A 141,968-nucleotide genomic window follows, 5' to 3' on the forward strand; every position below is an offset into this window, starting at 1 on the left:
AATGTGTGACTGAGCGAGTGAATATGTGTGTGTGAATGAGCGAGTGAATGTGTGTGTGACTGAGCGAGTGAAGGTGTGTGAATGAGCGAGTGTGAGTGAATGAGCGAGTGAATGTGTGTGACTGAGCGAGTGTGTGTCAATAAGCGAGTGAATGAGCGAGTGTGTGAGTGAATGAGTGAGCGAGTGTGTGTGTGACTGAGCGAGTGTGTGTGAATGAGCGTGTGAATGAGCGAGTGAATGTGTGTGAATGAGCGAGTGAAAGAGCGACTGAATGTGCGTGTGAATGAGCGAGTGAATGTGTGAATGAGCGTGTGAATGAGCGTGTGAATGAGCGAGTGAATGTGTGTGTGTGAATGAGCGAGTGAATGTGTGTGTGTGACTGAGTGAGTGAATGTGTGTGTGTGACTGAGCGAGTGAATGTGTGTGTGACTGAGCGAGTGAAGGTGTGTGAATGAGCGAGTGTGAGTGAATGAGCAAGCGAGTGTGTGTGACTGAGCGAGTGTGTGTCAATGAGTGAGTGAATGAGTGAGTGTGTGAGTGAATGAGTGAGCGAGTGTGTGTGTGACTGAACGAGTGTGAATGAGCGAGTGAACGTGTGTGTGAATGAGCGAGTGAATGTGTGTGAGAATGAGCGATTGAATGTGTGAATGAGCGAGTGAATGTGTGTGTGAATGAGCGAGTGAATGTGTGTGTGAATGAGCGAGTGAATGTGTGTGTGAATGAGCAAGTGAAGGTGTGTATGTGTGAATGAGCGAGTGAATGTGTGTGAGTGAGCGAGTGAATGTGAGTGAGCGAGTGAAGGTGTGTGTATGTGTGAATGAGCGAGTGAATGTGTAAATGAGTGAGTGAATTTATGTGTATGTGTGAAAGCGAGTGAATATGTGTGTGAATGAGCGAGTGAAGGTGTGTGTGAATGTGTGTGTGAATGAGCGAGTGAATGTGTGTGTGAATGAGCGAGTGAAGGTGTGTGTGAATGAGCGAGTGAAGGTGTGTGTGAATGAGCGTGTGAAGGTGTGTATGTGTGAATGAGCGAGTGAAGGTGTGTATGTGTGAATGAGCGAGTGAATGTGTGAATGAGCGAGTGAATGTGTCTGAGCGAGTGAAGGTGTGTGTGTGAATGAGCGAGTGAATGTGTGTGTGAGTGAGCGAGTGAATGTGTGTGTGTGACTGAGCGAGTGAATGTGTGAATGAGCGAGTGAATGTGTGCATGAATGAGCGAGTGAATGTGTGTGTGTGAATGAGCGAGTGAAGGTGTGTGTGTGAATGAGCGAGTGAATGTGTGTGTGAATGAGCGAGTGAATGTGTGTGTGTGAATGAGCGAGTGAAGGTGTGTGTGTGAATGAGCGAGTAAATGTGTGTGTGTGACTGAGCGAGTGAATGTGTGTGAATGAGCGAGTGAATGTGTGTGTGAATGAGCGAGTGAATGTGTGTGTGAATGAGCGAGTGAATGTGTGTGTGAATGAGCGAGTGAATGTGCGTGTGAACAAGTGAGTGAGTGTGTGAATGAGCGAGTGAATGTGTGTGAATGTGCGAGTGAGTGTGTGTGTGAATGAGCGAGTGAATGTGTGTGTGTGTGAATGAGTGAGTGAGTGTGTGAATGAGCGAGTGAATGTGTGTGAATGAGCGAGTGAATGTGTGAATGAGCGAGTGAATGTGTGTGTGAATGAACGAGTGAATGTGTGTGAATGTGCGAGTGAGTGTGTGTGTGAATGAGCGAGTGAATGTGTGTGTGTGTGAATGAGTGAGTCAATGTGTGTGAATGAGCGAGTGAATGTGTGTGAATGAGCGAGTGAATGTGTGTGTGAATGAGCGAGTGAATGTGTGTGTGTGAACAAGTGAGTGAGTGTGTGAATGAGCGAGTGAATGTGTGTGAATGAGCGAGTGAATGTGTGAATGAGCGAGTGAAGGTGTGTGTATGTGAATGAGCGAGTGAATGTGTGTCAATGTGTAAATGCGAGTGAATGTGTAAATGAGTGAGTGAATTTGTGTGTATGTGAATGAGCGAGTGAAGGTGTGTATGTGTGAATGAGCGTGTGAATGTATGTGTGAATGAGCGAGTGAATGTGTGTGTGTGAACAAGTGAGTATGTGTGTGAATGAGCGAGTGAATGTGTGTGAATGAGCGAGTGAATGTGTGAATGAGCGAGTGAATGTGTGTGTGAATGAACGAGTGAATGTGTGTGAATGAGCGAGTGAATGTGTGAATGAGCGAGTGAACGTGTGTGTGAATGAGCGAGTGAATGTGTGAATGAGCGCGTGAATGTGTGTGAATGAGCGAGTGTGTGAATGAGCGGGTGAATGTGTGTGAATGAGCGAGTCTATGTGTGAGTGAGCGTGTGAATGAGCGTGTGAATGAGCGATTGAACGTGTGTGTGTGAATGAGCGAGTGAACGTGTGTGTGAATGTATGTGTGTGTGAATGAGCGATTGAATGTGTGTGTGGTGAATGTAACTCCAGATCTAAAGTGGTTGGCAGTACCTGCCCTCTGAACAGTCCTGACAATTCGGGAAGGACAACCGTCCAGTGAAACCCACATCCCGTGAAAGAATATCAAAAACCTTACAGCCAATCGAGTACTTCTGCTGCCTTCACTGTTATTACCCCTGTAATTACCAGGGGTAAGCCATGGGGTACGGGCCTCTGGCACGGAGTCAGTCCCTGTTGCTCAGAAGGGAAGGGGGAGAGGAGCAGAGCATTAGTAATTGGGGACTCGATAGTCAGGGGCACAGATAGGAGATTTTGTGGGAGTGAGAGAGACTCACGTTTGGTATGTTGCCTCCCAGGTGCAAGGGTACGTGATGTCTCGGATCGTGTTTTCCGGGTCCTTAAGGGGGAGGGGGAGCAGCCCCAAGTCGTGGTCCACATTGGCACTAACGACATAGGTAGGAAAGGGGACAAGGATGTCAGGCAGGCTTTCAGGGAGCTCGGGTGGAAGCTCAAAACGAGAACAAACAGAGTTGTTATCTCTGGGTTGTTGCCCGTGCCACGTGATAAGGAGATGAGGAATAGGGAGAGAGAGCAATTAAACACATGGCTACAGGGATGGTGCAGGCAGGAGGGATTCAGATTTCTGGATAACTGGGGCTCTTTCTGGGGAAGGTGGGACCTCTACAGACAGGATGGTCTACATCTGAACCCGAGGGGCACAAATATCCTGGGGGGGAGATTTGTTAGTGCTCTTTGGGGGGGTTTAAACTAATGCAGCAGGGGCATGGGAACCTGGATTGTAGTTTTAGGGTACGGGAGATTGAGAGTATAGAGGTCAGGAGCACAGATTTGACTTCGCAGGAGGGGGCCAGTGTTCAGGTAGGTGGTTTGAAGTGTGTCTACTTCAATGCCAGGAGTATACGAAATAAGGTAGGGGAACTGGCAGCATGGGTTGGTACCTAGGACTTCGATGTTGTGGCCATTTCGGAGACATGGATAGAGCAGGGACAGGAATGGTTGTTGCAGGTTCCGGGGTTTAGGTGTTTTAGTAAGCTCAGAGAAGGAGGCAAAAGAGGGGGAGGTGTGGCACTGCTAGTCAAGAACAGTATTACGGTGGCGGAGAGGATGCTAGATGGGGACTCTTCTTCCGAGGTAGTATGGGCTGAGGTTAGAAACAGGAAAGGAGAGGTCACCCTGTTGGGAGTTTTCTATAGGCCTCCAAATCGCTCTAGGGATGTAGAGGAAAGGATGGCGAAGATGATTCTGGATAAGAGCGAAAGTAACAGGGTAGTTATTATGGGAGACTTTAACTTTCCAAATATTGACTGGAAAAGATATAGTTCGAGTACATTAGATGGGTCGTTTTTTGTACAATGTGTGCAGGAGGGTTTCCTGACACAATATGTTGACAGGCCAACAAGAGGCGAGGCCACATTGGATTTGGTTTTGGGTAATGAACCAGGCCAGGTGTTAGATTTGGAAGTAGGTGAGCACTTTGGGGACAGTGACCACAATTCGGTGACGTTTACGTTAGTGATGGAAAGGGATAAGTATACCCCGCAGGGCAAGAGTTATAGCTGGGGGAAGGGCAATTATGATGCCATTAGACATGACTTGGGAGGGGTTGGTTGGAGAAGTAGGCTGCAAGTGTTGGGCACACTGGATATGTGGAGCTTGTTCAAGGAACAGCTACTGCGTGTTCTTGATAAGTACGTACCGGTCAGGCAGGGAGGAAGGCGTCGAGCGAGGGAACCGTGGTTTACCAAGGAAGTGGAATCTCTTGTTAAGAGGAAGAAGGAGGCCTATGTGAAGATGAGGTGTGAAGTTTCAGTTGGGGCGCTTGATAGTTACAAGGTAGCGAGGAAGGATCTAAAGAGAGAGCTAAGACGAGCAAGGACATGAGAAGTATTTGGCAGGTAGGATCAAGGAAAACCCAAAAGCTTTCTATTGGTATGTCAGGAATAAAAGAATGACTAGGGTAAGAGTAGGGCCAGTCAAGGACAGGGATGGGAAGTTGTGTGTGGAGTCTGAAGAGATAGGCGAGATACTAAATGAATATTTTTCGTCAGTATTCACTCAGGAAAAAGATAATGTTGTGGAGAATGCTGAGACCTAGGCTATTAGAATAGATGGCATTGAGGTACGTAGGGAAGAGGTGTTGGCAATTCTGGACAGGCTGAAAATAGATAAGTCCCCGGGGCCTGATGGGATTTATCCTAGGATTCTCTGGGAAGCCAGGGAAGAGATTGCTGAGCCTTTGGCTTTGATTTTTATGTCATCATTGGCTACAGGAATAGTGCCAGAGGACTGGAGGATAGCGAATGTGGTTCCTTTGTTCAAGAAGGGGAGTAGAGACAACCCCGGCAACTATAGACCGGTGAGCCTCACGTCTGTAGTGGGTAAAGTCTTGGAGGGAATTATAAGAGACAAGATTTATAATCATCTAGATAGGAATAATATGATTAGGGATAGTCAGCATGGCTTTGTGAAGGGTAGGTCATGCCTCACAAACCTTATCGAGTTCTTTGAGAAGGTGACTGAACAGGTAGTCCAGGGTAGAGTAGTTGATGTGGTGTATATGGATTTCAGCAAAGCGTTTGATAAGGTTCCCCACGGTAGGCTATTGCAGTAAATACGGAGGCTGGGGATTGAGGGTGATTTAGAGATGTGGATCAGAAATTGGCTAGCTGAAAGAAGACAGAGGGTGGTGGTTGATGGGAAATGTTCAGAATGGAGTTCAGTTACAAGTGGCGTACCACAAGGATCTGTTCTGGGGCCGTTGCTGTTTGTCATTTTTATAAATGACCTAGAGGAGGGCGCAGAAGGGTGGGTGAGTAAATTTGCAGACGACACTAAAGTCGGTGGTGTCGACAGTGCGGAAGGATGTTGCAGGTTACAGAGGGACATAGATAAGCTGCAGAGCTGGGCTGAGAGGTGGCAAATGGAGTTTCATGTAGAGAAGTGTGAGGTGATTCACTTTGGAAGGAATAACAGGAATGCGGAATATTTGGCTAATGGTAAAGTTCTGGGAAGTGTGGATGAGCAGAGGGATCTAGGTGTCCATGTACATAGATCCCTGAAAGTTGCCACCCAGGTTGATAGGGTTGTGAAGAAGGCCTATGGAGTGTTGGCCTTTATTGGTAGAGGGATTGAGTTCCGGAGTCATGAGGTCATGTTGCAGCTGTACAAAACTCTGGTACGGCCGCATTTGGAGTATTGCGTACAGTTCTGGTCACCTCATTATAGGAAGGACGTGGAAGCTTTGGAATGGGTGCAGAGGAGATTTACCAGGATGTTGCCTGGTATGGAGGGAAAATCTGATGAGGAAAGGCTGATGGACTTGAGGTTGTTTTCGTTAGAGAGAAGGTTAAGAGGAGACTTAATAGAGGCATACAAAATGATCAGGGGGTTAGATAGGGTGGACAGTGAGAGCCTTCTCCCGTGGATGGAAATGGCTAGCACGAGGGGACATAGCCTTAAACTGAGGGGTAATAGATATAGGACAGAGGTCAGACGTAGGTTCTTTACGCAAAGAGTAGTGAGGCCGTGGAATGCCCTACCTGCTACAGTAGTGAACTCGCCAACATTGAGGGCATTTAAAAGTTTATTGGATAAGCATATGGATGATAATGGCATAGTGTAGGTTAGATGGCTTTTGTTTTTTGACTTCCCATGTCGGTGCAACATCGTGGGCCGAAGGGCCTGTACTGCGCTGTATCGTTCTATGTTCTAATTCCTATACTCCCCAGGTCCGTGTCTAACCTTGTTCTCTCCAGAAACGTGAGCTTATTGAAGTCTCTGGTGTCGACATCCAAAGTCGGGTCACTCTTAATACCTCGGGATGTTTGACTATTTTAATGTTGCTCTTAAATTTAATTTGCCGTTGATGGCATCTTGAAAGCAGGTGATAATTGGCAACTTAAGAAGGGGTTTTTAAGGACAAGGAGCTTTTGCCAAATCCTTCCCAAACACTGGTTCAGACCCGGCTGGAGTTCTGTGTCCAGCTCTGGGCACAGCACTCTGGGAAGGGCGAGAAGGCTTTGGAGAGAGTACAGAGGAGGTTTACGGGAATGCCACGAGGAACGAGGGACTTGAGTCAGATGGAGGCACCAGAGAAACTGGTCTTGCTCTGCACGAAGCAGAGAAAGTGAAGAGATTATTCATGGTTGGCAGCCACCTCTGGGGCCCCAGTGGAGTGCTGTAATGCAGGGTCAAATCAGGACAACTTGAAAGATCGTATCTTAACGAGGAAAGTTTGGTCAGGATGGACCTGTATCCGGCGGACATGAGAAGAATGCGAGGTCATCTTATTGAGACATAGATCCTGAGGGGACCCTGAATGGATGTCCCCCTCCCTTGCGGGAGAGATTAGAACTAGAGGGGGGGGGGGGCACTGTTTAAAAATAAGGGGTCTCCCGTCTCAAGATGGCGAGGACAAATGTTTTCTCTCAGGAAAAACATGAGAGAGTTTGTGGAACCGTGCTCCCCAGGGAGTGGTGGAGGCAGGGACATTGAATATTTCCAGGGCAGAGGTAATTCTTGACTAACCCGGGAGTCAGAGGGGGTAGACAAACAAGAAAGCGGAGTTGAGTTTACAATGAGATTGGCCATGATGGCGGAGCGGAATGGGTGGTCTACCCCTGGTCCGATGTCCGTATGTCTGTATAATAAATCAAAATGGCGGCATAAGGGAACCAAGTATGATATTGGCCTCTTTGGCAGGGCCTCTGGTTTTAAAAAACAGTCCAATTTTCTTGAAGTCTTTTTATCCCCAGCGGCACTCTTTCCACTTTGTGTTGGAGAGTGAAACGACCATGTCCAGAGAGACGATGGAGAGATGTTATTTAACCAAAGCAAGGCTCTCATTCGGGGGACCTGAACAGAAACTGCTCACAGGAAGAAAAAAACACACCAAAACGCATCCATTTTGTCACAATCTTTTTATTCAAACCCCCCCCCCCCCCAAAAAAAAGCCAAACTCTCAGTGAAGGGCCTGCCCAGGCTTCGGGCCTTCCGGTTTCAAGAATCATCTGACTGGGTAACGGGAAGTCTCGTCGCTTCCTCAGGTGTCTGTGGGGGAGGGTGGAGGTGCCTTGAGGGGGCGAACGGGCCGCGTAAAGGATGGCGTGAGTGTGACGGCCAGGCAGATGGAGCTCAGGGAGGCGCAGGAGAGGCCACAGCCTGAGCGAGACAACAGTCCGAGTGAGTATATTTGAGAATCGAGATCAAAGCGGCAATTGGGTTCCGTGGGGGGAAACGTTGCTCCTTTTGCGAGTTGAAAATATATGAAAAAAACACCATAACTCAGTAAATAATGAAATTCAGCTCCGGAGTCATCGAGCTGGAGGCTGAGTTGCGGACACTGCGACACGACAAGGAGGGAGTTACCTGGACGCTTCTGCAGCGACGAGGCAGAGTCCAGATGACTGTGTTACCTGCCCGTTGCCAGGGTTACAGACATCTTCTCAGGGCTGGCGAGGATCCCTTCCCTCCTGGGTTTCACATTAGGATATTAAAGGAAGTAGCTACAGAGATAGTGGATGTACTGGTAGTAAACTTCCAAGATTCTGGAAAAGACTCAGAAGATTGGGAAACTCAATTCATAAAGGGAGGGAGACAAAAACGGGTAACTAAGACTCCTTCCTAGGGTAGGAGCGTCAAGTACTGGGGGACATAGGTTTAAAGTGCGTGGGGAAAAGTTTAGAACAGATGTGCGAGGCAAGTTTTTTACACAGGGTGGTAAATATATGGGAGGCGCTGCCTGGGGAGGTGGTGGGAGCAGCTACGATAGCGGCATCTAAGGGACATCTAGACAAATATATGAATAGGGCGGGAATGGAAGGATACAGACTCCGTAAGTGCAGACGGTTTTAGTTTAGGCAGGTCCCATGGCTTGGAGGGCCGAAGGGTCTGTTCCTGCGCCGTATTCTTTTATACGCCAGCTAACTTGGCCTCCGTCACTGAGAAAATGATATAAAGGATGTAATAGCAGCTCATTTCAAAATGTATAATATAATTGTATTAGCCAGCCCCTTTCAGGGGCATGTTCTCTGAGGGAGGGGTCATGTGACCCACTAGTCCAATCAGGGCCGGGAGTTATGGGGGGTTCACTGGGATGTGTTGGGACTTGTCCCAGCAGTTGGACCCGCGCGCGAGCTGACGATGGAAAGACCGTTTTAAAGCACTCTGTAAATAGTTGTTTTGAGTTGGGATAAATTGTTGTGTTTTCCAAGCTAACTGGTGGAGCCAATTCTTGAAGTTATTGCAATAATCAAGCAGAGTTGGAGGCCTGGGTAAATGATATGGCGGGGTTCATTAAACTGGAGCAGATAAAGTTTTCCCTGAGAGGATCGGCTCAAGGGTTCACCAGGCGGTGGCAGCCATTTCTCGACTACCTAGGGGAACGTTAGAGGGAAGACAGATGACCAGCAGCAGCAACCCGGGGGGGTGGGGGGGGGGGGGGGGTTAGTTTAGTTTAGGTCAAAGATAATGGGGTTTTGTTACTTGTGTATTGTTTAAAATTTCTGTATTGTTATTGTTGCGTTTGCTTTGTAAGAGGGGAAAAATTGTTGTTTGGGAAAAAATTTTCAATAAAACATTTATAAAAAAAAAATAATCAAGCAGAGTCAGCATAGCTTCAAGAAGGAGAAACCGTGCCTGACAAGTTTATTAGAGTTCTTTGAGGTGGTAACGAGCAGGATAGATGAAGGGAAACCAGTGGATGTAACATATTTGGATTTCCAAAAAGCGTTTGATAAGGTGCTGCACAAAAGCCTGCTTAATGAGAGCCTATGGTGTTGGGGGTAGTATATTAGCATGGATAGAGGATTGGCTAACTGATAGAAGACACAGAGTTGGGACGAGGAGCATTTTCAGGACAGCAATAGTGGTGTTCCACACAGATCAGTGCTGTGGCCACAGTTAATTCCAATACATATTAATGACTTGGACGAGAGAAGTTTTATAAAATTAATTTCCGGGATGTGGCCAAGTTTGGAGATGACACAAAAATGGGTGGGAAGGCAGGTGGTGAGGATGACACAAAGAGGGGGATATAGGCCGGTGAGGTGAGTAGGCAAAACGTGACATTTGAATATCATGGAGGAAACTGTGAAAGAATCAGTGGAATACTTTACCGCAGAGCGCTGTAGAGGCTGGCTCATTAAGTATGTTCAACGCTGAGATAGACAGATTTTTAATCAGTCAGGGAATCTAGGGTTATGGGGTTAAGGCGGGAAAGTAGAGTTGAGGATTATGTCAGATCAGTTGTGATCTCATTGAATGGCAGAGCAGACTTGATGGGCCGAATGGCCTACTTTTTACTCCTGGGTCTTGTACTCTTGACTATCCCCATCCTGACTGTGCTGTGGGCTCCTACCTCACTCAGTGGTCTCTCCCACGGACCGACAAGTACCAGTCGGGAAGGGAGTGTGTAATGTTGAGCGTTTTGTTTCACACAAATAGTTACTTAGCTCCTGCTTGCCGGCGAATAGAGGAGCGAAGTGAGCCGAGAGCCCTGCGCCGTGTGCATTGTGCGATTTGTTTTGTTGGAGGGGGGCGAGTGTGGCCATTTTGTAGCCCAGTGGATTGGCGTGCGAGAGTTCCTGACCACTTCCCTGCCCTCATCCAGGGTTTGATTGATCTGGGTTTGATTATGTTACCCTGGTAACAGATCCATGAACCCGGTGCTTGATTGTTTAAGCCTGTGGGTGGAGCTACGGAGCTCAGAAAATGGAGACGGTTCAGAAAGACTTGAGGCTCCGAGCTGACACCGTGTCTCGTAGGTCCTGTGAGTTCTGAGGTATTTTAAAGTTATGTGAGTAAATCTGTTGTTGATTTAGATAGGATCATCTCTGTGTGGCTCTGAGAGAAATTAGACATCAAGTTAGACAGCAAACTGGTGAAATACATAACACTCCCCTCCTACTAGGAGTATAGGATTTGTGCTTGTTTAAGACCAGAAGACAGAGGAGCAGAATTCGGCCACTCGGCCCATCGAGTCTGCTCCGCCATTCAATCATGGCTGATATTTTCTCATCCCCATTCTCCTGCCTTCTCCCCATAACCCCTGATCCCCTTATTAATCAAGAGCCTATCTATCTCTGTCTTAAAGACACTCAGTGATTTGGCCTCCACAGCCTTCTGCGGCAAAGAGTTCCACAGATTCACCACCCTCTGGCTGAAGAAATTCCCCCTCTTCTCTGTTTTACAGGATCGTCCCTTCAGTCTGAGATTGTGTCCTCTGCTTCTAGTTTTTCCTACGAGTGGAAACATCCTCTCCACGTCCACTCTATCCAGGCCTCGCAGTATCCTGTAAGTTTCAATAAGATCCCCCCTCATCCTTCTATGAGAAGCTCTTCATTCCTGGGATCATTCTTGTGAACCTCCTCTGGACCCTTTCCAAGGCCAGCACATCCTTCCTTAGATATGGGGCCCAAAACTCCTCACAATATTCCAAATGGGGTCTGCCCAGAGCCTTATACAGCCTCAGAAGTACATCCCTGCTCTTGTATTCTAGCCCTCTCGACATGAATGCTAACTTTGCATTTGCCTTCCTAACCGCCAACTGAACCTGCACGTTAACCTGAAGAGAATCGCGAACGAGGCTCTCCCGCCGTTGAATTAAATCGTCTATCTTTAGTGCGAGGGGTGCCAGGCGGTGCGACGTAATGGCAGCTGATGGCTTCGAGGGGTGGGGTGAGGTTTTACTTTTACTGTCACTTTTGGAATCAATGATATTAAATCATATTCTACGTGGTCTACATCTGAACTCCATTTCAGGTCGAGGGGTTTTGACAGGACGGATGAGGCGAGGGTGTTTCGTCTTGTCGGAGAATCGAGAACGAGGGGGTCACTGTTTAAAATAAGGGGTCGCCCTTATCATTCAAACCCCCATCAATCAGTCACGGAAGGAGAATATCGAGGTGACTGAGGCAACGTTGAAAGCTCATTGGTGCGTGTTTGGAAGCAGAGTTTTATTTAATGCTTTTGATATTCGGGCACTTTCGAAATTCAAATCTTTTTGTGAGAGGATACACCTAATTTTAACAACTAAATTGTGGTTGCCAGCAATAATCTTGTAACTTGTACCATTTCTCTGTTTTTGATTCTCAAATACCACAAGGTACAAAATGTTCTGTTCAAAGGTAGGTGGGGTGGAGGGACTAGGAGCAGAGATTTTTTATCGTGGGCGTCGCTGGCTAGGCCCAGCATCCCGAATTGCCCCTTGGGAAGGTGGCGGTGAGCCGCCATCTTGTAGGTACACCCACGGTGCTGTTAGGGAGTTCCCGGGTTTTGACCCAGCGACAGTGAGGGAACAGCCGATGTATTTCCGAGTCAGGGTGGTGAGTGACTTGGAGGGGAACTTGGTGGCAATCCCCAAGGTCGGCCAGTTGGCAGAGACCGTGTGTTTGGAAGGTGCTGTTGAACATCCTGCCCCCCAAATACTGCGAGTCTTTCGGAGGAGATAGCTGATTGGATTGTACAGTCTGAGGTGGCAGGTAAAGTTCAATACAAAGAACGGCGGGGTGACATCTTTCAGGAGGGTGAATGGGAGCGCACGTGTGCTGTATGGAAAAATATAGAACAGAGAGACTTGGGGTTCAGACACAAATCTTCAAGACGTGTGTGTGTGTGTGTTTGATGGGGCTGGAGGACTGAGGTGAGTGACGCATTTTACTCTTGCTTGAATGCCTCAGTGGCGTTTGACTCAAAAGTTAAAACACAGCGAGTGTGAAACGGGCAGAGGAATATTTTTTTAAAAACTTGCCAATCCAATTCTAAGATACAAGTATCCGCGAAAAGTATTCCTTTTGGGCATGTGTCCGGTGGCTCTATGGTTAGAGAGTTTGGATGAGATCTGAAAAGTGCTGGGTTCAAGTCCCAGGCAGGGCCTTAGACGTAGCCTGAGATAGGACAGGATAGATTAATTAATTAATTTAATGGTGGGGTTAGAGAACTCAGTGCTTAGTAAGATCAAGTGTAAACTCAATGATAGCTGTGAGAGCACCACCGGAGGCTGCCCGTTTTACTGAAGGCCAGAGCAAAAATCTCGCCAAAAAACAGTAAGAGGAACTGTTCCCCTCCTGGGATTCGAACCCAGTCTGATCGTGCCGACGTGAAGCAATCACTCTATTATTCTGCCACCAAAGCGTTCACACTTAGAGCCTTTCGGAACTTAACCTTATCCTTTCGAGCAGTACAGCGGTATTTTCACAAGACAAATATACCCGGAGAGACTCACACTCCTGCAGGAGGCTATGGTCAGAGGGATAGAACACTTGAGCTGTTTAAAAGGAGTCATCCTCCCAGAGGTGATGGTTCAAATCTTGCTTCAGGCCACGGGTGGCCCACTCCCTGTTTTACTTTCCAATGATGATCCCTGCAAATTAATTTAATTAGAATTTCAATTAAGTAGATCGTTAAAAGAACTGCAATTAGCCGCTCAAAAATCCCACTCTTCAATCTCTTTGTGAATTGACATTCGCGAGGGACTGAAACACGGTTCTTTTCTATCTAATTTATTGGGCAGTCATTGTCCATGGCTGGAGATTGAGATTGCTGTCTCTCTCTCTCTCCTGTGCCATGGCTCATTGTAGTATTGCTTGGGGTGGGGAATCTCTCATTAGCTCCAAGTCATTGCCCAGTGCATTCTCCTTCATTTCCACACGGACGAAAGGAGGCCATTCTGCACTTGTTTTCCCAAGACACAGGGAGGTCCATCCCGGGCGGCTGCAGAGCAAGGCTCTCCACTCTCACCACCACCTACTCCACTCTATCCCCAGAGTTTACTGCCCTCGATTGTCCATCCAATTTCCCTTTGAAACCAAGCATCGTCTGCTTCCGCCATTTTCATGGGAAGCAAGTTTCTCCTCATTGCCATTCGCCCTGGCTAAAACATTCTCCCTCACATCTCCCCGCTTATATCTCTCACCCTTAACTCTGTGTCCCCCCCCCCCCCCTCCCGGGTCCTGTACCAATAACTAAGGGGAACAGTTTCTCTTTGTCGACCTTATCTAAACCCGTCACCATCTTGTTCCTCCTTCGCTGCGAGGAGACCAACCCTTGCTTCTCCAACCTCGCGCCTTGGAGCTAAAATCCCCCTCATCCCCAGAACCATTCTGGTAAATCTCCCTCTGCACCATCGCCAGGACCCTCTCACATCCCCCTCCGTACCCTCTCCAGTACCCTCGTACCCTAAAGTGTGATGACCAGAATTGGGCACAACACTCCAGTTGGGGCCTAATCAGAGCTTTGCACAAGGGTCAGCCTAACTTTGGTACTCAGTGCCTCTTTCTGAAGCCCAAGATCCCATAGCCTTTGCTCGTCACTCTCTCAATGTCAGGAAGCACACATACCCGCCTTGGTCCCTCTGTCGCTGGGCACCCCTCAGAGCAGTAAGGGCCAACCTCTGTTTGCCCAAGTACCTGGCTGTACCTCAATGCTAACTTCTTCTGCATCATACACAAGGACACCGAGAGATTCCCTCCTTACTGAAGCACTCTGCAGGCTCCATTTAAATAATATTCTGTTTTTCCATTCTTCCTGCCAAAATGGAGAACCATACATTTTCCCACAATGACATCCACCTGCCAAATGTTTGCCAACTCACTTCATCCAAATCCCCTTTGCAGTTTGTCTCCTCCTCACAACTTGCGTGCTGAAGTATCTTTGCTTTGTCAGTAAATATGGCTGCACTAGACGTCCCCTACATCAAATGAATTGGTGTCAATGGTAAATAACTTGTGCAGTCAACTTTTTATGTGGCACCTGATTGAATGCCTTGAGAAATCCAAATATACTGCATCTACTGGTTCCCCTGTATCCATCCTGCTTGTTATATCCTCAAAAGACTCGAATAAATTTGTCGAACACCATTTCTGTTTCACAAAACCAGGCTGACTCTACCTGATTGTATGACGGGGTTTTTCAACATTCTGCTACTGCCTCTGCAAACACTCACTCTTTTCTCCATCGTGAAGGTATCCTCCACCATGTAACCGTGCGGCGAATACTACGGGGAAATCTCACAATCCATCACAATTACAAGACACCAGACCAAAAAGGCTTGTAATCAAATGTGATTTATTCTAGTCAGCTTCCTCCTAGAGCCATCCAATCTGCTTCACACAACGTGACATTGAGAAGTGGCTGAAGACACACCGATAATACTCGAGATTGTGAACTGTTCCATATTCGCTTTGACCTGGAGACAAGACGAGATCATTTCATCAAACCGGAATGAAAAACAGTCCTTGTTTTTTTTTGTCGCCTGTCGACTCGGTCGCTGAGAGTCGGCTTTCAACAGAGGTGTAACCCTCGAGGAACCTGAACTGACAGGTGTTTGTAAGTGGGCTTTCTCACCCGTCTTCGCCCTGACAGAGTGGAGCAAACTGAGGACGAGAGGTGATGATCCCTCACATCTGCTGAGGTGGCAGAATCTCGTCTCCTGGTTACAATGAAATGTTAGTCTACGCAGTTTAAAAAAAAACACAAAGCATGCAATCACACGTCTTAAAAATGGGGGGGGGGGGGGGGCTCGATACAAAATGAAGACACGTCAAAACATGCATCGTAGTGTCTCTGGCAGCATGGCCGCCCTCTTTGAGTCAGTTTAGACGTTCCAAAGGTCGTGTGCCTCTGATTCTTCACCGCCCCTCTCTCCAAATAAAATGCTACAGACCCAATGAGCTAAAATACACAAGACTATGGCTAACTGCCCCATTTGGTTCTGGGAAGGGGCTCGGTGTAGCCCACACCAGCTGCACCACTCCCTCCTTGCGATCAGCCATGTATCATCCCTCAGCCGAGCACATTTGCCACCTTGGTTCGACGCTCTCCCACTTCCAGGTGTAGGTTGTCTGAGCCTCGGCAGATTTCCTCCCGTGGTGCCGACATTTATATTCCTCAGCGAGAGGGAGGGAGAGAGAAAAGAAAAAAGTACTTGGACAAATCGATGCCCTTCGGTTGACTACAGGCCAGAAACACAGCCAAAGGTGTGTCTCTTCACATGCCCATACTGGCAGTGCAACGGCTAGTCCCGTAGAGAGATCATGATCGGCTCCGGTCTTTATGGTTCCCCACGATCATCTTACTGTAGAGTTTCTGTTGCTCCTCTTTGTAGGTGTCCTTCACCTTCTGCCTCTTCAGACCGCCGTCCCTGCAAGGCACAGACACAGCAGATTAGAGCTGGACACTGGGCACACTCTCGCCAGGAGAGTCCGACAGCTCCCGGGGATAAAACACATAATCCGCAGCTCGTACCTGGATACCGACAAGAGAACCGGGCGCTATTCTAACCACCACCCCCCAATCTCTCCGTCAGAACCATGTTCGCTCCTTACCCGCACACTGCTCCTGCTTCAGAACACAGCTTGGCGACATTAAACAGGAAACCAAAGCAAGGCCAGCAACTCCCACTCAAGAGGTCCGACCTGCTGTCAGTTCTCCTTGCTGTGAGCAACCACTTTTATGGAGGCCAATGACCGACAAACGGTTCTGTCCAGTTACTAAGGGTGAGGATTCTGGCCTCTGCTGGCACTGATTCCTCCGCAGTTCGGCGGAGAACCTCTTTCTTGCTCACGCATTACTTCTGCCACAGAAGGTCCGGAACCATCAGACCCCAGTACATTTCATTCATCTAAAAATACTCTCCCAGACAATGCCCATAATCTTCCTTCTGTGATGAATGTAGGAATTTCGGATATATTGTACTATTTGGTGCAGTAAGGGTTAAAAGCCTGGATTAGTGTACAACTGCTGCGGTCATGTTTTTACAAATCCTGGTTTGTATGACAGCGAGACATTCTGGGAGCCAGGGGTGCAATTAAAGCATTGTAAAACTTTGGGCTGATGGATTTTTGTTTGGATTCAGAGGCTTCCCTGTAGAGTAGTTAATTGGAGGCATTGTGCTCAGTTAGTACGATGATGTAGCTAATGAGTGGAGCTGGAGTACCAGGCATTCTAGCAGAGCAGCAGAGAGGAGTCAAACCATGAAGACAGTTTCTGAAGACCTTAGCTCGAGATCCTGCATGGTTCTGAAAGGATTCAGGTCTATCTCTTAAAACCGTCTCAAAGAACATCTCTTAAGCAAGTATGCCTAGGTCTGCTAACTGTATTTAAAGTGGATCGAGAGCTGAGATGGTTGTGTTTGAATGGAAGTAAAGATTGCAGTTAAGGGTTACTGTGGCACCACTGATTAGCATTGTCCAAGGGGTAATTGTCAGGTACTTTCTTGTGCAATGTTAAAAATATTTTAATACTGTATTAGTAATAGTTTGTTTTAATATACGTTACCCCTATTTCTTTGAGCAATCACTGCTGGAGCGAGGTATCCTTCCCTCACAGTCTTACAAAATTAAAATTAAATATTATAGCCACTGCTGGGGTCTGATCCAGGATCGTAATCCCTTCTTTCAGCTGCAGGCCTCCGAATAAGGCCGCTAAAAGATGCCTGTTACTGGGGGCAGGCAATGTTAAAGCCGCGAGGAGCTGCCAGGCTGCTGGCCTGCTTCTTACACAGCCTCTGAAATTCAATGTCATGCACGCTTGGGTCACTCAGCATAATCCCCTTTGGAGACAATTGATGAATGTGGAGACAGGTCATCGGTGTGGTGTCTCCTCGGGGTGGTGGGGGTGGGGGGGACATAACAAGACCGGATGATCCGGGATCACAAACTGGAAGAAAGGCACTTACCACAGTAAATCTACAAGGCCCCCTTGCCGAGCAATTGCAGCTTTCACACGGTTCGCAAACTGCACCGCGTCTTCGTCCTCCTGTACGACACAAAGAAAGTTCTTCAGTCGGTGCTGTTCTACCAAGCCACTCACCGAGTTACTCTGCAATCATCGCCTCATCTATCAACATCTGCGGGATCTTGCTGCGTGCAAATTGGCTGCGGTGTTTCCTCCATTACAACAGTGGCGACACTTTGCGTGTACTTCACTGGGTGCAGAGCACAGCTTGGGGGGGGGCAAAAGGCATCAAAGACCGTCACAAATGAGTTAGGCTGGGCAGAATGAAGCTTAGGGACTTATTAAAGTCTGTTCCCCTTTGCAGCACTCTCCAGCTTGATCCTCCCGCCTGCACTGAAGTCTACGGACTCTTCCCCTTCCTCTTGCGCCCCGTGCCGCGCTCAAAAGTCGAGTGGAATAGGGTACAGGCTTACCTCCCGTGTCACTGGCGGTAGATACCACACGCTGCAGACGACGGCCCAGCTCGTCATCATCCTCAGGAGGTAGTTCACCATCCCATACTTGCTGCTGTTCCAAAAGGCCTCTCCAAACCTCGGATCGTACTGGACAACACAGGGGCCAAAGTGACAGCGTCACAGACTGGACACAATCAGTTGAACCGGTCACCCTTTCAAGCCGCAGAATAAAACGCACTCAAGTCAAAAACAGGAGCTGGGGTCGGCCTGGATCACAGGCCGATGAGGTGCAGAAACGTTAACTCTCTGGGTGCCATTTGGGCGAGGGAGCTTTAGAGGAAGAATCCTGTCATCTCGTGGCTGCAATAAATAACTGCACGCACCTCACCTTTTCTCCTGGCTTGTCGAAGCTCAAGAAGCAGACCTGAGTGAAATGGATCAATCCAGAAATAATCCCGCTGGTCTCCTATTCTTTTCAAAGCCCTCTAATCTCGGTCTGCTTCAAATGTTTATACGCACTTCCCTTCCAAGATCCCCACCATTCACCGTGACAAAATGTTCTGTGCCCCAGCAATCCTGAGGAGATTTGACCTAACTCCCCTCCTCATTTTCACCGACAGTTTAAAATGGATAATTTCCCGGTCACTGACGCCTGCCATTTGCTACTCACCCCGATATTTGCCCATATTCGCAGGGACCACAAGCGACAGATTGTGGCGCAGCACAGCGCCTAGTGGGTGCCCAGTTTTTGAGCTGCCACATCTGTTCTGGGTCCTGCCCATTGAGGGCAGGGGTAGCGTCAGAATGAGACACCAGAGGGACTGTGCCTCTTGGCGTGACTGTTTGTGGGTCAAGTAGGTTTTGTCCCTTGCGTTGTTAGTTCTGCACCCCACTTGCTGCCGGCCCAGTTTGGAATAGATATCCGTCGGCAGTCAGCCTGCTCCGGCATCAGTGCCGATACTGAGCCACTCCTCGTGAGGGAGCTGGACAGACTAGTGCCCCAATATCGTTCCTCATTACCCCTGCACTCCATCGATAGATGATTGCGGTTTTTTTATACGCCGTTACCAACCTGCACTCCCAATTTCAGGGAACTATGTATACATGCTGAAATTTGCCTTACCTTGATGGCGACTGGGTACACAGTAGCTCCAATTTCAAAGCTTCCCTTCTTAAACATCATCACGGAGGTGTTATTGATGCATGTTCCTGTAGAGAGAGGCACAGTCAGACGCCAGATGAGCAAAACGACCTTCACCGCCTCTCAATGCTTTTATCGTAGGGATGTTGCCCACTGCAGGTTTCCGCTTCTTCACTTACCCCGGGGAACATCCGCTGCTTGAAGCTACATTTCTTATCTCAGCGGGCTACCTCTGAATGGAGGGTCCTAGCGTTACGTTAGAAACCGGGAAGGTTGGGAAAGAGGGGGAAAGCGGGGGGGGGGGGGGGGGGAAGCAACCCAATCTGAATCAGCGATGGATGGGGTAATTTTCGAACCGGAGGACGTTGCACCAACATCTCCCCGGTTCTGTCCTTGCAAAACAATGTCTAACTTAGCCTCTTGCTGCTCGGTATGACTTTCTCACACTATCGGCCATTGTGTCCTAGTCCCACTTCTGCTTTTTCCCTGGGGGGGGCTGTGCAAACCATTTTAAGTTTCGATTCAAACCTCTTTTTGAAAGTTCCTGAATCTGCGTCCCTCACTCTTTTAGGCAGTGCATTACAAGCCACAACAGTCGCTGACTCAGCTGGAAAAACATTGCTTCTTTCGCAAACTATCTTAAAGCCATGACCTCTGGCGTTACGTTTCTCGGGAAAACGGTTTCTCCCTGTCCACTCTATCAGTACCTCACAGCGGAGGCCTCAACCCAATCACCCTTTCAGAGTTCTGCTCCAAGGAGAGGGATCGCAGCTTCACCAACCTCTCCTCGGAACTGAATTCCCTCCGGCTCCGCACGGAATGGAGGGCAGCACTCCCAGAAGAACTGACGATTCCAGTGCACCGCCTCGCGTTTGGAGTGACTCATGTCTCTTCCTCTTGCTCTCATCACTTCCCTTCCTCCATTTGTGTCTCAACCTTCCCTCCTTCCACCCCCGAGTTAAAGTTCCTTCCACAGTCCTGTGTTACCCTTGCAGCTCTGACCTTGGTCCCAGCTGGGTTCAAAGTTCAAGCCCTCACGGTGATCGTCACTCAGCCGCACATTCATTTTCCGGAGCTGTCCGTCGGACGGGGAACGCTAACAGGTTAGAAAGGAAGAACTGGAAAGAGCGCGGATCATTCGCAAAATGAAACGGTCAAAGAAATAGTGACGTCGCCTGTGGATGAGTAAATAAAAATCAGGGTCGAGATAGGACCTTGAGGGGATAGAACGGTCTGCCTCTGTGCCGGGAACTCAATGCAGTTCTCTGCTCGGAGCAGACTGCTTTCAGTAGGTACAAAGCTGAACGCAAGAGATGTAGAATGGAGGAAAGATACTTCGTTACAAGGAGAGTTGAGAATTCAGTTCCACGGTAATTATAATAATCTTTATTATTGTCACAAGTCGGCTCACATGAACCCTGCAATGAAGTTACTGTGAAAATCCCCTCGTCGCCACATTCCGGCGCCTGTTCGGGTCACAGAGGGAGAATTCAGAATGTCCAATTCACCCAACAGCACGTCTTTCGGGGCTTGTGGGAGGAAACCGGAGCACCCGGAGGAAACCCACTACCTTAGCACAGGTTACAATGCTTCCAGGGTTTTGTAGTGAGTCAGGGTCTTCATACCTCGCTGCTACCAGGGTCCATTAGACCCAGCGCTGCTACCAGGGTCCATTAGACCCAGCGCTGCTACCAGGGTCCATTAGACCCAGCGCTGCTACCAGGGTCCATTAGACCCAGCGCTGCTACCAGGGTCCATTAGACCCAGCGCTGCTACCAGGGTCCATTAGACCCAGCGCTGCTACCAGGGTCCATTAGACCCAGCGCTGCTACCAGGGTCCATTAGACCCAGCGCTGCTACCAGGGTCCATTAGACCCAGCGCTGCTACCAGGGTCCATTAGACCCAGCGCTGCTACCAGGGTCCATTAGACCCAGCGCTGCTACCAGGGTCCATTAGACCCAGCGCTGCTACCAGGGTCCATTAGACCCAGCGCTGCTACCAGGGTCCATTAGACCCAGCGCTGCTACCAGGGTCCATTAGACCCAGCGCTGCTACCAGGGTCCATTAGACCCAGCGCTGCTACCAGGGTCCATTAGACCCAGCGCTGCTACCAGGGTCCATTAGACCCAGCGCTGCTACCAGGGTCCATTAGACCCAGCGGTGCTACCAGGGTCCATTAGACCCAGCGCTGCTACCAGGGTCCATTAGACCCAGCGCTGCTACCAGGGTCCATTAGACCCAGCGCTGCTACCAGGGTCCATTAGACCCAGCGCTGCTACCAGGGTCCATTAGACCCAGCGCTGCTACCAGGGTCCATTAGACCCAGCGCTGCTACCAGGGTCCATTAGACCCAGCGCTGCTACCAGGGTCCATTAGACCCAGCGCTGCTACCAGGGTCCATTAGACCCAGCGCTGCTACCAGGGTCCATTAGACCCAGCGCTGCTACCAGGGTCCATTAGACCCAGCGCTGCTACCAGGGTCCATTAGACCCAGCGCTGCTACCGGGGTCCATTAGACCCAGCGCTGCTACCAGGGTCCATTAGACCCAGCGCTGCTACCAGGGTCCATTAGACCCAGCGCTGCTACCGGGGTCCATTAGACCCAGCGCTGCTACCGGGGTCCATTAGACCCAGCGCTGCTACCAGGGTCCATTAGACCCAGCGCTGCTACCAGGGTCCATTAGACCCAGCGCTGCTACCAGGGTCCATTAGACCCAGCGCTGCTACCAGGGTCCATTAGACCCAGCGCTGCTACCAGGGTCCATTAGACCCAGCGCTGCTACCGGGGTCCATTAGACCCAGCGCTGCTACCAGGGTCCATTAGACCCAGCGCTGCTACCAGGGTCCATTAGACCCAGCGCTGCTACCAGGGTCCATTAGACCCAGCGCTGCTCCAAGCTGAACTGCTCTTACCATTGAACGGGAATGAAATCTGGGGCCTCCCGATCTCGGTAGCTCAAGCTGCGGGGGTTCCCCACCCCACTGAGGAGCCCAACTATCCAAGCTCGTGTTCTCTTTGCAGAATGAGGCCCGTCCCATGTCAGCCGATAACTGGAGGACGGCAGAGACCATTCAATGCCCAGACACTTACCCTCGGGGAAGATCAGAATCGGAAGCTTCGCCTGGTCTCTGACATGTTCACTCAGCCTATAAAAGATCAACAGGAGCAGGGTTAACCAAGTCAAACAACCCACGGGCAAATATAGACATCCTCTTTGCTTTCTGAGGTGCCCTTTAAGCATTCATCTTATTTGTGCTTGGGATGTGGGTGTCGCTGGCTAGACCAGCATTTATTACCCATCCCTAATTGCCCCTTGAGGTGGTGGTGAGCCGCTGCAGTCCGTGTGGTGTAGGTACACCCACTATGCTGTTAGGGATCGAGTTCCAGGATTTTGACCCAGCAACAGTGAAGGAACGGCCGATATATTTCCAAGTTGGGATGGTGAGTGACTCGGAGGGGAACCTCCAGGTGGTGGGGTTCCCAGGTATCTGCTGCCCTTGTCCTTCTAGATGGTAGAGGTTGTGGGTTTGGAAGGTGCTGCCGAAGGAGCCTTGGTGAGTTGCTGCAGTGCATCTTGTACAGGCGGCTGCCACTATGCGCTGTCGATTCAGGGATGTTTAAGATGTTGGATGGCGCGCCAATCGACCACGTCGCTAAGTCTTTGATAGCGTCGAGCTTCCCGGCTCTTGTCAGAGTTGCAGCCACCCAGGTAATGACTCATCAGATCCTAGAAGCATTCAAAGGAAAGCAAACTTTGTTGTCTGCCTCCCCCACCTCCCATATTACTGACGATTCTGTCCTGCGCCAATCATTGTTTCCCGACAACCTGCTGATAAGGCAGCAGGTGAATCGAGAGGACCACAGAATTACCAAACCCTTGATGTCGCACGTCCTTTTATCTCATCTCACCTTCTTGCGACCAGATTGCGGTCCTTGACCTCTGATCTCTCGAACCAGATATGAGGACAAGCCTTGACCATGGCCCTTTGAATTACTCCCATCAGTCCGCCATGAATCTGACCGACCTACGGAAAAATGCAAACACACACACGGTTAGACCCGTTCTTGACACATCAGTTGGCAGTCTAGTGGAGTAACTATGGGGCTGCTTTTCCCTCTCATCCGCCGCAGTCTGAGTGACGGTGAACAGACGGCATTGATACCTCCTCCATTCTCGATTGGTTTCTAATACTGGGACAGGGGCAAAGAGGACGGGAATCAGAGCTTGATCGCTCAAAGAGTGTTCACAATTATATTTATTCTGTGCCCCACCACATCCCGAGGCCTTTCATGGAATTCCTTGGCTTGAGGGAAGGAAAAGCAGCAGCTTTGAACGTCCCAAAAACTATAAAAAGCTTCAAAAGGCAGCCGGGACAGGAAAGGGATTAAGAAAAGTGCTGAGAGAGCGGGGTCCATTCACCGAAAATGCGGCAAACCTTTTTCTTTGGCCCAATTTTTAGAATGCGCTCTTGCGCGCGAGATTGCGGCTCTGGATTCTGCGCTTAACCGATCTTAATCCCGCCTCATTTTCAAATCGAAGTACGTTAGGGCGAGTAGTTGTGCCGTTTGAGTGAACAACAACCAAAGCTTCCCTTTCTGAGCATGATTCAACCACCGGTCAAATACTGTGGCTAAAGGACAGCCTGCAAATTGATCTCGTCCGCACCCCTCATTCCTGCCTCGATGTCAATGTCACATTCAGTGTGCAGAAGTCTGACGTGGTTCACTTTGGAAAGACGGATATGGAAGGATAGTTAACTGAGTGGCAGGGATCGGAACAGTGTATGAGCACAGAGGCTTTGCTCACCACAGACACTGGTCCTTAAAGGTGACAGGGTTACTTGGGATTGCAACTAGAGTAGTGAAATGTATAAAGGCTAATAGATCGGGCTAAAACTTTACAAATCGCTGGTTAGGCCTCAGCTGGGGAATGTGGACAGCACTGTTGCTTCACCACTCCAGGGTCCCGGGTTCGATTCCCGGCTTGGGTCACTGTCTGTGCAGAGTCTGCACGTCCTCCCCGTGTGTGCGTGGGTTTCCTCCGGGTGCTCCGGTTTCCTCCCACAGTCCAAAGATGTGCGGGTTAGGTGGATTGGTCACGCCTTAGTGTCCAAATAAAGGGTTGGGTGGGGTTACTGGGATGGGCTGGAGGTGTGGGCTTGGGTAGGGTGCTCTTTCCAAGGGCCGGTGCAGACTCGACGGGCCGAGTGGCCTCCTTCTGCCCTGTGGATTCCGTGATTTTGGGCCCCACGCTTCAGCGGCTTCCAAGAGAGAGCCAATTCTGAAGCCCCCGATGGTGGCTGAAGACCGTACTCCAATGTGAACAACGCCTTACTGGGTGACATATTGGAGGAGACAGAATGGGTAGCTTCAAACGGTGAGACGAAGGTGAAGGAGGAGACATTCCCCCACCCCAGAGACATCACCTCGTGAAGTGCGGTTTTCCTTCTCTGGTCGGAAGCCCAGGTGCCGAGATTTAGGAAGCACTCACCATAGCATAGAAGCCGTCACTTGCCAGGATGATTACGTCAATCGGGGAGGTGTGGTTTGCGACACATATGCCTCCGTTTTTCGGCCTGTTTTCACTGGCAGGGAAAGGAATGTAAGGAATTATCACAATGCAAGCTAATCGCTGTAGAGTCTCTTATTCGTCCAAACTCCAGAAAATATGAATCCAATTTTCTCAGTCTCTCATCACAGGCCAATCCTCACAACCAAGGGACCAGCTTTGCTGTATCGCCTCCAATGCAAGTACACCCGTCCTTAAATGTGGAGACTAAAGCTGCACACAGTATTCCAGATGTCGTCTCACCAAAACCGTGTGTGGCTGGAGTAAGACTTCTTTAATCTTGTCCCCCAATCACGTTACAATGAAGGCCAATGTGACCTTCGCCTTCCTAATTGCTTGCTGTATCTACTAACTTTCTGCATTCCCTGTACACCCAATATCTCTGAGCATCAACAATTCCAAGTTCCTCACCCTTATAAAAATATTCTGTTTTTTTATTCAAACCACCAAAATTAATTGCTGAGTAACTTACTGGACTCTAACTCGTATAAACTTACTACTCTAAATACTTACAGCTCTGAGTAACTTCCTACTCTAAATACTTACAGCTCTGAGTAACTTCCTACTCTAAATACTTACTGCTCTGAGTAACTTCCTACTCTAAATACTTACTGCGCTTACTGAGTAACTTCCTACTCTTAATACTTACTGCGCTTACTGAGTAACTTCCTACTCTTAATACTTACTGCGCTTACTGAGTAACTTACTACGCCAACTACTCTAACTCGTATAAACTTACTACTCTAAATACTTACTGCGCTTACTGAGTAACTTCCTACTCTTAATACTTACTGCGCTTACTGAGTAACTTACTACGCCAACTACTCTAACTCGTATAAACTTACTACTCTAAATACTTACTGCTCTTACTGAGTAACTTCCTACTCTTAATACTTACTGCGCTTACTGAGTAACTTACTACGCCAACTACTCTAACTCGTATAAACTTACTACTCTAAATACTTACTGCTCTTACTGAGTAACTTACTACTCCAACCACTCTAACTCGTATAAACTTACTACACTTACTGAGAAACTTCCTACTCTAAATACTTACTGCTCTTACTGAGTAACTTCCTACTCTAAATACTTACTGCTCTTACTGAGTAACTTCCTACTCTAAATACTTACTGCTCTTACTGAGTAACTTCCTACTCTAAATACTTACTGCTCTTACTGAGTAACTTACTACCACAACCTCTCTAAGTCGTATAAACTTACTACACTAAATACTTACTGCTCTTAGTGAGTAACTTCCTACTCTAAACATTTACTGCTCTTACTGAGTAACTTACTACGCCATCCTCTCTAACTTGTATAAACCGACTACACTAAATACTTACTGCTCTTACTGAGTAACTTCCTACTCTAAATATTTACTGCTCTTACTGGGTAACTTACTACTCCAACTTCTCCAACTCATACAAACTCAGACGGTGAGTGAGTGAGGGGATCGGGAGGGGGTGAGTGAGTGAGAGTGAGTGAGGGGATCGGGAGGCGGTGAGTGAGTGAGAGTGAGTGAGGGGATCGGGAGGCGGTGAGTGAGTGAGAGTGAGTGAGGGGATCGGGAGGCGGTGAGTGAGTGAGAGTGAGTGAGGGGATCGGGAGGCGGTGAGTGAGTGAGAGTGAGTGAGGGGATCAGGAGACGGTGAGTGAGTGAGAGTGAGTGAGGGGATCGGGAGACGGTGAGTGAGTGAGAGTGAGTGAGGGGATCGGGAGACGGTGAGTGAGTGAGAGTGAGTGAGGGGATCGGGAGGGGGTGAGTGAGTGAGAGTGAGTAAGGGGATCGGGAGACGGTGAGTGAGTGAGAGTGAGTGAGGGGATCAGGAGGGGGTGAGTGAAGGAGAGTGAGTGAGGGGATCGGGAGACGGTGAGTGAGTGAGAGTGAGTGAGGGGATCGGGAGACGGTGAGTGAGTGAGAGTGAGTGAGGGGATCGGGAGACGGTGAGTGAGTGAGAGTGAGCGAGGGGATCGGGAGACGGTGAGTGAGTGAGTGAGAGTGAGTGAGGGGATCGGGAGGCGGTGAGTGAGTGAGAGTGAGTGAGTGAGGGGATCGGGAGACGGTGAGTGAGTGAGAGTGAGTGAGGGGATCGGGAGGGGGTGAGTGAGTGAGAGTGAGTGAGGGGATCGGGAGACGGTGAGTGAGTGAGAGTTAGTGAGGGGATCGGGAGGGGGAGACGGTGAGTGAGAGTGAGTGAGGGGATCGGGAGTGGGTGAGTGAGTGAGAGTGAGTGAGGGGATCGGGAGACGGTGAGTGAGTGAGAGTGAGTGAGGGGATCGGGAGACGGTGAGTGAGTGAGAGTGAGTGAGGGGATCGGGAGACGGTGAGTGAGTGAGAGTGAGTGAGGAGATCGGGAGACGGTCAGTGAGTGGATCGGGAGACGGTGAGTGAGTGAGAGTGAGTGAGGAGATCGGGAGACGGTGAGTGAGGGGATCGGGAGACGGTGAGTGAGTGAGAGTGAGTGAGGGGATCGGGAGGGGGTGAGTGAGTGAGGGGATCGGGAGACGGTGAGTGAGTGAGAGTGAGTGAGGGGATCGGGAGACGGTGAGTGAGTGAGAGTGAATGAGGGGATTGGGAGGGGGAGACGGTGAGTGAGAGTGAGTGAGGGGATCGGGAGACGGTGAGTGAGTGAGAGTGAGTGAGGGGATCGGGAGACGGTGAGTGAGTGAGAGTGAGTGAGGGGATCGGGAGACGGTGAGTGAGGGAGAGTGAGTGAGGGGATCGGGAGACGGTGAGTGAGTGAGGGGATCGTGAGACGGTGAGTGAGTGAGAGTGAGTGAGGGGATCGGGAGACGGTGAGTGAGTGAGAGTGAGTGAGGGGATCGGGAGACGGTGAGTGAGTGAGAGTGAGTGAGGGGATCGGGAGGCGGTGAGTGAGTGAGAGTGAGTGAGGGGATCGGGAGACGGTGAGTGAGTGAGTGAGAGTGAGGGGATCGGGAGGCGGTGAGTGAGTGAGAGTGAGTGAGGGGATCGGGAGGCGGTGAGTGAGTGAGAGTGAGTGAGGGGATCGGGAGGGGGTGAGTGAGTGAGTGAGGGGATCGGGAGGCGGTGAGTGAGTGAGAGTGAGGGGATCGGGAGACGGTGAGTGAGTGAGAGTGAGGGGATTGGGAGGGGGTGAGTGAGTGAGAGTGAGTGAGGGGATCGGGAGGCGGTGAGTGAGTGAGAGTGAGTGAGGAGATCTGGAGACGGTGAGTGAGTGAGAGTGAGGGGATCGGGAGGGTGAGTGAGTGAGAGTGAGTGAGGGGATCGGGAGACGGCGAGTGAGTGAGAGTGAGTGAGGGGATCGGGAGACGGTGAGTGAGTGAGAGTGAGTGAGGGGATCGGGAGGGGGAGACGGTGAGTGAGAGTGAGTGAGGGGATCGGGAGACGGTGAGTGAGTGAGAGTGAGTGAGGGGATCGGGAGACGGTGAGTGAGTGAGAGTGAGTGAGGGGATCGGGAGACGGTGAGTGAGTGAGAGTGAGTGAGGGGATCAGGAGGGGGTGAGTGAGGGAGAGTGAGTGAGGGGATCGGGAGACGGTGAGTGAGGGAGAGTGAGTGAGGGGATCGGGAGACGGTGAGTGAGTGAGAGTGAGTGAGGGGATCGGGAGGGGGTGAGTGAGTGAGAGTGAGTGAGGGGATCGGGAGACGGTGAGTGAGTGAGAGTGAGTGAGGGGATCGGGAGGGGGTGAGTGAGTGAGAGTGAGTAAGGGGATCGGGAGACGGTGAGTGAGTGAGAGTGAGTGAGGGGATCAGGAGGGGGTGAGTGAAGGAGAGTGAGTGAGGGGATCGGGAGACGGTGAGTGAGTGAGAGTGAGTGAGGGGATCGGGAGACGGTGAGTGAGTGAGAGTGAGTGAGGGGATCGGGAGACGGTGAGTGAGTGAGTGAGAGTGAGTGAGGGGATCGGGAGGCGGTGAGTGAGTGAGAGTGAGTGAGGGGATCGGGAGACGGTGAGTGAGTGAGAGTGAGTGAGGGGATCGGGAGGGGGTGAGTGAGTGAGAGTGAGTGAGGGGATCGGGAGACGGTGAGTGAGTGAGAGTGAGTGAGGGGATCGGGAGACGGTGAGTGAGTGAGAGTTAGTGAGGGGATCGGGAGGGGGAGACGGTGAGTGAGAGTGAGTGAGGGGATCGGGAGTGGGTCAGTGAGTGAGAGTGAGTGAGGGGATCGGGAGACGGTGAGTGAGTGAGAGTGAGTGAGGGGATCGGGAGACGGTGAGTGAGTGAGAGTGAGTGAGGGGATCGGGAGACGGTGAGTGAGTGAGAGTGAGTGAGGAGATCGGGAGACGGTGAGTGAGTGGATCGTGAGACGGTGAGTGAGTGAGAGTGAGTGAGGGGATCGGGAGACGGTGAGTGAGTGAGAGTGAGTGAGGGGATCGGGAGGGGGTGAGTGAGTGAGGGGATCGGGAGACGGAGAGTGAGTGAGGGGATCGGGAGGCGGTGAGTGAGTGAGTGAGAGTGAGGGGATCGGGAGGGGGTGAGTGAGTGAGAGTGAGTGAGGGGATCGGGAGACTGAGAGTGAGTGAGGGGATCGGGAGACGGTGAGTGAGTGAGAGTGAGTGAGGGGATCGGGAGACGGTGAGTGAGGGAGAGTGAGTGAGGGGATCGGGAGACGGTGAGTGAGTGAGGGGATCGTGAGACGGTGAGTGAGTGAGAGTGAGTGAGGGGATCGGGAGGCGGTGAGTGAGTGAGAGTGAGTGAGGGGATCGGGAGGCGGTGAGTGAGTGAGAGTGAGTGAGGGGATCGGGAGGGGGTGAGTGAGTGAGAGTGAGTGAGGGGATCAGGAGGGGGTGAGTGAGTGAGAGTGAGTGAGGGGATCGGGAGACGGTGAGTGAGTGAGAGTGAGTGAGGGGATCGGGAGACGGTGAGTGAGTGAGAGTGAGTGAGGGGATCGGGAGGCGGTGAGTGAGTGAGAGTGAGTGAGGGGATCGGGAGGGGGTGAGTGAGTGAGAGTGAGTGAGGGGATCGGGAGGGGGTGAGTGAGTGAGTGAGGGGATCGGGAGGCGGTGAGTGAGTGAGAGTGAGGGGATCGGGAGACGGTGAGTGAGTGAGAGTGAGGGGATCGGGAGGGGGTGAGTGAGTGAGAGTGAGTGAGGGGATCGGGAGGCGGTGAGTGAGTGAGAGTGAGTGAGGGGATCTGGAGACGGTGAGTGAGTGAGAGTGAGGGGATCGGGAGGGTGAGTGAGTGAGAGTGAGTGAGGGGATCGGGAGACGGCGAGTGAGTGAGAGTGAGTGAGGGGATCGGGAGACGGCGAGTGAGTGAGAGTGAGTGAGGGGATCGGGAGACGGTGAGTGAGTGAGGGGATCGGGAGACGGTGAGTGAGTGAGAGTGAGTGAGGGGATCGGGAGGGGGAGACGGTGAGTGAGAGTGAGTGAGGGGATCGGGAGACGGTGAGTGAGTGAGGGGATCGGGAGACGGTGAGTGAGTGAGAGTGAGTGAGGGGATCGGGAGGCGGTGAGTGAGTGAGAGTGAGTGAGGGGATCGGGAGGGTGAGTGAGTGAGTGAGAGTGAGGGGATCGGGAAGCGGTGAGTGAGTGAGAGTGAGTGAGGGGATCGGGAGGCGGTGAGTGAGTGAGAGTGAGTGAGGGGATCGGGAGACGGTGAGTGAGTGAGAGTGAGTGAGGGGATCGGGAGACGGTGAGTGAGGGAGAGTGAGTGAGGGGATCGGGAGACGGTGAGTGAGTGAGGGGATCGTGAGACGGTGAGTGAGTGAGAGTGAGTGAGGGGATCGGGAGGCGGTGAGTGAGTGAGAGTGAGTGAGGGGATCGGGAGGCGGTGAGTGAGTGAGAGTGAGTGAGGGGATCGGGAGGGGGTGAGTGAGTGAGAGTGAGTGAGGGGATCAGGAGGGGGTGAGTTAGTGAGAGTGAGTGAGGGGATCGGGAGACGGTGAGTGAGTGAGAGTGAGTGAGGGGATCGGGAGACGGTGAGTGAGTGAGAGTGAGTGAGGGGATCGGGAGGCGGTGAGTGAGTGAGAGTGAGTGAGGGGATCGGGAGGGGGTGAGTGAGTGAGAGTGAGTGAGGGGATCGGGAGGGGGTGAGTGAGTGAGTGAGGGGATCGGGAGGCGGTGAGTGAGTGAGAGTGAGGGGATCGGGAGACGGTGAGTGAGTGAGAGTGAGGGGATCGGGAGGGGGTGAGTGAGTGAGAGTGAGTGAGGGGATCGGGAGGCGGTGAGTGAGTGAGAGTGAGTGAGGGGATCTGGAGACGGTGAGTGAGTGAGAGTGAGGGGATCGGGAGGGTGAGTGAGTGAGAGTGAGTGAGGGGATCGGGAGACGGTGAGTGAGTGAGAGTGAGTGAGGGGATCGGGAGACGGCGAGTGAGTGAGAGTGAGTGAGGGGATCGGGAGACGGTGAGTGAGTGAGGGGATCGGGAGACGGTGAGTGAGTGAGAGTGAGTGAGGGGATCGGGAGGGGGAGACGGTGAGTGAGAGTGAGTGAGGGGATCGGGAGACGGTGAGTGAGTGAGAGTGAGTGAGGGGATCGGGAGACGGTGAGTGAGTGAGAGTGAGTGAGGGGATCGGGAGACGGTGAGTGAGTGAGAGTGAGTGAGGGGATCAGGAGGGGGTGAGTGAGGGAGAGTGAGTGAGGGGATCGGGAGACGGTGAGTGAGGGAGAGTGAGTGAGGGGATCGGGAGACGGTGAGTGAGTGAGAGTGAGTGAGGGGATCGGGAGACGGTGAGTGAGTGAGAGTGAGTGAGGGGATCGGGAGGCGGTGAGTGAGTGAGAGTGAGTGAGGGGATCGGGAGGGGGTGAGTGAGTGAGGGGATCGGGAGGGGGTGAGTGAGTGAGAGTGAGTGAGGGGATCGGGAGGGGGTGAGTGAGTGAGAGTGAGTGAGGGGATCGGGAGGGGGTGAGTGAGTGAGAGTGAGGGGATCGGGAGGGGGTGAGTGAGTGAGTGAGAGTGAGGGGATCGGGAGGCGGTCAGTGAGTGAGAGTGAGTGAGGGGATCTGGAGACGGTGAGTGAGTGAGAGTGAGGGGATCGGGAGGGTGAGTGAGTGAGAGTGAGTGAGGGGATCGGGAGACGGCGAGTGAGTGAGAGTGAGTGAGGGGATCGGGAGACGGTGAGTGAGTGAGAGTGAGTGAGGGGATCGGGAGGGGGCGAGTGAGTGAGAGTGAGTGAGGGGATCGGGAGGCGGTGAGTGAGTGACTGAGAGTGAGGGGATCGGGAGACGGTGAGTGAGTGAGGGGATCGGGAGGCGGTGAGTGAGTGAGAGTGAGTGAGTGGATCGGGAGGCGGTGAGTGAGTGAGAGTGAGTGAGGGGATCGGGAGACGGTGAGTGAGTGAGAGTGAGTGAGGGGATCGGGAGGCGGTGAGTGAGTGAGAGTGAGTGAGGGGATCGGGAGGCGGTGAGTGAGTGAGTGAGAGTGAGGGGATCGGGAGGGGGTGAGTGAGTGAGAGTGAGTGAGGGGATCGGGAGACGGTGAGTGAGTGAGAGTGAGTGAGGGGATCGGGAGGGGGTGAGTGAGTGAGAGTGAGTGAGGGGATCGGGAGGGGGTGAGTGAGTGAGAGTGAGGGGATCGGGAGGCGGTGAGTGAGTGAGAGTGAGTGAGGGGATCGGGAGGCGGTGAGTGAGTGAGTGAGAGTGAGGGGATCGGGAGGGGGTGAGTGAGTGAGAGTGAGTGAGGGGATCGGGAGGGTGAGTGAGTGAGAGTGAGTGAGGGGATCGGGAGACGGTGAGTGAGTGAGAGTGAGTGAGGGGATCGGGAGGCGGTGAGTGAGTGAGGGGATCGGGAGGCGGTGAGTGAGTGAGAGTGAGTGAGGGGATCGGGAGGCGGTGAGTGAGTGAGAGTGAGTGAGAGGATCGGGAGGCGGTGAGTGAGTGAGAGTGAGTGAGGGGATCGGGAGACGGTGAGTGAGTGAGGGGATCGGGAGGGGGTGAGTGAGTGAGAGTGAGTGAGGGGATCGGGAGGGGGTGAGTGAGTGAGAGTGAGTGAGGGGATCGGGAGACGGTGAGTGAGTGAGAGTGAGTGAGGGGATCGGGAGGGGGTGAGTGAGTGAGAGTGAGTGAGGGGATCGGGAGACGGTGAGTGAGTGAGGGGATCGGGAGACGGTGAGTGAGAGTGAGTGAGGGGATCGGGAGACGGTGAGTGAGTGAGAGTGAGTGAGGGGATCGGGAGACGGTGAGTGAGTGAGGGGATCGGGAGACGGTGAGTGAGTGAGGGGATCGGGAGACGGTGAGTGAGTGAGAGTGAGTGAGGGGATCGGGAGACGGTGAGTGAGTGAGAGTGAGTGAGGGGATCGGGAGGCGGTGAGTGAGTGAGAGTGAGTGAGGGGATCGGGAGGCGGTGAGTGAGTGAGGGGATCGGGAGACGGTGAGTGAGTGAGGGGATCGGGAGGGGGTGAGTGAGTGAGAGTGAGTGAGGGGATCGGGAGGGGGTGAGTGAGTGAGAGTGAGTGAGGGGATCGGGAGACGGTGAGTGAGTGAGAGTGAGTGAGGGAATCGGGAGGGGGTGAGTGAGTGAGAGTGAGTGAGGGGATCGGGAGGGTGAGTGAGTGAGAGTGAGTGAGGGGATCGGGAGACGGTGAGTGAGTGAGAGTGAGTGAGGGGATCGGGAGGCGGTGGGTGAGTGAGAGTGAGTGAGGGGATCGGGAGGCGGTGAGTGAGTGAGAGTGAGTGAGGGGATCGGGAGACGGTGAGTGAGTGAGAGTGAGTGAGGGGATCGGGAGGCGGTGAGTGAGTGAGAGTGAGTGAGGGGATCGGGAGACGGTGAGTGAGTGAGGGGATCGGGAGGGGGTGAGTGAGTGAGAGTGAGTGAGGGGATCGGGAGACGGTGAGTGAGTGAGAGTGAGTGAGGGGATCGGGAGACGGTGAGTGAGTGAGAGTGAGTGAGGGGATCGGGAGGGGGTGAGTGAGTGAGAGTGAGTGAGGGGATCGGGAGGGGGTGAGTGAGTGAGAGTGAGTGAGGGGATCGGGAGACGGTGAGTGAGTGAGAGTGAGTGAGGGGATCGGGAGGGGGTGAGTGAGTGAGAGTGAGTGAGGGGATCGGGAGGGGGTGAGTGAGTGAGAGTGAGTGAGGGGATCGGGAGGCGGTGAGTGAGTGACTGAGAGTGAGGGGATCGGGAGACGGTGAGTGAGTGAGGGGATCGGGAGACGGTGAGTGAGTGAGAGTGAGTGAGGGGATCGGGAGACGGTGAGTGAGTGAGAGTGAGTGAGGGGATCGGGAGACGGTGAGTGAGTGAGAGTGAGTGAGGGGATCGGGAGGGGGTGAGTGAGTGAGAGTGAGTGAGGGGATCGGGAGGGGGAGACGGTGAGTGAGTGAGAGTGAGGGGATCGGGAGGGGGTGAGTGAGTGAGAGTGAGTGAGGGGATCGGGAGACGGTGAGTGAGTGAGAGTGAGTGAGGGGATCGGGAGACGGTGAGTGAGTGAGAGTGAGTGAGGGGATCGGGAGACGGTGAGTGAGTGAGAGTGAGTGAGGGGATCGGGAGACGGTGAGTGAGTGAGGGGATCGGGAGACGGTGAGTGAGTGAGAGTGAGTGAGGGGATCGGGAGGGGGTGAGTGAGTGAGAGTGAGTGAGGGGATCGGGAGGGGGTGAGTGAGTGAGAGTGAGTGAGGGGATCGGGAGGGGGAGACGGTGAGTGAGTGAGAGTGAGTGAGGGGATCGGGAGACGGTGAGTGAGTGAGAATCAGTGAGGGGATCGGGAGGCGGTGAGTGAGTGAGAGTGAGTGAGGGGATCGGGAGACGATGATTGAGTGAGAGTGAGTGAGGGGATCGGGAGGCGGTGAGTGAGTGAGGGGATCGGGAGACGATGATTGAGTGAGAGCGTCGGGAGAGAGAACATTAAATTGAAAATATCAGCAGGCAGTGCTATTTGGCCATCTTCCCTAATTCACACGCCGGTCTAAAACGAAAGTCTGCTGCAAGAAGGTGCTTTAAACCAGGCTGATAACGGATATATAACGTCTGACATTCCCTCCCATTTTTCCGGTTAAATATCCGATGACAAGCACTGGGAAAAAAGCAGCCGGAGAGCGGAGTGCAACATACACACCTGTCATGGTAGTGAATTATAGCTGTGAGTGCCCGAACACAAATCCTGTAGCACATCAAATGTACGTGCTTGCTGAGAAAGTCTTTGAACCTGGACAAAGAGAGGAGAAAGACTGCCAAGATTTAGTGCAGGGATAAACAAACAGTAGCCGCAGTGTGCGGGAGAAACCAAATTCAATAAAACGGACAAAGTCTCCCGTGGAACGGTTGCAAATTGCACATTCAGCGTCGGCTGAGCTTTGTGGCGGGGTTACAATTGTCCTCACTGTCCCTCCGTCGCGTAGGGTGAATAACATATCTGCCGGAGCTCCTGCTGCAAATGCGCCATTGAATACTGAACAGGAAAGTGAAGACAGCAGATTCTAAACCGCAGGCTGCAGTCTCCCCCTGTTCCCAGTCAGCCTGGCGTTGGCTGCATCAAACATACCCTGCTCACAAATTATATCCCCACGCAAAAACCCTCGTGTGACAAATAGCTTCAGGATCCTCATTAAGTTAATGAGCATTTGGGTAGCACCAATCCTAGATTGGACCTCACCATTTTACAATTGCGACTCACCTCAACTAAACCCTTCAGACTTTGAATTGCAACAGGATGGAACATGAATGGTACTCAGGTTTCAGGAGGGTACAAGTGTCCTCATCAACACAGTCCAGGGACGGCAAAATGTAATCCGCTGGAATCAGTGTGCGTCAGCAGGAGGGGAGGACATAATTAAACCAAGTTTTGAGGCCTTGTGTCTGGACGTCAAACAAGGGCAGGGGCAGGCTTATCACCAACTTCTGAAGCCTGACCACTTTGGCGAGATAGGGGCGCTCTGGAACTGGAGCCCAGTATAAATCGACACCTTCAGTGAGAAAGCAGCAGTGGTCAGTCGTATCCGAGGCACAAACGGACTTACAAAAGCCCTCTGCTATTCGCAGCGAGGACGACACTCACCAGCCATTTGGCAAATATCCCACCATGGTCGTGCCGATCACCAACAAGCTAATGCCCGTGATTGCCAGGGTAACCCTAGAACACAACAAGAATGTCACACAATTAGGCTTGAATGCAGTTTGGAAAACTCAACACAGGCCTCGCTTAAACTTCTTGGAGTCTTACTGCCAGGGAATCAATCGAAAGCAGAAAACGCGACCTTCAGAACTCTCTATCCCCCTATTCATTCCCTGGGGTTTCCTGGTTATAATTCCTGGTTCATATTCAGACGCATCGATCACATGAAGGGCCAAAATGACTTGTCGAGTTCACCGTTACCTTTGATAAATTCTGGACTGATTAAAATGACAAATGTTGTTCCAAGGCGTGAAGTCTTTTTCAAGGTCAGGTTGATGGTGAATACTTTCTTCTGCACAGGCACAGTCCAATCGCAATAGCACATCTCCTTCCTGTTGGGGTTATATCTGGCAATATAGAATCCCTACAGTGCAGACGGAGGCCTTTCAGCCCATCAAGTCTGCACCGACCCGTGAAAAGAGCAACCGAGGCCCACTCCCTCCACCCTATCCTCTTAGCCCCACCTAACCTTTTGGACACTATGGGGCAATTGAGCGTGGCCAATTTGGGCAGCTTGGTAGCACAGTGGTTAGCACAGTTGCTTCACAGCTCCAGGGTCCCAGGTTCGATTCCTGGCTTGGTTCACTGTCTGTGCGGAGTCTGCACGTTCTCCCCCGTGTCTGCGTGGGTTTCCTCCGGGTGCTCCGGTTTCCTCCCACAGTCCAAAGATGTGCAGGTTAGGTGGATTGGCCATGATAAATTGCCCTAAGCGTCCAAAATTGCCCTTAGTGTTGGGTGGGGTTACTGGGTTATGGGGATAGGGTGGAGGTGTGGCCCTGGGTAGGGTGCTCTTTCCAAGAGCCGGTGCAGACTCAATGAGCCGAATGGCCTCCTTCTGCACTGTAAATTCTATATAATCCACCTAACCTGCACATCTTTGGACTGTGGGAGGAAACCGGAGCACCCGGAGGAAACCCATGCAGACACTGGAGAGCGTACAAACTCCACACAGTCACCCAATGCTGGAATTGAACACAGATCCCAGGCACTTTGAGGCAGCAGTGCTAACCGCTGTGCCACCATGCTGCCCTGAATCCCACATTCATTAACTGACAGGCATTTTAAATGTCTGCCGATGCCAAATTCGGACAGGTTCACACTGTAGCTCTGGGCTCAAACTCGTGTTAGGTGCCAGGACCAAACCCCAAAGCAAACTTTTAATTTAAACACAGAATTACCCACATTATCAAAGAAATAGCTTTACAATTAACAGTTAAAACAGTTCTTCAACACCAGGTAAAACTTAAACTTACCATCTACACTATCCACTAACTCCAATTAAGCAACCCAATACAGTTCAAATGCCACTTATAAATAAAGTTAACAAACAGATTACTTGCTTAGCTGTGTAAAGACTTTTGGAGAGAGAGAGACCCTCTGCAGATCCAGTACATTTCTGCTCAACCTCACAGCAGTTGCCAAAACTGCTGTTCAATTTAAAATCCTATATCAAACTTCAAAAACTACAGACAGACCTGGCTTCTCCCATTAATTACATCATCTGTATCCCACTCAGTTCCATGACCTGCTGAGCTCGAAGCACCACTCCCCCATAAATTAGCTACACTCCAGGGAATCTCCGGCAATCAGAACAATATTCCATTGGACCATTATCTGTAATCAAGGAAGCGGTTCGAATAAATCATGACCTCACCATTTACGGCTCCTTAATTACAGAATTAGCAGACACATTGCTTGTATGTATTTTAAACCAGGGTTCTTAATAATATTACTTCCATAAATATGAAATATTTAACAATTTCTACATTCATTACACTAGTTCCTCTACTTTCCCCCCAGCACGAGTATCAAGTCCAAACCCAGGCAGCGTCTTTTCGGAAGGATTTCAGGGCTTTGGAGACGATATGGAAGAGATTAGCTGGTGCTTGGGAAGATGGAGCCGGAGAAGGCTAAGAGGAGGCTTGATAGGGCCGTTTAAAATCATGAGGGGTTTCGCTAAAACACACTAAGGGAAAGAGATTCCAATGACTTGGGCCGTGAACTAGAGGACACAGGGTTGAGAGGAGTGGAGAAAGAACCAGAGCTGACTAGAGGGGAAACCTCTCCAACTTCACGAGTGGTTCAGGAATTGGAGCGCGCTGCCTGATTGGGAGGTGGATACAGATTTAATAGCAGCTTCAAAATGGAATTGGATGAATACTTGAAGGCGAAAAGAACTGCCAGAAGACAGCGGGGGAGAGGGACAAACTGAATTACTCTTTTGAAAGAGCGAGCGCCGATTTTGCTGGCCTCCTTCAGCATGATACTATTGTATGATTTTTTTCTCCTGGTGTCAGGAGACTGGACTGCTTCCTAGATGTTTCATTTCACACCAGAAGGGATTCTACCGAGGGCTCAGTTTGTCGAGGCACGGCTGCACATAATTCAGCCTCAGAGGCCTCAGGCGCTTGCAGGGATAGTAAGGGCTGACTGCCATTCGCTGACTGCCGCACACATGAAGGCAGCTGCTGTTTGAGGAACAGCATCCCGTTGAAGCCCGAGAAGGAGGAGAGAACACGGGGAAAATCCGAGCAGTTTCCCAGAGCACCGATCAATTGACGGTCGCGCTCGTTGAGGGAACCCCGCCCCGAACGGTGGTTCCTGACTGTGAGCTCAGTAACTTTGACTGACACGTCACAAGAAGGAAATGTGAATCACCCGAATTCCTAGATTTGCCACTTGGCACGTGTACCGAGGTACAGTGAAAAGTATTTTTCTGCGAGCAGCTCAACAGGTCATTAAATACATGGGAAGAAAAGGGAATAAAAGAAAATACATAATAGGGCAACACAACATATACAATGTAACTACATAGACACCGGCATCGGGTGAAGCATACAAGGGTGTACTGTTAATCAGGTCAGTCCATAAGAGGGTCGTTTAGGAGTCTGGTAACAGTGGGGAAGAAGCTGTTTTTGAATCTGTTCGTGCGTGTTCTCAGACTTCTGTATCTCCTGCTCGATGGAAGAAGTTGGAAGAGTGAGTAAGCTGGATGGGAGGGATCTTTGATTATGCTGCCCGCTTTCCCCAGGCAGCGGGAGGTGTAGACGGAGTCAATGGATGGGAGGCAGGTTTGTGTGATGGACTGGGCTGTGTTCACGACTCTCTGAAGTTTCTTGCGGTCCTGGGCCGAGCAGTTGCCATACCAGACTGTGATGCAGCCCGATAGGATGCTTTCTATGGTGCATCCGTAAAAGTTGGTAAGGGTTAATGTGGACATGCCGAGTTTCCTTAGTTTCCTGAGGAAGTATACTAGTGGTGTACCACAAGGATCTGTTTTGGGGCCACTGCTGTTTGTCATTTTTATAAATGACCTGGAGGAGGGCGTAGAAGGATGGGTGAGTAAATTTGCAGATGACACTAAAGTTGGAGTTGTGGACAGTGCGAAAGGCTGTTACAAGTTACAGAGGGACCTAGATAAGCTGCAGCGCTGGGTTGAGAGGTGGCAAATGGAGTTTAATGCAGAAAAGTGTGAGGTGATTCATTTTGGAAGGAATAACAGGAGGACAGAGTACTGGGCTAATGGTAAGATTCTTGGCAGTGTGGATGAGCAGAGAGCTCTCGGTGTCCATGTACATAGATCCCTGAAAGTTGCCACTTAGGTTGAGAGGGTTGTTAAGAAGGCGTACGATGTGTTAGCTTTTATTGGTAGAGGGATTGAGTTTCGGAGCCATGAGGTCATGTTGCAGCTGTACAAAACTCTGGTGCGGCCGCATTTGGAGTATTGCGTGCAATTCTGGTCGCCGCATTGTAGGAAGGATGTGGAAGCATTGGAAAGGATGCAGAGGAGATTTACCAGAATGTTGCCTGGTATGGAGGGAAAATCTTATGAGGAAAGGCTGAGGGACTTGAGGCTGTTTTCGTTAGAGAGAAGAAGGTTAAGAGGTAACTTAATGGAAGCATAAAAGATGATCAGAGGATTAGATAGGGTGGACAGTGAGAGCCTTTTTCCTCGGATGGTGATGTCTAGCACGAGGGAACATAGCTTTAAATTGAGGGGAGATAGATACAGGACAGATGTCAGAGGTAGGTTCTTTACTCAGAGAGTAGTAAGGGCGTGGAATGCCCTGCCTGCAACAGTAGTGAACTCGCCAACACTAAGGGCATTCAAATGGTCATTGGATAGACATATGGACCATAGGGGAATAGTGTAGATGGGCTTTAGAGTGGTTTCACAGGTCGGCGCAACATCGAGGGCTGAAGGGCCTGTACTGCGCTGTCATGTTCGATGTTCTATGTATAGGCGCTGTTGTGCTTTCTTGGTGGTAGCGTCGACGTGGGTGGACCAGAACAGATTGTTGGAGATATGCACCCCTAGGCACCACTTCAACGTTGCTTACCAGCTTCTGAGGCCTGGTAATCAGTCGCTGCATCAATGCTCAGCCCGTTTAAATCTCACCGAGATTGCAGGAAATAGATGATTCAGGGTGAGACGGGAAGCAAGCTGAATGGCCGAGGCCGAAACCCTCAACACACGGGTCCACTCACACCTGAGAGACAGAGTGAATGCAGTACCTGAGGGTCTGGAATAAGGGGGCATTAATCGAGGAGGAATTGGGAGAGATTTCAAACAGGGCGGGGAGAAGGTCTTCACCCAGAGCTGCGAGGCGGCAGAGTTGACTCCCAGGGTCATGGGTGAGATAGACATTCGGTCAAACACTGCATTAGGGTGGATAAGGTGAGGGTTGAAGCGATGTGGAAACAAGGTGAATAAATAAAGGTGATTCCATTGTTTGTTGGATAAATACCAGCATGAACTGGGATGGCCTCCTTCTGCACTGTATATTCTATGTTCTATTTCTCTCTTTGTCAGCATTTCCTCACGGCTTGTCTGCCTCAGAGTTAACCCATCGTAAACCGACCTTACAGCAATAGCTCAACGGGAATAAAAAAACCCAGATGTGACATTCGCTTTGGAAGAATACTTCAGCAGATTGAGTGACTTGGAACCCCGTCAGTTGTCTTTTTCCTGTGAACTCTAATTTGCTGACTTTCAGACAGGAGAACAAATAAGGATCAGCACATCGGAGGTCAAACAGGGTCTATTGCCGCCATGCCCAGATCACTACTGTTGACACAGATATCGGAAAGTCAAAAGATGCACTGCAGATTATAGGGGGCACCAAAGTCCACCGTGATCGTGCCAACCACAAATTTTACACAAGGTGTTCCCTTATGAGCGGGGAGAGAAAGGTGAACATTAAATTACTATTCCAAGGCTTTGCACTGTCTCGGGCTGAACCAGGCTTGGCAGAACGTTGCTGCCTTATCAAATAGAGCTGAGACTCCCACACCATATCTTCTCCCATTAGAAGGCTGTCCCATTTTAGCAGTGTCGTCCCAGGCCCTGCCTCGGCCCAGCTGCCACTCAAAGTCGCGTCCCGTCGTCTCTCAGCCCCAGACTCAACTCGTCCAACCTCTCCTACAGAAAGATAGAATCTCTGCAGTGCCGTCACCCCACCTAACCTTTTTTGGACCCGAAGGGCAATTTATCACGGCCAATCCACCGAACCTGCACATCTTTGGACTGTGGGAGGAAACCGGAGCACCCGGAGGAAACCCACGCACACCCGGGGAGGACGTGCAGACTCCGCACAGACATCACCCGATGCCGGAATCGAACCCGAGTCCCTGGAGCTGTGAGGCAACAGTGCTAACCACCGTGCCAGCATGCCGTGCTGCCCAAATCCTCACTCGGACTCTCCCACTCCGCCTTTGGTGCGACCAGAAACTATATTTCCTCTCTCATACCCTGCTGTTTTACTTCCTCTCCCTGATATTTTAAAAGACTTTTTTTTGCCGGTTTTAAACTTCATGCTGCAGTCAGCCCTCGGGGCATCTCGATCCACAGCGCCCATGTGTCACAACGTAAAGCTCGGTTTCCGAAACCAAGCGCTTGCCTGCTCCTTCAGTCAAGGGCGTACGGGACATAAAATGCTGCGCTCTGTACAACCGCTGGAATGTGTTTGAGATGTCACTCCTTGCAATTGTGAAAGGGAAGTGCTCGAACTGGAGTCGGTGTTTTCTTTTTCTCTCTCGATCGATGATTGGGGCAGAAGAAATTCGCCTCGAAATACTGTACGATGGGGAAAGTGACACAAATGTGCGGAAAGGGAATGGAGCGGACAAAACTGTGAACAGGGAGCTGTTCCACCGTGATAGGCAATCACAGCCATACCCTTTTTCTCTCCCCACATAACCTTTCCCCGCAGATTCTCTTCCTCTCGATACGAAAGGCACTATTCCCCAATGGGAACGCCCCAAGGAGGCAACACGGATCTCCAGCCCCAAAGAACCGCCCGTAAATATCCGGAGGAGGGATTTCAAAGACTGGGCAAGGGGGTTCCACGCTGTCTTCCGCTCACCGCACTGGGAGACGTGACACTGCACAAGCACCGCGACAACTCTGTGCTTACCTCAGTGGTAGCAGAAAGCAGTACCGCACAAACACGCCCAGCCCCCAGAGGACAGTCAGGCGAAGGCTGATGTACTGAAAATTATTGTTGGTCCTCGTCATCAAGTTCCAAGACTCCAGCTCCTCGGCGGAGAAGCGTTTGGTTACCTCGTCGTCCACAATGGTCTCGACGCCCTTCCTGCAGAAGTAGAAGATATCAGACATTTCAAACTCCCGACTGTCCAGGGCTCGGTTGCTCCCATTCCGTCTCAGCTGCTTTATCTCCTCCTCCAGAGATGTGGGCTCCTTCACTATTATACCTAGAGAGGAGAGACAAAGACGTTACACTTTTGCCCACCGTCGCCCCCGGCGTCGCTGGTGGGGAAACCGCACGGGTTAAAAGGTTACACAGAGAGGCTGGCACAGAATGGTCGTCCTGAACACAAATTAAATTAACTTCAACTTATTCTCGCACTTTACTTCGTACTCCCTGTGGGGGAGAGCTCTTTGCCCAGGTACCTGTGGAGCGCAGGCTGGGAGAGAAGACTGCATCAAACTGATCCCGTCTTCACCAGACATACACAGAAAATCGAAGCAGGTGGAGGCCATTCGGCCCTTCGAGCCTGCTCCTCCATTCATTATGATCATGGCTGATCATCACGTTCAATACCCTGATCCCGCCTTACCCCCTCATACCCCTTGATCCCTTTAGCCCCAAGAGCTAGATCTAATTCCTTCTTGAAATCACACAACGTTTTGGCCTCAACTGCTTTCTGTGGTAGCGAATTCCACAGACTCACCGCTCTCTGGGTGAAGAAATTTCTCCTCACCTCAGTCCTGAAAGGTTTACCCCTTATCCTCAAACTCTGACCCCTCGTTCTGGACTCCCCCACCATCGGGAACATTCATTCTGAATCTACCCTGCCCAATCCTGTTAGAATTTTATAAGTTTCTATGAGATCCCCTCTCACTCTTCTAAACTCCAATGAATATAATCCTAACCGACTTAGTCTCTCCTCATATGACAGTCCGGCCATCCCAGGAATCAGTCTGGTAAACCTTCGCTGCACTCCCTCCATAGCAACATCCTTCCTCAGATAAGGACCCCAAAACCGCACACACTACTCCAGGTGTGGCCTCGCCGATGCCCGATACAATTGCAGTGAAACACCCCGATTCCGATGCTCAAATCCTCTCGCTATGAAGGCCAGCATACCATTTGCCTTCCTTACTGCCTGCTGTACCTGCGCGCTTACTTTCAGCGACTGATGCACGAGGACACCAAGGTCTTGCTCTCTCAATTTACACCCATTCAAATAATCTGCCTTGCAAATGTTGCTACCAAAGTGGATATCCTCACATTCACCCACATTATACTGCATCTGCCATGCACGTACCCACTCACTCAGCCTGTCCAAATCCCGCTGAACCATCTCCGCATCCTCCCCACAGCTCACCCTCCCACCCAACTTTGTAACATCTGCAAATTTGGAGATCATACATTTAGTCCCCTCGTCCAAATCATTCATATATAATGTGAACAGTTGGGGTCCGAGCACAGATCCCTGCGGTACCCCACTAGTCACCGCCTGCCAATCAGAGAAAGACCCATGATTCCACATTATGTTTCCAGTCATAACATCGCTATGCTACTGGCAGTAATTTGGCCTTTGCTCACTCCAAACGTTCTTGCGTGAACCGCTGAACTAGGACGTTAACCACATTCGCCACTTTTCCAAAAGGTCGGCCTGGTTTTCTGTCTCCATTTTTCCCGCCATGTTACATGGGCCTACCACAATGCTGGGTGATCAATTCATCCTGTCAACAATCACTGCTTTGGAATTGAGTGGGTGCCATTTTGCAGTCAGACGCCCTTCCTGCTGCTGATCTACACGCTGGCTTTACCCCCGCTTTCTTTACTCGGCTGGAACTAAATAGCTTCAACCAGTCCAGCATGGTGATGACTGTTAATTGAAGACCCCTGGTGCCTGAACCCACTGCTAAACAAGAGAACGAGCTCCCTAATGGGTCAGTTCACTCTGCGGCACTCTGGACTAGCCCTTTGCAAACTCTTGTTCAATAACGTGATGAATGGAGGAACTTCAGACATACTGTATTCTATGTATTTGGAGCTGGAATGGTTAAAAGCCTGGGTTAGTGTGCGATTGCCGCAGTCACGTTTTTTTTAAAACGTGGCTTGAAGGGCAACTGGAGACAAATGTGCAATTAAAGCATCGTAAAAGAAAGATCAGTTTATTCCAGCCACGGACATTGTCTGCTAAAGTTGGGTTTCTATTAAGGGGGCGTCCTGGGCAGCAGATAATTATAGACATTGTGCTTAGCTTAGTAAGATGATGTAGTCAATGGGAGGAGCCAGGGGCTGAAGCCGTCAGATGTGGAGGTTACAGTTTAAAGAAATTCCATTTTAGATTGCGATGTGAACAGACAAGAAGCTGTGGTCTCAAAACAATTCGGTTAAAGATCTGTCTGTGAGCAGACGGGCAGTTTCTAGAGAAACGGCCAGTTAACGATTTGACCGCAGACAGACCAGCAGCTTTTCGCAAGGCAGTTTAGTTGCAAAAAGTTTGCCTGTGAATAGAACGGCAGTTTCTGGAGAGGCTGGTGGTTTAAACAGTCGTTTGAGACAGGCAAGAATGTGCAAGCTGGGTCCTGAAGGATCTCTCTTTCTCAAAATGGTTTTCCAAGACATCTGTTTATAGCAAGTATTCCTGAATCTGCCAGCACTATTTAAAAGTGGATTGTGACCAGAGATGGGTTTTGTTTGAGTGGAGATAAAGACAACAGGAAGGATTGTTTCATTGTATTGTTAAGCATTATTTAACTGGTAATTAAAAGTTGTTTTTATGATACTAAAGTTAATAATACTGTGTTAGTAATAAAGCTTGAATATATCGTATCCCTATTTGTGCGTGGAATTTGGATCAAAGTATTCTTTCCCACCATTTTACAAATGAAATTAAATATTGGGGTCTGGTCCAGGATCGTAATAAAAGTAGGTGATGATCCCATGTCCCCCCCCCCCCCCCCCCCCCCATTGCACTCAGCATGGCAGAGCGCTCATTACTTGGTACTTACCATTCGAGTTGGTCTTGTAGATCGCCTGTTTCCTCTCTCGGGCTCCTCGTTCGATCCGTAGTGTTGCCCACTGAAAGGCAAAGCAGAAACACTCTGAAACAATGAAAGTGGGAACATGCAAGCATTGGAACAATGACAAAATGGAGAGGACCTCAGGTTGGGGTACTCAGTGAAAACGTCTCAGATAGTGTCCAATATTGGAGCGATTACAAACAGCCTCAGGGATAGGTGAACTGATGGTCACCTTCTGCTCCCAGCCCAGGGATGGACAGGCCATGTTAGCGGTCCCACCCTCAAGCTGGTTTGATGTTCAGCGTACATTCCTTTCATTTTCGGGGTGGTGAGTGTCTCCAGGTGGCCCAACCTCGTAGATAGGCAACACTAGGGCAGCACGGTGGCCCAATGGGTTCTCCCTGTTGCCTCACGGTGCCGAGCTCCCAGGTTCGATCTCGGCTCTGGGTCACCGTCCGTGTGGAGTTTGCACATTCTCCCCAAATTTGCGTGGGCTTCGCCCCCACAACTCAAAGATGTGCAAGGTAGGTGGATTGAACGCGCTAAATTGCCGCTTAATTGGAAAAAAAGGAATTGGGCACACAAAAAAAACATAGGCAACATTCATATTTTCCAGTGGGGAAAAGCCACCAGGATTGGGAACGCTTCTGATTTCCCCCCGCTCCTCCCTAGCTCAGGAGCAGCTGTATTTAAAAGCGGATTGTGACCGGAGATGGGTTTTGTTTGAGTGGAGATAAAGACAACAGGAAGGATTGTTTCATTGTATTGTTTAGCATTGTTTAAGTGGTAATTAAAAGTTGTTTTTATGATATTAAAGTCCATTGCAGCTTGCCTGGGTGAGGTCAGGAAACGCAGCACAGAATGAGCACCGAATGCGCTGGGTCTGTCTGATCCCGCGCAGTACCGAGCTGGTCTTCGGATGATTACATTTTACAACGGCAGAATCTTTTAAAAAACCCAGCGCATGCAATATTTAGTTTCCAATTAAACCAACTGGCAATGGCAGAGAGCAGTGCCACTTACTGCTCAGAATCAACACTGCTGTTAAACTGGCAACTATTCTTGGAAGGTTAAGGCGATCGATACCTCACTAAAGCATGTGCGAACTTTTGAAATGTGTAAGAATAGACCGGCAGTAAAACAAAACGAGTGAAACCCAAGCTCAGAGACCGTCTGCACAGCCCCGTCCATTTTGCAAATAGCTCCCAATGAGCCAGCCACGGAAGACGGAGTGAGAAGGCAGGACAGCATCGATGGTGTCAGCAGATACAGAATGCTGACTTGGGATATTGACTGCCTTGGAAAGTGTCCTTACTCTACTGTGTCAACACTGCTTCGCACACAGCAGGGATCAATGAGTGGCAAGGACCCTCTCAGTGTGAATTCTCAGTATATTGATTGCTGCGAAAGAGAATGGTATCTGTATCTTAACTCATCATAACTCCCAGATACAATGAGTTATTCTGACGTTCAAGCCACTGCAAGCTCCGACAGACGATAATGAGTTGAATGGCCAGTTAATTGTTTCTTCATGGTAATGGTTGAAGGAGGAATGTTGGCCAGGATTCAGAGAAATCGCTCTTCATATATTGGCACAGGATCTTTACCATCCATCCGTGCAGGCAGACAATGCCTTACTTCAGTGGCGCATTCCTAATGCAATACTACCAACCCAACAATGCAGCACTCACTCAGCAGGATGTACCACAGTGTACATCACACAGACAGAAAAACCAGCGTGAAGGACAAAGAGGGTGAAGAATTCAGTAAGATTGGACAGGAGATTATTCCTGATTGGTGTGCTTCCTGGCCAGTGGGGAAGGAAGCAGAGCTGGATCTGATTCCAGGGAACGGAGTGGGGCAGGAGGTGCATGTTGCAGAAGGGGGTCGTTTGGGAAACAGCGATCATAACATCATCAGCATTCGAATCGTTCTGGAAAGGGATAAAGGGCAACGGTAAAGATACCCAACGGGAAGTGAAACCCAAAGGAATCTGAACCTTGGCAGGTAAAACAGTAAATGAGCAATTAGAGGCCTTAAAAGAGGAGACAGTCCAGGCGGAGAGTCAAGACTTCCCCACGAAGCAGGGGGGAAAAGGACATCGGAAATTACAATTCCTGGAGAGACTGAAGATCTAGAGTAAAAAGAATTCAGTAAAAATAGCATGACAGAGTAGACAAACAGAAAGCACAGACGAGGACTGAAAGAAAGAACTAAGAATGGCAAAGACGGAGTAGAACAATAAATTGACAGCTACCATAAAGAGGAAGGCTCAAATCCTTTAGAATGCATCAACAGTTAAAGAGTAGGAGCTATTAGAATCCAAAAAGGAGACCTTCCTGTGGAGTAAGTGTCGAGCTGCAGTCTTTCAATCCCCCTTAGATATGGGAGTGGAGCCAGAGAACGGGGGGATTCGAAGTGTTACCACACTTGGAATATTGTGTCCAGTTCTGGTCGCCTCGTGTACAAGGTGATGAGAGGCATGGATAGAGTGGATAGCCAGAGACTTTTCCCCAGGGCGGAAATGGCTGTCACGAGGGGACAAAGGTGGTTGGAGGAAGGTATAGGGGAGATGTCAGAGGTAGGTTACACAGAGAGTGGTGGGTGTGTGGAATGCACTGCCAGCAGAGGTGGTCAGAGTTATTAGGGACATTTAAGCGACTCTTAGGCAGCACATGGACAGTAAATTGAAGGGGTGTAGGTTAGATTGATCTTAGATTAGGATAAATGGTCGGCACAACATCGTGGGCCGAAGGGCCTGTACTGTGCTGTACTGTTCTATGTTACACCCTTATTCCAAACAACAGGGAGAAGGATTAAGTAACTACAGGCCATCCAGCATTAACGTCAGTGATGGGAACACATTATTCAAGGAGAATATTAACTGTTCCTTCCATGAATAAATGAGAGCCATCATGGATTTGTTAAACCAGATTTGATTAACTTGATTCAGTTCTTTGATGGGACTAATGAAGAGGGTTGATGAGGGGTGTACAGTTGATATGGTGTATGTGGGCTTTCAAAAGGCGTTTCATGAAGTACCACACAACCTCTTTTAAACAGCTGAATCCAGAACCCTCCTTCTGTTTTCCAGCAAGTTAACAGAACGTTTTAACCTTTTGCGCAGCAATCTGAATCATACTGTTTCAAAAAGGACTCCACGGGGTTTAGCAACCAGAGAACCAAACTTCTTCACTGATCACCAACATCATTTTGACTGGCGTAACTATGGGCACATAACACAACACGGTAGCACAGTGGTCAGCACTGCTGCCTCACAGTGCCAGTGACCCAGGTTTGATTCCTGCCTTGAGTGGCTGTGTGGAGTCTGCACGTTCTCCCCGTGTGCGCGTGGGTTTCCTCCGGGTGCTCCGGTTTCCTCCCTCAGTCCAAAGATGTGCAGGTTAGCCATGCTAAGTTACCCCTTAGTGCCCAAAGGTATGTCAGTTAGGTGGGGTTACGGGGGAAGGGGAGTGCTCCTGGGTATGGGGCTCTTTCACAGGATCAGTGCAGACTCGATGGGCCAAATGGCCTCTTTCTGCACTGGAGGGATTCTCTGCATTCTTTTCCACTTTAACATTTACTGATTGAAGTCAAATTTCTTTATTTCCCCCCCCCCCCCCATTAATTTAGAGTACCCAATTATGTTTTTCCAATTAAGGGGCAATTTAGTGTGGCCAATCCCCCTACCCTGCACATCTTTGGGTTGTGGGGGTGTAACCCACGCAGACACGGGGAGAATGTGCAAACTCCACGCAGACAGTGACCCGGGGCCGGGATCGAACCTGGGACCTCGGCGCCGTGAGGCTGCAGTGCTAACCGCTGTTCCACCGTGTCGCCTGTCACAGGTTTTTCAACTTGAGCTCCCCAAACCTTTCCTCTTGCGAACGTTTTACTCACTCACTCACTTCTGTCTTCACCTAGTGACCCATTTCATGTTGTTTGGCTTCAATTTCACGGCGCTGAGGTCCCGGGTTCGATCCCGGCCCCGGCTCACCTGTCCTTGTGGAGTTTGCACATTCTCCCAGTGTCTGTGTGGGTTTCAGTCCACAACCCAAAAAGATGTGCAGGGCAGGAGGATTGGCCACGCTAAATTGCCCATAATTGGATTAAAAAAGTGAAACGTCGAACATGTAAAACTATTCTCCGCCTGCAATAATAAGCAAGCCTGACCTTTAATGTAACTTCGCTCAACTTCATGTGGCTGTTGTTCCGCAGATTTGCTCCAGCAGTACGAACTGTTCATCCTCGAAAATGGGCATAACTCTTGGCCATGACCCAGTGCAGGACGGTTATTGAATGCATTTTCCCAGCTCCTCTGCACAGCAAATTCTCAGTCCCGCGTCCAACAACTGAACCTCTCATCAGAGAGACTGAACTGGTCATAGATATCCAGGTTCGGGTGAAGCCCCATGTCCCATCCTCACATTGTATTACTGTGCTTGATGCCCGGGACGCTGGTATACATGACAGCCAGGTCCCAGAAAGAGCAGAGGAGATGCTGAGTTACCCTAATGTTTGATGGTGTAAATCGAGAGTCGTGTTAATCACAAGGACGAGCGGTGGGGGGGGGGGGGGGGGGGGGTAACGGCCCTCCGATAGGCCACGGCATTATTAAATCCACAGGGTCGGACAGAGAGATTGGGCCTCAATTGGACGTCTCAGACAGACGGCACCCCTGACAAGGCAACGATCCTGAGAGCATTCGGGCTCAAAGGCTAAAGAGTGCGACTGACCCGACGCGCAAATATGGCGCGTGAAAAGGAACAGACACGTGAATCTAGAAAAGCGATCGCGTCGTGTGGCACCCACGAGTGGCACAGCTTGCCCAGGTCTTCAGGGAGGCTATCAAACCCCGATTCAACTCTTGGTGCACTAACCTACCCACTATTACAGCATCTTCATCTCAGAGGGTGGTCTGGTTTCCTGGCTGTGGAAAGCACTGTCTAAACCGCAGTGCTCTTTTTTAGTCTCACCTGCAGTGACAGCTCATGGCTCACCTAGAATGGCTACCAAGAGACCAACGTGAACATGCCCCTCTCTGGGGCTTGAATAATCATCCGGCTTGGGTTGGTAAGTGGCAGATTAGTGCCAGGGAACTGGCCATCTCCAGTCCAGGCACTACCCCATGATCTTCAATAGGCACCACTCTGACCAACAAGATCTAATCATGTCATCCCTTCAGCTATCAACTGGAAGTTTAGATTTCTTTTTCGAAGTTATCAGTCTCGATGGAGATCGTAACAGCTACAAGTTAGACACCATCCTGATTTGGACAAGAATGATCCCAGGAATGAAGGACTTGTGGTATGAGGAACGGTTGAGGACTCTGGGTCTGTACACGTTGGGAGTTTAGAAGGATGAGGGGGGATCTTATTGAAACTTGCAGGATACTGCGAGGCCTGGATAGAGTGGACGTGGAGAGGATGTTTCCACTTGTAGGAGAAACTAGAAGCAGAGGACAGCATCTCAGACTGAAGGGACGATCCTGTAAAACAGAGATGAGGAGGAATTTCTTCAGTCAGAGGGTGGTGAATCTGTGGAACTCTTTGCCGCAGAAGGCTGTGGAGGCCAAATCACTGAGTGTCTTTAAGACGGAGATAGATAGGTTCTTGATTAATAAGGGGATCAGGGGTTATGGGGAGAAGGCAGGAGAATGGGGATGAGAAAATATCAGCCATGATTGAATGGCGGAGCAGACTCGATGGGCCGAATGGCCTCTGGTCTTATGTACACACTTTATCATTATTTGGTTAAATCCCGAGAATTTCCTCCATCGCGGGAACGATGTCACAGGGGCGGCATCAGCTCCAGGATCTCCCACGGTGAACCTGGATGGTGGGGGCGAGGAACATGGTTTTGCCCGTGTCATCCCACACACCTTGAATCTCGACTGAGAAACGGTGTACGGTGGTGCCAATGGGAACACCTTGCGTGGTGTGGGCAGCACGCTGATGCAGTGGTTAGCACTGCTGCCTCCCGACACCGAGGGTCCGGATTCGAACCCGGCCCTGGGTCACTGTCCGTGTGGAGTTTGCACATTCTCCCCGTGTCTGCGTGGGTTTCGCCCCCACAACCCAAAGATGTGCAGGGTAGGTGGATTGGCCACGCTAAATTGCCCCTTAATTGGAAAAAATGAATTGGGTACTCTAAATTTCTTTTAAAAACATTGCATGGTGTGATACTGAACCGGAAAAATTGGAACGCTGCGCCGATGTGTCTCGAGGCAATCAAGGCGCTGTCCAGTGAGAACTCAAACCGTCCACATCGAGGCAGGCGAATATCTACGATGCTTGGCAAACCTGCTGACAAGTGTCCTCTCCACAAAGTGCTGACTCGCACTGGGTTGCACAAGCCCCTTGCCTAACTCAGCCCTTCTGACAGGCTGTTTGGATAAGCAATTGAGACACAAGGGACAACACAGCCAAACTCAATCCTGTCTCACTCAGCAGCTGTGCACTCTCCCGGGAGCACCGGGGGAGCGGGCAGGAGCTGCGGCCAACTTTCACTTCCTTTGCCTTGGTGGGGTGGGTGCGTCGAGGCCAAATTGCCCTCCCCGGGCCAGATGGAGCGGGAGACATCAGTGTCCTTCATCGGTGGAATGAATACAGAAGGAATTTTTAACGTGTGAAACAGGATGTAGACGTGAACATAGCACACAAAGATAGTGTTGATAAGCTGAAGCCACATTTAAAAGGGGAACTGTTTATGGAGATCAGAAGAGTGTGAAGAGGCTGAGGTGCGGGAAGAGTTACACACACACCAAATTCCGCGCCAAAATTGGGCCAGGCGATTCTACCGGGACCCGAGAATCGCTGTTTTCGCGAATTACTCTGCGAGGCTGGGGTTCCATTGCCAAAGTCCCACCCAGCGATTCTCCGCTCCCGGACGGCTGAGTTCCCGATTGCGTGGAACTAACATGCTATGGCCGGTCGGGATTCAGTCCGCAGCCGCCTTGGTGGAGGAGCAGGGGGGGGGGAGGGGGGGGGAGATCGGGCACCGAGAGGGAGGGGGGCGCGGCCTTATGGGCAGCCGGGGGACAAATCAGGGGTCGAATGCAAGGGCGCGAGGCCGTTCGGGGGGCCTACATCTTGCAGCTGCCTCCGCGGTCCGAATCCGCCATGGCGCTAGGCGTGGCCGCTGGAGGCCGCTGTCGTGCGCACGCGCAGACTCGAAACCAGAAGCACGGGGGGCCCGTATCCGTAGCTAAAGCTGCGAGAATCACTCCGGGTCCCTGCCAGCCCCCTGCAGGGGAGTCAATTGGCTCAAATAGTCTTCAGGAATCTTCGGAGGGAAACGCCAGTGATTGTATGCCATTTTGGGAGAATCCAGCGCAGATCTGTTCACAGAGGCACTCTGTGCTCATCGAGTCGGAATGTTGAGCGGATTTCAAAACAGACGCAGGGTGAGTGCCTTGACTGGGGCGCATGCCCAGGTCTTGGAAAGGGAACATCGCGGGCGGGCGAATACGATTCTGCCCCACACCATGGCCGCCTCCAGATCTGTGTGTGTGAGCGCAGAGCCCTGCTCACTGACACTGGCTCCCGTATCAGGGTAAAAGGGAGTGAGCAACCGGGTACAGTGATAGCTAAAGCACAAACACCGTACTGGTCATGCAACTGGGAGGGGAGGCGGCATTGTGGTTAGCACTGTTGCTTCACAGCTCCAGGGTCCCGGGTTCGATTCCCCGCTGGGTCAGTTTGTGCGGAGTCTGCCCGTTCTCCCCGTGTCTGCGTGGGTTTCCTCCGGGTGCTTCGGTTTCCTCCCACAAGCAATGAAAGACGTGCTTGTTGGGTGAATTGGACATTCTGAATTCTCCCTCAGTGTACCCGAACAGGCGGCGGAATGTGGCGACGAGGTGATTTTCACAGTAACTTCATTGCAGTGTTAATGTAAGCCGACTTGTGACAATAAAGATTATTATTATAACAGTCCAAGGCAATCTGAAACCAGATTCTCGTGACTATTAAATATTCAATATGAAAAACTGCTTTGAGTGAAGGACAAATCGCCAATTCCACTTAGCGAGAGGTGCGTGAAAGTGGGTAACAAGGCAGTGGGGAAAACTATTCCCCGCAGTCCCAAAACCTGCACTGTCAGAGAGTCAGTACTGAGGGAGAGCTGCACTGTCAGAGGGTCAGTACTGAGGGAGTGCCACACTGTCAGAGAGTCAGTACTGAGGGAGTGCTGCACTGTCAGAGGGTCAGTACTGAGGGAGTGCTGCACTGTCAGTGGGTCAGTACTGAGGGAGTGCCACACTGTCAGAGGGTCAGTACTGAGGGAGTGCTGCACTGTCAGAGAATCAGTACTGAGGGAGTGCTGCACTGTCAGAGGGTCAGTACTGAGGGAGCGCTGCACTGTCAGAGGGTCAGTACTGAGGGAGTGCTGCACTGTCAGAGGGTCAGTACTGAGGGAGTGCTGCACTGTCAGAGGGTCAGTGCTGAGGGAGTGCCACACTGTCAGAGAGAGTCAGTACTGAGGGAGTGCCGCACTGTCAGAGGGTCAGTACTGAGGGAGTGCTGCACTGTCAGAGGGTCAGTACTGAGGGAGTGCTACACTGTCAGAGGGTCAGTACTGAGGGAGAGCTGCACTGTCAGAGGGTCAGTACTGAGGGAGTGCTGCACTGTCAGAGAGTCAGTACTGAGGAAGTGCTGCACTGTCAGACGGCCAGTACTGAGGGAGTGCTGCACTGTCAGTGGGTCAGTACTGAGGGAGTGCTGCACTGTCAGAGGGTCAGTACTGAGGGAGCGCTGCACTGTCAGAGGGTCAGTACTGAGGGAGAGCTGCACTGTCAGAGAGTCAGTACTGAGGGAGCGCCGCACTGTCAGAGGGTCAGTACTGAGGGAGTGCTGCACTGTCAGAGGGTCAGTACTGAGGGAGAGCTGCACTGTCAGAGAGTCAGTACTGAGGGAGCGCCGCACTGTCAGAGGGTCAGTACTGAGGGAGTGCTGCACTGTCAGAGGGTCAGTACTGAGGGAGTGCCGCACTGTCAGAGGGTCAGTACTGAGGGAGTGCTGCACTGTCAGAGGGTCAGTACTGAGAGAGTGCTGCACTGTCAGAGGGTCAGTACTGAGGGAGCACCGCACTGTCAGAGGGTCAGTACTGAGGGAGTGCTGCACTGTCAGAGGCTCAGTACTGAGGGAGTGCTGCACTGTCAGAGAGTCAGTACTGAGGGAGTGCTGCACTGTCAGAGAGTCAGTACTGAGGGAGTGCTGCACTGTCAGAGGGTCAGTACTGAGGGAGTGCTGCACTGTCAGAGGGTCAGTACTGAGCGAGCTCCGCGCTGTCAGAGGGTCAGTACTGAGAGAGTGCTGCACTGTCAGAGGGTCAGTACTGAGGGAGTGCTGCACTGTCAGAGGGTCAGTGCTGAGGGAGTGCTGCACTGTCAGAGGGTCAGTACTGAGGGAGAGCTGCACTGTCAGAGTGTCAGTACTGAGGGAGTGCTGCACTGTGAGAGGGTCAGTACTGAGGGAGTGCTGCACTGTCAGAGGGTCAGTACTGAGGGAGCGCTGCACTGTCGGAGGGTCAGTACTGAGGGAGTGCTGCACTGTCAGAGGGCCAGTACTGAGGGAGCGCTGCACTGTCGGAGGGTCAGTACTGAGGGAGTGCTGCACTGTCAGAGGGCCAGTACTGAGGGAGCGCTGCACTGTCGGAGGGTCAGTACTGAGGGAGTGCTGCACTGTCAGAGGGCCAGTACTGAGGGAGCGCTGCACTGTCAGAGAGTCAGTACTGAGGGAGTGCTGCACTGTCAGAGAGTCAGTACTGAGGGAGTGCTGCACTGTCAGAGGGTCAGTACTGAGGGAGTGCTGCACTGTCAGAGGGTCAGTGCTGAGGGAGTGCTGCACTGTCAGAGAGTCAGTACTGAGGGAGTGCTGCACTGTCAGAGGGTCAGTACTGAGGGAGTGCTGCACTGTCAGAGGGTCAGTACTGAGGGAGTGCTGCACTGTCAGAGGGTCAGTACTGAGGGAGTGCCGCACTGTCAGAGGTTCAGTACTGAGGGAGTGCTGCACTGTCAGAGAGTCAGTACTGAGGGAGTGCCGCACAGTCAGAGAGTCAGTACTGAGGGAGTGCTGCACTGTCAGAGGGTCAGTACTGAGGGAGTGCCGCACTGTCAGAGGGTCAGTGCTGAGGGAGTGCTGCACTGTCAGAGAGTCAGTACTGAGGGAGTGCCGCACTGTCAGAGGGTCAGTACTGAGGGAGTGCTGCACTGGCAGAGGGTCAGTACTGAGGGAGTGCCGCACTGTCAGAGGGTCAGTACTGAGGGAGTGCTGCACTGGCAGAGGGTCAGTACTGAGGGAGTGCCGCACTGTCAGAGGGTCAGTACTGAGGGAGTGCTGCACTGGCAGAGGGTCAGTACTGAGGGAGTGCCGCACTGTCAGAGAGAGTCAGTACTGAGGGAGTGCCGCACTGTCAGAGGGTCCGTACTGAGGGAGAGCTGCACTGTCAGAGGGTCAGTACTGAGGGAGTGCTGCACTGTCAGAGAGTCAGTACTGAGGAAGTGCTGCACTGTCAGACGGCCAGTACTGAGGGAGCGCTGCACTGTCAGAGAGTCAGTACTGAGGAAGTGCTGCACTGTCAGACGGCCAGTACTGAGGGAGCGCTGCACTGTCAGAGAGTCAGTACTGAGGGAGTGCTGCACTGTCAGAGAGTCAGTACTGAGGGAGTGCTGCACTGTCAGAGGGTCAGTACTGAGGGAGTGCTGCACTGTCAGAGGGTCAGTGCTGAGGGAGTGCTGCACTGTCAGAGGGTCAGTACTGAGGGAGTGCTGCACTGTCAGAGGGTCAGTACTGAGGGAGCGCTGCACTGTCGGAGGGTCAGTACTGAGGGAGTGCTGCACTGTCAGAGGGCCAGTACTGAGGGAGCGCTGCACTGTCAGAGAGTCAGTACTGAGGGAGTGCTGCACTGTCAGAGAGTCAGTACTGAGGGAGTGCTGCACTGTCAGAGGGTCAGTACTGAGGGAGTGCTGCACTGTCAGAGGGTCAGTGCTGAGGGAGTGCTGCACTGTCAGAGAGTCAGTACTGAGGGAGTGCTGCACTGTCAGAGGGTCAGTACTGAGGGAGTGCTGCACTGTCAGAGGGTCAGTACTGAGGGAGTGCTGCACTGTCAGAGGGTCAGTACTGAGGGAGTGCCGCACTGTCAGAGGTTCAGTACTGAGGGAGTGCTGCACTGTCAGAGAGTCAGTACTGAGGGAGTGCCGCACAGTCAGAGAGTCAGTACTGAGGGAGTGCCGCACTGTCAGAGGGTCAGTACTGAGGGAGTGCCGCACTGTCAGAGGGTCAGTGCTGAGGGAGTGCCGCACTGTCAGAGAGTCAGTACTGAGGGAGTGCCGCACTGTCAGAGGGTCAGTACTGAGGGAGTGCCGCACTGGCAGAGGGTCAGTACTGAGGGAGTGCCGCACTGGCAGAGGGTCAGTACTGAGGGAGTGCCGCACTGTCAGAGGTCAGTGCTGAGGGAGTGCTGCACTGTCAGAGGGTCAGTACTGAGGGAGTGCTGCACTGTCAGAGGGTCAGTACTGAGGGAGTGCCGCACTGTCAGAGAGTCAGTACTGAGGGAGTGCTGCACTGTCACAGGGTCAGTACTGAGGGAGTGCTGCACTGTCAGAGGGCCAGTACTGAGGGAGTGCTGCACTGTCAGAGGGTCAGTACTGAGGGAGTGCTGCACTGTCAGAGGGTCAGTACTGAGGGAGTGCTGCACTGTCAGAGGGACAGTACTGAGGGAGTGCTGCACTGTCAGAGGGTCAGTACTGAGGGAGTGCTGCACTGTCAGAGGGTCAGTACTGAGGGAGTGCCGCACTGTCAGAGAGTCAGTACTGAGGGAGTGCTGCACTGTCAGAGGGTCAGTACTGAGGGAGTGCCGCACTGTCAGAGGGCCAGTACTGAGGGAGTGCTGCACTGTCAGAGGGTCAGTACTGAGGGAGTGCTGCACTGTCAGAGGGTCAGTACTGAGGGAGTGCTGCACTGTCAGAGGGACAGTACTGAGGGAGCGCTGCACTGTCAGAGGGTCAGTACTGAGGGAGTGCTGCACTGTCAGAGGGACAGTACTGAGGGAGCGCTGCACTGTCAGAGGGTCAGTACTGAGGGAGTGCTGCACTGTCAGAGGGTCAGTACTGAGGGAGTGCTGCACTGTCAGAGGGACAGTACTGAGGGAGCGCTGCACTGTCAGAGGGTCAGTACTGAGGGAGTGCTGCACTGTCAGAGGGTCAGTACTGAGGGAGCGCCGCACTGTCAGAGGTTCAGTACTGAGGGAGTGCTGCACTGTCAGAGAGTCAGTACTGAGGGAGTGCTGCGCTGTCAGAGAGTCAGTACTGAGGGAGTGCTGCACTGTCAGAGGGTCAGTACTGAGGGAGTGCTGCACTGTCAGAGGGTCAGTACTGAGGGAGTGCTGCACTGTCAGAGGGTCAGTACTGAGGGAGTGCTGCACTGTCAGAGGGTCAGTACTGAGGGAGTGCTGCACTGTCCGAGGGACAGTACTGAGGAAGTACTGCACTGTCAGAGGGTCAGTACTGAGGGAGTGCTGCACTGTCAGAGGGTCAGTACTGAGGGAGCGCCGCACTGTCAGAGGTTCAGTACTGAGGGAGTGCTGCACTGTCAGAGAGTCAGTACTGAGGGAGTGCTGCACTGTCAGAGAGTCAGTACTGAGGGAGTGCTGCACTGTCAGAGGGTCAGTACTGAGGGAGCGCTGCACTGTCAGAGGGTCAGTACTGAGGGAGTGCTGCACTGTCAGAGGGTCAGTACTGAGGGAGTGCTGCACTGTAAGAGGGTCAGTACTGAGGGAGTGCTGCACTGTCCGAGGGACAGTACTGAGGAAGTACTGCACTGTCAGAGGGTCAGTACTGAGGGATGCCGCACTGTCAGAGGGTCAGTACTGAGGGAGTGCTGCACTGTCAGAGGGACAGTACTGAGGGAGTGCTGCACTGTCAGAGGGACAGTACTGAGGGAGTACTGCACTGTCAGAGGGTCAGTACTGAGGGAGTGCTGCACTGTCAGAGGGTCAGTACTGAGGGAGTACTGCACTGTCAGAGAGTCAGTACTGAGGGAGTGCTGTACTGTCAGAGGGTCAGTACTGAGGGAGTGCTGCACTGTCAGAAGGTCAGTATTGAGGGAGTGCTGCACTGTCAGAGGGTCAGTACTGAGGGAGCGCTGCACTGTCAGAGGGTCAGTACTGAGGGAGTGCTGCACTGTCAGAGGGTCAGTACTGAGGGAGTGCCGCACTGTCAGAGGGTCAGTACTGAGGGAGTGCTGCATTGTCAGAGGCTCCGTACTGAGGGAGTGCTGCACTGTCAGAGGGTCAGTACTGAGGGAGTGCTGCACTGTCAGAGGGTCAGTACTGAGGGAGTGCTGCACTGTCCGAGGGTCAGTACTGAGGGAGCGCTGCACTGTCAGAGGGTCAGTACTGAGGGAGTGCTGCACTGTCAGAGGGTCAGTACTGAGGGAGTGCTGCACTACCAGAGGGTCAGTATTGAGGGAGTGCTGCACTGTCAGAGGGTCAGTACTGAGGGAGTGCTGCACTGTCAGAGGGTCAGTACTGAAGGAGTGCTGCACTGTCAGAGGGTCAGTACTGAGGGAGTGCTGCACTGTCAGAGGGTCAGTACTGAGGGAGTACAGGGTGTAAAGAACAGACAGTCCTGCTCTGCTCAGGACAGAGTACTGCGTTGTTCAACTTCAGTCCCTCAGCCCACCAGGAAACCGGTGCTTGGTAGTGCTCCTTCACCCTTGCCAGCTCCGCTACGCCTCAATCAAACCCACGTTGCCACTAAATACTTTCCACGCGGGATAGGCTCCAATGGGTTTGATCTTGTAGTAGACCCCACGAAGGTTAAGGAAAATTGAGAAGGCGCCTCTGAAACCGGTTGAGCTTTCTCGAGGTAAAAACCCGCAGACAAGGCAACACCTTCCAGTTCACCCCTGGCTCTCCGTAGGTATGTTTGCTCAATGTTATTGCTCCTGTGGGACAACAGTTACTTCGCACGCAGTGGAGGGAGCTCCAAGAGAGCCATTTGCAAATCTGCATTCAGCTGGAGATTCATTTGCTCCTGCATTTGTTTAGCTGCCAGTTCCACCCATCCCTTTTGACCAGCCTTGAGCCCGCAAATGTGGAGCAGACGGACAACTTCCAGCCTTGTGATCTTGCAAACCTAATGTGGGATGAGTACAGAATTCCCAACCAATTACAGAAGCCTCACTTAAGCAGACCGGGGACGGCGAGTAAATAACAGGAGTAACTGTCCCTGTCTCAATCGGACTGAAACAGTATGTGCTGTACTGCAAATAAAAGGGAGCTTACTCAAAGCTGTAATCTAATCTCTCAGTTCTGACATATAATTCTTATACGATTGCAGTTTTTGCTCTGGCAAAACTACAACCAAGATTAGATTATAGTTCTTTTGATGTTACTGTGACGCCACGAAGCTGGATTCTCCGATTTACAGGCCGGAGGATCCGTGGCATTTTACGTGGGAACATTTGGCGCCGCCCCAGCACCGATCCTCCGACTGGTGAGGGGCTCGCAGCCACACCACGTAAAATACCCGGCCTCCACGGAATAGACGGCCGGAGAATTGCCGGGCCTGTGGCGTGTGCACGCAGTGACGACCTGCAGCAGTCGTGCCGTACAACATGGTGCGTGGGTCCCCACCTGCCAGATAATGCCCCCTGGGGGCCACCCCCCGCCAGTCCCCCCAGCCCTCGCGGAAGCCCCCCCCGGCCAGCAGCATGGGTCCCGGCAGCGCTGGACACAGTCCGCAGCCGCCACACCGGGTTCCAGACCACACGCCAACCGCGCGGTCGGGAACTCAGCTCATTGGGGTCAGCATCGCGGGAGAGCCTTCGGGTGACTTCCTCAGGCCGTCCCAACGGTGTGCGCTGCGCGTCGCGGTGACGCCGTTTTGGAGGGAGCATGCGCGACCTGCGTAAAACAGGCGCCGCCCCCGATTTGGTGTAAAAATGGATTCTCCGCCCTATCGCCGATTACAAAATCGGCGTTGGTTCCCGGACTTTCACAGATTTCCTACTTGTGCCTCTGGCTGCAGGGCAGGGAGCAGGGTGAATGCTCCTTTAGCAAGAATACCATGGAGACCAGCAATCAGCCCTCTCTACTCCAACACAAATAATGACTCGAATTTATGGCCCAGACACACACTCGTATCCGCCCGTCTGGACTCGCCTCCTTTTTAGGTTGTTGCAAGAAACAGGGGGTTAGGATGCACAACTCTGAAAACGTGGAACAGTAAATCCGATGAAGCTGTGAGCAGAATGGCATCAGGTTCCTCAACAGGGGCTCGAGAGTACGGAAGCAAAGTTGCGGTGCTCCTCCGACAGAAGGTATTTGTTAAGCTGCAGTTTTTGCTGCTTTTTGAAGGGTATTGGTACCATTGAAAGGGAGCAGAAGATACGCAACATGGTGGCAGACGTACAGAAGCTGTGTTGCGTGCAGACAATGACCAAAACGGAGGCTCTGCTCGCTGGCTGATGAAGTGAAACGGGGGTTGAAAATTGAGATTTGGACGGCGCAAGTGAGGAAGAAGCAACTTTCCTTGACCACTGAAGGGCCTGGATTCAGACTGCCAAAAGAACAAAGTGGGGAGAGTGGAGTGGCTCTTTACGCAGAGGATTTGAAGGTTGGCGATCCAGGGGATGGAATTCAGAACCAGTCCAACATGCTGTTTAAGCTCTAGTCTAAATGCCACTCGTGTATGCTGCCCCTGTATCCCTTTACCCCCCATTCTGCAGCTCTCTAACCAATTCGCTTACAAACTCATTCAACGCTCACACGACCATCCATGTTTGATCCCCTCAACCCAGAAATCTGATCTGAAATCTCTGCCTGGTTCGATTTATATCCCACCCTTTCATTCTTTCCACAGAGAATTATTTCTTCTGGGGTCAAACAACTGGAGGTGTTCAAGAAAAACCTCACCAGATACAAAAGGCAGCGCACAGCCCCGAGAGTCCAAAACGAATCAGTCACACACACCTAAATCGCTGCTGGACGATACACAAAACAGAGGCAGGCCCCTTCAGAAAGGTACAGTGACCCCATGGGGAGCGCAGTTCAGATCCAGCACAAAGACACCTGGATTCCAAGGCTTCAAATTACGAGGAGAGAGAGGTGGGCTGTTGATCACCCCGAATTGCCCCTCGGGATGGTGGTGGTGAGCTGCCTCCTTGAGCCGCTGCAGTCCATGCGGTAGGTACACCCACAGTGCTGTTAGGAAGAGAGTGCCAGCATTTTGACCCAGCGACAGTGAAGGAACGGCCGATATATTTCCAAGTCGGGGTGGTGAGTGACTTGGAGGGGAACCTCCAGGTGGTGGGGTTCCCAGGCATCTGCTGCCCTTGTCCTTCTAGATGGTGGTGGTCGCGGGTTCGGAAGGTTAGCCCTGCTGCCTCACGGCGCCGAGGACCCGGGTTCAATCCCGGCCCCGGGTCACTGTCCGTGTGGAGTTTGCACATTCTCCCCGTGCCTGTGTGAGTCTCACCCCCACCAGTCAGGAAGGGTGCGGACAAAAAAAAAGATCAGATGTTTGGAAAAGAGAGCAATCTGGAGGGAATAATTACAATCACAGAAGTTGTCAGGCTGTCACTGGGCAGTTTTTCACAGTTCAGGTCAACGTGGTGTGAAATGTTCCCGCTTGCCCCAGGACTGTGCCATCTAACTGCCCCGTGTGTAGATTACATACAGGTCCTGAGAGCAGAGTCAGAACGCAATCGTGTCACACATTCAGGTAAACCACAGATCACCAAAGGATGAGGCACAGAGGGGGGCCGTTCGGCGAATCACACCTCTCCCAGCTCCCGGAAAGATCTCGCCGATGAGTCCCAGTTTCCCGGAGTGCTGCCAATCCCCTGAAATCCTGCCTCCTCCAGTTACTGAAGCCACTGGAGACAGCTGCGCCTTATTTACTCCATCAAAACAATTTCAGATTCTGACCGGTGTCCCTTAACCATTTCTGCTCTGGATCAGAGCAACCCCGGTTTCCCCAACCTTATCACAGAACTAAAGCCTCTCAACTCTGGCACCATTCCAATACATCTCCTCTCGAAGGCTGAGGGAGGCTTCACAAAGTGAGTTGCCCGTGCACCCCCCTCCCCGCAACACTCGCCCACATATTAAATCATGGACAAGCCTGCCCCATAAATGTGGGATACCATCGGCACCATCAAACAGACCCTCCCCGCCCTGACACATGGAATCACTCAGTTATTTTAAGAGTTCTTTGAAATAACTGGATGAAGGCGTCCACGGATATAGCTGAATAACTTCAGAGGAAGGAGTTTGACAATTGCACCCACCCCCCCACCCCCTACTCATTTCCAGATCCCAGTGCTGTTCGTGGCTTGTTTCGACGCCGTTGGACATACCTCAAAGACTTTCAGCAGCGTTTTCATGTAGAGCTTGCGGATTCCAAAGGACACTCCGAAGATGGCAGGCACGATGATGAAGACGAGGAGAAGGGTGATCCAAACAGTCAGTGAGATGCCCAGCAGGGTACACACCAGGCTGTCGAAGGGCAAGAGGAACGACATGATGACAACCCTACTCACCCAGCTGGCTCCTTAGCACCTCCTTCACAGGATCCACCCCTCACATATCCTTTCCCTACCCTCATGGACCCATCCTCTACCCCCCACTCACCCTGACCAGATGCTCCCCTCCTCTCACAGGCCTCTTTCTCCACGACACCCACAATCACTACCGTCGCCAGCCCCTGTCCCCACCTTCACTCATTCACTGTCCCTTCCCTCTGGCCAGGCCCCTTACAAACTCCTCCCCTTAATGAGCCCCTCCTCCCTCACCTCCCCTTTCCCTAGCTCCTCCCCTCTTCTGGACACACCCTCCCCCAGTAGCCCCTCCCCCACAGTAGCTCCTCTCTCTCTCCCAGACCCACTCCTCACCCCTCCCCTTCTTCTTGACTCCTCCCTGGCCCCTCCTATTGATTCCTCTCTTCCTCGCTCCTCCCCCTCCCTGAATCCTCCCCTGGCTCCTCCCCCAACCTGACTCCTCCCCCTCTCTGAACCCAACCCCTCACTGACTCCTCCCCCTCCCTGTCTCCTCCACCCCCCTGGTCCCTCCCCCCCACCCCCCTGGTCCCTCCCCCCCCCCTCTGACTCCTCGCCCTCCCTGGCCCCTCCCCTCTGACTCCTCCCTCCCCTCTGACTCCGCCCCCACTGACACCTCCCCTCCCTCTACTGCCCCCTCCCCACCCCCTCCTCCTCCCTGACCCCTCCTCCTACTGGCCCCTCCCCTTCCCTGACCCCTCCTCCTACTGGCCCCTCCCCTCTCTGGCCCCTCCTCCTCTCTGGCACCGCCCCCTCCCTGACCCCTCCTCCTACTGGCCCCTCCCCTCTCTGGCCCCTCCCCCCCTCTGGCCCCTCCCCCCCTCTGGCCCCTCCCCCTCTCTGGCCCCGCCTCCTCCTCTCTGGCCCCGCCCCTCCTATTCTCTGGTCCCGCCCCTCTCTGGCCCCTCCCCCTCTCTGGCCCAGCGGCCTGGCTTTTCGCCAACGTGTCCTCCTGAGTCCGGGGTCTGCAGTTATTTCAGTTGGGAACGCGCCTGTCCCTCGGCCGCTCCTGCCTGCCCGGGGCTGGATGACAGTCGCTGGCGCTCGGGCCCTCGCCTGTTTCGGGAGCCGCAGGGCCCAGTCGCCGCTCGGCCTGTTGTCCGGTGCGACCCGCTCAGCCTCTCCGCCAGCCCGCCCACCAGTGCGCACGCGTCAGCCAGCCGCCAATCAGCCGGCGCGGTGGGAGCCGCCTGCGCGACCGGCCGGCCCGGACGTCGGCGCATGCGCGGGTGCCGACGGCAGCGCATGCGCCCATGGGAAACTGCGCATGCCGGAGAGGGAGCCCCCCTGCGGCCGCCTGGTGCCCTGCAGACAGCAAGGAGGCCATTCAGCCCATTCCCGCCTGTTCTGAGCTCATGGTCTGAGATTTACCTCCACATGCACCCTCCCTCTCCCTTTGCCCTCACCAGTCTGAGATGCAAAACTCGCAAACCAATTGGTCCTCATGGAAGAGTTCCAAACCACAACAACCCTCCTGTGGGGACAAGCATTTCCTTCTTTTCCTTTCACGTTGAGGCACCCAATTCTTTTTCTTCCCCCGAATTAAGGGGCAACGTAACATGGCCAATCCCCGCTCAGTCTGTTGGCCAGCTGGTTCGTGATGCAGCGCGATGCCAGCAAAGGTCACCCACGAAGGCCCAACCTTCTCAACCTTGCCCCTCGCCCGAGGCAATCCTCAGGTTAAGTCACCGGCAGCCAGCTCTCCTCCCCTCCCTCAAAAGGGGAAAGCAGCCTCTGGTCCCCTGGGACTCTGGACACTTCACCAATGCAGTCAAAGGCCAACACTAATTCCAGTGGGGGCGCCGGTGGGCCCGTCCAGCCCCTTGTACACCTGCCTTCATCCATACACATCCCTAAACTCGCTGAATAATAACTTCCCCCTCAATTCCAAAATGTATGAAGCTGGGAAATCTCAAAGGAAGTGGATTTTGATCAGGGGAGGAGTTGCTGGTGAATTTGGAAACCCAGGTTGGGACTTAAGACCAGTTGCTTCAGTCTGAGGCAATGGCCAGGGCGGGAGGCGAGGGCAGGAGTTCGGGTATGGACTGCATGGTGGTGCTGGCCCACCGTCAAACTGCAGGATTGCAAGAATCATCTTCCCACCCCACTCCGAAAAGAGACTGCAAGCTGATTATCATAGAATTTACAGTGCAGAAGGAGGCCATTCAGCCCATCGAGTCTGCACTGGCTCTGGGAAAGAGCACCCTACCCAAGGTCAACACCTCCACCCTATCCCCATAAACCAGTAACCCCACCCAACACTAAGGGCAATTATGGACACTAAGGGCAATTTATCACGGCCAATCCACCTAACCTGCACATCTTTGGACTGTGGGAGGAAACCGGAGCACCGGGAGGAAACCCACGCACACACGGGGAGGATGTGCAGACTCCGCACAGACAGTGACCCAAGCTGGGAATCGAACCTGGGACCCTGGAGCTGTGAAGCAATTGTGCGATCCACAATGCTACCGTGCTGCCCAAGGATCTCACGGGAGCTCTCGTCAGGCTTGTGAACACAAGGTGAATCCAACCAGGGGGATACCTCTTTGAAGGAGGGGGTGGTTAGAATGTGCCGCCAGGGACACATAATTCAAAGGGAGTAGCATTTCTGCAGCGATAAAAGCTGGAGGGTTACCTAAAGCTAGATGGCACAGTGGGCTAGCACTGCGGAATCAGAATCATGGAGCAATGCTACACGGGGCAGCATGGTGGCACATCTTTGCTGCCTCAGTGCCAGGGACCCGGGTTCCATTCCAGCCTTGGGTGTCTGCATGTTCTCCCCGTCTGCACGTGGGTTTCCTCCGGGTGCTCCGGTTTCCTCCCACCGTCCAAAGATGTGGTTAGGTGGGTTGGCCATGCTCAATCTCCCCTTAGTGTCCGAAAGGTTAGGTGAGGTTACAGGAATAGGGCCTGGGTAGGGTGCACTTTCAGAGGGTCGGTGCAGACTCGATGGGCCGAATGGCCCCCTTCGGCACTGTAGGGATCCGTGGTTCCATGATAAGGGGACGAGGGCCAGAAGGATATGTTGTGGAGAAGATGGTGGCACTGAAGAATGGTGCTCAGGCATATGTTCAACCACCTTCAAATGGGCACATCAAAAGTAATGGACCCAAAGGTCAAAAGTTCAAATCTCACTGTGCCAAATTACGAAATTCATTTCAGTCGTCAGTTCAAAGGGGGCATTACACAACGACTTGATGAAGAAGGAGAACATTTTGCAGAGCGGTGATGAAAGAGCAGGTGGTTGAGACTTAACGCAATAGCTCCCTCAAAGAGCGCAGACACCGTAAGACCACAAGACATAGGAGCAGAATTAGGCCACTCGGCCCATCAAGTCTGCTCCGCTATTCAATCATGGGCCGAATGGCCTCCTTCTGAGGTGCATCTTTCTACTATCCCAATGATAGGGCAGCACGGTAGCACAGTGGTTAGCACTGTTGCATCTCCGCGCCAGGGGCCCAGGTTCGATTCCCGGCTTGGGTCCCTGTCTGTGCGGAGTCTGCACGTTCTCCCCGTGTCTGCGTGGGTTTCCTCCGGGTGCTCCGGTTTCCTCCCACAAGTCCCGAAAGACGTGCTGTTAGGTGAATTGGACGTTCTGTATTCTCCCTCTGTGACCCGGACAGGCGCCGGAATGTCGCGACTAGGGGGTGCTCGCAATGACTTCATTGCAGTGTTAATGTAAGCCGACTTGTGACAAAGATTATTATGCAGTCGCTGTATCGCCATTTTCTTTTGTTATAAAAACCCCCGTTGGATAATTTTGACCACTCGGTATGGTCAGCTGTTGAGAGAGGCTGGTGGAGTGGGAAAGGGGTGTCGTAGATTCACTTTTCGTACAGAGGTGACTTTCAGTAAAAGAGCTCTAAATTTGTATGTGTAAAACACTGAGAAATTAATTATGAATTTAACTTCATATAAACTTTATTCTTTTCATATTTACATACAAAACAGCACAAATATGCATCTACGTCAAGTGTTAACAGTAACAATTATTTCAAAACATGCAAGCAGTGTTGGTTTATTAAACAGGAACAAAAAAAACATTTTACCCGCCCCTCGCAACACTTTTCAGGAGGAATTCATCAACAGCAGCGGGCATCTCCTTTTCAGACATGCCCAAATAAACCACCTCAACTTAACTCGAAGCTGACAAGAGTAGTGGTCAAACCACTTGGTTGTGTACGCGCCCACGATAGAAGCTCAAGGGAAAAAAGGATCTTTTATTTAACCCAACTCACCCAACAGACAACCCTGCGTTTCAGCGCGGAGGTCAATTCCCCCCCCCCCCCCGCCCCAAAAACAAGCGGCAAGTTCAGACGATCGTCCACACTTGTCGACAGCCTCAAGCGACGGAGTCGGACAACTTGAACTACACGGAGAATGCGGCAGTTTGCACACCGAATATTTCTCCTCCCGGCCCAATCGAGGGCAAAGCAAATCGACACCCGGGAGGCCATCGGACAGGGGACAACAATCCCGCCCCCCGGCGACCATCATTCAATCATGAGCACATTACCCCTCACCCTCGTCCAACCTAATCCACAGCCACATTTTATTTGACAAATTTTTTACAAATATTAACTTCCGGAGATTGAACAATTCACAGCGAGGACACCCGTAGCAAAGATTTCAGCTTCATGATTAAATATCCATGAAAGAATCTTCAATATGAAGGAGTTGCTACCAGAGGCAGGACGAACAAATTAACCGCCATTTTGCTTCAGGGTATGCTGGTGGGCAGGCAGAGGTGAGTCGGTTGCTTCGGCAACCACAGATCCATTCAACCGGTGTCTCAAAATAATTACTTCAGTAACATCCATGAATTTCCCCCGGTTTCTTTTTTAAATGTATGGTCACCTTTGAGCGTCAATGGGGAGAAAAACCTTGCGCCAACATTCACGATTCTAAAGCACCCATCGAAACCAAAGCTCGGGAGTTGAACGCAATTCGAGGGCCTTACCCTCGTGACTGAACCCCAAAATTAGATTTTGGTTTTTCTATTTTAAAATTTTTTTTTTTTTTATTAAGGGGGAATTTAGCCTGGCCAATCCACCTACCCTGCACATCTTTGGGTTGTGTGTGTGTGCGGGGGGGGGGGGGGGGGGCGAGACCCACGCAGACACGGGGGAGAACGTGCAAACTCCACACGGACGGTGACCCGGGGCCGGGGTCGAACCCGGGTCCTCGGCGCCGTGAGGCGGCAGTGCTAACCACTGCGCCGCCCCCAAAATGAGATTCAACATGGCAGACAGGATGAACCACACTTCAGAGTCCGACTGGCTCCTACTCCTCCCCCTCCCCCCCCCCCCCCCCCCAGTCCTCCCAAAGTGATCAGATTCAGTGTCAGGTGGCCGTGACAAACGAGACGGCGACTCCATCACTCCCAGGGTACGAGAATCAAAGGGGAATATGAAATCTTGAAGCTGAACCTTGACTGGTTTACAAGGACTGGTGCTGCAGTGACCAGCCCCAGTTGGAAGCAAGGCGTGCAGTATCGCCATCAGCGGACCCCCCCCCTCTCTGAGGGACGTGAACGCATGTGAACACCATTCATTCTGAAATAAATAAAAGTGCGGCAACTTTGGTTTGTGGAACTAAAAAGCAGGACGTCTGCTCCACTCGTGCAGTTCGCCATAAAGTTACATCTGTGATTCTAAAACAATGGAAATGTGAAGGGCGACTCTGAAGTCTGTGGTATTATATTCCCAGCGAGCAATGTCGCACTTATTCGAAGGCATGTTCTTTCCCCCCCCCCGCCCTTCCTCTCCCACCATCCCCGTTTCTCAACCATAGTGAACTCCCTCAGGTTGGGAAGAACAGGAGGGGCTCATCGATCGACTGAGCCTCGAACGTCTGGCATTTTGTGTTGACATTAAACAAGAGGAGCGATGATTTAAAACGCAGTGAGCGCTTGTCCATTGGCGATCCGAGGTTGCCCTCAAATCGACGGAGAGGGGAGTTGACGTTGCTTAATAGGCCCCGCCGTGGTTAAAACCTGTCAAAATGGCCCCCAACCAGGGCTTGACAGGTTTACCAATATCCGTCATTGTCAAATCTGCCCCAGCTCTGCCACTGGGAGAATATGACATTGACGGATCGAGGACTGCCAAACTGCTCCAGGTCTCCTTCCTGGCTCTTCTCTCTCATGTTAAAGAGAGAGGAATGATCCGTTCCACCCCCCGATATCCCACCGATGCGTTTAATCCGATAGTTCTGTTTGCTGTTGTTGTCCCAGAAGGTGTGTTGACCACACTGGAAGGACAGGCAGAACTCTATTTGCTCCAGAGGCCGGAGATTCGCGGGCACGTCCAGCTCGAAGGAGAAAGTGTCGGCGTCCGCGCAGCCGTACGTATTGTTCAGGTAGGCGCACCCAACGTCGCGGGAGCTCTTCCAGCTGTCGAAGGTGATCCGGACGGCGACCTTCTTCTCGTAGCCCAGGTTCTTGACTTTGACCGTCCCCGAGATGGATGTCCCTTGGACCAGGCAGCTCTCGAGGCACACGGAGTTCTCGCGCAGGCGGGAGCGGAAGTCCAAATAATCCGCCGAGGGGGGAGGGAAGTCGAGGGCGAACTTCTCGTCGTTGGCCACTTGGGGGACGCAGCCCGCCAGCTCGGACAGCTCAAACTGCAGGTCGGACAAGTCGTCCTCGGGCTCCGAGAACAGGTGGACGGCCGTCAGCGAAAACCCCTTGGCGTCGGCGAACACCACCTTTTTCTTTGCGGCGCCGCTCCCAAACCCCGGCCTGCCGGCCAGGCACACTTCGCCGCTCCTCGGGTTCAGGCAGGGCCGCAGGGGCTGGAGTCTGGAGATGTTGACGGCCCGGAATTCGGGACAGCTCAGGAAGCTGTGGATGGGCGGCGAGTGACTGAGGCACAGGCGCATTGCGATGTCGACCGGCATGGCTGAGGGGGGCGAGGTGGTGGGGTGGGAAGAGAGAGAGAGAGAGAGAGACAAAAAAGACGATTAATTGTATTCAACAGAATGCAAACATAAGAGTACGTCTTAGATAGAAGGGAAAAATCAATGGAAACAATAGTGGGGTGGGTGGAAATCATTAGCCAGGACAGGACAAGAGAGTTTGGGAGGGAAGAGTAGAGAGAACAGGAAGAGAGTGTGGGGATAGAGAGGGAGGGACGGAAGTGTTAAAGGCAATGAAAAACACACCTCTACATCAACTACTTAAGCCTAGTAGCTCCACCACTACTTGTCAAACAGCCCAACATCCAATCATTTTTTGGGGGGGCAGCAGGGTAGCACAGTGGCTAGCACTGTTGCTTCACAGCTCCAGGGTCCCTGGTTCGATTCCCAGCTTGGGTCACTGTCTGTGCGGAGTCTGCACGTTCTCCCCCCCCCCCGGTGTCTGCGTGGGTTTCCTCCGGGTGCCTCCCACAGTCCAAAGATGTGCAGGTTAGGTGGATTGGCCGTGCTAAATTGCCCTTAGTGTTGGGTGGGGTTACTGGGTTCCAGGGATAGGGTGGAGGTGCGTGGGCTTGGATAGGGTGCGCTTTCCAAGAGCCGGTGCAGACTCGATGGGCCGAATGGCCTCCTTCTGCGCTGTAACTTCTATGATTTCTTGGGCGACACAGTGGTTAGCACTGCTGCCTCACGGCGCCGACAACCCGGGTTCGAATCCCGGCCCCGGGTCACTGTCCGTGTGGGGTTTGCACATTCTCCCCGTGTCTGTGTGGGTTTCGCCCCCACAACCCAAAGATGTGCAGGGTAGGTGGATTGGCCACGCTAAATCGCCCCTTAAATCGGGGGAAAAAAGAACTGGGTACTCTAAATTTATAAACAAAAGCACCCAATTGTTTCTCACCATCTTCGGCCTAGTGACAAGGCTTCCTCCCTCCGCCCCTCCCCAATTCTCCCACCTCACCCCCATCCCTCTCAAGGGTAACCGTCTGTGGCCGAGCCAGACAGCTCGCAACACCATTGGCTCGTCCGATCAAACCGAGACTCCATTACCAGATATCCATTTAGCCTGGAAGGAGTTCCTCTTCCATTTCTGTAACACTGATGGCCTTTGACCCTATCTCAACCGGTAACACTCCCAGTAACGCAGAATGTTAAAAAGGTGCTATGCAGGGCAGCACGGTGGTTAGCGCTGCTGCCTCACGGCACCGAGGACCCGGGTTCGATCCCGGCTCTGGGTCACTGTCCGTGTGGAGTTTGCACATTCTTCCCCGTGTCTGCGTGGGCCTCACCCCCACAACCCAAAGATGTGCAGGGTCGGTGGATTGGCCACGCTAAATTGCCCCTTAATTAGAAAAAATAATAATTGGGTATTCTTTTCTAAAAAGGTGCTATATGAACGAACGTTGTTGTACACAGACTTGGCCTGCTGTGGAGCCAGAGATTCCAAAATGGCCGACCAATGACCCAAATGAGAATCTGTTTGGACCGCCCCCTCCCCACCATAAGTGCAAAAGCCACAGGCCCGCGTGCACTGCATTAACCATGGAACTGCAAATGATTCAATTTTACTTCAGTCGAGTGATCGGAAGAGGTGCGACAGATGGGGAACCCGTGCAAACCAGTTCATTCCCGAGTTCGGATTACTTCTCCGGGAGCTAAACAATAATGTCAGCGTTACAACAGAGGAAGTCATTTGACCCATCGCCGCTGTGGCAGCTTTGCAAAAGAGGAGCTACACAGGTATACGGTTCGATATTTCCCCAAACAGAAATAGGAAGACAGCGCCTAATCCCAAAAATCAGTCCTGGTCCACCCACATCGACACTACGGCCAAGAAAGCACAACAGCACCTATACTTCCTCAGGAAACTAAGGAAATTCGGCACGTCCACATTAACCCTTACCAACTTTTACAGATGCACCATAGAAAGCATCCTATCAGGCTGCATCACAGCCTGGTCTGGCAACTGCTCGGCCCAGGGCCGTAAGAAACCGTAGAGAGTCGTGAATATAGCCCAGTCCATCACGAACCTGCCTCCCATCCATTGACTCCATCTACACCTCCTGCTGCCTGGGGAAAGCGGGCAGCATAATCAAAGACCCCTCCCACCCGGCTTACTCACTCTTCCAACTTCTTCCATCGGGCAGGAGATACAGAAGTCTGAGAACACGCACAGGGCTAAATCGCTGGCTTTTAACGCAGACCAAGGCAGGCCAGCAGCACGGTTCAAATCCCGTACCAGCCTCCCCGAATAGGCGCCGGAATGTGGCGACTCGGGGCTTTTCACAGTAACTTCATTTGAAGCCTACTTGTGACAATAAGCGATTTTCATTTTCATTTCATTTCAACAGACTCAAAAACAGCTTCTTCCCCAGTCACCAGACTCCTAAACGACCCTCTTATGGACTGACCTGATTAACACTACACCCTGTGTGCTTCATCCGATGCCGATGTTCTGTAATTACATTGTGTACCTTGTGTTGCCCTACTTTGTATTTTCTTTTTTTCTCATGTACTTAATGATCGGTTGAGCTGCTCGCAGAAAAATGCTTTTCACTGTACCTCAGTACACGTGACAATAAACAAATCTAAATCCAAAGTCCCATTCTCTCTCTCTCTCTCCAATGATTCGGCTCGTTAATGCCCGTATTTGGAAGTCAGGTGAGGCCTTATCTAGGCCTTGATGACGCACTGGTTTAATTTAGGCCGGGAAGCCTGAACGCGGGAGGCACGTGTGCAGTCAACAAAGCTGCCCAGAGGTTCTGCCAAGCTAGCGTCTTGAGCGACTGCAATGGAACTATTACCATTTCAACATTCCTTAACTGGGCAACGCTCCTCGAGTGAACTGGCCCCCTAATGCAATCAGCTAAATACCTCCACAGCCACACAGACACACACTGCTTTGCCCTCAATCCTCAAGAGTTTTAAAAATAGCACCACTCAAGATACAGGTCACATGAGAAAGAAGAGGGGTTCAAATTACAACACGCATTCCGACACATCTCTGAACAGATGCAAACTCGTCCAGGTATCACGAGCATGCTGGCTTTTAAAAAAAAATTCCAGTTAATAATTACTTTGATTCCGTGTTGAGCAGCCCATTTCTAACTAACTCCTTGATCCCTTCAAGGACAATCCCATTCCCCAACACCCCCTCATTCTATTGCATCACTATTCCAGACCAGACCCCCCCCCCAAACAGTGGCTGGGATACTGGACCAAAATTCCCAATATTTTATTTAATTTGCAAGACTGTGCACTTTTTTTTTGTTGAAATTTAGAATACCCAATTCTTTTTTTTTCCCAATTAAGGGGCAATTTAGTGTGGCCGATCCACTTACCCTGCCCATCTCTTTGGGTTGTGGGGGTGAGACCCACGCAGACACAAGGAGAATGTGCAAACTCCACACAGATAGTGACCCGGGGCTGGGATCGAACCTGGGACCTCGGCGCCGTGGGGCAGTAGTGCTAACCACTGCACCACCGTGTCGCCCTCAAAACAAAGCTTTATTATGAATACAATCTTAGAATTTACAGTGCAGAAGGAGGCCATTCGGCCCATCGAGTCTGCATCGGCCCTTGGAAAGAGCACCCTATTTAAGCCCACTCCTCCACCCCATCCCCGTAACCCAGTCAAAACTTTTTGGACACTAAAGGCAATTTAGCATGGCCAATCCACCTAACCTGCACATCTTTGGACTGTGGGAGGAAACCGGAGGAAACCCACGCAGACACGGAGAGAACGTGCAGTCTCTGCACTGACAGTGACCAAAGCCGGGAATCGAACCTGGGACCCTGGAGCTGTGAAACAGTGCTAACCACTGTGCTACCGTGCCTCCCCAATCTTAAACTCTCCACACCCAAAAGGTACAGCTGACAATTACCCCTTGAACACTACTACTCAATTCCCCATTCAACAACAAGAAACATACAGCCCTCAATCTATCTTACTGTGGGAGAATTGTGGACCCTGCATCAGGCAGATCAGAATTCAATTCCTCTCTCCAAAGATTTCTCCAAAAACAAATAATCTCTGCGGGCTACAAAGCACATTAACTCCCCAGGGACTTTCCCAGTCGAACCACAGTCCATTAGCCCAGACTGAAAATACATTCCTTTGTCAATTTCACCTTCTGGCTGCTAAAACCACCCAGGCCCTGCCAAACAGAATTACTTTTTTTTTTTAAAACATGACCACTGCACTCAAACACTCTAACCCCAGGCTTTTAAACTTGAAATTGCCCAATATGTGGAATCCAATATCGCATTGAGTGTTTGCGAAAATGGCAGAGCACGATCGGTTGAAGGGTAGGGAGGAACGGGGGGACATGCGGAATCTATTCATAGCTTTGGAAGATAAATAAATTTAGAATACCCAATTCTTTTTTTTTTTCCAATTAAGGGGCAATTTAGCGTGGCCAATCCACCTAACCGGCACATCTTTGGGTTGTGGGGACGAGACCCACGCAGACACGGGGGAGAATGTGCAAACTCCACACGGACAGTGACCCGGGGCCGGGATCGAACCCGGGTCCTCGGCGCCGCGAGGCAGCAGTGCTGACCACTGTGTCGCCCACAAATTGAATCAGACTTTGATGGTCACGGGGCCTGCATTCTCAATTGAGGAAAAAGGAAGACACATGGGGAACACGACCCACGGGAGGTGGGGAGAAAAGGGCGCCGAGCGAGGCAGGGAAACTGGGAGAATTGAAGGAGGTGGGGTGCGGGGAAGTGGGGGAGTCAGTTGTGGCGAATATTGCGCGAGCGTCTCCATTTCTGGAGATAGACTCAAGTCTGCAACTGAAATAAAGAATGTCCCACACACACCACAAAAAGCCTGATGTGGCGAGGACCCCAACCCGGGTATCCATGACAACGGCAACACCCTCCATTCGGAGGGAGTGGACGGAGTTGGGCTCGGCATTGGGGACGTCAAACACCGACTCAGGTGAACACCCCGCCCCTCCGGTCAGTCAACAAGTGTAACCTCCACGCTGTCGAGCCTCCCACCATTTTAATTCCCCACAAATCTTTGACCTCCCTGTCCTTGGGCCCGTTTCCCCACGAGTGTCTGGGAACGAGGCCTAATCTTCCGATTGGACATTTGATGGTCTTCCAGCCTCAACAAACAAGAGTTCGACACCAGCACATCATAACCTCGGCCCGTCATTTTATTGCTTTCTTCGCTGCCTTTTCTCTCCTCCCTCGGTTCCTTCCCTTTCCGGCCCCATCCATTCATACCTCCTCTGGAGCCCGCTTTGTCTTTTATTTTATCACTGGCCCATAACCACACAACTTGGGTTTGCAACACTAAACCTTTTACTTAATCTCTCCTTCACCCCAGTGTTAACTCGGTTTCTCTCTCTCTCTCTGTGGTGTTCACAGACACAGAGCGGCCTACCGAACATTTTCAGATGTCCAACATTCGGCTTTTCTGTCAGGAGGGTGGGGGGGGGGGCAGCCGAGGAGGCAGGAGGGTGAAGGGGGGGGGGGGACGGTCAAAGGGGGTATTGGAGTAAGTGGTGTCAGAGGGGACAAAGATACAGGGAAGGTATGGGGAGCGAGGGAAGGTGTGGGGAGCGAGGGAGAGGGCCCTTTGAAGAGATCAAAATCGAGACAACAATTTGCATGAGGCAAGAGGATAAAAGTGCCAGAAATGAAGGACCTTCATGACAGACCCCTAAAACCCCCCCTCCCAAACCCAGCCCCCTAACCCCCCCCAAACCCAGCCCCCTAAAACAACCCCTCCCAAACCCAGCCCCCTAAAACCCCCCCTCCCAAACCCAGCCCCCTAACCCCCCCCCAAACCCAGCCCCCTAAAACAACCCCTCCCAAACCCAGCCCCCTAAAACCCCCCCTCCCAAACCCAGCCCCCTAACCCCCCCCCAAACCCAGCCCCCTAAACCCCCCCCCTAAACCCAGCCCCCTAAAACCCCCCCTCCCAAACCCAGCCCCCTAACCCCCCCAAACCCAGCCCCCTAAACCCCCCCCTAAACCCAGCCCCCTAAAACCCCCCCTCCCAAACCCAGCCCCCTAACCCCCCCCCCAAACCCAGCCCCCTAAAACCACCCCTCCCAAACCCAGCCCCCTAAAACCCCCCCTCCCAAACCCAGCCCCCTAAACCCCCCTCCCAAACCCAGCCCCCTAACCCCCCCCAAACCCAGCCCCCTAAAACAACCCCTCCCAAACCCAGCCCCCTAAAACCACCCCTCAAAAACCCAGCCCCCTAAACCCCCCCCAAACCCAGCCCCCTAAAACCACCCTCCCAAACCCAGCCCCCTAAAACCACCCTCCCAAACCCAGCCCCCTAAAACCCCCCTCCCAAACCCAGCCCCCTAAACCCCCCCCCCTCCCAAACCCAGCCCCCTAAACCCCCCCGCCCCAAACCCAGCCCCCTAAAACCCCCCCTCCCAAACCCAGCCCCCTAACCCCCCCCAAACCCAGCCCCCTAAAACCACCCCTCCCAAACCCAGCCCCCTAAAACCACCCCTCCCAAACCCAGCCCCCTAAAACCCCCCACTCCAAAACCCAGCCCCCTAAACCCCCCCCAAACCCAGCCCCCTAAACCCCCCCTCCCAAACCCAGCCCCCTAAACCCCCCCTCCCAAACCCAGCCCCCTAAACCCCCCCCCAAACCCAGCCCCCTAAAACCACCCCTCCCAAACCCAGCCCCCTAAAACCCACCCTCCCAAACCCAGCTCCCTAAAACCCCCCCTCCCAAACCCAGCCCCCTAAACCCCCCCCCAAACCCAGCCCCCTAAAACCCCCCCTCCCAAACCCAGCCCCCAAAAACCCCCCCTCCCAAACCCAGCCCCCTAAACCACCCCTCCCAAACTCAGCTCCCTAAAACCCCCCCCTCCCAAACCCAGCCCCCTAAAACCCCCCCCAAACCCAGCCCCCTAAAACCACCCCTCCCAAACCCAGCCCCCTAAAAACCCCCACTCCAAAACCCAGCCCCGTAAAACCCCCCCTCCCAAACCCAGCCCCCTAAACCCCCCCCAAACCCAGCCCCCTAAAACCCCCCCCTCCCAAACCCAGCCCCCTAAACCCTCCCCCCAAACCCAGCCCCCTAAAACCCCCCCTCCCAAACCCAGCCCCCTAAAACCCCCCCTCCCAAACCCAGCCCCCTAAACCCCCCCCTCCCAAACCCAGCTCCCTAAAACCCCCCCTCCCAAACCCAGCTCCCTAAAACACCCCTCCCAAACCCAGCCCCCTAAAACCCCCCCTCCCAAACCCAGCCCCCTAAAACACCCCCTCCCAAACCCAGCTCCCTAAAACCCCCCCCCTCCCAAACCCAGCCCCCTAAAACCCCCCCTCCCAAACCCAGCCCCCTAAAACCCCACCTCCCAAACCCAGCCCCCTAAACCCCCCCTCCCAAACTCAGCTCCCTAAAAAACCCCCACCCAAACCCAGCCCCCTAAAAAAAAACCTCCCAAACCCAGCTCCCTAAAACCCCCCCTCCCAAACCCAGCCCCCTAAAACCCCCCCTCCCAAACCCAGCCCCTAAAACCCCCCTCCCACACCCAGCCCCCGAAAACCCCCCCTCCCAAACCCAGCCCCCTAAAACCCCCCCTCCCAAACCCAGCCCCCTAAACCCCCCCCTCCCAAACCAAGCCCCCTAAACCCCCCCTCCCAAACCCAACCCCCTAAAACCCCCCTCCCAAACCAGCCCCCTAAACCCCCCCCCCAAACCCAGCTCCCTAAAACCCCCCTCCCACACCCAGCCCCCTAAAACCCCCCTCCCAAACCCAGCCCCCTAAAGCCCCCCCTCCCAAACCCAGCCCCCTAAACCCCCCTCCCAAACCCAGCCCCCCAAACCCCCTCCTAAACCCAGCCCCTAAACCCCTCTCCCCAAGCCCAGCCCCCTTAAAAAACCCACTCCCTAACCCAGCCCCCTAAAAAAAACCCTCCCAAACCCAGCCCCCCAAACCCCCCTCCCAAACCCAGCCCCCTAAAACCCCCTCCCCCAAGCCCAGCCCCCTAAAACCCCCTCCCCCAAGCCCAGCCCCCTTAAAAAACCCTTTCCCTAACCCAGCCCCCTAAAACCCCCTCCCCAACAAACCCCCCCCAAACCCAGCCCCCTAAACCCCCTACCCCAAACCCAGCCCCCTAAACCCCCTCCCCAAACCCAGCCCCCTTAAACCCCCTCCCCTATAAACCCCCCTCCCCAACACCCCCTCCCCTTATAAACCCCCTCCCAACACACCCTCCCTATAAACCCCCCTCCCCAACCCCCTCCCGATAAACCCCCCTCCCCAACACACCCTCCCTATAAACCCCCTCCCCAACACACCCTCCCTATAAACCCCCCTCCCCAACACACCCTCCCTATAAACCCCCCTCCTCAACACACCCTCCCTAAAACCCCCCTCCCCACCACACCCTCCCTATAAACCCCCCTCCCCAACACACCCTCCCTCCCTATAAACCCCTCTCCCCAACACACCCTCCCTATAAACCCCCCTCCCCAACACACCCTCCCTATAAACGCCCCTCCCCAACACACCCTCCCTATAAACGCCCCTCCCCAACACACCCTCCCTATAAACCCCCCTCCCCAACACACCCCCTATAAACCCCCCTCCCCAACACACCCCCTATAAACCCCCCTCCCCAACACACCCCCTATAAACCACTCCCCAACACACCCTCCCTATAAACGCCCCCTCCCTTTAACCCCCCCCTCCCTTAACCCCCCCCCCTCCCTCCCTTAACCCCCCCCCTCCCTTTAACCCCCCCCTCCAGATAAACCCCCCCCTCCCCAACACACCCTCCAGATAAACCCCCTCCCCATAAACCCCCCTCCCCAATACACCCTCCCTATAAACTCCCTCCCCAACACCCCTCACCCCCTATAAACCCCCCTCCCCAACACCCTCTCCCTATAAACCCCCCTCCACAACACCCCCTCCCTATAATGCCCCTCCCTATAATACCCCTCCCTATAATACCCCTCCCTATAATACCCCACCCCAACACCCCCTCCCTATAAACCCCCACCCTATAAACCCCCACCCTATAAACCCCCTCCCTAACACACCCTCCCTAACACACCCTCCCTAACACACCCTCCCTAACACACCCTCCCTAACACACACCCCCAACACCCCCCCTAACACACCCTCCCTAACACACCCTCCCCTAACACACCCTCCCTAACACACCCTCCCAACACACCCTCCCTAACACACCCCTCCCTAACACACCCTCCCTAACACACCCTCCCTAACACACCCTCCCTAACACACCCTCCCTAACACACCCTCCCTAACACACCCTCCCTAACACACCCTCCCTAACACACCCTCCCTAACACACCCTCCCTAACACACCCTCCCTAACACACCCTCCCTAACACACCCTCCCTAACACACCCTCCCTAACACACCCTCCCTAACACACCCTCCCTAACACACCCTCCCTAACACACCCTCCCTAACACACCCTCCCTAACACACCCTCCCTAACACACCCTCCCTAACACACCCTCACCCCCTATAAACCCCCCTCCCCAACACCCCCTCCCTATAAACCCCCCTCCCCAACACACCCCCTATAAACCCCCCTCCCCAACACACCCCCTATAAACCCCCCCTCCCCAATACACCCTCCCTATAAACCCCCCTCCCCAACACACCCTCACCCCCTATAAACCCCCCTCCCCAACACCCCCTCACCCCCTATAAACCCCCCTCCCCAACACCCCCTCACCCCCTATAAACCCCCCTCCCCAACACCCCCTCCCTATAGACCCACCTCCCCAACACCCCCTCCCTATAAACCCCCCTCCCCAACACACCCTCCCTATAAACCCCCCTCCCCAACACACCCTCCCTATAAACCCCCTCCCTATAAACCCCCTCCCTAACACACCCTCCCTAACACACCCTCACCCCCTATAAACCCCCCTCCCCAACACCCCCTCCCTATAAACCCCCCTCCCCAACACACCCCCTATAAACCCCCCTCCCCAACACACCCCCTATAAACCCCCCTCCCCAATACACCCTCCCTATAAACCCCCCTCCCCAACACACCCTCACCCCCTATAAACCCCCCTCCCCAACACCCCCTCACCCCCTATAAACCCCCCTCCCCAACACCCCCTCACCCCCTATAAACCCCCCTCCCCAACACCCCCTCCCTATAGACCCACCTCCCCAACACCCCCTCCCTATAAACCCCCCTCCCCAACACACCCTCCCTATAAACCCCCCTCCCCAACACACCCTCCCTATAAACCCCCCTCCCCAACACACCCTCCCTATAAACCCCCCTCCCCAACACACCCTCCCTATAAACCCCCCTCCCCAACACACCCTCCCTATAAACCCCCCTCCCCAACACACCCTCCCTATAAACCCCCCTCCCCAACACACCCTCTCTATAAACCCCCCTCCCCAACACACCCTCTCTATAAACCCCCCTCCCCAACACACCCTCTCTATAAACCCCCCTCCCCAACACACCCTCTCTATAAACCCCCCTCCCCAACACACCCCCTCTAAACCCCCCTCCCCAACACACCCTCTCTATAAACCCCCATCCCCAACACACCCTCCCGAAAACCCCCCTCCCCAACACCCCCCCTATAAACCCCCCTCCCTAACACACCCCCTATAAACCCCCCTCCCCAACACACCCCCTATAAACCACTCCCCAACACACCCTCCCTATAAACCCCCCCTCCCTTTAACCCCCCCCTCCCTTTAACCCCCCCCTCCCTTTAACCCCCCCCTCCCTTTAACCCCCCCCTCCCTTTAACCCCCCCCTCCCTTTAACCCCCCCTCCCTTTAACCCCCCCTCCCTTTAACCCCCCCCTCCCTTTAACCCCCCCCCTCCCTTTAACCCCCCCCTCCCTTTAACCCCCCCCTCCCTTTAACCCCCCCCTCCCTTTAACCCCCCCCTCCCTTTAACCCCCCCTCCAGATAAACCCCCCCTCCAGATAAACCCCCCCCTCCCTATAAACCCCCCCCTCCCTATAAACCCCCCCCTCCCTATAAACCCCCCCCTCCCCAACACACCCTCCAGATAAACCCCCTCCCCATAAACCCCCCTCCCCAATACACCCTCCCTATAAACTCCCTCCCCAACACCCCCTCACCCCCTATAAACCCCTCCCCAACACCCTCTCCCTATAAACCCCCCTCCACAACACCCCCTCCCTATAATGCCCCTCCCTATAATGCCCCTCCCTATAATGCCCCTCCCTATAATGCCCCTCCCTATAATACCCCTCCCTATAATACCCCTCCCTATAATACCCCTCCCTATAATACCCCTCCCTATAATACCCCTCCCTATAATACCCCTCCCTATAATACCCCTCCCTAACACACCCTCCCTAACACACCCTCCCTAACACACCCTCCCTAACACACCCTCCCTAACACACCCTCCCTAACACACCCTCCCTAACACACCCTCCCTAACACACCCTCCCTAACACACCCTCCCTAACACACCCTCCCTAACACACCCTCCCTAACACACCCTCCCTAACACACCCTCCCTAACACACCCTCCCTAACACACCCTCCCTAACACACCCTCCCTAACACACCCTCCCTAACACACCCTCCCTAACACACCCTCCCTAACACACCCTCCCTAACACACCCTCCCCTAACACACCCTCACCCCCTATAAACCCCCCTCCCCAACACCCCCTCCCTATAAACCCCCCTCCCCAACACACCCCCTATAAACCCCCCTCCCCAACACACCCCCTATAAACCCCCCTCCCCAACACACCCCCTATAAACCCCCCTCCCCAATACACCCTCCCTATAAACCCCCCTCCTCAACACACCCTCACCCCCTATAAACCCCCCTCCCCAACACCCCCTCACCCCCTATAAACCCCCCTCCCCAACACCCCCTCACCCCCTATAAACCCCCCTCCCCAACACCCCCTCCCTATAGACCCACCTCCCCAACACCCACTCCCTATAAACCCCCCTCCCCAACACACCCTCCCTATAAACCCCCCTCCCCAACACACCCTCCCTATAAACCCCCCTCCCCAACACACCCTCCCTATAAACCCCCCTCCCCAACACACCCTCCCTATAAACCCCCTCCCCAACACACCCTCCCTATAAACCCCCCTCCCCAACACACCCTCCCTATAAACCCCCCTCCCCAACACACCCTCCCTATAAACCCCCCTCCCCAACACACCCTCCCTATAAACCCCCCTCCCCAACACACCCTCCCTATAAACCCCCCTCCCCAACACACCCTCCCTATAAACCCCCCTCCCCAACACACCCTCCCTATAAACCCCCCTCCCCAACACACCCTCTCTATAAACCCCCCTCCCCAACACACCCTCTCTATAAAGCCCCCTCCCCAACACACCCTCTCTATAAACCCCCCTCCCCAACACACCCCCTCTAAACCCCCCTCCCCAACACACCCTCTCTATAAACCCCCATCCCCAACACACCCTCTCTATAAACCCCCCTCCCCAACACACCCCCTCTAAACACCCTCTCCCCAACACACCCTCCCTATAAACCCCCCTCCCCAACACACCCCCTCTAAACACCCCTCCTCAACACACCCTCTCTATAAACCCCCCTCCCCAGCACCCCCTCCCCAGCACCCCCTCCCTATAAACCCCCCCTCCCCAACACCCCCTCACCCCCTATAAACCCCCCTCCCCAACACACCCTCTCTATAAACCCCCCTCCCCAACACACCCTCTCTATAAACCCCCCTCCCCAACACACCCTCTCTATAAACCCCCCTCCCCAACACACCCTCTCTATAAACCCCCCTCCCCAACACACCCTCTCTATAAACCCCCCTCCCCAACACACCCTCTCTATAAACCCCCCTCCCCAACACACCCTCCCTATAAACCCCCCTCCCCAACACCCCCTCACCCCCTATAAACCCCCCTCCCCAACACACCCTCTCTATAAACCCCCCTCCCCAACACACCCTCTCTATAAACCACCCTCCCCAACACACCCTCTCTATAAACCCCCCTCCCCAACACACCCTCTCTATAAACCCCCCTCCCCAACACACCCTCTCTATAAACCCCCCTCCCCAACACACCCTCCCTATAAACCCCCCTCCCCAACACACCCTCCCTATAAACCCCCCTCCCCAACACACCCTCCCTATAAACCCCCCTCCCCAACACACCCTCTCTATAAACCCCCCTCCCCAACACACCCTCCCTATAAACCCCCCTCCCCAACACACCCCCTCTAAACCCCCCTCCCCAACACACCCTCTCTATAAACCCCCCTCCCCAACACACCCTCCCTATAAACCCCCCTCCCCAACACACCCTCCCTATAAACCCCCCTCCCCAACACAACGCCAGCAGGCTCTGCTGGACACAGCCTGAGCTGAAGCCTCCGGCTGCTGTGCAGATATATTTGGCTGAGGGATTGCAAAGGCTCAGATCCGCTCAGGCTCTCCGCAATGGTGTCACTTACCTGCTCAGTGTGTGCTCGCTGCTGCCAGGCTCTGCTCCCCACGCACACTCACTCCCACTGAGCCCCGGCTCCGTACTCAGCCCAGCCTGGGGCGGGGAATCCGCCCGCCCCCAGCAAAATCGCCCCGCCTCTGCCGCCAGCGGCGCACCAATGGCGAATCGCTGCCTTCCTGGCGGCCCCCAGCTCTGACCTGCATCTGGCCAGAGGTGCATTGCTCATCTGTTAAGTGTGCACCGCAGCCCACTTACACTCACCCCGCCCCCCCCCCCCCCCCCCACACACGCCCATGCCCACCCAGATGTTTGCCAGATGTGCCTCAGGTGTCCTGACACCCAGAGATGGGCAAGGTTAGCTGGACTCACCGCCGGAGAGGGGGGGGGGCACGGCGGTTAGCACTGCTGCCTCACGGCGCCGAGGGCCCTGGTTCGATCCCGGCTCCAGGTCACTGTCCGTGTGGAGTTTGCACATTCTCCCCGTGTCTGCGTGGGTCACGCCCCCACAACCCAAAAAGATGTGCATTCAGGATAAATTGCCCCTTAATTAGGCGGGAGAAAAAGTATGGGGTACTTCATTTTTTTTTTAAATTAAGTGTGGTGGAGGCAACAACTCTCACATAAGACCATAAGACATAGGAGTGGAAGTAAGGCCATTCGGCCCATCGAGTCCACTCCACCATTCAATCATGGCTGATTTCAACTCCATTTACCCGCTCTCTCTCCATAGCCCTTAATTCCTCGAGAAATCAAGAATTTATCAACTTCTGTCTTAAAGACACTCAACGTCCCGGCCTCCACCGCCCTCTGTGGCAATGAATTCCACAGACCCACCACTCTCTGGCTGAAGACATTTCTGCTCATCTCTGTTCTAAAGTGACTCCCTTTTATTCTCAGGCTGTGCCCCCGGGTCCTAGTCTCCCCTGCCTATGGAAACAACTTCCCTACATCTTTTAGGAAGCGTGCAGATGAGCACTTTGCAATCCGGAGCAGACAGGGCTGGGAAACGAGCGTTGGATGGTCTGCGCAGACTGGAACGGCCAAAGGGCCTCATGCCATGCTGGAAAACTCAATGACTCTAAGCCAGCGTCACCAAGGTCAGAGTTCAATGACGGTCGTTTACGAAGCTCATGTTTGCGTGGCAGGTCCGACCAATAAATGCCTTGGTTTTATCGCCCTGCCCTTATCTAATCTCTGACTTGTGGGGAAATCTGCTTTGGAGAGTGTTGCTTCCAAAATGGTTTCCCCAAAACACCCTCTCCTCCCAAAACCACCGACATGTGCCTCGCGGAGGGGAAGCCGTTTCCATTCCTCCCCCTCAACCGGTGGCTAACTCGTTCTTTCCTCGTGAACCTCGATTGGGGTTTTTTTTCCCTTCAGTCATTCGCGGCATGTCGGTCTTCCTGGCGAGGCCCAGCTTTTATTGGCCAATCCTAATTGCCCTCCGACGCCATCTCCTCGAACCCCTGCCGTCCATTGCCGGAGGATTCGATGCAGCGGAGTGTCTTGCTGGGACTGGGTTCTCTCCGATGGCTGTTCGACCTGCGAGGTCATCGTAAATCGGAGCGGGACCCCGGATGTTGGAAACATCTGGAACTGAGGGGTGGTACTAATTGCAATAAGAGAGGTTAAGAGTGGTCTGAATAGTACCCCAGGGTCAGCACCGTTCCAGACAGACCCTTTTGACGGCGATCACTCCACAATCATTAGGTGCTGCAAAATCCAGCTGAATTGTCCCAGTTCCTCTGGATCTTTCCTGAATTCAATCTCCTGTGACACCCCATGAAAGGTCGCCCACAAAAAGCGAGGAAAAAAATACCCGGAGAAAGTTGTCTTCCCCCCGACATTCAATATGACTTTACATTATGGCTACTCCTTTGTCTGGGGCTAACATTCCCAGATCCAGGAACAAGTGTCTCCTTGAGAGAGGGAACACAACGCAGAGCTTGATTCAAGAAGCAACAAGGTTGGAAGAGACAAAACCTTTAAGATCAAACAACATAGGAGCAGAATTAGGCCATTCGGCCCATCGAGTCTGCTCCGCCATTCAATCATGGCTGATATTTTTCTCATCCCCATTCTCCTGCCTTCTCCCCATAACCCCTGATCCCCTTATTAATCAAGAACCTATCTGTCTCTGTCTTAAAGGCACTCAGTGATTTGGCCTCCACCGCCTTCTGCGGCAAAGAGTTCCACAGATTCACCACCCTCTGGCTGAAGAAATTCCTTCTCATCTCTGTTTTAAAGCATCATCCCATTAGTCTGAGATTGTGTCCTCTGCTTCTAGTTTTTCCTACGAGTGGAAACATCTTCTCCACGCCCACTGTATCCAGGCCTCGCAGTATCCTGTAAGTTTCAATAAGATTCCCCCTCATCCTTCTGATCGAGTACAGACCCAGGGTCCTCAACCGCTCCTCCTATGGCAAGCAAAACCAAACCTTCTTTTTCGCCCATGCTCACTGCCCCAGCTCCTCCAATCACAGGTTCCCTCCCTTCCAGGGTTGCTACTCCTCCAGAGTCAGAACGTACCATTGGAGGAGGAGTGAGGCGGGAAATGGGGGACCTGTGATTGGACGAGATGGAGCAAAAATCCTGCACAACCGAGCGAACATGCTGGAGAGCTAATGTAATGTGATAACAGCTTGAGCCTGGCTAAACAAATCAAGGCTCATCTTGCAACGAGAGACAAAAGAATGCCGTGTGCTTTGAGTGCAGCTGGTGCCGTGAATGGGAGGGGCCAGGTCTGTCCAAACAAAGGAGTTACATCCAGGGCTCTCAGCTGAGCAGAAGGTTTTAAGCTTGGTCCTAAAAAAAAAGTCTTCGCTCTCCAAGGACTCTGCACCAAGATAAGCAAGTAAAACCTGGTTGTTAACTTTATACGTGAGAGGTATTTGAAACATATGGATTGCTTCATTGGAATGTAGAGGCAGATTTCAGGAAGCTAAGATGTTGTATCTGTTAACTGTATCGCTATTTTCGTGTGACAATGTGCTTCATTCTGTGTTCAAATTAAAGTTTGTTTTCACATAAAAGTTGTCTACTGGTCAATGTTATCACTCCTGTGGTGCAGTAACATTTCCACACTGTTTTACCAAATGCAAACAGTTGAGTTCTCATCCGGGATCTTAACCAAAATTCTGGTCCGGACCCATAATATCTGCGGCAGGAGAAGATTGAGTAATCCTATCTGTATCGATAAGTCCTTTGGGTTATAAGGAAACTTTCATTTCAACCACGATTGCTGTCACCCACTTTCCATATGTTTGCTCTCTTCTGGTTTTGAGAAACGATTGCACAAGCCATGTGTTGCAAATGCGTTACTTTGTAAAAATAAGCGTTGAATCTAACTTTGACGCATGGTTGGCGATTTGGTTGGGCCTGATTAGTCCTTGAGTTTCGGATTGGAAGAGCTGCGATACACGATACAGTCTTTCTGTTTCGAGGTCGTGCAATCTCACCCCTTCGAAGAAGGAAAGCCTGAATTAAAAATGAGCACAAGGAACAAGAGGGTAAAGTTACCTCACCGCCTGGCGAAGGGTTTTGTGCAGCTGAAAAAGGAGACCCTGAAAAACCGGGCGTTCCAGTTTCCTCCCACAAGTCCTGAAAGACGTGCTGGTTAGGGTGAATTGGACATTCTGAATTCTCCCTCGGTGTACCCGAACCGGCGCCGGAATGTGGCGACGAGGGGATTTTCACAGTAACTTCATTGCAGTGTTAAGGTAAGCCTACTTGTGACACCAATAAAGATTATTATTGTTATAAATTACAAAGGGAGCCACTTGGTCCAATATCTGAGGCGATTAGGGATGGACAATGAATGTTGGCCAAGCCAGCAATGCCATATCCCATAAAATAATATATTTTTAATAAGATGAGGCACTGGTGATTGTTGCACTATAACATTTATTATTGCACATAAAAATCTGCAGCTCTTAATGAAATACCAGTTACGCAGTTTCACCCTCTTAATGTTTCAACACAGGACGCAGCCCACTTCTGTTTTCCTCCGATTTATATCGCTGCCAAGAATTTTCCACCAACTCTTCAGGTGTGAGTCCTGACAGTGAGTGAAGACCACCATTCGATCATAAGAATGTGGGCGATAGGCGCGGAGGTAAGTCAGAGAGCCCCTCGAGCCCGCTCCGCCATTTAAAAAGATGAGTCTTCGCAGGGGTGGAGGATTTCCGAAGAATCTCCAGTTTCTGAGTGAGGAGATTTCAAAATGGCCGCCCCCTTATCATCAACTGAACCGTCGAGTCGCAGAGGCCCAGCCAGGGGAAGCAGCCTTATAGGAATTGACCTGGTCAAACCCTCTCACAGTCTTACATATGCCAATGATCCCGTGCTGAACAGACGTAGGCAGACACAGGCACCTCGCCCATGGGAGGGTGGGTTAGGAATCAAAAGCTCACCCACCTGACAGCCACTTGTAATCAGTTGCCGCCTTTGATATAATAACAAGGTCCAAGGCACTTTGAAATTAAATGCAACATCCTCGGGGCAGCACGGGTAGCGCCAGGGTCCCAGGTTCGATTCCCCGCTGGGTCACTGTCTGTGCGGAGTCTGCACGTTCTCCCCGTGTGTGCGTGGGTTTCCTCCGGTTTCCCCCCACAGTCCAAAGACGTGCAGGTCAGGTGGATTGGCCGTGATCAATTGCCCTCAGTGTCCAAAAAGGTTCGGAGGGGTTATTGGGTAACGGGGATAGGGTGGAAGTGAGGGCTTAAGTGGGTCGGTGCAGACTCGATGGGCCGAATGGCCTCCTTCTGCACTGTATGTTCTATGTTCTATCATCCTGGTAAACCTCTTCTGTACCCTCTCCAAAGCCTCCCCATCAATTCTGGCGACCAGAATTGAACGCTATATTCCTTGATAGTTGGTTTATTTACAGTATGCAGAATGACATGCATCTGTCTCCTGCCCACTAACTCGCCCAGTGTCCCAGCAGTCTCCTTTCAGAAGCTGTTTTAGTTATATTGGTTGAGGGCTCAGTGTACCAAGAAGAACTCCTTTTCCCATCTTCAAATATAGCATCATGGGGCTCTTATCATTCACTCGAGGGTACAGACAGGGCCTCAGTTCAATGTCTCATCCCTCGGTGCTGGGACTGAAGCATTGGGCTAGATTGTGCTGGAGTGGGCCTGACCCAGGGGAGAGCCGACTGCATGCAACACCCTCCACACCACAGAGTCCCGGGATGCGAATCGAACCCAGAGCTTTCTACACGTCCTTCTACACAATCTCTCGACACGGTTTTGACGAGTAAACAAACAAACAAATAATCAAATGATCAACCACTGTCGCGAAACTATACCTTGGAGGGAAACGTATCAGAATGAAATTAAAACATTGCTTTGTGGGCTGATGAAAAGTGTCTCCATGCTTTCCTTGAGCGAATGAACTCAGCTCATTAACTAATGAAGCAAACCTAAAAAGGCTGTTGAATGAAAATCCAAAACGATAAAGGAAACATTCCCAGGGCTAACAGCACTCCAGCCCCTGCGACGGGTTCTCTTTATATGTGCTCGATGTACTTAATCAGTCAATGCCCTCTACCTGTGTTTCCTTAACCTTGGCAATACAATGAATGCAACGTTAACACCCAAAAACTCCACAGAATCAGACCCCAGCTTGCTCAGGAAAGCAGGCGAGGCAACAGGAGAGGAAGGAAAACAATGACCTTTTGAACCATTTTGAATGCTGCCGCATCGACAAAGCTATCACCGCAATATTGTGTGGTGGCGAGGAGTACGTGCAATCATTTCGAAAACAAAAACGTGGGGGAATTTCTGCACAGTCACCCAACCTGTTTGCGTCATGATTCTGTTGTCATTGTTCCCAGAAGGCCCTCTCGGGCTACTGCCTCTGAAGTACGTCAGCCTTTATCTTGCCGGGATGTGACAAGGCAACTTAACTTTCCTTGCTTTGGCAATGGTCGCTGATTCTTTGTCACCAGTGGCGGCACAGATCAAGTACACAGACTTGGTCAGGGCGCCAAATCCAGGAACTATTAATAAAACTGCAGGGTTAGATGTTTCACTCCTTGCGTGATGCTCTTCTGTAAGATGCTTCTTAAAACCCAACCTCTTTCCCCAGGCTTTTGGTCAACTGGCCATATATATCTCCTTTTGTGTCTTATTTTTTCATAAATTTAGAGTATCCAATTCTTTTTTTTCCCAATTAAGGGGCAATTTAGCGCGGCCAATCCACCTACCCTGCTCATAGACCATCAGACACAGGAGCAGAATTAGGCCACTCGGCCCATCGGGTCTGCTCCGCCATTCGATCATGGCTGATATTTTCTCACCCCCATTCTCCTGCCTTCTCCCCATAACCCCTGATCCCCCTTATTAATCAAGAACCTAGGGCAGCACGGTGGCCCAGTGGTTAGCACAGCTGCCTCACGGCGCCGAGGTCCCAGGTTCGATCCCGGCCCCCTGTCCGTGTGGAGTTTGCACACTCTCCCCGTGTCTGCGTGGGTTTCGCCCCCACAACCCAAAGATGTGCAGGGTAGGTGGATTGGCCGCGCTAAATTGACCCTTAATTGGGAAAAAATGAATTTGATACCCTAACCTATCTATCTCTGTCTTAAAGACAGTCAGTGATTTGGCCTCCATCTTTTTGGCTTGTGGGGGTGAGACCCAAGCAGACACGGGGAGAATGGGCAAACTCCACACAGACAGTGACCCGGGGACGGGATCGGAACCTTTGCTATCAGCCTCCCATGTGGGACCTTGTCAAAAGAGCGTCTCGCCCAGTTCATCGAACTCGCCCAGCAAGGGGGACACCAATAGCTGACCCGCTAAATGCTTCCCGTGGTTACGCCCAAGGAATCTTCGAAAGGGAGAAAGAAAGTTGAACCATCTGAATTTGGCTCGACTGAACTGGGTCCATTTTCTAGAAATGAGAGGGAATGTTGCAAAGGTGGGTGGGTGGTCGGGGGTGAGTGCAGCGGAAAGATCTGTGCTGTAATCTTTCTGTGATTCGGAGAAACGCTTCCTGTTTAAGTCTGGTCTGACCAGCAGCTGGAAGCGATATTCCCGCCTCGGGTCGCATAACCTGATGACTCAGATCACTGAACTAACTGACCTCGCACCGTTGGCACCACCTCTCTCACTGTCAGGGGAGATACGTGCCCTGTTGCTGAACAGCTGTTTAGTCACGGGTGCAGGCTATTTCCAATCCCGACAGCAGCAGCAATAGCTCAATCTGCACATCGACCTCAAGGTCAGTGCCTGTTTCAAAATACATGAACAGCTTCCCCAACCTGCTGTTTGCACAGGTTAGTGGGCCTGGCCTCCTATTCAAATTCACGTACAACATCGAGGCGAGGAAGAACAAAGACCAGTACAACACAGGAACAGGCCCTTCGGCCCTCCAAGCCTGCGCCGATCATGACGCCTGCCAAAACTAACGCCTTCTGCACTTCCGGGGTCCGTTTCCCTCTCTTCCCATTGATGCACGATCAATTATACTCAAAGGCGAGGTTGTAAGGTTGCCGCGGCGGTCCGGAGTCGCTGGAGACTCGTGGCCACGGCTCGTGCCTGGCAGACCCCCACAGAATGGCCCTTCTTGCCGCACCCTTTGCAGGTGGAGGTGAGGGCCGGGCAGCGCTGGCGGGGGTGCTTCGCCTGCCCGCAGAAGAAGCAACGGGGCCCAACGGAGCCCATTACAGCGCAGGCCTGCGGGGACACGGGGAAGGTCAGCGGGGCTGCCGCTGCGGGATGCCACGCAGCCCAGGGGGCCGCTGCGCGGTCGGGCGCATAGGACTGCGCGTTTCGGGAGGCAACGTCCATGGACCCTGCCAGGGCCCGTGCCTCTCTCAGTCCCAGGGCGTCCTTTTCTAAAAGTCTTTGGCGGATCTCTGAAGAGCTCATACCTGCTACGAAGGCATCCCGGATTAGAAGTTCCGTGTGCTCGCTGCCCGAAACTTGCGGGCAGCCACAGTTTCTGCCCAGCACCAGTAGCGCCCGGTAGAAGTCCTCCAGCGATTCCCCGGGGTTTTGCCATCTAGTTGCAAGCAGGTGACGTGCGTAGACCTGATTTACACGGCGTATTTAATGTCCCTTTAACCGTTCGATCGCAGCATTGTAGTCCTCTGCCTCCTCGACGAGGGTGAAGATTCCAGGGCTTACTCTCGAGTGCAGGAGATACAGGTTCTGTTCTCCTGAGGGGGTGCCTCCGGCCGTCTCGAGGTAGCCTTCAAAACACGCCAGCCAGTGCTTAAATATCGCCGCCGAGTCCTCCACGTGGGGGCTGAGTTGTAGACACTCCGGCTTGATTCCGAGATCCATCCTTTCAGCTTAAGAGTCGTCTATTAAATTGATGCACGATCAATTAGACTCGAAGACGAGGTTGTAACATAACTGAAGGCTTTAATAGACTAGAACTGTTCCCCAGCAGCTTCGGTACAGAATGAGGGCTGCTGGGACGGCACCGGTTCTTATACCCCGCCAGCCAGGGCGGAGCTACATACCAAACAGCCAATGGTAAGCTGCTAGGCTTCCCCAATGGTCTACAGCCTCTCGGGTACTGCAATACCTGATACTACCACACCCATCCCATCCTGGTCCTCATATACCTGTCATTGAAGGTAAGCATGCAGGTACAGCAGGCAATAAAGAAGGCAAATGGTATGTTGGCCTTCGTTGCGAGAGGTTTCGAGTATAGAAGCAGGGATGTGTTGCTGCAATTGTACAGGGTGAGGCCACACCTGGAGTATTGTGTGGAGTTTTGGTCTCCTTCTCTGAGGGAGGATGTTCTTGCTCCCGAGGGAGTGCAGCGAAGGTTTACCAGGCTGATTCCAGGGATGGCGGGACTGACGTACGAGGAGACATTGAGTCGGTTCGGATTGTTCTCGCTGGAGTACAGAAGAATGAGGGGGGGATCTGATAGAAAGCTGTAAAGTTCTAACAGGACTGGACAGGGTAGATGCCGGAAGGATGTTCCCGATGGTGGGTCCAGAACCAGGGGTCACAGTCTGAGGATACGGGGGTAGACCAGTTAGGACAGAGAGGGGGAGAAATCTCTTCACCCAGAGAGTGGTCGGGCTGTGGAATTCATCACCACAGGAAGTAGTTGAGTCCCAAATATTGTATTTTTTCGAGAAGCAGTTAGAGATAGCACTCGGGACGAAGGGGATCAAAGGATATGGGAGGGGGGGGGGGGAAAGCAGAATTAGGCTATTGAGTTGGATGATCAGAATGATTGGGGGAGCAGGCTAGAAGGGCCGAATGGCCGATTCCTGCTCCTATTTTCTATGTTTCTATTCATGTATTTGTCACGATGCTTCTTGAACGTCGCTATTGTAGCAGCTTCCACCACCTCCCCCCCGGCTGCACGTTACCCTCTGTGTAAAGAAATTGCCTCGCACATCCCTCTGAACACATGGTGATAATGTTTCCGGCAAAGCTACAGGAAACGAGGAGGCTTTCCACCGACTGGACCAGTTAAAAAGGGAAGAGGAGTCACTGGGAAAGCGACGAAGAGCGGGCAGATGTTGTGCCCTGGTACAAATTGCTGAGGTGGACCTTCGAAAGGATAAAGGACCGCTTTAGGCTGGTCATCAAAACACACGGCGAGGGGGGGGGGGGGGCAGAGCAAACACAATATTGATTCCTTCTCCTCCAGGAACGTAACCCAAAGCTGTCGACACCAGTCTAATCCACACTGACCATCCAGCCAAATAAGTAGGCCGCACCCGCCCCTCGCCGCTTCCCCCAACCCCCAAGGAGTCCAGGTTCCCGTGGCAACATGCACCTTTCCATGCACGTTGTCCTCTGGAGCTGTGGAAGGTGATGGTGGAGGTGATAACGCTCTCCCCATTGCCGTGACTGACCAGGAATCCTTCTTGTCCTTTCTACGTGCTGCCCCGGCCCTGTACATTTTTCCATTTTCTAATCCACGTTCCCTTTCGGGCAAGGCATTCCCGATCACAACACCTCACTGGGTTTTTTCTTTCAAGTGTCTCCGCTCACCGTTTCACCTTATATAGGATTCTGGGAATTTGAAACAGAGGCAGGAACAACTCCAGGAAACTATACTCCGCCTGTGTTAACAAAAAAAACCCACCACAAATTCATTCCAGCTGGAGCATTGTGTTCGATTCTGGGCACTACACTTTAGGAAGGATGTGACGGACTCGGAGAGAGCGCAGAAGAGTGGGGCTCACTGAATTGCTCTCCGAAAGCCAGCACAAAGTTGAATGGCCTCTTTCAGTGCCGTACTATCCTCTCATTCTACGACTGACAATTCTGTAGAAATGGCTCCCGTCCCCTCTTCTTCCCCACCGGCCATCCTCGGCCTCCACTCTGCAAGTGACACTGCGACCAAGTTGCATCAGGGTGGGGCAAAGATCTATGACGCAGCGATTTATACGACAAGTTAATTCGCTCTCGTTACAAAAGCTCCGTCTGGCTACGCTTTTGCTTGCTGATTTGTAATTTGCGTTCTGTAAGAGTTGACCCCTCCGCAATGGCGAACGATGTGCCTGGATCAATTTGTCAATTCCCTTCATATTATTCAGGACTCTGTTCTGAAGCTAACAAACCCAATTTTCTGTTACATTTCACTGTAAAATACCACCTTACTTTTTCGGGCGAACTTGTCATTTGAGGAGCGGTTGCTGACTCTGGGTCTGTACTCGTTGGGAGTTTAGAAGGATGAGGGGGGGATCTTATTGAAACTTACAGGATACTGCGAGGCCTGGATAGAGTGGACGTGGAGAGGATGTTTCCACTTGTAGGAGAGACTAGAACCAGAGGACACAATCTCAGACTGAAGGGACGATCCTTTAAAACAGAGATGAGGAGGAATTTCTTCAGCCAGAGGGTGGTGAATCTGTGGAACTCTTTGCCGCAGAAGGCTGTGGAGGCCAAATCACTGAGTGTCTTTAAGACAGAGATAGATAGGTTCTTGATTAATATGGGGATCAGGGGTTATGGGGAGAAGGCAGGAGAATGGGGGTGAGAAAAATATCAGCCATGGTTTAAAAAAAATAAATTTAGTGTATCCAATTAATTTTTTTCCAATTAAGGGGCAATTTAGCGGGGCCAATCCACCTACCCTGCACATCTTTAAGGTTGTGGGGGCGAAACCCACGCAAACACGGGGAGAATGTGCAAACTCCACACGGACAGTGACCCAGAGCCGGGATCGAACCCAGGCCCTCGGCGCAGTGAGGCGACCGTGCCAACCACTTGCGCCACCGGGCTGCCCATCAGCCATGACTGAATGGAGGAAGAGACTCGATGGGCCGAGTGGCCTAATTCTGCTCCTATGTCATGTGGTCGTATATGGATTAAGATTGGGACAATTATGAAGTGGAAAATTGGCCTAAAATACCATGTCCAAAGAGGGGGGAACTAAGCTGATTCCCGAGGCTAATCATTATTGCAGCGATTGCCAAATATTCCATGCTATCTTTGCAAATAGACGGCCAGGCAGTTTACCATTAGGCAGGAGGCTAAATCGGAGTGCAAGACAACCACAGCCTGACTCTCGAGTTCTGTCAGCCCCCCCTGCTGCGCAGAACACAGAAGCCCTGACGGCTAGGCCGAGCTTCAAACTCCACCATCTCGCCCCTCTATCAGGCGCAGCCCACTGGTAGCACTCCCACCTGAATCAGGTCATGTGCTCAAGGCAGACTCGGGAGGCTTGAGCAGGCTGGCATTCCGGGGAGGTCCAGCAAATGTGCTCAGGCTCGATGTTCGCCAACTTAAAATTTACGTGTTTCCCCTGATTATCAATCGCTTCACTCCCACGCTAACCGTGCAAGCAAGCTTACTTCTCCTCGCACACGTTCTGGCTTCATAAGAGTCTGATAGCTAGGAGGGCGGCCTGTCTGTGTCAGGTCTTTGTTCACAAGAACGGTTCAGGGGATGAGAGACTGCAGTTGTGAGGATAGATCGGAGAGGTTGGGACTGTTCTCCTGGGAGAGAAGGAGGCCGAGAGGGAATTTGATCGAGATGTTCGAAATCGTGAGGGGGCTAGATAAAGTCAACAGAGAGAAACCGTTGCTGCTCGGAAAAGGATCGAGGACGAGGGGTGGGGGGGGCAACAGATTTACAGTGATTTGCAATAGAAGCAAATGCGATGGAGAAAGAACTCTCTCGCACAGCGAGTGGTTTGGGTCTGGAATGCACTGTCTGCAAGCGCGGTGGAGGCAGCTTCAATCGAGGCGCTCCAGAGGGAACTGGATGATTGTTTGAATAGAAGCAATGTGCAGGGGTACGGGGAAGAGGAAAGGGAACTAAGTCACACAATGCCCGTTCGGAGAGCTGGTACAGACACGGCGGCCCTCCTTCTGTGCCGTGACCACTCTGTGATTCTCTGAAAGATTTGTCGAACTGGGGACATACGCTGGCTTTTCCCCGGAACACAGCAAATGAGCCCTAATCGCGTGCATGTCCAATCACTTACTGAAAGCCTGCTCAAGCAAAACGGTTCTTGAGGGATATCTGTATGTTCCCTCTGCTGTGAGAACGATCCCAGTTTCTTCAATCTCAACCCACTCGTATCCTCCTCCCTGGCACCCTGCCCCCCCCCCCTCCCCCTCCTCTCGCCCTTATTCAACGTCAAAATATCCTTCCTAAAGTTTTTTAAAATGTATTCATTTACGGGAGATGGGTGTCGCCGTCTCAGCCCAGCATTTATTGCCCATCCCTAATTGCCCTTTGGGTTGTGGTGCCTTCTTGAACCGCTGCAGTCTGTGTGGCGTAGGTACACCCACTGTGCTGCTAGGGAGAGAGATTTCCCATCCACTTTCCTACATCACCTCATTAATTTGACCCGTGTAAGAGTCTTTTCTCTCTAATCAATGTGTTGGCCAGGGATAGTGTTCTGCCTGGCAAAAGCCAGTGATTGGTCCCTGCTGGGTGATGTTTCTGAGAGAACCTTCCAGAAGTGATTAGACCTCAGAAATGAAGGGAGGTGTTTCACTTTCTGTTGCCCGCTGTCTGCAGGTGGAAGCTGAAGACCTTTTAAGTGTGTCAAAACCAGCAGCTGAAGTAAAAGAATTGATCTATTGGTTTGAAAGTAGTGAGTGTCTGGCATACCCTCTGCAATGAACCTGTACTGATGCTGACTCTGCAGGGAAGGTGGATAACCTTGCCTGCGAAGCTCATATCAAATCTGGGCGGCACAGTAGCACAGTGGTTGGCACTATTGCTTCACAGCGCCAGGGTCCCAGGTTCGATTCCCGGCTTGGGTCACTGTCTGTGCGGAGTCTGTACGTTCTCCCCGTGTCTGCGTGGGCTTCCTCCGGGTGCTCCGGTTTCCTCCCACAAATCCCGAAAGACGTGCTGTTGGGTGAATTGGACATTCTGAATTCTCCCTCTGTGACCCGAACAGGCGCCGGAATGTGGCGACGAGGGGATTTTCACAGTAACTTCATTGCAGCGTTAATGTAAGCCGACTTGTGACACTAATAAAGATTATTGTGATAAAGAAGTGAAGTACCAAACCGAAAAACTGAACTTCAGAAAGACATTGACTGCAAGTCATCCCTGTCAATCATAAATCCCCATCCTTTTATTTCAGTAATATTTTCTTTCTCTTTCCCTTCTTTGTGTTTCGGCTGTGTGGAAAGAGTGGGGTTAGAAAAGACGGTTTGGAAAGGGGCAGTACAAAGCCAGCTCGATATTCTGTCTGTTTAATTAAATTGATTAATTCGCAATGGAAGGTGATCCGTGTTTTAAAATTACAAACCTGGTGACTGTCATTTATTGGACTTAACCAAAGACCTTGTGTATGTAAAGAAATCTAACTTCATCGGTATGGCGGGTCCGGTCAAGTGAGGCCGGAATTGACTGCACGCCGGCCAAGGTGTCATAATATATTCCACCGCCAAGGATTAATGATTCTGCAGCTCACATTGCAGAGATTTTCACTCAAGCGCAATGACAAAGGGGACTCCCTTTCCCCCCCCCCCTTCTGCTGTCTTAATAACACAAGAAAAGGCCTTCGAGCCCTTCTAATGTTTCAGGTGCCGACAGGACATCCCAGATATCTGTCCCCCGTGACCTCATCTGATAGATAACTCCAAAACAATTAGCTCCTTTGGAATGGATACATTTTTGGAGGCTTCCGGGGTAGATGACGGGCGATCTTCGAATTGGCGGCCTCTAATTAACGCCAATCGTCAGCCGACCAGGTACTGTCTGCGCCTGTGACCCACGGCTATTGTTTGACGAACCAGTTCCTGCATTTAAATTCATGTCACTATGATCCCACCGCCGTCACTTCCCGAGGGAGCTCGTTGATACCATTTAATGCAACCAGGGTGTTGATCCAACGCAGCCAGCTTATCCCCAGGCCCCATCTCTATCCTGTTCACCGTATACCAGCGTCGGGCATTTTGTACTCAAGTTGCCGGATTGCACGTCAGCGAGCTTTAAAGCTAATCCAACATTTGTCAGCCCAGTTGATCCAAATCCTTCTGCGATCACTTGTCTCGCTGACCTCTTTGTTGGGCTCACAAGCTTACAGTCCCATAAAATCTGGCGCACACACATACCAATTACTTTTGTGCAGGTTAATCTGAGGTGCCACCCCTTCGGTGGGCGCTGTGAGAGCAGGGGCTGGCAGGCAAAGCATTTAACGTTCAGGGATTTTGACCCTGGGCTGGATTCCCCGCTTGAGAGACTAAGTGCCAACGCTGGGGCTGAATCGCGAGCGTGCACGATAGCGGTGCCGGTCCCGGAGTGATCCAGGCCTTGCAGACCGTGGCAATGGTGTTCCGTGCCAGTCGACCCCACCTCCCACTTCCTGGCCGTTCCCCGCTACTCCCCCCCCCCCCCCCCCCCGGCAGAAGCCCCACTGGCCAGCAGCACACTGTAGCGATGTTGGACACTTTCCTCAGCCCCTCTCTCTCGCTCCCTCAGCAGACACGGCGCCGGTTTCACCATTTTTAAAAAGCACAAGCGACCCTCGCCGTCGGGAATTCCTTCCGGCGGATGCAGAGCACCGCGGGGGGTCCCGGGAATTGTCTGGTTGGGCCCGTTAATGATACGCAGACAGCGTTTACTGCACAACGTGCATGGCCACGCCAGCGTGCAACGCATTCACGCCACTGTCGAAGCACCAGAGCATGGCATTCCGCCAGGCGCCCAACGCCACCCTCGATTGTCGGCTGACCCGCAATCCTCTGGTACCACCCCGAACGTTCACCTAGCTGACAACGGCCAACTCACCACAAACTGCTGATCGAGCTCGAGGCCTGTCCGGGCCAGTCACCGAGGGAGGCCGAAGATAAAGATGGGGAAATGGCCAAACGACTTTCAGAATCATTAACCGAGCATTTGCTGACTGGAACCTGGGGGGAGGGGGCGAATACAGCAGAAACTGTATTGATTTGAACTTAATGCCGAGGCTCGACTGGAGGCTGAGAGCTGGGATTGGCTGGAAGGTGGTCATCAGATCTCCTTTTTTCTGTGAGGGAAAAAAAAGAATTTACGGCCTCAAGTCAATCGTTGGCAAGTGGCCTCGGGCACAAGAGTAATTTGTATCCCTTCGAGGGAAAACTGGCCTCGCGTTTATCTTCCCCAAATACAAAGGCTGATCTGATCTTGATTGCGCGCAGTACAAGAGTCAGGATAGCAACCTTCACGGAATACGTCCAATGCTGTCTTTGAATTCCTCCCCCCCCCTCAACCCGGGTTTATTTTCCAACGCCCCCCCCCAGGGATTAAGGACCCGCCTGCGCAGGCAGCTCCCACAGTAAACTCGCTCAAATCCCAGGTTCACGTTGGCACAGGGAGGGTTCCACAGCCCAGGGCCACCCAGGTTGTGAACCAGGCCGCAGTGCACAGCTCCGGGGGAGGGGTTGCGAGCACAGCAGAAACCAGGCACAAAATCCAAAACCTTTTGTCTGCCCGCACGAGGCGACAGACTGCCCAGTGAACATCGAAGGCACTCGGCCGCACGTGGTTACGGAGGCCATCTTCAGCAATGACTTGGATTTTTTAATTTTTTAAAAAACACAGCGGGCAGGCAATACATCCTTTGAGACTCGCACTCCTGGCTGTGGAGAACAGCATCTATCCCGCGCCCCCCCCCCCCCCCCCCAACTTTACTATTCCCCACAACGGTATTGCATTCGCTCTCCACACTCAAATGGCCCCCAGCACCATGCTTCCACTGTTTGCTCACTCCCTGCTCAGTTGCAGGACCTTCAAACCTGTTGGTCGATTGCAAGGGCTGAGGCTCCTCCATTGCTACCTTCTGGACCCCCATGCCTGCTTCTCTTACGGGTAGACTTTTATCGGAAGTCCCTGGCCCCCTGAAGCAAAGTGTCCAGGTGCCTTTCCCCCTCCCCCATGCATCAGTTTCTGAATCTCCACCTCCATCAACTGTGTCAAAATTCCTCACGCTGTAGACATCTCGTGCAGAAGACTTGGCATGGAACACACTGGTGCCCAGCAGCTCCCACATGCTACAGCTGCAACATCACCTACCCTGCCTACTTTAACTTAACTCATTAGGTCTCAGGTTTAGAAATATTATTCAACTGTCGTCTCCAGTTTTTCTTTGATGAATGTAGGAAATTGTTATATATGTAGCAGTAATATTTTTCAAAGCACTGGTTTAACAGACAGGCAAGTGATGTGTCTGCAAAAGATACAATTAAGATGTTGTAAAAGTGGAATAATCATTGATTCTATTCATTTAATTGTTTACACATATAGGGCTAATGAATTTTTTTTTAATAAAAAGGTTCCCTTGGGTTTAGATAATTGGGGATGGTGTTTAACCTCAGTAAGGGTGCAGCACAGTGCCGAGTAGCACTGCTGTCTCAAGGCGCCGAGGTCCCAGGTTCGATCCCGGCTCTGGGTCACTGTCCGTGTGGAATTTGCACATTCTCCCAGTGTTTGCGTGGGTTATGCCCCCACAACACAAAGATTTTTAAATTAAAAACATTTAAAAAAAAAAAAAGAGTACCTAATTGTTTTTTCCAATTAAGGGGCAATTTAACGTGGCCAATCCACCTACCCTGCACATCTTTGGGTTTGTGGGGGTGAAACCCACGGAGACACGGGGAGAATGTGCAAACTTCACACGGACAGTGACCCAGGGCCAGGATTCGAACCCGGGTCCTCAGCGCCGTAGGCAGCAATGCTAACCACTGTGCCACCGTGCTGCCCTCCACAACCCAAAGATGTGCAGGGTAGGTGGATTGACCACGCTAAATTGCCCCTTAATTGAAAAAAATGAATTCGGTACTCTAAATTTATAAACAAAAAAAAACCTTAGTGGGATGGTCATAAGGTGGGATAACAATGTAATTAATGGGAGGAGCCAGGTCTGTACCAAGCAGGTTGTGCCTCAAATGGGTCTCTCTCCTTTGCTGAAAGCAACTCTCTACAGAGGACAGGAAGTATCCCTGTGTTTGCTAACTTTATTTACAAGTAGCTTTTGACACATAATGGGCTTTGCTTAATTGGAGATTGAGACGGTATCAGTTAGAAATTAAAGTGTTTCCCTTTTATTCAGAACTGTTTAAACTGTTAATTGGAAGCTATTTACTGTGATGTTAATGCAGTTGGTCCTGTGTTAAGAATAAAGTTTGATTTAATATAAAATATCCCCGTTTGTCAGTGGAGTCACTCCTGGGGGTGCAGAATCCTTTCCTCACAGTTTCCAAGTTGCAAACCTGTTGGGGTTTCTTGTCCAGTTTCCCAACAAACATTGGGATCTGGTCCGGTACCGTAACTTAAGTTTACAATAATAATCTTTATTGTCACAAGTAGGCTTACATTAACACTGCAATGATGCTACTGTGAAAATCCCCTTGTCGCCACATTGCGATGCCTGTTCGGGTACACAGAGGGAAAATTCAGAATGTCCAATTCACCCAACAAGCACGTCTTTCGGGACTTGTGGGAGGAAGCTGGAGCACCCGGAGGAAACCCACGCAGACACGGGGAGAACGTGCAGACTCCGCACAGACAGTGACCCAAGCCGGGAATCGAACCCGGGACCCTGGCACTGTGAAATAACAATGCAAACCATTGTGTTACCGTGCCGCCAACTAGTTAAGCCATAATTTTAATGCATCTCCCCAGCATAGTTGTTATTTATTTATTAGGGACATAAGAGACCATTCAGCCCCTTGTAACAGTAGTGCTGGAGAAAACAATGGGGCTGAAAATAATAAATCGCCTGAACCAGATGGTCTACATACCAGAGTGTTGAAAACGGTGGCTGCAGAGATGATGCAAGCCTTTGGTGGTCATCTTCTAAAATTCTAGACACTGGAATGCACCTGCGGATTGGAAGGCAACTGGAACCCCACTATTGAAGAAACTACAGAACTGCGAACCTGACATCAATTGTTGGGATAACGCTACAATCTATTAAAAAGGAAGTGATAGTTGGGCACTGGATGGTAGGACTGGTCAGTCAACATGGATGTGGACCTCGCTGGCTGGGCCAGCATTTATTGCCTATCCCTAATTGCCCCTTGAGAAGGTGGGTGAGCCGCCGCAGTCCGTGTGGTGTAGGTACACCCACAGTGCTGTTAGGGAGGGAGTTCCAGGATTTTGACCCAGCGACAGTGAAGGAACGGCCAATATATTTCCAAGTCAGGAGGGCGAGTGACTTGGAGGGGAACCTCCAGGTGGTGGGGTTCCCAGGCGCCTGGTGTACTTTGTCCTTTTAGTGGTCGTGGGTTGAGAAGGTGCACAATGTGCGTCGGTGGTGGTGGGGGGAGTGAATGTTTGTGGATGGGGTGCCGATCACGCGGGGCTGCTTTGTCCTGGATGGTGTCGAGCTTCTTGAGTGTTGTTGGGAGCTGCACTCATCCAGGCAAGTGTGGGGTATTCCATCACACTCCTGACTTTTGTGAAAGGAAAATCGTGTTTGACAAACCTGTTGGCTTTTTTTGAGGATGTCACTCGCAGATTAGATAAGGGGGAACCTGTGGATGTGATATATTTGGATTTTCAGAAGGCTCTCGATAAGGTCCCACACAACAGGGCAGCACGGTAGCACAGTGGTTAGCACAATTGCTTCACAGCTCCAGGGTCCTAGGTTCGATTCCCAGCTTGGGTCACTGTCTATGCGGAGTCTGCACATCCTCCCCGTGTGTGCGTGGGTTTCCTCCGGGTGCTCCGGTTTCCTCCCACAGTCCAAAGATGTGCAGGTTAGGTGGATTGGCCACGATAAATTGTCCTTAGGAGTCCAAAATTGCCCTTAGTGTTGGGTGGGGTTACTGCGTTATGGGGATAGGGTGGAGTTGTTGACCTTGGGTGGGGTGCTCTTTCCAAGAGCCGGTGCAGACTCGATGGGCCGAATGGCCTCCTTCTGCACTGTAAATTCTATGAACAGGTCAGCAAACAAAAAGTAGAGCACCGTAAGAGTGAGGGATAATATACTGGCATGGAGTGCTGATTAATGGACTGCAAATAGCGACATTACCACTACACCAGTGATTAGAGGGAGGAAACCATTCTATCACCGGGTTACACTCGATTTCTTGCAATTTGTGTCTTCGATTGCGATTGACAATAAAAGTTGAGTCAAAAAGTGACAAATAATTTTATTAGCTCTTGCACACTCACAAAGAGGACTATTTTCCTTCAAGAGTACGTGGGCCCACATTCTTCAGGTTCATGCGCGTGACAACTCTGAAAGAAAACAAAAGATGTCATTCACTTTTCCTCCCCATCGCAAGCCAATGCGACTCTGTCCAGCCCCCATTCCTCGAGCTTTGAATCCCCCCCCCCCCCGCCTCTTGCATTTCACACTAGTACAGAGAAAATTACAAAACGCTCCACCACGAACTCTTACGCCTCGTCACAGGCACAGGCTGACCCCCCCGAGGAAAATAGACAAACTGCTAATGTGATCAAAATGTCCCGGTCATAGTGCAAGGGGACACCATTTCCGCTGTTAAACTCCAATTTGGTGAATCATTGCATCCCTACAGTGCAGGAGGCCATTCAGCCCATCGAGTCTGCGCCAAGCCTCTGAGAAAGGGCACCCTACCCAGGCCCACTACCCCCCCCCCCCCCCCCTCCCCCATTCCAATCCCAGTAATCCCACCAAACCGTTTGATACTAAGGACCAATTTATCACGGCCAATCCACCTAACCTGCGCATCTTTGGACTGCGGGAGGAAACTGGAGCACCCGGGGGAAACCCACGCAGACACGGGGAGAACATGCAGACTGCACGCACGCACACGGGTCCGTGGCACCGTGAGGCAGCAGCGCTGAACGCTGTGCCATCCAATGTCACAAAACTCCAGCTATGCTCCCACCAGGACCCCCTCGAATTGTAATAATAATAATAAGAAGAATCACGTATTCTCACAAGTCGGCTTCAAATGAAGTTACTGTGAAAAGCCCCTAGTCGCATCATTTCGGCGCCTGTTCGGGGAGGCTGGTACGGGAATTGAACCCGCGCTGCTGGCCTTGGTCTGCATTGCAAGCCAGCTGTTTAGCCCACTGTGCTAAACCAGCCTCTTAATGAGCCTTCTTTACTTGCATGCAAATCCCTTCCCAATAGCTTGCTCTGCCTGGATACTGTGATTCATTTACAAGGACGCCCTCTGAATAAAATACCCGGTCTCACAAATATTATACTTTTCTATTTTTCCGACCAAGTGAATAACTTTACATTTCTCCACGTTCTAGTCTATTTATCACATTCTTGCCAACTTATTTAACCCGATATGTTTGCCACCTGTTTGGACTCTCCTCGTCACTTGCTTTCCTCCTGACGCTGTCCCATCAGCTAAGGTGGAAACATTACACGGCTCCCTTTATCTAGATCGGTGATATCTTTATCAAAGGTGGCTGAGATCCAAACACGGATTACTGTGGCACTCAGCTATCTGCCAACAAGCAGCTAGTTCCCACTCGGTTTTCTGTCCATCAGCCAATCCTCAGTCTATGCCAAACAAAATTACCCTATCCCATGATCCCGAAATTTGCGCAGTAACCTCTTGTACGGCTTTCCTGGATCGTCTCTGAAAATCAAAATACCCGACATTCACCCACTCCCACCTACCACAGCTGCAACACATCTGCCCTGCCGTCCGCGACACGTTTAATTTACCTAATTAGGGTTCAAGTTTAAAAACATCACTCCACTGTTGTCTGTAGCTATACCAAGTAGTTTTAAGATGTCAAGCTGTAAGTTTAATGCAACACTTGTATCTCCCCAGTGCTGATTTAAACTTCTTAATAATAATCTTTATTGTCACAAGTAGGCTTACATTAACACTGCAATGAAGTTACTGTGAAAATCCCCTCGTCGCCACATTCTGGCGCCTTTTCGGGTCACAGAGGGAGAATTCAGAATGTCCAATTCACCCAACAAGCACGTCTTTCGGGACTTGTGGGAGGAAACCGGGGCACCCGGAGGAAACCCACGCAGACACGTGGAGAACGAGCAGAGCCCGCACAGACAGTGACCCAAGCCGGGAATCGAACCTGGAACCCTGGCATTGTGAAGCCACAGTGTGAACCACCGTGCCGCCTATGTTCTACCTGTACCACCGCCTTGTGCCCTGGATCCATGCCACTTAAAAGCATGACGAATGGGAACATTTGCCACAAGTCCATGACACTGTGCCTCGGGAAGTGAGGAGCGCACACTTCATGCATGCAATCGGAGTTAGTGTCATGTGAGCGCACCTTTCAGAAATGTGTGTTTAAGAAATGTACCTTTAAGAAATGGGTGTTTCAGTGATGTCAGAGTTTGGGAGGAGCTGGGCTGTCTGTCAGCTTTTTACTTTCATTTTAGGCTGTTTGCTGCAGGGTGTGTTTTAGTTTTGTTTTCAGTGTTGGAGCTGAAGCCAGACAGAGCAGGTGTACTGCTGTTCTCTCTGCCATCAAAAGACCATCTCTTGATCATTTGGTGAATTCAGAATTATAAATGTTTTCAGTAGTGAATGTAAACCTCATGTGCTTCTAATAAAAGGTGTTTCTTCTGTCTTCCGGATGTTGTTTGGGAAGTTATTAAGGATTACTTTGTGTTGTATTCTTTGGGGGTTGTATTTGAATTGATGGTTGCTACGATGTTCACCGGATGTTTTAAAAAGGTTAACTTGAGTTCATAGAATAAACATTGTTTTGCTTTAAAAAATACTTTTCCATTTCTGCTGTCCCACCCCTGTAGAGTGGGCCGTGTGCTCCCCATACCGCAATCTATTAAATGTGAGTCAGGTGAACTCCATGATACACTTTGGGGTTCTCGAAACCCTGGCCCATAACAGTTAGGAAGGTGATAAGTGATGCAAAGCTGACCAGACAATGGCGAGACGACAAGGCTTGGAGAGTGCTGCACTGTTGTGTGCACTGAACCGGCCCTGTAGGCCGCAGGAGGAATAGCAACTCTTAACTGAACCGTCTGGACCAGTGAGAGTGCTGACTGGAATAACGTACAGGTTTCTAGGTACTAATGGCATCAGGGGGCAGCGTGGGGGAGTGCCGTTCGGGGAGACAATCAGCCGCGATCTATCGGAGGCAGCGCCGAGGAGCTGAATGGCCTTATCCTGCTGCTATTCCCTATGATCCCGCAGAGGTAGCTCCTGCTGTTGCCGTCTGTGCCGTCCCCTGAGCCCTGCGATTGGGACTCTGAAAATGGGGTGCGTACCAGGGGAGTGCCGGCCGGTATTATCCCAAATAGCCAGAGCCGCAAAACCAGGGCATGCCCAGATTTCTAATGGGCAGGGAATGAAGAACAGAATCTTGTGAAGACCCCAGCCCGCCCGTGCCTCCACACTGACCTCTCAAGAAATCACTTCAGGAGTGAGGGACCTGGCGCGTTTCAAATCCACTTCACCTTACCTCTCCGGCTCTCTGTTTATATCAGCTGCACTGCCCCACTCGCTACAAGAGGGGCAATCGTCTTGTATTTCATCAGGTGCTGGGAGCCTTCCTCCAAATCCACGGTGTACTCCCTGGAGGGGGAAAACAGAAGACTGTGTGTGTCCCAGTGGCTTCCTAGGTGCAAGCAAACCCAGGAGCAGGCCACACGGCCACTGGGATGGCGGTGTGGAGGTAGCGGCACTGGACCAGCAATCCTGGTACCCGGGCTATTGCCGTGCGGTCCACAGGTTCAAATCCCACCCAGGCACAACTTAAATTCAACTCAGAAACCTGGTAACCCCCCCCCCCCCCCCCGTGACAGCCATTGTGGACGCGGTGTTGGAAACCCAGTTGGGTCACCGATGTCCCTTTCGGGATGGAAATCTGCCCTCCTTACCCGGTCTGGCCTACAGGTGACTCCACACCCGCCGCACTGTGGGAGGACACTCAGTTCAAGGGCAAGTTGAGGTGGATAACAAATGCTGGCCTCACCCAGCGGCTCCCACATCCCCAGAAATGCAGCGAACCATTCTAAATCAGTCAAGGAAAAGCTACTTCCCCATCATGGGGAAGAGGGAATGTGATGCAGCGTCCAGTGCATTCGGCCCATCGAGTTTTCACTTAAGCCCTCACTTCCACCCGATCCCCGTAACCCAATAACCCCTCTTAACCTTTTTGATCCCCAAGGGCAATTTACAATGGCCAATCCACCTAACCTGCACGTCTTTGGACTGTGAGAGGAAACCGGAGCAAACCCACGCAGACACGGGGAGAACGTGCAGACTCCGCACAGACAGTGACCCAGCGGGGAATCGAACCTGGGACCCTGGCGCTGTGAAGCCACAGTGCTATCCACTTGTGCTACCCAAATCTGGTAAGTCCTGCATCACATCAAGTCCTGCATCGCATCTAGTGCACACTGGAGTTTTAAGTTATTCTCTGTTAACCGGTGTCAAGTCATAACTCCTCCAGGTAGCAACCATTCCCAAATCCGGCCCGGGCACCTAACCTTCACACGTGGGTTTGATTCCTCGACAGGCTCGTGCCGCCTAGGAGACATTAAACGGTTTGTCCAAGGGTGCGGGCGGATGCTGCAGGTTCCAAGGCGCAAGTAGCCTTTTCCCGTCAAAACTCTGCCGGGTGGCAAATATCCTCCTACCTCTGGTCCTCTGTCTCCGGCTCCACCAGAATGTTCTCCTGCCTCTCCTTCACAGTCAGGAAGACAAAGGAATCCAGGTTGGGCTTGGGAACTGAGGTGGAAAAGGAAAACAGACCGGTCTGATTAAAAACGAAACACAGGAGCTGGGCAGTTACACAAAACCTCACTTGGTTACATCCACTCGAGCACGGTGTTAGGACATCGGACATGACCCTAACATTTGTTAGGATCTTGGACACAGAATTAACCACATTAACATCAAAGAAAATAGCTTTACAATGATCAGTTAAACAACTCTTAAAAGGGAAAACTTGAACTTACTCACTCCAATTCAGCAACCCAAGACAGCTCAAATGGCACTTATAAATAAAGTTAACAAACAGATTACTTGTTTAGTTGTGTCGAGACTTTTGGAGAGCGTTCCTTTCGAGGGCAGATTCAGTCCACTTCTGATCAACCTAGCGTCATTTGGCTAAACTGCTGTTCAATTTAAAATCCTTCTTTCTTGTCAGGCTCAAATCCTGTGGCAAACTGCAAAACTACAGACATACCTGGCTCCTCCCATGAATTTCATCATCTGTCTGCCATTACAATGTCACATGACTTGCTTAGCTGGGCTCTAAATACAACCCAACATATATTATCTGCTCTCCAGCAATCATTTTTTAAAATTAATTTAACAGTAGCCGATTATTTTTTCCATTAATGGGCAATCCACCTTTCCTGCACATGTTTTTTTGAGGGGTTTTGGGGGTGAGACCCACTCAGACACGGGGAGAATGTGGAAACGCCACACGGACAGTGACCCAGGGCCAGGATCAAACCCGGGTCCTCAGTGCAGTGAGGCAGCAGTGCTAACCACTGTGCCACCCTATCTCCAGCAATCATCATATCCCATTAGCCCGCTAGATGCAAACAAGTAAATGGTTAGAGTCAATCATGACCTCACCTTTTATGACTCCTTAATTACAGTTTTAGAAGATACACAGATTGGATACCTTATCGTCGGGTCCTTAATAATATTACTGCAACTAATATATACCTTAACTCAGGCTTTTAATAACATTACTGCCACAAATATAATATATAACAATTTCTACATTGAGAGCGAAACATTGGCCAACTCTTTATTGCATTTACAAGACCGTGTTGAAGAGGAAAGCTTCACCAGGTTCCCTGGAACTCTCGAAAGAGTCAACGGTGGATAGAAGAGGTAATCAAGAGAAACAAATCATTCCCATTGAAACGGTCTCCTCTCACCCACGATCGGCAACCGAGAGGAACTCACCGGATTTTAAGAGGTCCAGCGGTTGCAGGTTAGGAGGCATGTGTCTCAGAGCAAGGCCCCTCAGGAACGCCTCACAATTGGCCGAGTATCTGTGGAGAAAGATTTTAATAAATCACCGCGGCAGCCGAGTGACGGCCGACAAGAAGCGACTCGTGCAACTTGAGGCAAGTTAGGTTCCGGATTGAGGCAGCCTATTTTTCCCTGTCCTTTTCCGAGGCCTTTACGGATTCCCTTCCCAGCAGCACAGGGCGAGCCCAAATTCTAACCCCCTCGAGGTTGAAAACCACTCCCATCATTTCCACTGATTTTCAGGTTAGTTAACGCAGCGAGAACAGCTCTTTCCCACTTGCATTGTTCCTGGAAAAAAATCCCTTCTAATTTCAATCACCTCAGGGGTCGCAGGTTCAACCATTCCCTGTGAAAACAGCCCCATCTCCCACCACCCCGGGAGTTCAGAGAATTTACACTGCAGAAGGAGACCATTCGGCCCATCGAGTCTGCACTGGTCCTTGGATAGTACACCTCCACCCTCTCGCCACCTCACCTTTTTTGGACACTAAGGGCTAAATTTAGCGCGGCCAACCCACCTAACCTGCACATCTTTGGACTGTGGGAGGAAACCGGAGCACCCGGAGGAAACCCTCGCACACACGGGGGAGAAGGTGCAGACTCCGCACGGACACAGTGACACAAGTCGGGAATCGAACCTGGGACCCTGGAGCTGCGAAGCAACCGTGCTAACCACTGAGCTACCCGAGTTAATCTCAAGGACTTCGAGCAGAATTAAGAATGGGATCGACTGGCGATTTTCCTTTCTACAACCGGGAAGTATAAGTTAACAGGGAGCTATCAATCACTTAGCGAGGGAGAGATATTTTGTTGGAGCTTCGATTGAGAGTTGCAAGATTTAATTCACAGGAGGAGGCTGTTCAGCCCCTCGCCCATTGCTCCCTTAACTCTCGATACCCTTTTAAAAAAATATATTTTTATTCAAAGTTTTACATATTTTCAACCAAATCCCCCCTTACAGAAATAAGAAAAAATAAAGAACACATAAATAAACACCTTATAGCTATGTCATGTATTCCCCCAATATACAAGCCCCCCATTAAGCGATAATAAACACAGTAGTAAACACAAAGTACCCCTCCCCCCCGGGCTGCTGCTGACCACCTCCTAACGCCCCGCTAGAAAGTCTCGGAACAGTTGCCACCGCCTGAAGAACCCTTGCACAGACCCTCTCAAGGCAAATTTTACCCTCTCCAGTTTAATGAACCCTGCCATATCGCTGATCCAGGCTTCCACGCTCGGGGGCCTCTCATCCTTCCACTGTAGCAGAATCCTCCGCCCGGCTATCAGGGACGCAAAGGCCAGAATACCGGCCTCTTTCGCCTCCTGCACTCCCGGCTCGTCCGATACCCCAAATCGTGCGAGCCCCCAACTCGGCTTAACCCGGGTGTTCGCCACCTTAGACACCGTCCTCGCAATACCCCTCCAGAACCCATCCAGCGCTGGGCACGCCCAAAACACGTGGACGTGATTTGCTGGGCTCCCCGAACACCTCACACACCTGTCCTCTACTAAAAAAAAAACCGACTCAGCCTCGCCCCCGTCATGTGCACCCTGTGCAGAACCTTAAATTGTATCAGGCTAAGCCTGGCGCAAGAGGAGGAAGAATTTACCCTACCCAGGGCGTCCGCCCACGTACCCTCGTTTATCTCCTCCCCAGCACCTCCTCCCATTTACCTTCCAGCTCCTCCACCGAGGCCTCCTCCTCCTCCTGCATCTCCTGGTAGATCACCGAGACCATGCCTTCTCCAACCCACACCCCCAAGAGCACCCTATCCTGGATCCTGAGTGCTGGCAGCAGCAGGAATTCCCTCACCTGCCATCTTACAAACGCCCTTACCTGCATGTACCTGAAGGCATTTCCAGGGGGGAGCCCGAATTTTTCCTCCAACGCCCCAAGGCTCGTAAACTTCCCATCTATAAACAGGTCCCCCATCCTTCTAATTCCTGCCCTGTGCCAGCTCAGGAACCCCCCATCCATTCTCCCCGGGACAAACCGATGGTTCTCTCGGATTGGGGACCACACCGGAGCCTCTACCTCACCCCTGTGGCGTCTCCACTGCCCCCAAATTTTGAGGGTCGCCGCCACCACTGGACTCGTGGTGTACCTAGTCGGCGGGAGCGGCAGCTGTGCCGTCACCAGCGCTCTCAGGCTCGTGCCCACACAGGACGCCATCTCCAGCCTCTTCCACGCCGCCCCCTCCCCCTCCATTACCCACCTGCGTATCATCGCCACATTGGCAGCCCAGTAATACCCACACAGATTAGGTAACGCTAACCCTCCTCTGTCCCTGCTCCGTTCCAGAAACACCCTTCTCACCCTCGGGGTCTTTTTCGCCCACACGAATCCCATGATGCTCCTGCTGACCCGCTTAAAAAAGGCCTTAGGGATCAGGATGGGGAGGCACCGGAATAAAAAGGAACCTCGGGAGGGCCGTTATCTTCACCGACTGTACCCTACCCTCCAAGGAGAGTGGCAGCATATCCCACCTTTTAAACTCCTCCTCCATCTGCTCCACCAGCCTCGTCAAGTTGAGCTTGTGTAGGGCCCCTCAGGTCCCTAGGTACCGAAAACCCCTCTCCGCCCTCTTCAGTGGAAGCTCATCTATCCCCCTTCCCTGGCTGTATCACAAATAGCTCACTCTTCCCCATGTTGAGCTTATACCCGGAAAAGTCTCCAAACTCCCTAAGGATCCTCTTCACCTCCGGCATCCCCCCCACCGGGTCCGCCACATACTGTAACAGGTCATCGGCAAACTCTCGATACCCTTAACCAGCAAACATCTAAGAGCCTCACGTCGAGGAAGCTCGATTGAAGAGACCATGAGAGCCTCGGCTACTGGTAAAACATACCCTGGACTGGGAGACTCTGATGCTCCCTATCACACTCACTCTTTTGCAAAGGTGAATTCTTGCGGAGACAAACAGGACGGTGCTGCCTCGAGAAGGGACTTCTCCTTCTCCAGGATGTGAGGGAAGAACCTCTCTATCTGGAGATGAGGAATAGAAGAAACACGGTGTTATTTTGTCTGAACTTATTCAAATCAAAAGTAAATTCTCAGGCAAATCACGCGAATCAAAGTGGGGACTGTCGCATCGAGGTATTGTCACTGGATTAGTCATTCAGACGCCAGGATTAGTGATCCAGCGATGCAAGTTCAAATCCCACCTGGGCTGGTAATCAGGAATAAAATGCAAGCCTCCTTGATAATGATCGGGGAAACCATCAGCGATTGTGTGAACACTAAACTGGTTCACCAATGCCCTCGAGGGAAGGAAATCTGCCGCCCTTACCCAGTCTGGCCTACGTGTGACTCCAGACCCCACGGCAACTTCACACTCCAGGGCAATCAGAGATGAGGAGGAAGTGCTGGCCGTGGCAATGACTTTGACAATCCAACGCAAGGGTTTTAAAATATTTTTTTTCATTCTAGCATCAATTTTTAGAGACTGCATACGTGAATAACTGCATTGGGCCCGTTCCGCATTCGGGATATCACAACGCATACATCTGGAGATTTAGAGAGGGATGCAAGTTAGAGCAGTTTGGTATATAATATAATCTTTATTCTTGTCACAGGCTTACATTAACACTGCAATGACGTTACTGTGAAAATCCCCTCGTCGCCACATTCCGGCGCCTGTTCGGGTACACAGAGGGAGAATTCAGAATGTCCAATTCACCCAACAGCACGTCTTTCGGGACTTGTGGGAGGAAACCGGAGCACCCGGAGGAAACCCACGCAGACACGGGGGAGAACGTGCAGACTCCGCACAGACAGTGGCCCAAGCCGGGAATCGAACCTGCAACCCTGGCACTGTGAAGCAACAGTGCTAACCACAGTGCTAGAATGGTGCGCATTAATTACTTTTAGCAGGAGAAATCCTGGATTCCAGAAGCAGGGAGGGATAAAACGGACTTAAACGGCGGATTGGACAGGTTCCCGGAAGAAACCAGATCAGAAAGAGAAGTCGGGACCAGGTCAGAACTTGCGTTGATCTGTTCTAGAGAGTAAAGGCGGTGGGGTGACTAGAAAACTATCGCCCAGTTGTTAAGTATTGCTTTATCACTTCATAATTCCTCTTAATTTGTTATACTGACGTTTCATCTTACCAGAAACCCAAATAAAGATTAATTTGGTATCCAGAACCTCCCCTGGAAACATAGCCATTTGCCAGTTTTTAGCAAGGGTTCACGACTGCAGAGTCAGAACGCACGGGTCGTTGGACGGACTCAACCCATAATATTCAGGAACCAGCACACGCCAAGCAATTCCGCAAAGCATAAAGGATCCGGACTGGAATTTGTGAACTAATTCTTGGGCGTTTATTCCCTCCCGTTCTGCTCCAGCTCTCAGTGTTAAAACAAAACGTTTCACCTCGAGGAATCCGGTACCTTTTGTAGCCGTGATCTCAAGTAGCTGCTGAGGACGTAGCGAATCCGCTCCATCTCCATTCGGTGAATGGTGACTTTCAGGTCTCCCTTCCTCGCTCGCTGCAAATTCTGCTCCTGTGAATTGGATTGAAGTACGCTCACAGTGAAACTCTGCTCCCCCAGGTCGGATACAGAAATATCAGCCGATGGCTTTTTGTTAAATTTGTGCATTGACCTCGCTCAAAGGGGCAAACACTGGAGAGCGAGATTGTAGCCTTGATTCTGCAGATCTCCACACATAAATGCAACTCTTCCTGTGCTTAGCCCCACAGTCTGTGCTGAAAACCCTGGTCAAAGAATAGACAGCCGGGCCTGGCTAGGCTCCATGTCATTAAGGCTACTGTGTGGCCTTATGATGTTAGAAAGGAAAACAAAAGGGGCAGCACAGTGGTTAGCACTGCTGCCTCACGGCGCCATGGTCCTGGGTTCAATCCCAGCCCCGGGTCACTGTCCATGTGGAGTTTGCACATTCTCCCCGTGTCCGCGTGGGTCTCACCCCCACAACCCCAAAGATGTGCAGGGTAGGAGGATTGGCCGCGCTAAATTGCCCCTTTATTGGAAAAAACAAATTGGGCACTCTAAATTTAGTTTTAGAAAGAATAGAAAACGAAAGTCGCCATAGCCCACGAGGACCGCAAGCTGCTCTCCCCTTTCTGCGAGAGAGCGGACTGGTGGCGATTGAACCAGAGGGTCAGGCGGGGGGGGGATGTTTATTTTAAAATGGCTTTCTCCACTTGCCCAGCCACCTCCAAAGATTTGGGTACACACCTCCCCTGCCTTCTCTGTTCCTGCGCCTCCCTTTTAAAATGGTTCCATTGCTTTTCATCTTGCCTCTCCTCGCTCTTCCGACAGAAACGGCGGCGCTTCTCTGGGCGAAATTTAATCAGCTATGCGCCGGCCCATTTGGCCAGTCTGTGCCTCCCAGACATCCGTGACTGGACCCCACCAACATGCAACAGAAAGACGCCAGCACTCGGAAAGCACCCTGATGGGATTTATCCTAGGATTCTCTGGGAGGCCAGGGAAGAGATTGCTGGACCTTTGGCTTTGATTTTTATGTCATCATTGGCTACAGGAATAGTACCAGAGGACTGGAGGATAGCAAATGTGGTCCCTTTGTTCGATAGGGTTGTGAAGGAGGCCTATGGAGTGTTGGCCTTTATTGGTAGAGGGATTGAGTTCCGGAGTCAGGAGGTCATGTTGCAGCTGTACAAAACTCTGATACGGCCGCATTTGGAGTATTGCGTACAGTTCTGGTCACCGCATTATAGGAAGGACGTGGAAGCTTTGGAGCGGGTGCAGAGGAGATTTACCAGGATGTTGCCTGGTATGGAGGGAAAATCTTATGAGGAAAGGCTGATGGACTTGAGGTTGTTTTCGTTGGAGAGAAGAAGGTTAAGAGGAGACTTAATAGAGGCATACAAAATGATCAGGGGGTTAGATAAGGTGGACAGTGAGAGCCTTCTCCCGCGGATGGAAATGGCTGGCACGAGGGGACATAGCTTTAAACTGTGGGGTAATAGATATAGGACAGAGGTCAGAGGTAGGTTCTTTACGCAAAGAGTGGTGAGGCCGTGGAATGCCGTACCTGCTACAGTAGTGAACTCGCCAACATTGAGGGCATTTAAACGTTTATTGGATAAGCATATGGGTGATAATGGCATAGTGTAGGTTAGATGGCTTTTGTGTCGGCGCAACATCGTGGGCCGAAGGGCCTGTACTGCGCTGTATCGTTCTATGTTCTATTGTTCCCTCCCTGTAACAAAAGCAAAATACTGCGGATGCTGGGAAAGGGAAATAAAAAAGAGAAAATTGCTGGGAGCGTGGGTGGCGAGGGGGGAGAAGCGGAGTTTATGTTTCGGGTCTGCCTGATTCTTCTTCTGATCAATGGTTCCACTCTCCGCTTTACAGTCCGCCTGCCAGCCAATTTTGTATCCGTGCGCTCACCATCCCTTTAATCCCAGGGGCTTCGGGTTTGCTAATGAGTCTATTGTGTGGCACTTAATCGAATACCTTTCAATAGTCGACACACACATTAACTGCATTACTCTTGTTAATCTGTGAAATTTATCAAACAACTGAATCAAGTTGGCAAAACGGGACTTGCTCTTAACTAATCCATACCGCCCTGTCGTTTATTAACCCAGATTTCTCCGGCTGGCTGCGGAGAAATAAACTTCACCAGCACGGAGGTTAGAACGACATGCCTGGTGTTCCCAGTTGTGTTCCTGTCTCTCCCTCGTTGGCAATCGTCCCCCCTCCCCCCCCACACCCCAGGAGGAATGAGCCACGAGTGTAACATCCGCGCTGCTCGCGACCAAATGTCATTCGCACACTTGCAGCAGCAATAAACGAGCAGCTAAATCGGGGACGGAATTGCGCCTCTGTTCCCGTTTCCAAATTAACCACCCTTACGGCTGAGCAAAGCATCGGGGAGAGGCATCTTGCACTTAATCGTCAAATTGTGGCCTGATTGGCAGTGCTTGTGGGAGAGAAAGGGTGAAAGCACATGTCATTCTGACAGGGCAATCCTTTAAAACAGAGACGAGGAGGAATTTCTTCAGCCAGAGGGTGGTGAATCTGTGGAACTCTTTGCCGCAGAAGGCGGTGGAGGCCAAATCACTGAGTGCCTTTAAGACAGAGATAGATAGGCTCTTGATTAATAAGGGGATCAGGGGTTATGGGGAGAAGGCAGGAGAATGGGGATGAGAAAAATATCAGCCATGATCGAATGGCGGAGCAGACTCGATGGGCCGAGTGGCCTAATTCTGCTCCTATGATTCACCTGTATGGGTGATCTCTACTGCAAAATGAGCTACGGTTTCTCCATCTTAACCTGCAGCAATCTGGAGCAGTGACGGACGACCTACTCGAGTGAGTGTCCGCAAGCATGGATCTCGTTCCTCTCACTGCGTCGTCAGATTGAAATGGGGCTTGTTCACTAACCGTGACCCCGTGAAGAAGATTAAATACATTTAATACAAGCCGAATATTTCATATCGAGTTATGGAAAATGCTCAACCGATCATATATTAACAGAAGTGTCATCAACGTCAAATGTTTAAAACAAAAGAAATATTTACACTTTGGAGACAGAGGGAGCACACGCCTCTCACGGTCAATGCTGTGAGCAGTCAGCACTCGCATTACGTGGGGATCACTTCAGCCATACCGGCAGGAAAAAAAATGGCACGGACGGAAATTGGCGGAATGTGGAACCCGACCCGTGGGCAATAGTCAACAAAATGTCTCGTGGGCCGCAGTCCAAACCCAGATGGGTCCCCGGGCCACAGGCTGCCCACCGCTGATGGGGAGTGCAAACGTGAGACGCAACGGGGCACAGCTTTTGCTGTGTTGCTCACTCCCTGTGGTTCGACAGCCTCCCGACAAGGGAAGGCCAGGTGGTGGATGAGGTTCCCAGACAGCGACCCTTTGAATCACATCGTATTCAGAGTTGGCACGCTGGAGAGAGAACAGAAACTTAAAAACAGTGCTGAAAAGGGAGACACGTTGCGGGACCTTCTCGTTCTTGCACTCGTCAGCGCACACACAAAAATGCCAAATTTCAAACAATCCTGAGTGCGCCGATTGCTGCACTGACAACCACTTTAAGGCAATCAGCCGAGCTTGCAATGTGGCTCATTTATACTTGCTCGAAGCAACAGACTTTCAGACACAGGGACTCTGCAAACAAAAGGGATATGTTCAGGCCGTGGGGCTCTTTTGAATGACCAGGGAGCCTATTGCATTCCGTTGCTTCCTCCATGACAACACCTCTGCCAATCGGAGTCAACTTGCCAACCAAGTTGGCAGCACGGTCGCACAACTGGATAGCACTGTGGCTTCACATAGCCAGGGTCCCAGGTTCGATTCCCCGCTGGGTCACTGTCTGTGCGGAGTCTGCACGTTCTCCCCGTGTCTGCGTGAGTTTCCTCCAACAGTCTAATGACGTGCAGGTTAGGTGGATTGGCCAGGCTAAATTGCCCTTCGTGACCAAAAGGTTAGGGGGGGTTATTGGGTTACGGGGATAGGGTGGAAGTGAGGGCTTAAGTGGGCCGGTGCATACTCAATGGGCCGAATGGCCACCTTCTGCACTATATGTTCTATGTTCAATCGGCACCCGTATCTCCTGAAGAACAATTTGTTACGGTTCTTGGACATTTGGCACTCTTGTGTTTGCTCTATTGATTGTACGAGGGAAGAAATTCAGCAATGTTCAAGTTGCATACTCCCAGACAACTGACAGTCTGAGCCGCGCTTTTGCCCTCAAATCAAGGCACCCGATTGTTACCATGTGGTCCAGTTGTTCCATCACACACTCCACAATCTCAGATTTATTTTCAAGGAGGTCAGGCGAATACTTCTCATTCAGCCAGGCCTGTGGAGAGATGAAAGGCAAGACATGTTTAGGAGCGATATATGCACCAAGCAAGCAACTGTGGCATTCAAGCACTTCGGGGGGAGGCATGTCCTCATTGATGACTCCAGCTCCACTCGACATGGCTCCCAATGCCCTCTGCAATGGCCAAAGGCCTCGCGAAGCGAGCGCGCCAGCACATCTCAAGATCAACCCCAGGACACGCAATCGAGGCTGTTCTAGAGACATATCTGACAAGAGAAATCTCGCAGCCAGTCTGTGCCGGGATAGGTAGCATGCCAACAAGGTCTCAGCAGCAAACTGTGCCAAAACAAACAGGCAAGTGTAGGGGCTGCAACAAGACCTGCAAACCCGGGAGAGGAGCTTTTTGGTGAGGGCATCATTTGTTCCCATCTCTAATTCCCCTTGGGAAGGTGGTCATTCACGGTCTTTTTGAACCACTGCAGTCCAAGTGGCATTACGGAATCAGTGGAATGCAGCACGGTGGCGTAGTGGTTAGCACTGCTGCTTCATGCGCCGAGGACCCAGGTTCGATCTTGGCTCTGGGTTACTGCCCCTGTGGAGTTTGCACATTTTCCCTATGGCTGTGTGGGATTCGCCCCCACAACCCAAAGATGTGCATTGGCCACACTAAATTGCCCCTACATTGGAAAAAATGAATTGGGTACTCTAAATTTAGATTTAAAAAGTACATCAGTGGACTTGGCTCCAGCAACAGTGAAGGAACAGCGATATATTTCCATGTCAGGGTGGTGTGCGACTTGGAAGGCAACCTCCAGGTGGTGGGGTTCCCAGGTGGGCCAAGGTAGGATGCTCTTTCGGAGGGTCGGTGCAGACGCGATTGGCCGAATGGCCTCCTTCGACACTGTGGGGAATCTGACATGCCCATGCAGTACCGCAAGAAAGCTGCATTGCTGGAGGCGCTGTCTTTCAGCTGAGACGGTAAAGCGAGCCTGCGCCCTCCTGTCGGGGGAGGGTGAGGTTAAAGGGCCCCCTACCCTGGGGGAGGGGGGTGTTAAAGGGCCACCTCCCCTGGGGGGTGAAAAAGGCCCGCCTACCGGGGGGAGGGGGGGGGGGGCGGTTTAAAAGGAACCCTACCCTCAGTGGGGGTTTAAAGGGCCCCCTCCCCGTGGGGGTGTTAAAGAACCCCCCACCCCAGGTTTGGGGGGGGGTGTTAGAGGACCCCCTCCCCGGGGGGGGGGGGGGGTTAAAGGGCCCCTCCCCTGGGGGGGTTAAAGGGCCCCCTCCCCTGGGGGGGTTAAAGGGCCCCTCCCCTGGGGGGGGGTTAAAGGGCCCCTCCCCGGGGGGGGGGTTAAAGGGCCCCTCCCCGGGGGGGGGGGGGCCCTGCCCACGGGTCAAGTGGCCGCCTGTGGGATCTTGCTGTGCGACCCCGGGCTGCTTCACCTCCTCCAGTTTGGCGATGAGCTGAGCCGGGGTCAGAATCTCCTCCTCCTCCTGCTCGGAGTCCCGGAACAGCTCGGCGTCTTCCCCGTCCCCCTCCCCGGCCATTCTCCCCAAACAGAGAGCCGGGCGGCGCCGCCAAGTTCCCGCCCGAAGGCCGGACGGCCTGCGCCGACAGCCCTCATGACGCCACCGCGCCGCCCTCCGGACGTCATTGCGTCACCCGCCTTCGTGACGTCACCCCCCGCCATGTCGTCAGCGCGCAGGCCGCCCGCCCTATTGACGTCACCGCGCCGCCCTCCCTCCCGACGTCGCCGTGACCACTGAGGGCGACGCCATCTTTCCTCAAGGCGGAAACAGCTTGCCAGCCTGGCAGCGCTTCTCTGGATCAACAATCCGTTCCCATTCCAGCTTGTCGCTTCCACTTTGCGACCTCTTTTCATCGAACTGGACTGTCACCAATTTGCAAATCTCTTCAGGGAGCAGATTAAAATCTCATTTGTGATTGGCTTTTCGTTTAAGGCAGATTCCCTTTCAGAGACTGTCCCTTCACTTTGTACCTCGGTTCATTCGATCTCGGTCAATTGGCTACTTATGTTGGGATAAAACAGTTGTGAAAATATCCTTCCTGACCAAAAAATAACGAGTTCCCTGCATTTTCCCGGCCAGGATCTGGTGCAGAGACCCTTCTCAAAATTACTCAGGTCAGCTGTTGGTGAAGCTTCCTGTCTTGCTGCTGGGTGATGTGTCAACATTGCCCATGATGTGGAGATGCCGGCGTTGGACTGGGGTGAGCACAGTAAGAAGCATTGCCCATGGTTGACAGCCTCTGCGAGTCTACACAATTGCAGCAGAGAGTGCCAGCCGAAACCCAATACCTGCAATGTACAGCACCAAACATAACCAATGATTCAGTGATTTGTCCGAATTTCTAACTCTGCAATTTCCCCACCAGCACTTTCTTCCCCATCTGCAGGTGTTCATTCATATTCAGGCTTGCTTGAGAGTAATTCAATACCTCACCTGCATGGCCATCCATCATTTTTCTCACTGCAGACAATGAACGGTGTTCTCTGCTTTGCTTTAGTTGGATGGCTTGGTTGGGTAGTGTTGAACAAATAAGTCTTGTTAACAGACAAAACTATAAATTTATTACATTACTAACTAAAATTCGTTCCCATTCCTCAAGCAGAAGGTTTCTGTATTAAACTATGCTATCTCTAACTGCAGAACTCTCAAGTCTGTTCATTCGCTCTCTCTCATGCCTCATCTCCCTTCTGTATCTTCTTCTGTATCTTCAAGACTCAGCGTCAACCCTTATATACTCTTTGGACTAGCTCCCTCTAGTGGCTGTCTGTATACACTTCATTCACCCTGACATTGCCTTCATGTATGATACACAAACGGGAGTGGGTGGACTGGACATCATCCTGAGATAAGGGAAAGAAATGGGGAAATGGAGCAAGGAAACATGGGAAAACACAATTTTAGTGGCCCGGTAGATCATAAAGCAGGTCTTGTCTTGAATTCTCTAATAACAAGGATCTGCCCTGTTAAAACTTATAGATCACTCTTTCTTAATGCTAACCTGTTAACTGTTACTGCACCATTTGAGTGACTAAATTCATCACAGAAAAAGTAAGTCATTTCAAGACTCAGTACCCTTTTAACAGTCAGTGTTCATTGTTCTTCGCCAACCTCTCTGGCACTGAAAATTAACGAAAATAGAGAATCTCGTTCCTTCAGGTTTTAATTGTTGTTGGAGATTTATAAAATGGAGAATTAAAAAATACATTTCTTGCTTTCTTTTTCCTCTTCAATCCAGCCTCAGCAATGGCTAAAAGCACAATAAAAATTGAAGTTTCAGTAGGCAGCAGTGCTAACCACTGTGCCGCCATGCCACCCTTAACCTTCTGCTGTTCAACCTTCACCTGGCACGTATCCATCCACTCGGGTGTCGAGCTGTCTGATTAGTCATTGTAAAAGGAATAGAATGGCTGCGGGGAAATTCTTTTCAACCACTATAATCAGCTGCCTCGTCAAGCCAAGCTCCTCAACAATTCAGGATTACGGCCTGATGACAGCTAGGCCTCAGAGTGGTCAATCACTGAAAGCAGCAGTGCTGATTTGGACAAATCTGGGCAGGCATCATTATCTCCTGCAATCTATCTGGTTTTATTAGAATCCTCCAGCTTTAAAGCCACTCTTAACAGCTAAATCCCTGTTTATTTAGCACACGCCAGCAACAGAACGTCGTCATGGACAGCAAAGGCCCAGGCTTCACCACAGCTGCCCAACTGCAGCTTTGGCATTCCGGCCTTGCGATGAATGGGGAATACTCGGGAATGGGGCCAGGATTCCTGGAATTGGGCTAGGATTTGCAGGCTGTGTTACTCACGGCCGAGGGGACCTTCATAATCCCGAACCTGCATCAGAAACGGTTCCTAGGCGCTGCTACAGAGAAAGAAAGAGACAGAGAGAGAGATAGACACAGAGACAGACAGACTGAGGGACAGAGAGAGAGAGACAGAGACAGAGAGGGAGAGAGTTACAGAGAGAGAGACAGAGAATGAGAGAGGCAGAGTCAGATAGACAGAGAGGGAGATGGTTACAGAGAGAGAGACAGAGAAAGAGAGAGACAGAGAGATAGTCAAAGAGGGAGAGAGAGTTACAGAGAGAGACAGAGACACAGAGAGATGGACAGAGAGAGAGAGAGACACAGAGAAAGAGAATGTTACAGAGGGAGAGAAACAGAGAGAAAGGGTGGCAGAGAGAGACAGACAGAAAGAGAGAGACAGAGAGAGAGAGTTACAGAGAGAGAGAGAGAGAGATGGACAGAGAGAGAGTTACAGGGAGGGAGAGAGCGCAGGCTGGGAGGGCCGAAGGGCCTGTTCCTGTGCTGTAATTTTCTTTGTTCTTTGAGAGAGAGAGAGAGTTACAGAGAGAGAGAGAGAGACAGAGAGAGAGAGAGGGGGGGGGGGGGGGGAAGAGAGAGAGAGAGACATACAGACACAGACAGGCAGAGAGAGACAGTGAGAGGGAGAAACAGAGAGAGGGACAGAGAGAGACACGAGGGAGAGAGTTAAAGAGAGAGAGAGAAAGAGTGAGACAGAGAACCCCTCGTAACTGACCCTTCAACTAAGTGGAATAGCTGCTCCCTATCCACCCTGTCCATGACCCTCAGAATCTTGTCCACCTCGATCAGGTCGCCCCTCAGCCTTCTCTGCTCCAAGGAAAACAACCCCAGCCTATCCAACCTCTCTTCATAACTTCCATCCTAGGCAACATCCTGGTGAATCCCCTCTGCACGCCCTCCAGTGCAACCACATCCTTCCTATACTGTGGTGACCACAACTGCACACAGCAGTCCAGCTGTGGTTCACCAAAGTTCTACACAACTCCCAACCTGACCTCCCTGCTTTTGTAATCTGTGCCTCGATTGACAAAGGCAAGTGTCCCATGTGCCTTTTTCACCCCCGATTAACCTGCCCGCCTGCCTTCTATGGACAAACATGCCAAGGTCCCTTTGTTCCTCTCCGAACTTCCCAGTATCAGGCCATGATACTACCTTGTCACATTACTCCTTCCGAAGTGTTTCACCTCACACTTTTCAGGGTTAAATTCCATCTGCCACCTTCCTGCCCATTTGACCATTCCGTCTACACCTTCCTGTAACCCAAGACACTCAACGTCACTGTTACCCACCCGGCCAAGCTTAGTGTCGTCCACAAACTTACTGATCCTACTCCCCCACATAGTCATCTGTATCATTTATATAAATGACAACAATAGGGGACCCAGCACAGATCCCTGTGATTGGACACTGGTGTCCAGTCACTAAAGCAGCCGTCTATCATCGCCCTCTGTCTCCGACAACTAAGCCAATTATGAATCCACCTTATCAAACGGTTTCCCACCATTGGCACCAACGGGATTCTCCCCGGTTTTCTAACCTGAACCGACACATTGAAAAAATAAGGTAACATCCCACCCCTGGAAGAAGGAGGACATGCGGTTCCTCCAGACTTTTCGGAACGCTCCTGTTTATTGGGAATTCCCTTGCTTTGTTCCCACTCCCCATACACACGCACTTGGTGCTGCCCTCTGCCGGAGCAAACCAATGAAGACGACAAACCAGCCCTCAATAATCTCACTGAGCTTATTTGAATAGTTACATAAGGTTCAAGACTCACAGCCGGAGCCAAAAATACTACCCGATAGAGAGAACTTGGCTAGGCTCGCTCTGGAGGCTGTGTGCCCTGAATTCCCAAACTCTGGGTCTTGTCTTGCGAATGTCGATCCCAGGGTTACCGCTGCTGATTCTCGAAGTCCCTGCTTTTATTTAATAAGGTTGTACGTTCTTAGTTTAGATTTCATAGAATTTACAGTGCTGAAGGAGGCCATTCGGCCCATCAAGTCTGCACCGGCTCTTGGAAAGAGCACCCTACTCAAGCCCACACCGCCACCCTATTCCGCGTAACCCAGTAACCCCCACTTAACCTTTTTTGGTCACTTAGGGCAATTTATCGTGGCCAATTCACCTAACCTGCACATCTTTGGACTGTGGGAGGAAACCGGAGCACCTGGAGGAAATCCACGCACACACGGGGAGGATGTGCAGACTCCGCACAGACAGTGACCCAAGCTGGGAATCGAACCTGAGACCCTGGAGCTGTGAAGCAAATGTGCTAACCACTGTGCTACCGTGCTGCCTTAGACAAACAGGTTGGGTACTAAGGGAGCACCCTTGGGCACCAATTGCATGTTCGGTTGCTGCTGGGCACCCTTGGGTGCCAGCTACTCGTTTTGTCACTGTGGGGCACCCTTGGGTGCCAAATCCAGGTTTGGTCACTGTGGGGCACCCTTGGATGCCAAATCCAGGTTTGGCTGCAGCGGGGCACCCTTGGTGCCAAGCTCCCCTTTTGGCCGGGGTACCAACTGCCTTGGGTGGCCGCTGGGGGGCGCCGTTCGCCTGCCCACCCGCCTGCCGGTCTGGGGAGCCAGGGTCCCCTCACACCCTTATCGTTCCTCCATGTAAACAATCCTGTAACACATCGGCCTCCTTCGTCCTTGAGAGAGCCTTGCTTTCGCTGTTGCAAAGCAAAGTGTGTCTAGTTGCAAGCCATCGGTCTGTCTGGTCCCACAAAATTACCTTTTTGCTGAAGTTTGTTGTGGGCCAGGGTTTCGAAAGCTCCAAAGTATATCACGGAGTTCGCCTGACGTACAGCTGTTTATAGATTTTGGTTACGGGGAGCGCAAGGGCCTACTTTTCAGGCCTTATTCAACAGAGGCCTTCAGCACTTTTAATCAAGAACAAAGTTTATTCGACAAATTCAGTTAACATTTTTATAAACACACACAGTAAGCATTTTTAGCAACTTCAAATGTAAATACCCCACACAGCTACAGTTCTCTATATATATATAACCCTTAATAACTTCCCGTTCAACTGTTTCAATTTGATAACAACGCCCAATAAACCAGAGACACCCTTTTACCAAAACAGTAGGTTTGAGTTCTTACCAGAAAACGGTTATCACTTTTCAATTATCAAGTGATCCGGACACCTTTTAACATGCAGAGAGAGAGAGAGAGACACGAGCAGCCTCCTTTGTCTGAATCCAGCTTCCAACTGTGTAAAACAAAAGTAAAACTCAGAGCCACAGCCCAGCTCCCAGCCCAAAACGAAAGTAAAACTCGGAGCCACAGCCCAGCTCCACCCACACTATGACATCACTGAAGCCTTGTGATCATACAAAGCATTTCTTAAAGGGACACTGCCATGACACGTTTTCACACACACCAGACTGTTGGCCACTTTTCCCATCATGCCTCACGGCACAATGTTCTCCACCTTTCCTACCCAGCACACTCCAAATTGGATTCCATTTGCCTCAGTTTTACTCACTGAGCCCATTAATACCTTCTCGCCATCCACAGTGGGAGAGAGCGAAGGCAGGGGTTAATTCAAGTACCAAGGCCTCACACAAAAGCAACAGGCTTAAATTAATATTGCTCAGAACAACACGGTTCAGAAGTGGCACTTAGCAAACTGATTGAACCTGGAATATCTTTGGAACATTACCATATAAATCTGCAATGGTTTGCTTCAAGCAAAGCTCTGCCCTGATCTATCAGCAGCTTCTTAAAAGATCTATTCACCATTTCTCAATGGGCACTTTACTCTGCATCTAACCCGGATCTCAAGGCAGGGTAAATCTCCTCAGTCAATCTTTGTCCCTAAATCAACATCCCTGAGATGAATTATTCTATCTGTGAGACCCCAAAGTGACTCCGTGTTGCCCTGAGGTACGTTACGCAATGTGAAGGCATTTTACAGGTTAAAAGGGGCCTTCTGTTGAAAGCCACAAAGTGCGTTCCCGATGGATCAGTCACACCGATATCAGACAGCTTATCCAGAGCTCTTTACCCGAGTTTTCTGTGCTCTATTATGGGCGGCATGGTGGCACAGCGGTTAGCACTGTTGCCTCACAGCTCCAGGGACCCAGGTTCGATTCCCGCTTGGCTCACTGTCTGTGCGGAGTCTGCACGTTTTCCCCGTTGTCAGCGTGGGTTTCCTGCGGGTGCTCCGGTTTCCTCCCACAGTCCAAAGATCTCCAGGTTAGTTGAATTGGCCGTGCTAAATTGCCCCTTCGTATCCAAAAGGTTATGTCAGGCTACTGGGTTACGGGGATAGGGTGGAGGCATAGGCTTAAGTAAGGTGCTCTTTCCAAGGGAGACTCGATCGGCTGAATGGCCTCCTTCTACACTGTAAATTCTATGATCTATTGAAGCTATTGACACATACAGACGATGGACATCTCTGTGCCTTCGCATTCTAAAACCCTTTCCCCAACCTCAACTTCTCAAATCCCCCCCCCCCCCCCCCCCCCCCCACCTATGGGACATGGGTTCCCAGACCACCTCAATCTCAAAATTTCAATTCCCATTGTCTTGTTTAAATCCCATCCCCGTCCCAACCTCTGTAGCCTCCTCCAGCCAACGTCTCCGAAAACGAAAACTATTTCCAGGGCCGGGACTCGAACCCGGGTCCTCAGCGCCGTAGTCCCAGTGCTATCCACAGCGCCACCCTGCTGCCCGTGTCTTATTTATATTACGACAAATTAATGAACTGATGGGCAGCACGGTGGCGCAGTGGTTAGCACTGCTGCCTCATGGCGCCGAGGTCCCAGGTTCGATCCCGGCCCCGGGTCACTGTCCGTGTGGAGTTTGCACATTCTCCCCCGTGTCTGCGTGGGTTTCGCCCCCACAACCCAAAGAGGTGCAGGGTAGGGGGATTGGCCCCGCTAAATTGCCCCTTAATTGGAAAAATGAATAGGGCGCTCTAAATTAATTTTTTTTTAATGTAGATTTTCTTTTGAGAATCTGCACTTCAAGCAGCGAATAAAAATTGAAATGCCTCACTGCCTCAAACCGAGTCAAGTCCTTCGACAGTACTTTCTTTATTCTCTCTGTACCAAACTCCCCCACTCTCGCCCTCGGTTCATGTTGCACTTTACACTGCAATAACACAGCATCAACGATGGATTGACAAATGGAAGATTTGAAAGGCAATTTCCCCAGTAACTACAGGGCGGAATCGCTTTGTGTCAAGTCAGGGCGATTGTAGCTAATAATTGACTGTTCTGGTTCTGTTATGTTCTGGCAGAGAATACCAGTGGGTTCCTTCGTCCACGGTGTCAGGTGTTGCATTGACACAAGATGGGTCAGTAAAGTCTGCAGTTCACCTTCCCTCTCACAGCCGTAGATGATTGTCACTGTTACTATACCACCCACAATAATATCTGGCATTTATATAGCACCCCCTGGAGTAAAACATCCCACAACAGCATAGATCAGATGAATTTTACACCACGTCAAGTTGAGATATTAAAAGTGTGGTCATGGAGATCGGTATTGAAGGAGGAGGGGGGGGGGGGGGTGAGGGAGAGGGGGGGGAGGCAGAAAGATTAAAGGCGGGAATTTCAGAGTTTCGGGGCTAGGCAGCTGAAGACATGGCCCTCTCCTCCCAACCTCGCAACCCCCAACCCAATTGTCCGAACCACCTATACCAACCTCTCAGTCATCCGCAGCTGGGTTAACCAACACTCAACATGAGGGCAGCGGTGGAATGACATCTTATCATTGTTGTCTGAATATACCAACGCGTCAGTAATCATTCTGGAGCTCGACTAGCCAACATAAAGAGTCCATTGCGTCCCTTTTCAAATAAATTTCGAGTACCCAATTCTTTTTTTCCCCCCAATGAAGAGGTAATTTAGCGCGGCCAATCCACCTGCACATCCTTTTGGGTTGTGGGGGTGAGACCCACGCAGACACGGCGGAGAATGTGCAAACTCCACACGGACAGTGACCCGGGGCCGGGATCGAACCCGGGTCCTCGGCGCCGTAAGCAAGCGGTGCTAACCACTGCGCCGCCCGTAACACATCCTTGAGGGACCGTATCATGTATAAACCTATTCTGTTTGTCGCCACACTTATTGTTCAAGGTTCAACGTCATCGGGAAAGAAAGCAGACAGATACCTACGATGCTGGGAAGTGGGAGTAAAGGTCCCTGCTCCTGATCATCGTCACTGATCCCCACTTTTCTTTCCATGACGTCGATGACCAGGAAACTCTCCTGGTCTCATCACCCGGTGTTGGGAAAGATTTGTAAGTTGATCGTCCTTGGGTGGGATTTGAACCTGGAGCTTCTGGCAAGGGGCCAAGGCAGGGCTGTTATCCACTGTGCCCCGGGAACTCCAGAGGAGTATGAGGGGACCACAGGTAAATAACCGAGGAATGAAGCAGAATATAAATCGAATAATAATAATCGCTTATTGTCACAAGGAGGCTTCAATGAAGTTACTGTGAAAAAACCCTAGTCTCCACATTCCGGCACCTGTTCAGGGAGGCCGGTCCAGGAATTGAGCACGCGCTGCTGGCCTCGTTCTGCATTACAAGCCAGCTATTTAGCCCACTGTGCTAAACCAGCCCCCAAGACATTAAATCTAAGTCAATGTGCGTTGTTTAACAATGAATGTCCCAAATAAACACAATCTCAAACCAACAGAACAGATACTCTGTCCTTCCTCTTCACTGTACAGTCTCAGCCACTTTCAACGTATGGAGGCACTGGCGGTGGAGGACAAACGATATTTCTCTTTCACAGACAACTCGCCACTACATTGTGTCAAATCACAGCAAGAACACTGCCAGTGAACTTGCACACAAGCTTGGCACAGGATCGCAGCATGCGGCACGGTGGCACAGTGGTTAGCACTGCAGCCTCGCAGCGCCAGGGTTCCAGGTTCGATTCCTGCCTCAGGTCACTGTCTGTGCGGAGACTGCACGTCCTCCCCGTGTGTGCGTGGGTTTCCTCCGGGTGCTCCGGTTTCCTCCCACAGTCCAGAGATGTGCAGGTTAGGTGGATTGGCCGTGATCAATTAGTGTCCAAAAATGTGGCGGGTACACAGGGATAGAGCGGGGGAGTGGGCCTCGGTAGGGTGCTCTTTCAGAGGGGCGGTAGGAACTCAATGGGCCAAAAAGCCTCCCTCTGCACTGAAGGGACTCTACGAAACGTGCAATGGAAAACGGAGAACAGGCAAGAAATCTTACAGCTGCTCCCAATTTCTATCCCCAATTACCCTTGGATTTGCTAATTTACCCAGCTTGCATTAATGCAGGACTGTAAACACCCCCCAGATCGTCCCAGGGGCATTGTCGAGTGTTGCCCCTCCAAGCCTCAGAAGCATCATCGAATCACAGACAGATACAGCTCAGAAGGAGGCCATTTCGTCCATTACGCCCATTCTGGCTGCGTGAGGGATCGAAGAAAAACCCACATCGTTCCTTGTGTTCTATTTGTTTCCTCACGATTCGCGCCATGTACCGCAAACTACTTCACACGGTGTAATATCCTGACAGTGAGGTAGACTTTAGGATGGAAAGCGTAGTGATCACAAAGACACGTGAAGTTCTTATCATGAACTAAACTAATTTTATTCACACTACTTGATTTAGAGTTCGACACTTATTCCTATGGTAAACAAATATATTATTAAATACACTCACCGACACAATCTCTATATTCTAACTACAACTATACTCTATCTTACTTGCTCTACACTCCAGCCTCCTCGAACTCGAATCTACCCTCTTCAGCTCACTCTCCCAGAAACCTAAGAGTCGGTGCACATTTATAGTACTGCCCCTTAGCTCCCTCTAGTGGTTAGGCTTAACATAACATTAACTCTTCACATGCTGCATAATGTCACAGCTTCGATTAATGAATGATGGTTTATTAAAGTCGTAACTATATATAGTGCGACACACACACAACTAAACTTCATGTAAGTGCGTTCCGAGGAAGAAAGTACATCAGAAGCAATGGCCATTGTCAGATTTTGGGATCTTACTGTGCGGCTAAAATAGACCCGTGCAGACTCCTTTTTTTGTTTTGAAAGACTACATTGCCTGCGGAGCAGGGTGGTTTCGGAATGACAATCGCTCCGATTATGCTGCAATCTGCTTTATGTCACAAATCTGTTTTAAAATATTTGTCAGGGTAAGTAGCTCATTTCTCCCAAACAGTTTGCAGAATGTTTACTGAACTGGGCAGTTTAATGGTGCACCTCAATCACTGGCTGACTATTCGAGAAGGTGGAAGTGAGAATGATTGAGTGGCACTCTGGGCAAAAAAAAAGTGAAGCTTTTTTTATGTTGTTGAATTGAAGTGGGTTGCGTTTCCCAACTGTGCTTACACGGAGAGCGGATTTTTAAAAAATCCTTCAGTTTGTGGCAATCCGATCCCGGCGTCTCATTTCAAGTCAGCCATCGCATTTTGGCGTTGAGCGTCACTGGGCTATTCAACTGCGGCGAGCATCGCCGCCGGGCCCGAGCGCCTCACAGAGACCTCGAACTGGCACTGAGCTCCGGCAAAATAATTCAGCTCAGAACTGGCACGGAATCACCCATAGCCGAGGAGGGGGCCATTCAGCCCATCGAGTCTGCACCGACCCTCTGAAAGGCCGAATCCCCGCACCCCCCCACCACGACTCCTACCCTCTGGACGCTAAGGGGCAATTTTAGCACGGCCAATCCACCGAACCTGCACAGCTTCGGAATATCGAATCCGGGAGCTTAATATCTGTCCCGCCTCCCATTCAACCCCCCTTTCCACCCCACCCTGCCCACCGCCACCTTCAGTTCTGCACCCACTCCCTTTGCCCCCGACATTTAATCAATTAAATCCAGCAATTTTATCAAAGGAAAGTTTGGGGCAAGTAATTTAGTCCTGGTCCAATAACAACAATGAAGGGGCAGCATTATCAACGTGTTTTATTTCTCGGCAAGAAGATACAATACAACATTAAACTTGAACAATTATGGGCAAATTTCAGTGAGTTGTGAATTACGGCAAAGACTTAATGGCGCCCAGTTACTTGCTCAGCTGGGTCAACACCCCCGGTAGTGCCAATCATTAACCCGTGGCTGCGGCCAATGACTGGAATTAAAGATGGGAACTTATTTGGTTTGCTCGCCCTGCCCTCAGTTAATTGACACAAATTCAGCCTCGCGGCAAACAGAATATGCTCACCCAGTTTCCTAAGAGGAAAACTGATCTTTAGATAAACGAGACTGGGACGGGACGGGAAGGAACAGCCATCCCACGATCGTCACCCTCCCTTGAACCATAAATGAATTAATTCCACAGTGCCACATTTCTACTTAGAAGGGAGCGTGGCGGCATGGTGGCTGTTTTGTGTTTCTGGGCAAGAAAAGGTTAAAACCTCAGTCAGCTTCATGTTGAACAAAGGTGCCTGCATGCCAGTGGGTTCAGGTCACTTCAGCACTGCGCCTCGTGGTTATTTTGCCCAAAGTCAGAGTGCAGACGTCTAAACTAACAATCCAAGAGTCGTGAGTTCAATGCAGTTGAGAAAGTCAGTTAATTCACTAAATCTGGAATTAAAGAGCAGGTAGCAACAATAATAACCATGGAGCTACTGGGCTGTTTTATCTATTTAAAAAAAAAATCCCTGCTGATGTCTGTTAGGGAAGGAAATCTGCCGTCCTTACCCGGTCTGGCCTACATGTGACTCCAGACCCCGCAGCGATGTGGTTAACTCTTTAACTGCCCCTCCGAAACAGCCGAGCCCACCCTTGACTGCCAGCTGCAATTTCTCAGCGGGTATGGAAGCTGGCCTTGACCAGTGAAGGCCCACAACCAATTAGTCAGCGTGTTGAAGCCTTTTTATTCCCCCTGGGATCCTCAGAAGCCACAGAGGCGGCAAAAATCAAAAGCAGCACCGTCTTACGCCTTGTCTTACTTCTCACCCGGGGCGCTAGCTGCCTCTCACAGCAGGAGACTAGACAATGAGAACACAGAGATGTGTGGCCTCCTACAGCAGCTTACAAAATGGCTGCCGTTCGGAGGGCACACACATATACATGTGCCAGCGCACAAGTGGACCGACTCCGGACCCTGCACGACGATCTCTGTCACCCGGGAGTCACCCGCTTTTACCACTTCATTGAGGCCTGCAATCTGCCCTACTCCATCGAGGTAGTCAGGGCTATCACCAGAGACTGCCAGGTCTGCGCGGAGTGCTAACCGCACTTCTACCGGCCAGACCGTGCGCGCCTGGTGAAGGCCTCCTGCCCCATTGAACACCTCAGCGTGGATTTCAAAGGGCCCCTCCCCTCCACCGACCGCAACACGTACTTTCTTTACGTGGTCGACGAATATTCCCGATTCCCCGCCGCCGTCCCATGCCCCGATATGACGTCTGCCACCGTCATCAAAGCCCTCAACACCATCTTCGCTCTGTTCGGTTTCCCCGCCTACGTCCACAGCGATCGGGGATCCTCATTTATGAGCGAGGAGCTGCGCCAGTACCTGCTCAACAGGGGCATTGCCTCGAGCAGGGCGACCAGCTACAATCCCAGGGGAAACGGGCATGTGGAGCGGGAGAATGGGACGGTCTGGAGGGCCGTCCAGCTGGCCCTACGGTCCAGAAATCTCCCGGCCTCCAGCTGGCAGGAGGTCCTCCCCGACGCACTTCACTCCATTCGGTCGCTCTTGTGCACTGCGACCAACTAAACCCCCCATGAACGTCTCTTTGCCTTCCCCAGGAAGTCCACCTCCGGGGTTTCGCTCCCAACGTGGCTGGCAGCCCCAGGACTCGTTCTCCTCCACAAGCACGTGCGGCTCCACAAGGCCGACCCGTTGGTTGAGAGGGTACAGCTACTCCACACAAACCCGCAGTACTCTTACGTAGCGTACCCCGACGGCCGCCAAGACACAGTCTCCCTCAGGGATCTCCTTCAGCGATGGTAATGCCATTGAATGTCAAAGGGCGGTGGTTAGATTCTCTCCTATTTGAGATGGCCTGGCACTTGTGTGTCGCGAATGTAACTTGCCACTTGTCAGCCCCGAGCCTGGATATTGTCCAGGTCTTGCTGCATTGGGACAGGGACTGCTTCAGTATCTGAGGAGTCACGAATGGTGCTGAACATTGTGCATCAGCGAACATCCCCACCTCTGACCTTGGGATGGAAGGAAGGTCATTGATGAAGCAGCTGAAGATGGTTGGGCCTCGGACACTGCCCTGAGGAACTCCTGCAGTGATGAGGGTTTAGTGTGGACTAAATGACCATTTTAGTTCAAGACACCCCTGACTTGACCACTGGAGAGTCTCCAACACCTTTAGAGTCCCAACCCCTTTGGGAATAAAAGGAAAAATAATTGGGATTAAGCATTTTGATTTCAAATCCAATCAGGGCATCACCTCCAGGATGGAAAATTTGTTTTCTCTTCAAGTCAATTGATGATTGCAATTAAATATTTATTTGCAAATAGCATCACCGGACAAAGGAATGATTGTCGCCTTTGAGTTTTCAATGTGTTAACTGCGGCAGGGATAACAGAGGCCTGAAAACTTCACTTGAAAGTCACATTTTCTCGGAGTGAATGGTGGCTGTTAAACACCGTCTCCTTTCCGGCCCCTTCGGCAGATCCTAGCCCCATTCAGCGTTTCTGCACTGCAGCCCCACGCTCGTGATCTACGGGTACCCATTGGAGAGGGCCGAAGAAGGCCGAGGACCTCCTGCTCCTGGGGCCTGCCCAAACAGGCTCAGGCAGCGGGCGATCGAGGGGGTCGCCTGCCCCTCTACCCCGGCTACATCCGCGGGCGGGTGTGCCTGGAGAGGGCACATGTGGTGTCCACGGGCACCATCGAGGCACCGCCGGGACGGAGGTGACCTTCGTGATCATTCTTTAATTTGGTGTTTTAAGATTAATTTCTGATTTGATTTTAGGTCAGTGACCCTTTAAGGGGCTGCCCCTTTTTATCTATCCCTCCGCTTATTTAATTTAGTTCAATCAGAATCTTTGGCGAACCCAAGCACTTGCTGGAACCGGGTTTATCTCTGGTGTTGCTGTCATGGGGTGTTGCTGAGTGCCTTTAAGACAGAGGGGATCAGGGGTTATGGGGAGAAGGCAGGAGAACGGGGATGAGAAACTATCAGCCATGATCGAATGGCGGAGCAGACTCGATGGGCCGAGTGGCCTAATTCTGCTCCTGTGTCTTGTGGTCCTCGACTGTCCTTTGCCTGGGAGAAATGGTCCACTGGCTGGGCAGGAGGAGGCTGTCACTACCTCTGCTAGGCCTTGCTGGTGGAGGAGTGCCCTGGCCGATTACTGAAGAAGGCGACTAGCCCATTCAGCTCCCGGGGGGCGGTTTACCCGTGGGCTGCCTCTGGGAGAACACAATCCTTTCCATCACCTGACCAAAAATAAAGTTCGACAAGGCAAGGCCAGTCCTCCTTTTTAAAAAAAAAATATATTTTTACTTAAAATATTTCATGAGAAACAAAATAGTCTCAAACAGTTCATTCAAGTTACAATGCAAAAAGAACGCAAGCAACCAAGAACCCAAATTAACTTAACCCCCCCCCCCCAAATTAACTGAACCCCTCAACAACTGACGTTGACGAGCTCTTTGAAGAAGACAATGAACGGCGGCCATCTTAGCTAGAACCGTTCGATCGACCCCACCGACCCCTCCTCGTGGTGAACTTGACCGTCTCCAAATGTAAGAATGGCCTGAGGTCACCCGCATGGCGAGAAGAGGTGATTATTGCAGATAGTGGCCAACGAGGCCATGGACCTAAAATGCTGCCCGAAATACTTCTCAGGATGGACACCACTACCGACCTCGAGGAAAACGGCAATGCCGTTACTGCTTCACCGAGGCTGGAACCCGCCCCCATACGGAACCTCCGGATCACCGTCTCAATATTGGCTGCCCAATAATAAAGCAACAAATTGGGTGAAGCGAAACCACTTGTCTATGTCGCTGGAGGGACGCCGTACGGCTCCGTGGGGTCTTACCCGCCCAAATGAAAGTTTTGTGCTTAACCACATTCAACGTGTACCCAGAAGAGTCAAAGTTCCCAAGTAGCTTCATTATCCCGTCCTTCGTGGATACTGTGTGCGTATTATAAAGAAGCAGATCATCTATGTTCAATCTCTCCCCGACTCATTCTCCCTCCACTTACTGGAAACTAGCATTGGGGGCCCCGATACGATAAACTAATCCAGGATATAAACTCTTGTGCAAATCCAAACCGCCCAACAATCTCGAAGAGATATCCTCCCTCCACCCAACGTCTTTTCAGCCTCGAGGGAACACTCACCTCCGGATTGGGCACTGTGGAGGGCAAGAGGACAACATTCCATAGTTGACGTATATTGGCCAACAATTGCTGACCCTTGACGAAGCCTGTCTGATCTTCCGAGATCACCTCTGGGAGGCAGGGCTCCAACCGAAGTTCCAGCAATGTTGCAAGTAACTTAGCGCCCACATTTCAAAGCGAAATAGGTCAGTAGGACCCACGTCCTTGTCTCTCTGAAGGAAATAGAGGCCTGCGCAAGTGTCACGGGCAACAAATTGCCTGTGCGGAGTCTGCACGTTCTCCCCCGTGTCTGCGTGGGTTTCCTCCGGGTGCTCCGGTTTCCTCCCACAGTCCAAAGACGCGCAGGTTAGGCGGATTGGCCGTGATAAATCGCCCCTTAGTGTCCAAGAAGGTTAGGCGGGGTTACGGGGATAAAGGGGATGGGGTGGAGGCGTGGGGCTTGGGTGGGGTGCTCTTTCCAAGGGCCGGTGCAGACTCGATGGGCTGAATGGCCTCCTTCTGTACTGTAAATTCTATGATTGTAAACCCCAGGACAAGGAGTCATTCAACACATCTAGAATTAGAAGGACCCATTGTTCGGCAAACCTCTCAACGGAGAACCCATCAGGGCCAGGCGCTTTACCCGTCTGCCTCTACCTTGTCCGCTAATGATGCCGCATCCAATCTCCATGGTGGACGCTGGGAGGGATCTGACCCCTATGCCAAATCAACAAAATGTGAGGCGTGGTCTGAAAACACAATTGGCAAGTAACCCACCAAAGGGAGAGGGCGATCCACCACACAAAAGTCACCACGCAAGCACACCCCGTGAACACGGGAGAAAAAAGTTCTTAGCCGCAGAAAATTGAACTGTTTTATTGATTAAAATTGCCGCCTGCCCGTGGCTATCAAAACCCCCAATGAAAAAAATTTGCGTTGCGGGGTACATTTACCAGACGACACTCCCCACTTGCACGCGAGTGTTTTGTGTGTTCGAGATGTCAGAAGGTGGGGGGAAGTGGGGTCAATGTCCAGGGCAGAACAAAACACCTTTTGTGATTCCACGAAGATTTACTTCCCTATCGGCCTGCGATGGCGGCTGGTCCTCACTGAACGCTCACCATCGTTCGTAGCATTTAATTAAACAGAAAATAAAGTGGCCTCAGCTGATGTCAAGAAGCTTCTTTTGAACAGGTTCCCATTGTCGAATGTGGAAACGACCAAAAATGCCCGTCACAGACAAAAGGACCTTTCGGCGTTTTTCTGGACAGTGGAGAATGTGAGGGGAGAGATTTACTGCAACGTGCAACCCCACCATACAGCAGGGTAGTCGAGAGACAGTTAACCAGTGACGATTCCTCGGCCCTCACACGGGGAAGCTAACAGGAGGCACACAAAACCTGCAGTACATCGGATTATGCCTGCAAGTCACCGGGGACTGCCGCTGTTCCAAGTGAGGATGTCTTCCATGCTGAGATTACGTGGCGTTCCCACGTCCGCGAAGGTCAGCCAGCTCAGAACCTCACGGCCCTGCGCGCCCGTCTCCCCCAGGACCTCAAACTCCCGAGTCGTCATTACGAACTCCAGAATCTCACTCACAACACGTCGAGGTTCGAGCGAGTTAAAAACCAGGAGGCTCTGTGTGGGTGGAGAGGGAATGCACGCGTGCGAGCAGGAGGGAGGTTATGGGGTGCGGATGCCTCACAGCTCCAGGGACCCGGGGGGTTTGTGGAGTCTGCACGTTCCTCCCAGTGTCTGCGTGGGTTTCCTCCGGGCGCTCCGGTTTCCTCCCAGTCCAACGATGTGCAGGTTAGGTGGATTGGCCATGATCAATTGCCCCTTAGTGTCCAAAGGCGAGGTGGAGTTACGGGGATTGGGCGGGGGAGTGGGCCCAAGTGTGGTTCTTTTTCCGAGGTCGGTGCAAACTCGATGGGCCGAATGGCCTCCTTCTGCCCTGTCGGGATTCCAACTTCTAACTTAACAGATCCCTGACTGGCTGCAAGCGTTGTAGCTTACACAATGTCAGGAAGAGGGGACAGGGAACATACATCAACATTCTGGAGGGTTACCATTCACAAGAATCCTATACTGTGGCTACCAGAGCAGGTCAGAGGCTGGGAATCCTGCGGAGAGTAACTCACCTCCTGACTCCCCAAAGCCTGTCCACCATCTACAAGGCACAAGTCAGGAGGGCGATGGAATACTCTCCACTTGCCTGGATGAGTGCAGCTCCCAACGACACTCAAGAAGCTCGACACCATCCAGGACAAAGCAGTCCCGCTTGATCGGCACCCCATCCACAAACATTCACTCCCTCCCCCACCGACGCACAGAGGCAGCCGTGTGTACCATCTACAAGATGCACTGCAGCAACTCACCAAGGCTCCTTAGGCAGCACCTTCCAAACCCGCGACCTCTACCATCTAGAAGGACAAGGGCAGTAGATACCTGGGAACCCCACAACCTGGAGGTTCCCCTCCGAGTCACTCACCATCCCGGCTTGGAAATATATCGGCCGTTCCTTCACCGTCTGGGTCAGAATGCGGGAACTCCCTCCCTAACAGCACAGTGGGTGTACCTACACCACAGGGACTGCAGCGGCTCAAGAAGGCGGCTCACCCACGCCTTCCCAAAGGGTGCTTAAGGATGTACAACAAATGCTGAACTAGCCGGCAATACCCACATGCAGTCAATGATAAAAATGTTTTAAAGTGAGAATGATCAACAGTGAGTGAGGACAGCACCCAAGCTTTGCCGGGTACCCAGTCAGAGGGAGATCAAGGCCAATTGTCCCCCAGCATCCACTATGTGAACATTGCCCTGCCCCGCTCCCACTGATAATCTACCTCCCCTGCACAAGTAACACAGCAGTGACTTTACATCGATCGGCCTCAACCCCCTTCTGACCGATCGCAGGTCTCGCTTGAAGTGAATTGATGATATTTTTTCCCCCTGGAGGGGGCGGAACCTCAACTGCAAGCGCGCATCGTTGAATCGCCTTCCCTGTCAAATTTTAGTTGGATAAAGGGGACATCCCGACGAGACGCCCTAGCCAAAGCAGGATCACGCCATGGGTCACTTTTGGCAGCCCCCCCCGAAAGCGAACCGATGCACGCAGTCCAGGGTTCCCAGACCAATACCGAGGATCTATCTCAGGCCCAATAAGCCGGACGAAACTCTCAAACAAGTTTTAGACGGTAACTTCCCAGCCCCCTATGATAAATGGAAGGACGCACTGACGGTCCAGGACGGCATAGTTTTGAAAAACGGAATTTAAATGTGGTCCCCACCCAGGACAGAAGCCAGATAATTGACCAGTTTCATGACGGACACGGACACCAGGGGATAGACAATACCATTGCCCATTTCAGACCATTGTGTCGGTGGCCCGATTTAAAAACCGATGTAACCCATTATGTAGAGAATTGTCTTATCTGTGCTCAAAACAATCCGGAAAAGATACACAAAGAAAGGACAATTATGTCACACCCGACCTGTGAATGGCCCTTGGGCAAACTTGCATACTCAACTTCATTGGTCCCCTCCCCCCTTGCAGAAATGGTTTCAAATAAGTCTTAGTTGTTGTAGACACCTTTACTAAATGGGTAGAAGCATTTCCCTCACGGACGAACACAGCAAAGGCCACAGCTAAGATTTTGACCCAACAGATATTCACACGCTGGGGTCTCCCCCGCAGCATTGAGTCAGACCAAGGTTCCCACTACACCGGCAGAGTCATGCAAAATGTTCGAACAATTTTTGGAATCAGGCCAAAATTCCACATAGCGTATCACCCCCAATCCAGTGGCATTGTTGAACGAATGAATCGCACTTTAAGTGACCATTAGGAAGATGGTGCAGCAGAATAACACCACGTGGGACACAGTTCTCCCATTCGCCCTCATGATTATTCGGAACACCGTTTCCAGGTCCACAGGTTTCACCCCCCACACCCTCATGACCGGACAACCCATGAAAAGAATGGAATATTTATTAGGTCTTGATTTGGCACGCCCCACAGTCAGCGCCCTCACCCATGAAAAAGGGGTCCAACAAGTCACAGATAACATTAAAGCGGCACAGCTCGTTGCAGCTGTTCGACTCGGCGCTAGAAGGAAGCAGAGTAAAGCCTGCTTTGACAAAAACGCCCACCCCGTCGAATACACAGTCGGTCAGCAAGTAATTGTTTCCCTTTGCAACCCCAGTTCTTTCCTCTCCCCCAAATTTGCAGGACCCTACTCCATCTCGGACAAAGTGAGCCCCTCCGTGTACAAGGTAACGTACCCCAATGGCAAAACTGGTTGGTTCCACAACAACCAACTCAAAGTCTATGGATCCCGATGTAGCCACTCCCACCACATCTCTCTGGCAATAGGAGACGATTCCACCCCGCCCATCGACAACCTAGTCCAACCCTCCCCCAGCCATGCCAGCACATCCACAGACCCGACCTTGTCTCCGCCCACAGGTGCGACCTTCCACCTTGAGCTTGACTCCGATGACAGCGACAGCCTTCCCGAATCGATTGCTATCCCTGATCAATGGTACGATCGCTCTACCCCCAGTCACCCCAGGCCCCGGAACCACGACAAAGGAGATCTTTGCCCCCCTACCTCCCCTTCCACAGCCACTGCCTGACGACCGTAACTTGCCCTTCACTGCCACTGCCCCGATGCCTCACGACAAACGAACCCCCTTTGGCACCGCAACAACTCTTGTAGACTGGTAAGACATGACGATTCGGATCTTACGGCGGCCCACGCGGCCATGGCACAGAAAGGGCAGCACGAGTCTGGCAACCGGGAGATGGTGATGATTCAGATTCTGACTCATATGTGTAAGCACGGGGCAGCACGGTAGCATTGTGGATAGCACAGTTGCTTCACAGCTCCAGGGTCCCAGGTTCGATTCCGGCTTGGGTCACTGTCTGTGCGGAGTCTGCACGTTCTCCCCGTGTGTGCGTGGGTTTCCTCCGGGTGCTCCGGTTTCCTCCCACAATCCAAAGATGTGCGGGTTAGGTGGATTGGCCATTATAAATTGTCCTTAAGTGTCCAAAATTGCCCTTAGTGTTGGGTGGAGTTACTGGGTTATGGGGATAGGGTGGAGGTGTGGACCTTGGGTAGGGTGCTCTTTCCAAGAGCCGGTGCAGACTCGATGGGCCGAATGGCCTCCTTCTGCACTGTAAATTCTATGAAATTCTGTGACTCTCGTTTCGGTAATCCTTTTACAACGCTGTTTGGTACAGAACCCGGAGGTGTCCAAATGATGAGGAAAGACGTCGCATAAGAATTACGGCGTCCTAATTTCTGATGGAGCTTGCCAGTCTTCTTCTTTTTCCTTCTTTCTTTCTTATTGCTACATAGTTTTAATTGATGTTGGTCGGCCTGACACCCAATTTCTTGATACAGTCATAGTTACTCTTGTCGCCACTTAAAATGGCCAACTCCCGATTCAAAATGGCGAACGGCAAAGGCTGATGGGAAAGTCAGCCAACAAGACAAAAAACCAGCAGCTGCAGGTTGGCTGTGTATTTACCTCTGGAAAGGCCAGACACTATCGATACCAGCAACCATCAGCATAACAAAACAACAGCCATCGGCATACTAATGAGCAATCCCCGGGAACAATAAGCAACATTTAGACACACAAAGCAAAACCAGACTCCTCGGCGCCAGCAGGAGCCGACACAAAAGGAGGTGAACGAGCACCTCAAGACCGCCCATCGATCAGGGAACCGCTCCAGCATTGGAGAAAATTGAACCAAGCGATTGCTTTGATTTAAACCTTACTAATCGGTGTATTGGATTACTGATCATTACTCGGACTTGAACCACGTGGCGCTATCAGAAAGATACCTGGCGACTCAAGAGCAAAGGTAATAAAACAGAGCAATTGAACTAAGGCAAAGTTAGCAACACTCTTTTCACAGAAACCCAGACGCCATTTACTGACCAATGGCCGTTAAAGGTACAATTGCTGGATCTCACACGACTACAAATTCTTTCTGCTCGTTAGGTCACCCAGGTAGGGAGCAACGACACTCATCCCCGCCCTACCCGAGGACCCCAAATGGATCTGGTCAGTTAAGCACGGGTAGTGGAGCAACGGCACTGATCACCACCCTACCCGGGGATTCCACCCATTCTTGCCCTGCCGCGGCCCACACGCACCTCATGTTCCCGTCACTTCGAGTACTCTGGAATGGTTCCCTACACTCTACGCTGTCCTTGGCAGGTCTTCGTTTCCCCTTCTCTGCTCTTTTATTGTGGTTTAAAGAATGCCCCTTGCCACCCTCGGTACACTCACCTCCTCCTTCCTTTACCTTCCGCGACTCTTTGGTCGCTCCCCACCTGCTATTTACACATATGACACACTTGGTTGCCACATATGCTGGTACACGCGAACTACCTCTGGACCCTGGGACGAAGAAACTTTATAAAATTGGCCGCCCTAAAATTCGGCTGGTTAAGACGAGCCTTAACCACCACTGGTTGCAAGTAACAAAAAGACCAGTCGGAGAAATTCTCCACCCATTTCCCGCATCGACCACAAGCTGCGAGAATCTCGGTGCTTTAAAAATTGGTATTTCTTGTCTCGCAAAATGTTATTTAAAAAAAAAAAAAATTGAGGGATTCACACATGGTGACGATCATAATGGGAAATTGGATTAAGGAGAGAAAGACAAGTAAAACGAGATATTAACCGAATAACAGGTATTATGCTTGCACCCCCAGGATCACACGGAACATGGAAGAAGACGAGATGAAGCAAGGATTGCTGTCGTACGATTTGATCATCGCTGGACTTCTGCAACTGTGCGCGCAACGGACTATTTTAATGTACACACCAGGCCCGCACACGACCGCACATGACACCCCTAGCCCGGACACCACACCACACACAAAGACAGACACCGAAACCCCCACTTGGTGAAAAAACATTGCCAAATGGAACCCCCTTTCATACACAGTAGAGGCCCTTCTGGTAATTGCAATCATCTGCAGTGTCATTCAGACACTTCGACTCCGTAAATGGCGAGCAAAAGCCTCCCGCTCCCCGATATATACGTTCTTTTTGTTATTCGCCAGCAGCATAAGAGTAGTTTAGATAGTGTTAGTTAAGAGATTCAATTGTGCGGATAAGTTAAATGTTTAATAGTGAAATGTTTTGTAGTGACCCGTTAGAAATTAGTAATTTGTGATGTGTTAATAGAATTAGGCAAATGCCCCAAAATATAGGACATAGTGTCGAACCTGTCCTTGACCAAGGGTGACCGGCCCAAGGATGATCGGGATCAATCGTGTGATCCACCACGCTTCGCGTTCAGGATCAAGAGGACGGGATGTAGCCATATGAGATGGTCACATGCAAAGGACCATGGGAATTATGGCCAACCCAGGACTCAGATAGATACAGAGCTTCTGTGTATTTGAAACAAAGGTAGCTAGACCTGATCGAAACCCCCGCTCGTTTGCATTCTTAATAGCCCATTTCCCCAGGACTGCACTCAAGAAACCGATACAGCCACAGACTGATCGGCGCCACTCCCTTTACTCAGAGAGCCCAACTGCCAAGGTCAATGACCGCTCAGGGCACGCCCAGCCACCAAGGCACCCGCCCCTTCATTGGCCAAAATCGAAGGCAGTGATCGAAGCCCTGTCAAATTATTGGGTTCAAGATTAAGGACCGCCCCAAAGAGCACGAAACCCTAGAGGGATAAAAGGGGACACAGCCATGTGTTCTGCCTCTTTTGGACCCGGCCTGAGCCAGCGTCCTTTGAATCCGGCCTGTGCCAGCCCAACTGCAGCATAACGACCAGACAGCCAAGTTCAAGACCAACGATCGCTACCTGACGGATGAGCCCAGCAGAGACAGAGCCACTTCTTCAAACCAGCCACATGAGATCAAGATAAAGGCCTTATCCACTTGCACAGTGCCGGTCGCCTGAAGTTAAGTATAGGTTATTGTAGCTGATAGGTGTAGTGTAACCTGTCGTACATTGTGTT

At 51.8% G+C, this 141,968-nt stretch overlaps 3 protein-coding genes across 7 annotated transcripts; all 3 read right to left on the reverse strand.

Annotated features, from left to right (window-relative positions):
* Positions 1-14,493: 14,493 nt before the first annotated feature.
* Positions 14,494-62,572, reverse strand: gpat4 (glycerol-3-phosphate acyltransferase 4). Of its 2 annotated transcripts, XM_072485915.1 has the most exons (13): positions 62,172-62,572; positions 44,800-44,869; positions 41,726-42,023; positions 35,193-35,267; positions 34,254-34,343; positions 24,210-24,303; positions 22,628-22,743; positions 21,809-21,864; positions 18,699-18,784; positions 17,594-17,722; positions 17,122-17,201; positions 15,521-15,585; positions 14,494-14,631 (listed from the first exon to the last, which is right to left on the reverse strand). In XM_072485915.1, exons 1-13 carry the CDS (start codon positions 62,334-62,336, stop codon positions 14,531-14,533), a joined length of 1,425 nt encoding a protein of 474 aa, XP_072342016.1. In that variant the 5' UTR covers positions 62,337-62,572; the 3' UTR covers positions 14,494-14,530. The 2 variants fall into 2 exon arrangements, with proteins under 2 accessions (XP_072342016.1, XP_072342017.1); XM_072485916.1 differs by having other exon boundaries at positions 14,494-15,585; positions 62,172-62,569.
* Positions 62,573-66,275: 3,703 nt separating this feature from the next.
* On the reverse strand, positions 66,276-98,052 carry LOC140396953 (protein phosphatase 1 regulatory subunit 3C-B-like). Of its 3 annotated transcripts, none has more exons than XM_072485917.1 (2): positions 97,928-98,052; positions 66,276-69,274 (listed from the first exon to the last, which is right to left on the reverse strand). In XM_072485917.1, the coding sequence occupies exons 1-2, from the start codon at positions 98,022-98,024 to the stop codon at positions 68,403-68,405; spliced, it is 969 nt and encodes a 322-aa protein (XP_072342018.1). In that variant the 5' UTR covers positions 98,025-98,052; the 3' UTR covers positions 66,276-68,402. The 3 variants fall into 3 exon arrangements, with proteins under 3 accessions (XP_072342018.1, XP_072342020.1, XP_072342021.1); XM_072485919.1 differs by lacking the exon at positions 97,928-98,052 and adding an exon at positions 82,747-82,899; XM_072485920.1 differs by lacking the exon at positions 97,928-98,052 and adding an exon at positions 71,699-72,072.
* A 4,204-nt stretch (positions 98,053-102,256) lies between these two features.
* On the reverse strand, positions 102,257-118,468 carry gins4 (GINS complex subunit 4 (Sld5 homolog)). 2 transcript variants are annotated; one of them, XM_072485921.1, is made up of 8 exons: positions 118,287-118,467; positions 116,796-116,882; positions 112,466-112,579; positions 110,962-111,059; positions 108,001-108,089; positions 106,713-106,803; positions 105,533-105,645; positions 102,257-102,361 (listed from the first exon to the last, which is right to left on the reverse strand). In XM_072485921.1, the coding sequence occupies exons 1-7, from the start codon at positions 118,389-118,391 to the stop codon at positions 105,549-105,551; spliced, it is 681 nt and encodes a 226-aa protein (XP_072342022.1). In that variant the 5' UTR covers positions 118,392-118,467; the 3' UTR covers positions 102,257-102,361; positions 105,533-105,548. The 2 variants fall into 2 exon arrangements, with proteins under 2 accessions (XP_072342022.1, XP_072342023.1); XM_072485922.1 differs by lacking the exon at positions 108,001-108,089 and having other exon boundaries at positions 118,287-118,468.
* Positions 118,469-141,968: the final 23,500 nt, after the last annotated feature.

The sequence above is a fragment of the Scyliorhinus torazame genome, chromosome 20 (genome assembly GCF_047496885.1).
Source record: "Scyliorhinus torazame isolate Kashiwa2021f chromosome 20, sScyTor2.1, whole genome shotgun sequence".
Classification (NCBI taxonomy): domain Eukaryota; kingdom Metazoa; phylum Chordata; class Chondrichthyes; order Carcharhiniformes; family Scyliorhinidae; genus Scyliorhinus; species Scyliorhinus torazame.

Excerpts from the sequence above, each read along its gene's own strand:
- gpat4 (XM_072485915.1), bottom strand. The coding sequence starts at position 62,336 with ATGTCGTTCCTCTTGCCCTTCGACAGCCTGGTGTGTACCCTGCTGGGC. Across the intron at positions 17,723-18,698 it reads TGTACCCAGTCGCCATCAAG|TACGATCCGAGGTTTGGAGA; the intron begins GTAAGGCAAATT and ends TGTGTTGTCCAG. Across the intron at positions 14,632-15,520 it reads GGAGCAACAGAAACTCTACA|GTCAAAGCGAATATGGAACA; the intron begins GTAAGATGATCG and ends TCTTGTCTCCAG.
- LOC140396953 (XM_072485917.1), bottom strand. The coding sequence starts at position 98,024 with ATGATTCTGAAAGTCGTTTGGCCATTTCCCCATCTTTATCTTCGGCCT. Across the intron at positions 69,275-97,927 it reads AGCTCGATCAGCAGTTTGTG|CCATGCCGGTCGACATCGCA; the intron begins GTGAGTTGGCCG and ends CGCCCCCCTCAG.
- gins4 (XM_072485921.1), bottom strand. The coding sequence starts at position 118,391 with ATGGCCGGGGAGGGGGACGGGGAAGACGCCGAGCTGTTCCGGGACTCC. Across the intron at positions 116,883-118,286 it reads TCATCGCCAAACTGGAGGAG|GCCTGGCTGAATGAGAAGTA; the intron begins GTGAAGCAGCCC and ends ATCTCTCCACAG. Across the intron at positions 105,646-106,712 it reads CCGGAGACAGAGGACCAGAG|GGAGTACACCGTGGATTTGG; the intron begins GTAGGAGGATAT and ends TTCCCCCTCCAG.